This window comes from Cynocephalus volans, chromosome 3, assembly GCF_027409185.1.
Source record: "Cynocephalus volans isolate mCynVol1 chromosome 3, mCynVol1.pri, whole genome shotgun sequence".
NCBI classification, from domain to species: domain Eukaryota; kingdom Metazoa; phylum Chordata; class Mammalia; order Dermoptera; family Cynocephalidae; genus Cynocephalus; species Cynocephalus volans.
Window position 1 is genome coordinate 104,115,618 of NC_084462.1, and position 133,152 is coordinate 104,248,769.

The 133,152-nt window shown below is 37.3% G+C and overlaps 3 protein-coding genes, 1 non-coding gene and 1 pseudogene across 4 annotated transcripts; 1 reads left to right on the forward strand and 4 right to left on the reverse strand.

Moving 5' to 3' along the window:
- Positions 1–26,447: 26,447 nt before the first annotated feature.
- LOC134372640 (thyroid receptor-interacting protein 11-like) lies at positions 26,448–79,583 on the reverse strand. Its single transcript, XM_063090077.1, is given in 18 exon segments — positions 26,448–26,693; positions 29,009–29,153; positions 30,305–30,421; positions 30,843–30,957; positions 32,126–32,207; positions 43,811–43,910; positions 48,183–48,286; positions 49,375–49,538; positions 52,861–53,026; positions 53,546–53,717; positions 56,705–57,082; positions 58,866–58,952; positions 59,513–59,550; positions 62,712–62,975; positions 62,978–63,070; positions 63,551–63,716; positions 75,909–75,967; positions 79,445–79,583. Coding segments are annotated over 18 exon segments (2,610 nt in total). The 3' UTR covers positions 26,448–26,472.
- Positions 79,584–80,593: 1,010 nt separating this feature from the next.
- Positions 80,594–80,687, forward strand: TRNAY-GUA (transfer RNA tyrosine (anticodon GUA)). The gene is made up of 2 exons: positions 80,594–80,630; positions 80,652–80,687. It is a non-coding gene; the product is annotated as a tRNA-Tyr (tRNA).
- Positions 80,688–85,997: 5,310 nt separating this feature from the next.
- On the reverse strand, positions 85,998–88,784 carry LOC134371731 (toll-like receptor 11). Its single transcript, XM_063088553.1, has one exon. It carries the CDS (start codon positions 88,773–88,775, stop codon positions 85,998–86,000), a length of 2,778 nt encoding a protein of 925 aa, XP_062944623.1. The 5' UTR covers positions 88,776–88,784.
- Positions 88,785–97,581: 8,797 nt separating this feature from the next.
- Positions 97,582–98,556, reverse strand: LOC134373278 (olfactory receptor 11H12-like). The gene is given in 1 exon segment (XM_063090927.1): positions 97,582–98,556. A coding segment is annotated over 1 exon segment (948 nt). The 5' UTR covers positions 98,530–98,556.
- A 13,409-nt stretch (positions 98,557–111,965) lies between these two features.
- Positions 111,966–112,661, reverse strand: LOC134372641 (olfactory receptor 11H6-like; annotated as a pseudogene).
- Between the last annotated feature and the right edge of the window lie 20,491 nt (positions 112,662–133,152).

Genomic DNA, 133,152 nt, shown 5'->3' on the forward strand with positions numbered 1-133,152 from the left:
GGAGAAAGTCCACATTCCTTCCAGTAGCTCATGTTAACTTCCTTTTCCTCAGGTTATGAATTTTAATTGTATTTCTGCAGTAACCAAGTTTTATATCATGTCTTATTGGATATGTAACCCTTTTTCTTCTATATCTATGCTAAAAGTTATCATAGCATATAGTGTACTCCCTGATATTAAAAAAACTTGTCATTCTCTTAAATAGAAGGGGCCATTTGAACAAAGTTATAGGAAAGCTCCACATATCGAGTAATAGTCAGAGAACCATGATCTCCCAAAGCTGACCTGACAGCATCTCTGAGGCAGTGCATTATGGTGGTGTGCACGCTGTTGTTAAAGAGACCATAGAAACCCCAATAGAAATAGAAAAGAAGAAAACTTGTGAATTGTCTTCTGAAAATGTGAGAAGCCAAAAATATCATTCTCAATTTCAAGCTTAGTGGGCATCCATGAACCAGAAATGTAGAAAAATTTTTTTTTTAAATTTTATTTTGTCGATATACATTGTGGCTGATTATTGTTCCCCATCACCAAGACCTCCCTCCCTTCTCCCTCCCCCCCTCCCCCCCAACAATGTCCTTTCTGTTTGCTTGTCGTATCAACTTCAAATAATTGTGGTTGTTATATCTTCTTCCCCCCCCCGTTTTTTTTTTTTGTGTGTGTGTGTGTGTGTGTGAATTTATATATTAATTTTTAGCTCCCACCAATAAGTGAGAACATGTGGTATTTCTTTTTCTGTGCCTGACTTGTTTCACTTAATATAATTCTCTCGAGGTCCATCCATGTTGTTGTAAATGGCAGTATTTCATTCGTTTTTATAGCTGAGTAGTATTCCATTGTGTAGATGTACCACATTTTCCGTATCCACTCATCTGATGATGGACATTTGGGCTGGTTCCAACTCTTGGCTATTGTAAAGAGTGCTGCGATGAACATCGGGGAACAGGTATACCTTCGACTTGAATGATTTCCATTCCTCTGGGTATATTCCCAACAGCGGGATAGCTGGGTCGTATGGTAGATCTATCTGTAATTGTTTGAGGAACCTCCATACCATTTTCCATAGAGGCTGCACCATTTTGCAGTCCGACCAACAATGTATGAGAGTTCCTTTTTCTCCGCAGCCTCGGCAGCATTTTAAAAAATTATCTTAAAGAAGAGAATCAGAGAGATGAGATGACTTACTAAAAACACATTTTTTCTAAGAGCAAATTCTCTTTTAGTCTTCTCTTCTGACATGTGCTTAGAATGACATCGATTGTTGGCTAGAGACAGTATCTGTGGAAAAATTTTTCTCAACCTGACATATATTCACCTCCTGAAGGAGTCCCTGGGGTGAAATTTTCCTATTATATGTTCCTAACAGCAAAAATCATGGAAATAATTATCTTGGACATCTCTTGGGAACTTTTTTGTTGAGAGATAACAAATGTTGCATACTCTGGAAATCAGAACAGAGAGACAAGAAAAACCTCATATAAATCAGTCTGGCATTAAAAATTAGTGAAGTTTTAAAAATTATTCTTCATTTGACCTATAATTATTAAGGAAATGTCTTCTGCAGTCTTGATCTGTAATTCAATCTACCTAATCAGATTCAATTCGGGTTTTTGTTCTAGTTGCAAGAGAAATCATATCATGACCAGTGTGATATATGACCACCAACAAAAAACACTGATATGGATGGAGAGCCCTAATGCATGTCAAGGTTGTGTAAATAGGGAGGTAATATTGGTCAGCTGACTGATTTGTTTCAGTATTACCTGTGATTACCTGAGGTCCTGGCAGTTATGTACTGGGTGTCAAATTATTAATATATCTTTAGTTTATTTTAAAAATACATCGATGGTAGTTTAAAATACATTTATTTTGACCTCTTAGATTTTTAAAAATCTATATTGTGGCACAATTCACATGTAATATTCTGCTCATATTTATATGTACAATTTGATAAATTTTAATATATGTATACAACCATGAAAAGATCATTATAACCAAGACAGTCAACATATACCTTAGTTCCGCAAATCCTCTTGTTCCTTGATAATCCTTCTTTTCAGTCCCTCCACATATCCTCCCTCCCCAACAACCACTAATATGAATTCCATATCTATCTATCATCTATCTATCTATCTATCTATCTATCTATCTATCTGTCTGTCTGTCTGTCTGTCTGTCTGTCTGTCTGTCTGTCTGTCTGTCTGTCTATCTATCTAATCTATCATCTATCTTTTGACCAGTAAGGAGATCGCAACCCTCGGAACGGTGTGGTCAGCACCCTGCTAAGCCAGTGAGCGCACCGGCCATCCCTATATAGGATCGGAACCCACGGCCTTGGCGCTACCAGCACCGCACTCTCCTGAGTGAGCCACCACGGGGCTGGCCCCATAATGATTTATTAGTTTGCATATTCTAGAGTTTTATATGAATGAACTCAAGAGTACCTACTCTTATTTTTGGTCTGGTTTCTTTCACTCAGCATACTTATTTTAGTAATTTCCTGTTGTTGTGTGTATCAATAGTGCACTCCTTTTTATTGCTGAATAGCATTTCATTGAATTTATATATGCCAATTTGGTTATCAATTCGTTTCCTCAGGGATATTGGGGTTGTTTCCAGTTTTCTGCTATTACAATTAAAGCTGCTATGAACATTTGTGTATAAATCTCTGTGTGAGTTCAATACCTTTAAGTTTACTGAAACTTGTTTTATGGCCCACAATATGATCTAACTTGGTAAATGTTCTGTATATATTTGAAAAGAAGTAATATAATATTTTTTGTCAAGATGTCAAATACATCAAATTGGTTCAGGTCTACTACATCTCTGATTAATTTTTATTTACTTTTTATTTATCAATTATTGAGAGAGATGTATGATAACAATGTTAGTTCCTACTTATTATTGTGGTTTTATAAGTTTTTTTTCACATATTTTAATGCTCTGTTACTGTGGACATGCATAATATAATTGTTACATCATACTGGTTAATTCATCTCTTTCTTTATATATAATGATCTTTATTTCTGGTAATATTCTTTGCTCTGAAACTCACTTTCATGTCGTTAAAACAGCCACTGAAATTTGTTTGTTCTTGGCTCCTTTATTGAAAATCGATCGGCCAACTACCGAAAACCAACAAACACCAAAGACAAACAATAAAAGAAAAAGAAAGGAACAACTATAAAAAACTATAAACAACTATAAAAAAATCAATAAAATTCCAAGAGTAAATACCTCCCAATAATAATCCTAAATGTAGATGGATTAAAATCCTCACTCAAAAGACATAGATTGGTGGAATGAATTAAAAAATTAAACCACACTGTGTGCTGCCTACAAGAAACTCACTGCTCCTATTAAGACCAACATAGACTAATGGTAAAGAGATGGAAAAAGATGTACCACACAAAAAGAAACCCAAAACAAACAGGAGTAGCTATTCCTAAATCAGATAAAATAGACATTAAACCAAAAACTATAAAAAGACACTAAGATGTTCATTATGTAATGATAAAGGGATCTATCCAGCAAGAGGATATTAAAATCATAAATATATATGCACCCGACATTGGAGCACTCAGATATATAAAACAAATATAATTAGCCCTAAGGTGAGAGAGAGAGACCCTGAATAATTATAGCTGGGAAATCAACACACCTCTCTCAATATTAGATAGATCACCTAGGCAACAAATCAACAGAGAAATCGCAGGATTTAAACTACACGTTAGACTGATTGATTAGGTTTTATAAACATCTACAGAACATTTCATCCAATAACTGCAGAACATACATTTTTCTCATCAGCACATAGAATATTCTCCATGATGGACAACACGTTAGGTCACAAATCAAGTCTCAACAAATTAAAAAATACTGAAATAATTCCAAGTAATTTTCAAACCACAAGTGAATAAAACTAGAAATCAATAACAAGTGAAACTTTGGAAACTATACAAAGACATAGAAATTAAACAACATTCTCCTGATTGACCTATGGGTCAAAGAAGAATTTAAGCAGGATATAAAAAAATTCTTTATTTTTATTATTAGCATATTCATTATTACAAATTGTAATTTTTCTTTATGCCCCTTACCTGACCTATCAGTCTCCAAGCCTCCCTCTCCCCATCTCTAGTATCCTTAGGTTTGTTCACTCCTTCTGAAAGTTCAATGCATTGTTGTGGTCTTTTCTTTTTATTTTCTTTCTTTCTTCCTTCCTTCCTTCCTTCCTTCCTTCCTTCCTTCCTTCCTTCCTTCCTTCCTTCCTTCCTTCCTTCCTTCCTTCCTTCCTTCCTTCCTTCCTTTCTTTCTTTCTTTCTTTCTTTTTCTTTCTTTCTTAGCACCCAGTTATGAGTGAGAATATGTGGTATTTCTCTTTCCTTGTTTAGCTTATTTCACTTAACATAATATTCTCCAGACTCATCCATATTACTGCAAATGGAAGAATTCCATTCTTTTTATGGTTGAGTAGTATGCCATTTTGGATATATATCACATTTTCTCTATCCAGATGCCCACCATTGAACACCTAGGTTGGTTCCATATTTTGGCTATTGTAAATAGAGCTGCAATGAACATAAGAATGCAGACATCTCTTTGAAATGAGGATTTCCATTCCTTCGGATATATACTTAGTAGTGGGATTGCTGGATCACATGGTAGTTCTATCTGTAGTTGTTTGAGAAACCTCTTTACTGTTTTCCATAACGGCTGTGCTAATTTATAATTGTACCAATAGTGTAGAAGAGTTACCCCTTTCTCACATCCTTATCAGCATTTATTACTCTCAGTCTTTTTAATAATGGCCAGTCTAACTGGGGTGTGATGATATCTCAAAGCAGTTTTGATTTGTATTTCTCTGATGATTAGTGATGCTGAGAATTTTTTCATGTACCTGTTGGTCATTTGTGTGTCTTCCTTTGGAAAATGTCTATGCATCTCCTTTGCCCATTTTTTAATTGGATTATTTGGTTTTTTTTTACTGTACAATTGTTAGAGTTATTTTCATATTCTTATATTATATTTAAATATTCAGGATATCAGTCCCTTGTAGGGTGTATAGTTTGCAAACAACTCTACAATCAGAGCTACAAAACACTACTGAAAGAAATTAAAGAGGACACAGAAAGGTGGAAAGACATACCATGCTCTGGGATTGGAAGAATTAACATTGTGAAAATGTCTATGGTACCCAAAGCAATCTACAGATTCTATGCAATCCTCATCAAAATACCAATGACATTCTTCACAAAAATAGAAAAAGCAACCCTAACATTCATATGGAACAACAACAACAAAAGACCCTAAATAGCCAAAGCAATCCTGAGTAAAATAAATAAATAAATAAATAAATAAAGCCAGAGGTGTAATACTACTCAACCTCAAATTATATTGTAAAGCTATTGTAAGCAAAACAGCATGGTACTGACATAAAAACAGACACTTGAATTAATGGAACAGAATAGAATACCCGGGAATCAACCCCCAGACTAACCAACTGATCTTTGACAAAGGCAACAAGAACTTATATTAGGGAAAAGACTACCTCTTCAACAATGGTGCTAGGAAAATTGGACATTCATATGCAGAAGAATGAAACTGGACCAGTACCTCTCATCATATATGAAAATCAACACAAAATGGATTAAAGGCTTAAATGTAATAGCCCAAACCATAAAATTACTAAAGGAAAATGTAGAGGAAACACTCCAGGAAGCAGGACTGGGCAAATACTTTATAAATAAGACCATAAAAGCACAAGCAACAAAAGAAAAACAAACAAATGGGATTATGTCAAACTAAAAACTTCTGCACAGCAAAGGAAACAATCAAAGAGCAGAAAGACAACCTATGGAATGGGAGAAAAATGTCTTGAAACAAATGAAAATAAAAGCACATCATCCCTAAACCTGTAGAATTCTGCAAAAACAGTACTAAGAGGGAAGTTTATTGTGATAAATGCCTATAACAAAAGAATAGAAAGACTTTGAATAAACAACCTAATCTTACACCACAACAAAACAAGAACATTTCAATACCTAAATTTGTAAGTAAAAAGAAATGATAAAGATTAGAGCAGAACTAAATGATATGGAGACTGAAAAATGATATTAAAGATCAATGAAACAAACAGTTGGTTTTTTGAAAAGATGAACAGAATAGATACACCATTAGCTAGACACACTATAAAAAGAAGAGAGAAGACCCAAATAACAAACATTAGAAATGAAAAGGAGACATTATAACTGGTACCACAGAAATATAAAGAATTATTTGTGACTTAAAGAATTATTATGAACAACTATACACACAAAAATTAGAAAATTTGAAGAAAATGGATACATTTCTGGATACATCCAAACTACCAAACTGGGCCAAGAAGAAGTGAAAACAGGAACACATCAATAACAAGCAATGAGACTGAAGCAGTAATCAGCAGTCTCCCAAGAAAGAAAAGCCCAGGACTGGAAGGTTTCACTGCTAAATTCTACCAAACCTTTAAGGAAGGATTAAAACCAATCATCTTCAAGCTATTCCACATTGAAACAGAGGCCATTCTCCCAAATTCATTCTATGAGGCCAACATTACCATGATACCAAAACCAGACAAAGATACAATATAGAAGAAAATTATAGACCAATATCCTTGATGAACATAGAGGCAAAAATCCTCAACAAAATATTAGCAAACATAATTCAAGAGCACATCAAAGAGATTATACACCATGATCAGGTGGGATTAATCCCAGGGATGCAAGAATGGTTAAACATATGCAAATCAATAAATGTGATATACCACATCAACAAAATCAAGGACAAAAACTATACATTCATCTCAATAGATGCAGAAAAAGCATTTGATAAAATTCAACATCCCTTCATGATAAAGACCCTCAATAAATTAGGTGTAGTAGGAAAATATCTTAACACAATAAAAGCTGTATATGACAAATTCACCAACATCATTCTGAATGGGGAAAAGCTGAAAGCATTTCCTTTAAGAGCAGGAGCAAGATAGGGATGCCCACTTCTGCTATGCCTGTTTAACAGTATTGGAAATACTAGCAAGTGAAATCAGTCAAGAGAAAGAAATAAAGTGCATCAAAATTGGAAAAGACAAAGTCAAATAGTCCCTGTTTACAGATTATATGATCCTATATATATAGAAAAACCTAAAGACTTCACCAAAAAACTCCTAGAGCTGATAAATAAATTCAGTAGAGTTGCAACATACAAAATTTATATGTAAAAGTCAGTAATGTTCTTATATACCAACAAGGAACTAATGGAAAAAAAATCAAGAATCACGCCCATTTAAAATAGCCATTAAAAAAATAAAATACCTAGTTATTAATTTAACCAAGGATGTGAAAGACCTCTACAATGAATACTACAAAACACTGCTGAAAGAAATTAAAGAGGACACAAAAGATAGAAAGACACTCCAGGTTCATAAAGTGGAAGAACTAGTATTGTGAAAATGTCTGTACTACCCAAAGTGATGTACAGATTCAATGCAATCCCCACCAAAATATCAATGACATTCTTCACAGAAATATAAAAACAATCTTAACATACATATAGAACAATGGAAGACCCTGAATAGCCAAAGTGATCCTGAGCAAAATAATAATAATACTAATAATAAAGCTGGAGGCATTATACTACCTGACTTTGAATTATACTACAAAGCTATAGTAACCCAAACAGCATGGTACTATCATAAAAACAGACACATGGACCAATGGAACAGAATAGAGAACCCAGAAATCAATCCATGTACTTACAACCAATTGATCTTTGACAAGGGCACCAAGAACCTACCTTTGGGGAAAGGTTAGCCTCTTCAAGAAATGGTCCTTGGCAAATAGATATACGTATGTACAAATATGAAACTAGACCCTTACCTCTGCCATATACCAAAATCAACTCAAAATAGATTAAAGACCTAAATATAAGACCTAAAACTATAAAACTACCAGAAAAAATCACAGGCAGTAGGACTGGGCAAAAACTTCATAAATAAAACCTCAAAAGCATAGGCAACAACAACAAAAATAAACATATGGGATTATATTGAATTAAAAAGCTGCACAGCAAAGGAAATAACTAACAGAATGAAAAGACAATCCACAGAATGGATGAAAATATTTGTAAACTATGCTTCTGACAAGGGATTAATACTCAGAATATACAAAGAATATATCACATAACTTAATGTTCAGCTCTGGATTTTTTACCAACTAATCCTATTAAAAAATGGGCAAAGGAGCTGAATAGACATTTCTCAAGAAATACATACAGAATGGCTAAGATGTATGTGAAAAAATGCTCATCATCACTAATAATTAGGAAAATGCAAATCAAAACTACATTGAGATATTATTTTACTGCAGTTAGACTGGGTATTATCAAAAAAACAGAGTAACAAATGCTGGGGAGGATGTAGAGAAAGGGGACCCCTTATACACTGTTGGTGGGACTGTAAATTAGTGCAGCCATTATGGAAAAAAAATATGGAGGTTTCTCAAGCAATTACAGATAGAACTACTTTGTGCTACAGCAATCCTGCTGGTGGGATTGGAAATCATAGGATTGGAAATCATTATATTGGATGGATAGTTGCACTCCCATGTTTATTGTGGCTCTATTTATCATAGTCAAGATATGGAACCATCCTAAATGTCCATCAACAGATGACCAGATAAGGAAAATGTGGTATATATAACCAATGGAATACTACTCAGCCATAAAAAATAATGAAATTCTGTCATTTGCTGCAGCATGGATGAATTTGGAGAAAATTATGGTAAGTGAAATAGACCAGGCAAGGAGAGAATATACCCCATGTCCTCACGCATAAGTGGGAGCTAAGAAAGAAGGAGAGAGCAATCATAGTAACATGCTGAACTTTCAGAAGAATAGAACAGAACTGTGGTTTCTAGAGTTGGGAAAGGGAGAAGGAAAGGAGATAGAACAAGAAATGGATTAATAGACACAAAAGATCGTTAGGAAAATAATTTCTACTGACGTACAGTTGAGCTAGGCACCTATGATTAACAATAATTTCCTACATGTTATCAAATGACTACAATAGAGGAGACTGAATATCCTCAGCACAAAGATATGATTACATTTTGTAATGACGAATATGCCTGTAATCCTGTCTTGATCATTGCATATTGTACCCAGATCTTGATACTCAACTCTGCACTCCACAAATATGTATAATAATTGCATTTCAATTAAAAAAAAAAAAAGAAAATCAGTAGGCCATAAACGAGAGCTCTCTACGGCAGCTGACCTGGTGCCTGGTGCATGAGCACGTGCAGAAAGATCTTGCCTTCAGAACTCAGGGTTCATCTTTCTGGAACATGTAACCTATTTTGGAAGTCAGGTGCATAGTTCTCTGAAATTGTAGTATTTGGTGACAGGGAGATGGGAATATGATGTAATAATATCTGTAGGCTTAAAGCATCTACAAAACTCTTATTTTTGAGGCAACAGAAAAATAAGTGTATGGGGGGATGGTGCGAGTAGATTCTTGTCCTAGTTTTCTGTTGCTTATAACAGAATACCTGAAACTGGATAATTTATTAAAAAATAAATTTATGTTTGACAGTTTTGGAAACTGGGAAGTTCGAAGTTGAGGGGGCATGTCTGGAAGGACCTTCTTCTTGGTGGGGACTCTCTGCAGAGTCCTGGAGCAGCTCAGAGCATCACATGGTGAGAGGGCTAGCTCAGGTATCTCTTTCTGTTCTTATAAAGTCAAAAATCTCACTCCCATAATAATCCATTAATCCACTGAAATATAAATAGATTAATTCATGAAAGAAGGCATAGTCTTCATGATCCAATTACCTCCCAAAGTCCCTACTTCTCAGCACTGCCATATTAAGGATTTAAGTTTCAACATGGGTTTTGGAGGGGACATTCAAACTACAGCAATATGAAACTCAGAGTTACTGTTTTTCAGGAGGCACTGTGTATGACTGCCGACTCAGACATTAATATTTTTGAGAAGAGAGAAGCAACACTGGACCATGGTAAGGGCAAAGTCATTTGGCCTGTACATAAAAATGTTAGAGTTTCTGAGGATTCACTTTATTTTCCCTTTGACCCAATGCCATTTTATTTCAATACCTTGATAAAATATATATCTACCAACTCCTCTGAAGGACAAGTGAGTCTTTGATGATTTTTAGAACTCAGTCAACATCATCTTAAAAATCTATAAAAAATTATCCATTTTTTGTTGTTATACATTTAAAATATTATTCTTGAATATCTGACTTGTATAATCTTGCTGTGTTTACTTGCCTTACCCTATGTGGATCTTTATATATATATATATATACAAACACACACACACACATATATACAAACCTTAAAAATCTGAAAATACTATGTTTCTTTCCAACTTATATTTTTAAACTAAGTATCCTCACTAGAATTTACAAAAGATCTCTAGAATTTCCTCATAGCTGTCTTCATTCTTTGTTTCACAGACTGTAGATAATTGGATTCTAAATAAGGGTGATGGTGGTATAAAATGCAGCGGAGAACTTATCAAGAGTGGTTGGGTAAGGGCCAGATACAGATGAAGATGTATGGGTCAAAGAAGAGAATCACCACTGTGATGTGAGCAGTCCAAGAGGACCGGGCTTTAGACTGCCCAGTAGAAGTGTTATGAGGCTCCTAAAGGTTATGAGGATCAGACTGTCTGAGACAAGCAAAATAATGAAACAGTACAGGGAGGTCATGCCACTGTTGGCAACAGTGACTACCTGCACAATGTAGGTATCTACATTTCTAAGGCAAGCTTAGAAACCAGAGGGAGATCACAGAAAATGTTGTCTACCACATTGGGACCACAGAAGGGCAAGTTCACAACAGAGGGAATCTGAAGCTCTGAGTCAAGGAGACCTAAGAACCATAAGGTCACTACCAGCAAACATACACTTTCTTGTTCATGCTGATCATATAGTATAGGGGCTTACATATGGCTACGTATCTGTCATAAGCCATGGACACCAACGTATCATTTCAACCCCACCCAGTAAGTCAAGGAGAAATATCTGAGTTAAGCATCCAGCAAAGGAAATAGTCTTACGCTTTTTAAAAAAAATCAAGTTCACAATTATTTTGGGGGATGGCAAAGGAAGCAAGGGTCATAACCATGAAACAGATTCCCAAGGAGAAAATACATGAGAATGTTGAGGTTTGGAGTGTAAAACACTATGACCACAATAAGATTACCCAAACTGTAACCATATAGATAACCAAGAGGAGTGCAAAAAGAAATTCTGTATTGTCGGAGCTGGTCAGTCTCAGCAAAATCAATTCTGACGCTTGGGACTGATTTAATAGTTCCATGAACTCCATCATACGGTTTGCTCTGGGATGACCTGTAGAGAGAAAGAAGATGTTACTAAAACCATGGAGATTGCCAGGCTTTTTCATTTTGGGGGGTCCGGAAATGGTCTCATCTGACTTTGAAATTTAATGTAATTTTTCATTACCTCTATCAAGGAGGACATAGAGTCAAAACTGTCCCCCTCCAACCCGAGCTTATAAGCAGTGCTTATTCATGTCTCTAGATTCCCCTAAGCAAACCATGAGCTCATAAGGAGATGCTTCGGTTTCATAGGTCGAAGGAGATACTACTGTCTTTAGGAGTTTTGTAATTTTGTGGGCTGGAAGATGTCTTAGTCTGAATTTCTTGGAGGACAAAGGAGCTTGGCAGAACCTCTTCCAAAATTAAATTTGAGTGAATCTGGGAGTTATCATATTCCCAAGACCACCTTAAGAGAGTCTATTTTAGTTCTGGATTGGCCCTATATATAAAAGGAGATATAACGCCATGCTGGGTATGTCACTGAGGTTTGAAGTGTATCAGACCACTGTACTTTTCCTCCTGAATGTCCCTCAGCCCATAATTGGGCTTCTGATCTCCTCACACTCTTAGAAAACCTGGCAGAGACTAGTTTTCCTAATATGACTGTCAATTCCTGTCGCCTGTTGTGGCTTAAACCCATATTCCCGGAGAATTCTCATAAGGTGCTTAAGTTGTGAAAGTGGCTTTGGTTAAGCAGTAGGCACGAATATTCTGAGTCTCTGAGTATCCCCATCACATTCTAACAAGGACCACACAATACAGAGGGAACACGAAATGTTCTGTGAGCACAAGTGACATTACTTGTGACATTACTTGCTTCCTGCTTTTAGCTCTTATGACATATTCCACTTTTATTTATAAAATTGTATAGTTTGGATAAATTGGGCTTTACAGTTCAAACTTTAGGCATAGTCTTCACTAGACCTCCACTCATATTCATGCACAGCAGCATTGATCTGGTGATGGGCGGCATCCCCCATACTGGAGCCCTCAGGCTGGTGATGTCACTCCAGTTACTTCACACAGACAAAATTGGTGGGCCACAATGACCCAATGTGGAGAACGATGCAAGGTGTGTGTGTGTGTGTGTGTGTGTGTGTGTGTGTGTGTGTGTGTGTGTGTGTGTGACAGATGTTGCAAAAAATGATCTGAGTAAGAAGTAGAACAACTAATCACACAGGAGAGAGAGGTCAGATAAAAGCTATGATTTCTGTGCTTCTATGAAGTAAGATGTGGGAAGAATCAGCATAACGTTTGGAAAGAACATTGAAATGAAGATGGGAGACTGGAACTGAGACCAGCTTTGCCTCCAATAACTGGATCGTTTTTCTCTCTAGGTCTCAGTTTCACTTTTGGTAAAACAAGGTGGTTGTGCTCAGTCTCCGAGCATAGAGTTTGAGTCAATCTCTGACCCAAAAGTTAATGGATCTATTATTAATGGATAGATTATTATCCTTTATGGATCTATTATTCAACTCTTATTTCAGGGTTTTATTATTTATTACCTAATTTGTTTTAAACTTTTGATCAAATATAGATATCAGATATAGCTTGTCTAGAAGTTTCTCTGTGATAGATCTTTCACCTCATTACTTCCCCCCCCCCCCCTTTTTTTGTGTGATCGGTAAAGGGATCGCAACCCTTGGCTTGGTGTCCTCCGCACCGCGCTCAGCCAGTGATCGCACCTGCCATCCCTATATAGAATCCGAACCTGCGCCGGGAACGCCACTGCATTCCCAGCCCTGCACACTCCCGAGTGAGCCACGGGGCTGGCCCTTCACCTCCTTACTTAAGTAGCATTTTCCTTTTTGATAGTCACATGTTCTTTTCTCAAAGTTCTTATTAAACTGTTTTGCTTATGACACTTGGTTATCTTTCTATGCTGACCCTCCCATAAAAGTAACTTAGGCTCAAATATATTTATCTATTGTCTAAATTTCAGAAACATCAAAATGTGAAGAACCTTTGAGATAGATCTTTTACTTCTAAGAATTTATCATAAGGAATGATTATGAGTATGCTTTAAAATCTTCATGGTAACAGTATTGGGTGAACAGAAAAAAACTGAAGCAGTTTAAATATCCTGCAATTGAGGCTTACTTTCTTAAACGGATTATAGGGAATCATAGGGTGTAATATTGTACCTTTAATAAAATCATGTTTGAGAAAACTATTTAAGAACATGAAAAATATTCACATTTTAAGTGAAAGAGCAGGTTATTATATACTGTGCATAATCCTATTTTTAAACATTAAGTATATATATAAATATATACATAAAAAAGGGGGAATTATTGGATAATGCCACAATTAATGGGCATGCTGCCAGTATGGATCCGGACTTCACGTCTTGAGCATGAGGGGTGACAATCAGCTTTGTATTTCATGAATATTCATAACCAATAAAACAAAACAAAACAAAAACAGCGATATTTGGGTTATTGTAATGTAAACAGCAACTAACAAACTTCAAGCTCAAAATGTCCCTTCATGTGATTTCCATGAAAACTGAAAATATTCAGGCTCAATTTATATTTTTGGAGTAAGATAGTGTTCAGAAGACATCTAGAAATGAAGAATAATGAAACGGAACAGGTGAGTTTGTTTTTTTATTTGTTAGCCTAGTTTAGTTCCAAGTTGTTGCAATCATTCATAATTTGGGAAATATTTGTTTTAGCGTATGCAAGGAAGTTCTGTAAGCAGTCATCACTGGTTTGGCTAAAAAAATATGAGATTGGGACCTCAGAACTTCTTGTCTAAGCTTGATAGTGGCTTTTTAGAAAGGTTAATTATGAAAGTGTTTTTATTAACTCTATCCTATTCTACCCTCTAACATCAAATATTCCTTATTTATAAATATATAAAATAACTTATAATTAGGTGTGATGTTTTATAATAGAAAGACACATAGGTGAGATGTTACTTAAAGATAGTTGTGATAAGAGTGAGCTGTGGAAACTGCTCTCACTCGCAGTTAGGTGGTATGATCTCTTGGACTTCACTGTGAACTGACACTCCATCCTTACACAAATCACTTCAGTGAATGAGGACTTAGAAAAGCAAACCAATGTGAGGTCAGGAAATTGAGACAATGAGTGAGACAGTCATTTTATGACGTTTTAGGGTAAAGAGATAGGAAAGATGACATAGAGAACAGTCAGGAAACTGAATGATCTTAGGATGAAGATTTAAATACATTAATATATTGATGTAAAATAGCCAAAAGATAAAACGTTATTAAAAATGCAACAAGATCTTTTCTTAAGTAATTGTGGAAAATTTAGATATGTAAAAAAAAAAAAGTAATAATGAAATTCAACCTATACCTCACAACGTTTACAAAATTTAACTCCATAATGGATCATAAATCCAAATTTAACATGTAAAACAAAATTTTCTAGAAAAAAATTGGAGAAAATGTGCATGAATTTGGATTAGGCAAGTAATTTTTTGGCATAACTCCAAAAGCACAATCCATGGAAATATAATAAAATAAAATTGCACTCGAGATACAGAATAGGTCTGAATCTTTCTTTCATTTCTGCCACGCTATTTAAGTGTGAAGGAAACATAACTCCCCACTTGCCTCTAACCTGAGATTATTAATATTTATTAAAAAATGTATCATTTGTAGAATAGCCATTTGATTTACAGTATTTTATATAAACAGATACAAAGCTATGTGCTAGAACCAAACCTTATCAACTCTGCAAATGTTCAACTGTAGGATTTAGCACCTGCTTGTGTAGTGCTTCTTTGCACTTATGAACAAACATACATACAAACAAATGGACTTAAGGACTTTTGTTTAGGGATCTAATTTGTTTGTAAATAGAGAAAATCTCTGTCAGATATTGGAAATACTTGTATAATATTTCCCTGTTTATATTCATGTTTATAACAGTTACAACTGGCCTCAGTCAAATAACTATTCTAGGTCTAATAGAGAAACAGAAAGAATAAAGGAATTGTAGAAAAGCCAAGATGACTTGGTCATTTAAGACCTTGCCTGGAGGGTTTAATATTAGGCAATAAGAAGGGAGCTAGTCTCAAGGTTTTCTGCACTATCAAAGACTACTGGTCATTACTTTTCATACTAGATACACTTATGTCACAAAAATTGGAATTATATCACAAAAAAGGAATTACATCACAAAAACTGTTAATTAAGAAAGATGACAGGGAGAGATGGAGTATTTTAATTGAAATAATATATATAAAGCACAGTATAGCATCTAGGATATAATTGATGCATAATAAAGGTTAGCTATTGCTAGTATCCTTATTATTAACTTGCTAAAGTTTGTACAGATAAAGTACTGAGATTAAAATTCAGGACTTCATGGCACCAAAGTTAAGTGCCCTTAACCCTTGACTTAAGGCTTGACTTTAGCACAGTCTTGCGTACCACTGCAAGTTTTCAAATGCTATGATTTTGACAAAACAGTCATTAGAATTAATAAGGAAGTACTTAAAAAAAGAAAATGTCAAATAATTGAATAAATTGTACTATTATCACACTCATACACTGTGTCATTTTTCCACATTGTGTTGCTGTTTTAAGTAGAACTGTCTGTTAACACATGATCTTTCTCTGGCATGGGATTGGTATTATACCGTATTTCTTTCCCCATTACTTACAACAAGTTATAGTCTACTCTAAAGCATATTATCTTAGCTTTCACTATGACAGAGTGTGTCACTAGCGACATCAGCAAAGTAGACTTTTAACATTGATCTTAATATGATAGTTTACCAGAGTACCACTGGACAATAATTGAGAACATCTGTCTAGAGCACATTTTCATAGTAGAAGTTTAATAATTTTTCCATCATCGTACCACAGGATTTATATTGTCAGCCATGAACTTAGGAATTTCCAAATATTTGTATCTTATTTGAAAAAATCCAGGGAAAACACTAGCAGAGTTAGGTTGTTGCCTCTCACTTTTCCCATTTTTCTCATGCCAGAACAACAAACTCACCTACTCCTGTCTGCAGTGTCTCACCACAGAAGAGTTATTTTCAAACCTTCTCTGGGGAAAACATTTATTGAGCTGGTTGGTGCTCTGGTCTTCTCAAACCTTAGGTTGCTGACCACACATTTACTTTAGTTCCTAGCCTGGGTGCTGAGACTTCACCTAACTAGTTTGTCTTATCTTAGGATGCTGGCGCTGTCCTGGTTTCTGACCCTACCACCATTGCATGAGTCTGAACACACTGCTTTGTTCTGATCTGTGGAGCCCTCAGCCCATTCTGCCCACCTTCCTTCTGAGTGTGTCTCAATCAATCCTCTGTTAACCTCGGGACACAAACTAATGATGTGTAGAACAATGAGGCTAATGGGTGTATGCTTTCCTTGTTTAGAAGTAGTTGGCTTTCTTGACTGTCCTTCCTACACAGCTTTGTCAAACCAGGACACTGACTCTTCCATCTGATTCTGGACAACTTAGGTAACCCTGGAGCTGCTCAGCATCTCAAGAGTATGTATTCTATAGTGGATTTTAAGAAAAAGGCAGGAAAAACATTTTATTTTGAAATTCACTGTCGGCTTTCAGATTCTTCAACCCCTTTTCTCACTAAAACTTCCCCTTCCACCTACTTCTCCCACCAATATTAAGTCTCTCTCTCTGTCTCTGTCACCCCTCCCCCACTTCCCTCCCCTCCCAGCGTTTTTCTCACTGCTCTGGATAAATGACAAGGTCCAAATTTGTTTTTCTGACTTTGTCCTAACCAGCCCTTCCAGAACTCCATTTATTGCATGTGTTCTCCAGGCTGATTTACTATGAAGAGAAAGTGGTACTGAGTTGTTGCTCCTCCCACTGGGGAGAGGAATTGGACAGCTGAGCCACTGAGAAGATCATGCAATAAAAGAGAGCCAAGGCATCAAGAAGTAGAGGTAATTATGGGTGGGGTCATTGGAGTAAAGATGGATCCTAGTGATCTTCTAATATCAGGGATTTATACAAGCTCTAAGAGGTGTATAGGACAGGTCTGTATTATTTTTTGGCACATACTTGTATTTTCTAAGCTCCTTATTCTCCCCAGCCTCTTAGCAAGATCCCTAAGATCAGCCACTCTAGTTGTAGCAATTTCTCTCCTGGCTGTAGCCTAATCAACAACAGTAGCACCAAAACAAAGCTCCAAATAGAGCTGCCTATTTAGATAAAAGTGTTTAGATTCTCTTGAATTAGCAAGGGTTATTGAGAATTGGCTGTTTTAATGTCTTCAATTTAGCAGGAGCCTAGGTCTCTCTCCAAATGATGGTAGAAAGGGTGGTACTGAAAAATTTAACTACATGTTAAGGAGTAGTATATACATCCAAGTCATGAAGCATCCATTTGCTTTTCTAACTCCTTCTATTCACTTTCAATACGTAAACCAATACGTTCACGGTGACGCCTTTCCTAGCTCAGAACTATTCTCTCTCCTCTGTGCCCCCATATTACTGCCCTTAAAATCTGTGCTGCAGTTATTTGTATATATTTCTGTCTTTTTCCCAAGATTGTGAATTCTTTTCTTTATTTATGATTATAATCTTCACAGCTAGCACAGTGCCTGATATATAACGGAGGCTCAAAATTCTTTCCTCAGTGATAATAAATCCAATCATTGATTGAGGTTCGTCTGCTTCCCAGACTTTGTATTTGGAATTATACGTAAATCATCTTACTTAATATTCATAACTCTGAGTTTAATTGTCTTTTTGGCACATGTTCCCATAATCTCTGCAACCTTTCCCCAAACCTGAGACTGTGCCTTTTCATGACTGATTATAACAAATTCATTTAACATTGCTGTTTTATGTGAGCTGTAACAGGCAAATACATTGGCTTTATTATGTTATCAGTGTCTTCTTACTAGTTCAGAAGCAGTAAAGGCAATGAGTTCTGATGGGAAAATATCTAGATGAGTCTCTCAGCTTAAAGAAACTCTCCCTCCACCTCCCTTTCCTCTCCTGTCATGCCCTCCATCCCCTCTGCACTCTGGTTTCTCAGCAGCATTGCTATGTCCACTTGCCCTCAACAGTATGGCCTTTGCTCCTACCATGCCACCAACACTGCTATAATCAAAGCCAACAACCACCTTCTGGTCCCTCAATCCAAGTCTTAAAACTTATCTCACCAGCCCTCTCAGCAGCAAGCACCCCATGCTTTTGACCTCTCCTTTTCTTTTGGAAATAACACTTGGCTCCGGTAACATCCCCACCCCTGACAATCTTATCCACCCTTTTGCAGTAATAATCACAATTTCTAACATCCGTATAGAACTATGGACTTTAGAAAGCATTTCCACAAGTGGTACATTTATCCATTTAATATGTATTATGAATGAATGTATCGTTTGTTCCTTACAACCCTATGAGGTTTACTAGGTGGGTGTTACCTCATTTCAGACATGAGAAAAATGAGCCCATAGTCAAAGTAAATTTGTGAAAGGTCACACAGAAAGGGTCAACATCAGTTCTCCAATCCAGTTGTCAACTTTAAAACTCATGTTCCTTACAATACTGCCATCATATGAATGGTTAAAAATATTGAAGTTCCACATCTAAGAAAAAACATACATACTGATTATCCTGCAGAAAGACCAAGAAGCCAGTGATGCATAATACCACCTCTAATGAAAAAGAAAAAAGGGCCAGCTAAAACCTCTTAGATCGTCTTTTCATACATAACCTTGAGCATTTTTTAAATTGTACATACTTAAAATTTTCAAGGTTCAAATAGTACTCTAACAGCACATGTCCAGTGAACACTTAAATACATTAGCTTCAGTACTTCATCTACTGCTACTATAAACAACATATGTAAGTCATTTCTCACCCTTCTAAAGAAAAAGTCAGCAGCTGTTTGCTAAAAAAAAAAAATTTATTGTGGATAAAGACATTGCCAACTTACATATATCATTTTTATTTGGAGTTTTTTTTTTTGTTTTTCTTTTTGTTTTTGCCTTGCAGTGCTCCTGAGAAATTAAAAAATGCATTGACTTTAGCACTATAAAATGCTACCTAATATTAAGGTTGGGTTGGACATTTCTAACATGTAGATATTTCCCTAAAAATCAAAAGACAATTTATCAAGTTTGAAATAGAGAAACCTTAATAAGTTAAAAAGTAAAGACAGCCCCAATTAAAAGACACAGACTGGCTGACTGGATCAAAAAACAGGACCCAACTATATGCTGCCTACAAGAGACCCACCTCACCCATAAAGATTCACACAGACTAAGAGTGAAAGGATGGAAAAAGATTTACCATGCAAACAGAAAAGAAAAACGAGCTGGAGTGGCTATTCTTATATCTGACAAAATAGACTTTAAACTAAAAACCATAAAAAGAGACAATGAGGGACACTACTTAATGATAAAAGGACTGATCCATCAAGAAGACATAACAATCATAAATATGTACGCACCCAATGTTGGAGCAGCCAGATTTATAAAACAAACTCTATTAGACCTAAAGAAGGAAATAGACACTAATACCATAATAGCAGGGGACCTGAACACTCCACTGTCAATATTAGACAGATCATCTAGGCAAAGAATCAGTAGAGAAACACAAGATCTAAACAAGACTCTAGACCAATTGGAATTGGCAGATATCTACAGAACATTCCACCCAACAACCTCAGAATATTCATTCTTCTCATCAGCACATGGATCATTCTCCAGGATAGATCACATATTAGGTCACAAATCAAGTCTCAGTAAATTCAAAAAAATTGGAATTATCCCATGTATCTTCTCAGACCACAATGGATTAAAACTAGAAATTAATAACAAACAAAACTCTGGAAACTATACAAACACATGGAAATTAAACAGCATTCTACTTAATGACATATGGGTCCAAGAAGAAATCAAGCAGGAAATCAAAAAGTTTATTGAAACTAATGAAAACAATGATACATCATACCAAAACCTGTGGGATACTGCAAAAGCAGTATTGAGGGGAAAATTTATTGCATTAAATGCTCACTTCAGAAGAATGGAAAGATGGCAAGTGAACAACCTAACACTTCACCTTAAAGAACTAGAAAAACAAGAACAATCCAATCCTAAAGTTAGCAGACGGAAAGAAATCATTAAGATCAGAGCAGAACTGAATGAAATTGAAAACCAAAAAACAATTCAAAAGATCAACGAATCAAAAAGTTGGTTTTTTGAAAAGATAAATAAAATTGACAAACCATTAGCATGGCTAACAAAAAAAAGAAGAGAGAAGACTCAAATAACAAAAATTAGAAATGAAAAAGGCGATATTACAACTGATTCATCTGAAATACAAGGAATCATTCGAGACTACTATAAACAACTGTACGCCAACAAATTTGAAAATCTGGAGGAAATGGATAAATTTCTGGACACACACAAGCTCCCAAAACTGAACCGTGAAGACGTAGAAAATCTGAACAGACCAATAACAATAAAGGAGATTGAAGCTGTTATCAGAAGGCTCCCAACAAAGAAAAGCCCAGGACCAGATGGATTCACAGCAGAATTTTACCAAACATTCAAAGAGGAATTGACACCGATTCTTTACAAACTATTCCAAAAGATTGAAACGGACGCAAATCTCCCAAACTCATTCTATGAAGCAAACATCATCCTGATACCAAAACCAGGTAAAGATATAACCAAAAAAGAAAACTACAGGCCGATATCCTTGATGAATATAGATGCAAAAATCCTCACTAAAATACTAGCAAACAGAATACAGCAACACATACGAAAAATTATTCATCACGATCAAGTGGGATTCATCCCAGGGATGCAAGGTTGGTTCAACATACGCAAATCAATAAATGTGATACACCATATTAATAAACTCAAACACAAGGACCATATGATCATCTCGATAGATGCTGAAAAAGCATTTGATAAAGTTCAGCACTCATTCATGACAAAGACCCTCAATAAGTTAGGTATAGAGGGAAAGTATCTCAACATAATTAAAGCCATATATGACAAACCCACTGCCAATATCATCCTGAATGGGGAAAAGCTGAAAGCTTTTCCTTTAAGAACAGGCACTAGACAAGGATGCCCACTCTCACCACTCCTATTCAACATAGTGTTGGAAGTACTAGCCAGAGCAATCAGAGAAGAGAAGGAAATAAAGGGCATCCAGATTGGAAAAGATGAAGTCAAACTGTCCCTGTTTGCAGATGACATGATCCTATATATCGAACAGCCTAAAACCTCTACAAAAAAACTGTTGGAATTGATAAATGATTTCAGCACAGTAGCAGGATACAAAATCAACACACAAAAATCAGTAGCATTTCTTTTCTCCAATAGTGAACATGCAGAAGGAGAAATCAAGAAAGCCTGCCCATTTACAATAGCCACCAAAAAAATAAAATACTTAGGAATTGAGTTAACCAAGGAGGTGAAAAATCTCTATAATGAGAACTACAAACCACTGCTGAGAGAAATTAGAGAGGATACAAGAAGATGGAAAGATATTCCATGCTCTTGGATTGGAAGAATCAACATAGTGAAAATGTCCATACTACCCAAAGTGATATACAAATTCAATGCAATCCCCATCAAAATTCCAAAGACATTTTTCTCAGAAATGGAAAAAACTATTCAGACATTTATATGGAACAATAAAAGACCACGAATAGCCAAAGCAATGCTCAGCAAAAAAAATAAAGCTGGAGGCATAACACTACCTGACTTTAAGCTATACTACAAAGCTATAATAACCAAAACAGTATGGTACTGGCATAAAAACAGACACACTGACCAATGGAATAGAATAGAGAATCCAGAAATCAACCCACACACTTACTGCCATCTGATCTTTGACAAAGGCACCAAACCTATTCACTGGGGAAGGGACTGCCTCTTCAGCAAGTGGTGCTGGGATAACTGGATATCGATATGCAGGAGAATGAAACTAGATCCATACCTCTCACCGTATACTAAAATCAACTCAAAATGGATTAAGGATTTAAATATACACCCTGAGACAATAAAACTTCTTAAAGAAAACATAGGAAAAACACTTCAGGAAATAGGACTGGGCACAGACTTCATGAATACGACCCCAAAAGCACGGGCAACCAAAGGAAAAATAAACAAATGGGATTATATCAAACTAAAAAGCTTCTGCACAGCAAAAGAAACAATTAAAAGAGTTAAAAGACAACCAACAGAGTGGGAGAAAATATTTGCAAAATATACATCTGACAAAGGATTAATATCCAGAATATATAAGGAACTCAAACAACTTTACAAGAAGAAAACAAGCAACCCAATTAAAAAATGGGCAAAAGAGCTAAGTAGGCATTTCTCTAAGGAAGATATCCAAATGGCCAACAGACATATGAAAAAATGCTCAACATCACTCAGCATCCGGGAAATGCAAATCAAAACCACATTGAGATACCATCTAACCCCAGTTAGGATGGCTAAAATCCAAAAGACTCTGAACGATAAATGCTGGCGAGGCTGCGGAGAAAAAGGAACTCTCATACATTGTTGGTGGGACTGCAAAATGGTGCAGCCTCTATGGAAAATGGTATGGAGGTTCCTTAAACAATTGCAAATAGATCTACCATACGACCCAGCCATCCCACTGTTGGGAATATACCCAGAGGAATGGAAATCATCAAGTCGAAGGTATACCTGTTCCCCAATGTTCATCGCAGCACTCTTTACAATAGCCAAGAGTTGGAACCAGCCCAAATGCCCATCATCAGATGAGTGGATACGGAAAATGTGGTACATCTACACAATGGAATACTACTCAGCTATAAAAACGAATGAAATACTGCCATTTGCAACAACATGGATGGACCTTGAGAGAATTATATTAAGTGAAACAAGTCAGGCACAGAAAGAGAAATACCACATGTTCTCACTTATTGGAGGGAGCTAAAAATTAATATATAAATTCACACACACACATACACACATACACACACAAACCGGGGGGCGGGGAGGAAGAAGATATAACAACCACAATTATTTGAAGTTGATACAACAAACAAACAGAAAGGACATTGTTGGGGGGGAGGGGGGGAGGGGGGAGGGAGGGAGGTTTTGGTGATGGGGAGCATTAATCAGCTACAATGTATATCGACAAAATAAAATTAAAAAAAAAAAAAAAGTAAAGACAGGCAAATAATCACAAATGTCAGAGCATTAAATGCATCATTTTTCCCCCCTACACTTGATATTTACAAAATTAAAGACATATTTTTGTTGATGGAGGACATTTTAAATACTTTGATACATTAAAAACTTCATTAGCTTTAAGAATCAAATTCGAATGCTTTAAAGTTTGATGCATAATAGCACTAAGTCTTATTGCTCCCCTGTCCCTGAAGACATAGATTTTTTCCCCACCTATCAATTAGATAAGAATTTTTATAAGTCTTTTGTCCCTTTCAATTAAAAAGGTAAAAGAAACTGAAGGCTTTATTTGGAGGGATATTTAATGTTTTGATTGGCCAGTTGCAAGAAAGCCAATCCTTCTTTTCTATGGTTTTGTTATCTAGTTTTGTTTTTTTTCCCTTTCCTTTTCTCTAAATCAAGAATGGCAGGAACTAAAACTCAAACAACCATATGATACAGTATTATACTATAATCAAATTCAATAGCTGAGTGAATTTTCTCCTATAGTACAGAAATTGAAAACCATTAGGAATGTTGTGAAACACTGTGGCAGCTAAGGCGGAATTCAACCACAAGTTCTACTAAATTTATAGAGAAATAAACAGTAAAATTACTATAGTTAAAATATTATGGTAAACATACTGTTAGCAATGTCTTATTGCTAACATTAGAATTATATGCTTCATCATTGGTTACTAAGACGATTCCTTGAGCAGACGGTTCATCTCTGACACAACTTAGTTTCAGAAAAGTTGATGAGTTATGTCTGGTTTAGATCAATGAACACTTAGTACACATACCAGTCAGCTACAGTTTCAACGGTACAATGAAAACATTAGGTACTACAGCTTTAGGACAAGGTCACATACTCATTTAAACAGCAGCCATGCAATATCACACTCTGTGATGCTTAGATATGCAATCCACCCACAATGGCCTTCAAACTTACGTTAAACTACAGGTGAGGGAGGACAGGCTGTTCTGGTAGGGAAGAAAATCATCAAAATGCACAAAAGGGATTTCAAATATGATGATGTACTACTTAAATATCTACCATGCATCTTTTCAAAGTAAAAAAGAAAACTTTTTGCATGTTTTATTTCTTCAAAATGAAAAACCACGTCTTTTTGTTTTTTTAACTTAAAAACTAGTATCTCAGTTGCTCCACACTAAAATGAAACTTCAATGGCAAGTAGCAAACAATTTAGGATAGACAGTGAAAGTATCTTTGTAAGGAGCTTATAAAAACCTAATAGTAATGTCATAGAGAAATAATTATCGCTAAAACCGAGAGGAGGCAGTTTGACAGTTCTAATATAGAACTCCTATGACAACTTCCTTTAAAGTGTACTAAATAATGGCAATAGAAATAAATTAGCTAAGGAGACAGGTGACATTCTGAAGCAGGATTATCTCACTTAATTTTTCAGAAAAACAAGTTTTATCCATCAGTACATAAATAAGACTTCCAGTCTTCCAAGTACATTAGAAAGTATAGTTAATCACAGCAAAATTTACAAATAACCAAATTTAGCTCTGGCCAGAGCCAGGCCTATTTACATGTTTGGATTGGTCTCATTTTCACCTTTCCTTGCTATACAAATGTTTATATTTTAAAGGCATATCAAAATTTACAAAATTTGCAAGAAATGTCTTTGTAATTGTACAGCTTCAACAACTAATACAAATATGAACATCCTGACACAAGTAAGTTTCAAGTCAGGATTTTTTATGATGGGTTTATAAAAATTAAAGAAATACTCTCTGATTCTTAAGTTCCAAACACTGGGTGCTGGTGCTGTTGAAGTGATTTCAATGCCCTCAGTGACCACTGGGATGGGAACAGAAGACTCCTGGCCTACTGTACCAACACCCCAGACAGAGGCAGGAGGTGGCATGTTTAGTGATATTGCTAATTAAAGTTATGTAGATGCAACTGTCCAATTTAACACTTACATGAAAGTTGTACTTGTGCGAGGAAACATTTAATGTTAAGATACTTTTAAACAGATTACTTAGCTCTTAAAATGAAACGACATATCCACATATTATGTACTCAGCACTAAAAAGGAACAAATTACTGATACATGCAACAACTCAAGGGATCCGGGATGGATCTCAAGGGAATTATGCTGAGTGAAAAAAGGCTGATCTCAAGAGGTTACATACTGTATGATTCCATTCATACAACATTCTTGAAATATAAAATTATAGAGATGGAGAATAGTTACTGGTTGTCAGGGATTAAGGTGGGCGGTAGGGAGAAAGGTGGTTATGATTATAAAATGGCAGCACTAGGGGTCCTTATGCTGGAAGTCTTCTGTATCCTGACTGTGGTGGTGGTAAATGAATCTACATACGTGATAAAATTGCATAGAACAAAATACACATTCCATCTCAGGGCACCTATGACCTCCCAGGGACAACCTTGTCCTTGGCCTGTCTGCACAAAGTCCTCTAAAAATGATTAATATATACTTCAGATCAATTTTCTGCACTATGCAGAGAAGCCACTATTAGTATATTTTTCTCCTTTTTTGGGGTAAATTTCTTGATTATATTTATAAGATAAACCACGTGTCTCTAGCTTAAATGAACTTGAAAATCAAAAGAGGAAATTGAAAGCTGATATACAGCTTCTAGTATTTTTGTCTTTTTTATTTTTGTAAATTAAGATAAAAGATAAATCAAATGTTTACAGGTTAAATTAGGTCAAATCAGAGAAAGAAAAAAGCAAATTATATAGCAAACACTTGCTCCTCTGATACCTGTAATTTCTAAAAGCATTGAGAATATTTTTATTAAATTTAGAGAAAATACAACTCTAAACAAATACATGACTTTTTCCAAAAGGCCACTTTGTGATAAAGTATATACACATAGTGTTCATGGTTTTTTTAAAAGTGCTATATCATCTCTGGTTTGAGAACCATCTATTGCTTTAAAAAGCTTTTCAATGCAACTCCAGTGCTGTTGTCAGGTGACACTGGCAAAAGTGTAAATGTGGGAAAAACATCTGAGATGGGTTTCAAAAGAAGATGCCCGGGCCCACCAGGTCCAAGTCCAGCTGGGTTAATAAGAGGCACAGCTGCAGAGCGGGAAGCCAAGAATGGATTCATGTCTGTTCTTCTACCAGACCTGGATTCTGTTGTATAAAAATGATAAAATATGGATTATTTAGTCTCCACCCTTCACAAATAAGTCAAATTGAAAAAACTCTCTGAATATAAGTAATAGCATAAAGAAAGTTATTCTTATATTGTTAAACTGACTAATACAGACATAGATGAATAACCAATTTACCACTACTATCAAATTAAAAATCCTACCTGGCTAGTAATAACGCTGGTATTTAGCATATTTTTTGGACTACTCTTTAATTATTCAAAATGAAAGTACAAATAGGCCTCAATTCCTAAACACAAATACTAATTTATATTACTAAAATCTGATTAAAGTTCAGCCTTGAGAATTCAAAACATTTTCTGATAAAAACAATGTTAGACATGAATTTTAGGTTCTCAGATTTGCCCCCAGATAATTTTAACTCATATACTGCTGGTTTCTGGATCCCACATGCAGGTTGTATGAAATATAGAAGGGTAAAAGAGGACAAGAAACAAGAGAAAGAAATGGGAGAAAGAAAAAGGGAGAGAAGAGTATTTCCATGCATATTTAATATTGTATTGAACACATTAACACTGTTTTATATTTAAATACCAGTTATATAACTGATAGACCTCATTTACTACAATAACAGCTTTTAAAAGGTCTTATCTATGCTGTAAGGCAAGCTACTTACCCAGCAGAAAAATGAAGAACTTGAGAACTTAATATATGGATACCTTACCTGATCCTCTTTTAGGCATCCAAAGGTTTGAAAACAATTCTCAATTAGATTATTTCTCTAAAAAGTTGAGTTAATACTGTTCCTTTTTCTTGGAATAAGTACTTAGTTTATGACCTAAAGTCTTAGTGGATAGAATCCTGCTTTATTACCCAAGACCACTAACAAGTTCGTTGATAAGAGACAAGCAACCCTTTGGAGGGGCCCACTTCAGTAATGGGAAACTCAAATAAAAGAGGCCTCCCAGAACAAAGAAAGCATGGAAACAAATCCATCAGATTTCCTCATTACTGAGCACCCCTGAGTTCCCAAGCTGTATTTTCCTGTGAATGACAACTTTCCTAACTCTGGGAAAGCTTCTGGTGATACCTAGTAAAAGCTCTGACACACTTCCAAATCCAGGATTAAAGATGAAGCTTGCTTTTTTTCATGGAAACCCTTTATCAACTGAGATCATCACTGGCTTTTGTCTCTGATCAATACAAATCAAGCTGAGCACAGAACTTGATAAAAGAAAGGGGAGAGGGTGAGAAAGAGAAAGGAAAGGGAGGAGAAGACAACTCTGCCATAATGAATTTGGGAGTCTGCTTCAAGATGCTACAGCCTAGTGGAATAAGAAAAAATGCCTTCAGTATAGTCCATACCTCTTAGATAAAGTTACAACTTTTCACTAAATTTAGTACATAAAACTTTTATCTAATCGACAGATAATTTTACCACTTTCTATTTCCATAGGGGTTCAGAAAAATAGAAACATTTGTCTGAATAACTAAGGAAGTTTTTAAAATTTCAAGAGTATAAATTCTTTAATGTTTTATCCAAATTTAAGAATCTGGCATGTGATATAAACTCAAGAGTATATAATAACATATTCCTTTAAAGTCCAACTAGCAAACATGTTAGTCTACAATAAAATATGACGATTTCAGAAAAAAAAAGATTTCAATAAAGAATGTGTTTACAGTTTAATGGATTGTAATACAATTTCAACTCAAGACATTTTACTTCATGCCAATATAGGCAATGTGAATATAAATAAGACCCTCACAACCTAGTGGGATAGAAAAATATGTACACGTGTCTACAACCACCAACCATTTGCCTCAGGAAGACCTTTCAACATACAGTATAAGGGCACTTCATAACATTCTTGGAAGTCTAAGTCAGTTTACCAAACTGGCATTATTAACATGTGAAGGTTTGGTTACTGAGTGTAAAACTTAGATTAGAGAAGGGGGAAAAACTCTTCTCAAACTATAAACTATACATCTAGCTCTGATTAGTAATAAGCACCATTAGTGAAAAAGGAAAACAGGACCAAGGAAAGGTTTAACCAGTTTACCATCACTTCCAGAAGAATAATTCAAAGTGCTTTATGCAGAGAGAAAAGAATTACTCCGATATACAAAGGGAAAGTATTTCACACTGTTTAATCTAAGCCAATTAAATATCAGATTGCCACAAGAATATATAAAGCCAAATATCTGATGGCTTATTGGAATTTTGAATAGTCATTACACATTTTCAAAAACAGTAAAACTTAGTTAATATCACTATAAAACATAATCATAAATTAAACTTTCAATTTTTATAATCATAGAAAAATAAATATTTGGATTTACCTCTAAAACTTTCTGGTACATTCGTATCTAGTTTTCTCTTTCCTGGTGAATCTAGAGGTTTTATATCATGACCAGAAAGCTTTGGTGGTAGAACAGATGGATGAGACTCTGTTTCCAGAAATTTAACAAAAAGTTCTGAAAAAGACTAAGATAAAATACTTGGTTATATTAGACTGGATAATAAAATTGTATTCACTACAATTAAGAAAGTATATTCAGCTATTGTAATTAAATATTAAAAACTAATCATGCCATTTGAAACTTTTTTTTTTTACAAATCAGCTTTATGAACAATTGAAAATGCCAGCACTTTAGTTACACAGTTATCATTACAAAAATTTAACAATTTAATCAATACTCTCTGATGACAACACTCATTTCAAACATCTTTTTTTCGCAGTTGGCCAGTTTCAAACATTCTATAGTCAGAATTAGCAAACTGATAATACATTTCTTGCCATCAATGGCACTGAAAACACCAAGTCTTATCATTTTAATAATTGTTAATATAGATGTGAAAACTTAGATTGAAGAAAAACAAGCATTAAACATGATTTTCTAAAGTAGGACCCAATCAATGAATATAGCAAAAGATCACCAGTAACATTATCAGATTAAAATAATATAGTGTAGACCTTTCCTTTAAACTAAATTTTATGCTATCTAAGTAAGACAGTGTTTTATCTTTAACCAATTCTGGGTAAGTCACCTATCCTTAATGTCCTCTTTATTAAAAAAATAAAAGAAACTCCACATTCTAACTCACAGGACAACTCAATTCAATTCATATTCATCTAAAGCCTACCACATACCACACACAGTGCTTTCATGTTTACTGATTGGTTCCTCCTACCAGAATGTAAGTTTGTTAAGGTGGGGCACGTTGTCTATCTGGTTTGCAGCTGCATCCACAATGCTTGGAATAGTCTGGTACACGGCAGGTGTTCACTGGCTCACTTTGCAACATATATACATGAACAAAATAAAGCCTCTATTTTCAAGAATCTTATGATTTAGTAGCAAGACTGCCAATGGCAGCATAATCAAGCATAAAGTAAAAGAACAGTTAATACTTTGAAAAATAAAAATACCATATAAAAAGTTAAAATAAAACCTATATGCAATCAAATTATTAAAACTGGCTTGTTATCCTTAAGCTAATCACCTCCCTGTTCTCAGTTTTCACAACTCCAAAATAAAAAGGTTGTATAAAATAACCTGAAAAAGAAATGTGATTATTTGCAACATACAATCATTTCACCATTCATATTCAGCAAGAATAAAATCGGTTCTTACACTATTAAGCACAGATTGCTGATTTGGTCTCAAAGGTGTGTTGGGGACACTTTTTGATCCTCCTCCAAGCCACCCAGTCATCCACCTGGTCACACCACCCTGATCTTCATGAAACAACTACAAGATTATTTTAAAACAGAAAAATATTATCAATACAAGAAAAGAAAAAACAAGAAGCACTTATACGTAATTTCATCTAGTATGGTTTTCAAGTCCAATTCCTAGAAAATGTTTCCTACTGATAGAGGCCACAAATACAATAAAATGGCATCCCTGGTATGATCTCAAATAAAAGTTTTGGGAATTGCTATATCTCAAAATTTTAGCATCCTGATATCCTGATATGAGAAGTGGTTTATAAGTTACAGAACATTTAAACTAATACATAAATTAAACAAATCCATTTGTTCAATGTACTGTGAAGTGATTCCATTTCCACATTATTGAGAAAATTCTATTATACATATTAAAAGGGAACAATTTGATACCACTATTTTAGTTATAAATGTATTCTGAATGGCTTTCTCTGCCTAGTTACCTGCTCCATTTCCTCCCTTTCAATACCCAGGATGCTTCCCATCAATCTTAACACTTCATGACGCTGATTTTTTGGTGTGTGGAAATGTCCAACAAAGAGGTTTCTCATTAGGACTCTATGAAAATGAAGGCAGAAACAGCTCAAGCAACTTAACATTGAGCGTACCCAAACACTAAACACTAAACATATAAGTACTTAATTATTCTTAAACAATTAAATGTTTGATTATAAAAAGACTAAACAACAAAATATTTTAAAGTAGCTTTTAAAAACATCTTGACAAGTCTAATGAAGAATAATTCAAACAAACCAAAATATAGACCTTTTAAAACATAATTTATTAGCCACCCACTTTCTTCACCCCAACACTGACTAAGGTGGTCCCTCATTAGTAATTGTCATTGCCTGATTGGGCTGATGTTCACCTGAAGCAGACATTTAAATGGTGACAACTGTTCTTGTGCTTAACCATCATGCTTACATTTTCCCATTCACATTTATTGGTAATTTGCTAATATCTAAATTTTAAAAACAGTAGATATTATTGCATATATACCTAGGTTTCAGAGCTAATACATTTTTTTTTTAAGATGACCGATAAGGGGATCTTAACCCTTGACTTGGTGTTGTCAGCACCACACTCCCTCAAGTGAGCTAACTGGCCATCCCTATATAGGGATCTGAACCCTTGGCCTTGGTGTTATCAGGACCACACTCTCCCAAGTGAGCCACAGGCCAGCCCAGAGCTAATACATTTAAACAACATACATTTATTAAAAACAGTGGGGAACAAAAAAGAACAGTAAAAATAAACTTTTCATTTTCTAAGTCTTCATATTGGGGTGATGTTTTTTTTTGTTGTTGTTGTTGTTTTTGTTTTTTTGTGATTGGTAAGGGGATTGTAACCCTTGGCTTGGTGTCGGCCGCACCACGCTCAACCAGTGAGCGCACCGGCTATCCATATAGAGGCTCTGAATCTGCGGCCTCGGGGCTCCCAGTGGCGCTGCGCTCCCAACGCCGCACTCTCCTGAGTGAGCCACAGGGTTGGCCCTTGGGGTGATGTTTTAACTCTTCCATGTGGTTTTAAGAAAACCAATTGAAAAAAATTGACTTTAAAAAACAAAAGAATATAACTTATTCTACTGACCTCTCTCCTCACTATATAAGAAAAATAAAAGGCTTTTAAAAAATTTAATTACATATAAACATCTACAAGTAGAAGTTGTTTTTACCATAAAAGCAATCTCCATAAAATATACAAAAGTTAAAAGGCACAAGCATACCTGTCCACTTTTCCTTCTGCACTGTTTACTAAGTTCACCAATTTGTTATGTACATCATCCAGCATTGCTTGTCGGAGTTCATCTGTTTTAAAATATGTGAGTAAAGATAGCTTTTAACTGATCAGAACAGTCTCGATGAACATATAATGAGATTTATGAGGTTTTCTATGAACTTTGAATGTATGCACTTCTAATTGGGAATATTCAATTATTTCCATCTCTTCTTTGGAACAGGAAACTAGGCTCTCTGATATAGAAATCATCTAGAAGCCAGATTACACAATAATTCACATGGTTTACCCCAATAAAGTAATCAATTCTTTAATAGAAAATTGAAAAACCAAAAAAGGCTTTCATCCTCTTTAGTAACTTAATAGCAAAGAAGAGATTTTCACCACTGCTTGTATGCAAGAAACATTTCCAGATCCACTTATTTAATGGTAGGAAATGGTAAAGACAATTTTAGATTTTCCTTTTTCTGTTTTCCTGGCTTGGACTCAGTTTTTGGTGAGCTAAGAAGAATGTCTAACACAACTAAGACCATGGTTCAGGATGCAGCTGATAGGGCAAAGTATTCTGGAGTAAGGAAATTGCAAAATACAATTCAGATCATTGATTCTAAAATACTAATCAAGTTACTATAGGTTATGAGTGATTCAGAAGGATGCTTGGGCTATTTTATTTTAAAATTCTCATTTAAAAAGGAAGCAAAATTTGTAAAATCTTGGTAGAATCGCTGGCATTTGAACAGCATTAAAAGCAAAGTCTAGAATTAAAACAAGAGATGCCTTGTTCATAAATTCAACCATACCTCAGGGCCAAGGATTCCTGGACTAAGGAACACTCACTCAAAGATGGAGTTTACATGTTATCTCAGAAATGGACAATTTGACCTGAAAGAGATGCTTACTAATTTTAAGCTAGATTACAAATTTTTATTCTGAACGAAATGAGGAGGCGATCATTTTGTAAGAGTTCTACTTTTCAAATCAAGAAATATTCACATCCAAACACTAGACTTTGACCTCTTTTCACAAACCTACTCTTTATTTAATGCTGCATTTTCCTAGCAGTAGCTGGATGCAAGTTCCTTTATCAGATATATGGCTGAAAACATTTTTCCCCCATTCTGTGGGCTGTCATTTCACTTTCTTGATGGTATCTTTTGAAGGACTAAAGTTTTTGATTTTGATGAAGTCCAATTTATTTTTTCCTTTGTTGCTTGTTTTTGATGTCATATCTAAGAAACTATTACCTTAATCAACATCACAAGGATTTACTCCTATGTTTTCTTCCAAGAGTTTTACAGTTTTAACTCTAAAATTTAGTTCTATGGCCCAATTTGAGTTAATTTTTATGTATGGTGTGAGGTAGGGTTCCAACTTCATTCTTTTGCTTGTGGATGTCTGGTTGTTCCAGCACTATATGGTGGAAAATTATTCATTTGGTACCCTTGTCAAAAATCAATTGAACATTAATGTATGATATATTTCTGGACTCTCAATTCCCTCTGCAAATGTTTTTTCTTGTGCCTGGAAAGCTCTTTTCCATCAATATTGCCTATTAACTCTTACTCACCCTTCATGTCTCAGTTCTCAACTCACTTCCTCACAAAAGTTTTCTCTGAGCCTTCCAGATTAGGCCAGGTCTGTCTGCTTTATGTTTTCATTCTGTCCTGTACAATGCTTCCATACAATGCCTAAAATTCTGACTTAGAGCACTAAATGCATATATAAAATATCTAGTTTAACTGTTTTCAGTGGCTTGTGGTTTTTCTAAATAGCAAAAATCTAAATTGTAAAATGTCATTCATATAATAGGCTAACTTTACCAAAATAGAGATGGTTTCCATAACCATATTATAAAAGCAAGGTTAGTGTTTGGAAAATCTACTACAAACTTTTCCTTTCCTGTCTTTCCAGTAAGGAATTTAAACTTGGACGAGAGAGAGAGAGAGAGAGAGCATGAGCACGTGCGAGCAAATATGAACAGGACTATTGTTAAACTCTGGGTTAGTAAAACATTTTAGATTCTTAAGATGCACAAGCATATTATAAGTTATGAGCACATGGTGCTATTTAGGCCTTTTCTAGCACTACGTTCTTAATGTAAACAGAACTCTCGACTACTCAGAGGAAGAACAGCAAATACCTTAATCTTGTCACTGTTCTTACTTAACCATCTCACTCACAAGCTAAAGTAGGAGCCAGAGTAAAGATGGGCATTGTCTTCTCTTCCATCCTCACCATGCCACAAGGTTATAGAAAGGTAGCAGAGAAACAGAGGTCAAACTTTCTTACCCGCCCCTTCCATTTTTCTGAGATTTCCCTTCTCTTATCTATTTTCCTCTAAATTGATAATTGTTATACTGATTGCATGTCAAAATGATAATTTGGATATATTGGGTTATATAAAATATATTAAAAAATTAATTTCACATATCTTTTTACTGTTCTTTAATGTGGCCACTAAAAAGTTTAAAACTGCCTGTGGCTCACAGTATTTCTTTTGGACTGTACAGTCTAAAACATAACCAGGATATAACACTACACTATACTGTCTCTTATTTTAAAAAAAAAGAAAAAAAAGAAAAAACTGAATGATAAATAGATATTTTCATAGTAAAATTCAAAAAGTAAAGAGTTGATTCTGATAAAGATGATTTTAGTAAAATAAGTTTAAAAATTTTTAACTTTGCTGTATGAAAAACTGATCAAGAAATCAAACTGTCTTAAAATTCAAATCAAAAATATTTTCTTGATGAAAACTGATTATGGTTGGGAAAATTTTCATTTAAATTTCTATATTCAGGAAGGAAGAGTTGAAACATGCTCAAGGCAAAAGTGACATGGCTGTAAGTTCTTAAACTCACTATCAGAATATCCAGTTAGTCCTTGAGCTAATGGGAGGTAGAATGCAAAGAGCTGTTTCAAATTCAAGTAGTAGTTTAAATGTATTCTGACATTTGAGCCTAGGGGAAAAAAACCTCAGAATTTAGGGGAAGGGGCTGGAAGGATGGTATTAACTACAAGAAGTTTGGAAAAGAAAAGAAAGTCAAACACTCACTTCAAAGGTCCCTACAGACTCCTCTTTTCTGCAGACACCCTTATTCTCCACCCATCAGAGATTTTGAATACTTTTCTACAAAAACTGACGACTAATTCAAACCACAATTTGAAATCAGAACTGTATTTATATGGGCAGACAAAATATGGTTATTTAGAAATGGGTTTTAAGCCAAATACAATATTCCTGTGAAATCATCTCATATGCCAAAGTAATTCTCTGCAGTCAAATGCTCTACCCCTGAGCTACACCCCCCCAAAGTAATTCTCTGGAAGTAAAAAAAAAAAAAAAAAGGTCAGGGGACACTTTAAAATTAACCATTTCAAAGCAATTGAGATTTAGTCTAGTTTGGAGAAAAAGAGTTACTTTGAATGTATGATACAGTAAAACCCGACATATTAGAACCTCTCCTCTAAAATACCTAGAGATGGTGCCATGGTCTTCATCACTTGATTTAAAATAAAAATTGAACATAAAATGTAGTTGACTGGAACAAATCAGCACACTATAGTTTTACACTTCATTTGTGATTAATGATGGTACACTATAATGCTGTATTCAAAGAACATCTTAAAATTAGTCATCCTCTTACAAAGTTATTTGGTTACTTCATGACTAAGCTCCCATGGACAAAACCCAGATCAGGTTTATTGAACAGTCACCTGACTGGGAAAAAAGTTAATGAAGCACAGAACTTGAGTGTCAGAAGACCTGGATACGAATCATGGTCCTATGACTGGGGCCAGATTTTGTTGCCTATTTTATGAAGCAAGCATGATCATCTCAATGAATTTTAAATGTGCTTTTCTAAATAGTAAAGTGCTATGTAAAGCATTAGTACTCATTCATCTCATTTCTTAAAATAACTAAAGAGTTCATTGTTTAATCTGGCCTTCATCAGTACCAATCATACATATCACTTTGGTTAATGTTAATTTTTGTGATGTTTTTCCCTTCCATTTTGCATATTTGTCATTTTTAAGAACCAAGGCAAAGGAGTCAATCAAAGGAAGAAAAAAATGTTAGAAATCTGATTTATAAATGTAGGTAAATAAATTGGGTCTGGTGTCTTATTTGCATTGGCTACCTTCTTAATAAATTTAAACCTGATACAGTATTAAACCTAATAAAAGAAAATTAAGCCTTTTCATTTAATTAAATATAACCAAAGCAAAAGCTAGAAATTAATGGTCTTTTTATCACAGAATTTCAACTTATAAAAGATCACTTTTATTTTAACACCAAATAATATTGTTAAAAGATGTATCTATTTACAATTTGAACTTAAGATATACTAGCATCTGCTTTGTCTTTTAACTCAATTCTTTTCAACCATATCCGACACAGAATTTTAAGGTCTAGAGCACTTGGTGAAGGCTTTCTTGTCCCATAATCATAATTATTAATTGCTGAATGAAAAATAACCTTTAAAACTGTACTTCCTGGCAATGAACTCACAGAAAAAGAATTTCATTAATATAGTATAACCTCAATTTGAATTCCAGTAGATCATAATCTGTGATTAAAATGAAATAGGTTGAGGTCTACTGAATTATTTGTATAGTTAATTGGAGTTACTATGTGTACTTGAAAGAGATTTTATATAAATATTTTAAATGTAACTGAATCAAATATATTTTCCTTTTCCATTCTCTTCCCTCAACCCTTTATTATGAATTCAGATAACGTGTGCTATGTTTTTACATACTGAAACAGAAAATTTCTTAAAGAAAGTAAATATTACGAGTAAAGTAATATATTTACTTTTAAAGGTTTATACAGACCAGCCACATCCCAAAAGAAAGGACCAGAATTTTTCAGTGAAAATTAAAATCACTCTAATAATGTTTCCACTAACTGAATATAATCACTACAGAAAGAAAACTAATGATAAAAGGTTTTCTAAGCTGCAGCCTGAACTTCAACTCATTTCTGAAAGCTCTCTACTGCAAATCAGCATGGATGACATCCAGTCTAAAGAAGTTTTGTTCAGCCCACACAGGGTTTCTACAAAAACTTAAATTAGGTGTCACACTAAAAAATAGGGGTATTTCACATAAAAATCCAGATTCCCAGTGTCTCTTGGAAGATCTAAAGATTTGGCAACTCTAGGCCTACATTCCTGCACAGCAACAGTTAGGTGGAGCTGAGAATCTCCAGCCCCCATAAGAAACACTCTTCAATTCACCACAGGTATCGTTTGCTCTTTTATATTATCATTTTGGCCCCAGTTTACAATTTGTGTTTGTGATCCATACTTAAGAGTTTCATTTGTCTATACAGCAACACAGTTCCACCTCTACCTTCTCAGCAGTCCACACCAACATGCCGTACCACCTCCCCCCACTGCATACAGACACCTGCACGTGCACACACACACCACCCTTTGGTCATTACCAGTCAATCGTATCTTCAGCCAGATTCCTGATTATGCCACACAGTTTCATATGAATTCCTCCCTTTGTCTAGAATGCTTCTCTCCAACTCCCTGAGTGCTTAGCTGTCCCTACTCATCATTCAAGTGAGGTCAAGTATACCCTTCACTAGCCTTTTCTACCCTTCCATGCCACCATCACCAAGTAGAATGGATAGCTCTTGCCTTGTGAAACAATTTGTTGTATGTATTTGATTACATATCCTATCCCCTTCCTGACTACCTATAACTTCCTGAAAGTAGGACTCTAGTCCCGTCTTTGCATTTCCAGTGCCTATTGTAGTGCTCAATACGCAGCAGATAAACAAGGAATATTTGATAAATAAACAAAATAATGATTAATTTTCCCTGGGAAGGGAGAATGGGAAGAACAAAACACAGGACAAAAAGAATATGTAATTTATCTTCTGAATTACTCATCCATACATAAAGAAATGAAGGAAAATACATAAAATACATAAACTCAAAACGTTCTTATCTCTACATAATTTATCTTCCTTTATACCTAGAAGAATTATTAAAAAATAACTAATTTCTAAAACATAGCTCGGTTTAAATATTAAGGAAACACATTAAAAAATATAACTATTAAGTTGAAAAAGACTTAATTATTCATCTGATACAAACTTTTTTCTTAATTCAAATTTTGGCATTGTCGACTATACCAAGATGTTTATATCATCAAAAATAAATTTTTAATCATTTATGGCAATTCAGAAAACTGCATCTGGTACCTTTTATATGTTTCCTCTAAAATCACCACTTGTGCCAAAAACATCTATAAAGAAATCCCTCAAAAGGTTTGGGGGACAAAGCATCAGGGAATGTATTTGGCCTATGTTCAACAGGACATTATGTGTTTTCTTGTATAAATCATATCCTGGAAAACAGAATGTCTTTATTTAAAATAAAAAGCTCTACCATCCACCACCAGAAAGGTAGTTCCATGGAAAACACTTTAAGCTTCTTTTATAATTGTAGTTTTAAAATACATTTTTATGCTTCATATTACAGGAGGTTTTACTGGGACTCTTTTATACATTCTTCTAGATGTTCTTAAAAACAAATATTCTAGGGAAATTTTCCACTGTCAACTCATAGAAGAGTTTTTTTAAAAGTGGCAACTAAACCTTAAAAAAAAATCATTAGGGGGCCCTTTTACATACAGGTGTAAACTGGCAGATAGACTAAAAGATTTTTCCAATGCCAGAACTAAACTGGTGTTGCTTATGAAAACTTATTTTTTTCTGAATACCATAAAATTCACCACCCTTTTGTTTTTTGTTGTTTTTAAAAAAATTTGTTATTAGTATATCACCACCCTTTTGAATAATAGTTATTAAAACAAGAACCATCTTATGCTTTCTATTTCAATTTATCCAATCCTTTTCATTTAAGCAGGAATTTATCTCAAGGATGATGACAGAGAACAAAAGTGAAAGAAGGAAAATGTCAAAGTTGACCACAAATATGGCAAGATAACACATCTTTTAATGTTCTGCTATAGTCTACGTTTAGACAAATGTAAATATTTTCTCATTAATAGCAATTCCATAGAAATTGTGAACTCTGATCAACTCAGAATAATGAGAGACACTGCCTGATCTGCTTCATAGACTAGCATATAAAGTTTGAAAAAACCAATACGATATAGATTGGCATGTAAAATAAGTTTTTGGAACTGTAGTCATCCCTGGTATGGGGGGACAGGGGTTGGTTCCAGGACCTCCAGTAGATACCGAAATCCACAGATGCTCAAGTCCCCAGTATAAAATGTCATAGTTTTTAAGTATAACCTATGCATATCCTCCAGTATATTTTAAATCATCTCTAGATTACTTATAATAGCTTATGCAATGCAAATACTATGTAAATAGTTGTTATACTGTGTTATTTAAGGAGTAATGACAAGACAAAGCTCTGTACATGTTCAGTAGAGAAGCAATTAAAAAATTTTTTTCTTTCAGTCTGCAGTTGGTTGAATGTACAGATGTGGAACCCAAAGAAAAGAAAGGCTGACTGTATACTGAAGAACACTTTTAGATAAAATATTGAAAGGATAATTTCTAAAAGGAAGGATAGCAATAATTCTTCTACCAGACAACATCATTTATTAAAATAGTACCCATAAAATCTGTTTGTTTGTTTTTTTGTCTTTTTGGTGGCTGGCCTATATGGATCCAAACCTTGACTCTGGTGTTCTAATGCCTGCTCTAACAAACTGAGCTAACCGGGCAGCTCTCCTATAGGATCTTAAGGTTTCTTTTCACCGTTACTTTCCCAGGCAGAGAGAAAGATGTTTTAAACAGTCCTTACACTTACTAGGTGAAATCCTACTACTGCTTCAAGGTTCTACTCAAGTTCCTTTCCTCCATGGAATGCCTCCTGACCCTTAACAGGATTCTGAAGGAACTAAATATGTATAGTTGTATGACCACTATCCTGCACCACTGTCTTAAATTACTAACCTATGGTGTATCTATGCTGGATGTTATTTCCTTAGCTAAGCTCCTTGAAAAAGGGATCCTGTCTAATATCTGACACAGCACCTAACACAAAGCCAAGTAGTTGGTTCTCAGTAAGTATTTAATGCCTGATAAGGCATCTATCTTCATACTTTTCATAAGACATGTAAACATCCTCAGTTCATAACCACGGCACTAACAATTACATAATCTAAAAATGATTGAAATTAACAATCTACTGTTTTAATATTGGTGTTATATGTAAAAGCTTTCATCTGTCCACCAGACTTAATCATTTCATCTCTGGTAGCAATAAAACTCCTTTTGTTAAAGGAGCAACTCCTTTTTGTTAAAGTTAGGTTTCCTAATATTGTTTAAAAGTTGAAACTGCATATCAACTAATCATTAGTCTACAGATACTTAGAAATAAAACAATACTTTGCCTCTACAATTCAAGTCTATACACTTTCTTGCAATAAAAGCCAATCTGTCTTTTTCAAAATTGCTTCTCCTGGAAAATATTTTTACTGTCTGGCCAAGTTTTGTGTTCAAAATAAAGTACAGTACTACAACATCAATCAACATTTAAAGGACTTAATGATCTATGAAAGAAAATATACAGTGATTCTTTTGAAAAAAGCAAGCCAATCAAAGTTTTGTTTATATTATTAAATCAAGAGTGGAGCTTTGAGAAAATAAAATCACATTTGTGTTTAGAGATGTAAGAGCGCTATTAAGCACTTATGTAATATGAGAAAACAGACTGGGAGGGAGAGCTGTAAATGGCAAGAATAACTTAAAGACGTAACAGAACCCACTGTTTCTTTACTACCCTTCCTGTGTGTGGAACACTGGCCTCTTGCCTACCCTTCCAAACACAAGCTGTACAAGCTTAATTAAACAGAGCTTTTTCTATAACTAATATCAATTCAACAAAATGAGCCCAAAGTTCCTATACATTTACAAGGAATATTAATTGTAATTTTTAATATGAATAGGAACCTAGGCCACCTAAGCCTTACCAGATATAATCAAAAAAATCTGAAAATATTTTACTACTAAGGGTTTAAATGGGTGCCTATACAGATACTAAATACTGCAAGGACTCTCATAATATTTATCAACGACAATAAGTCACAGAATTTTTTATCATCTACTGGCAATGTCTCAGGGAGATGTCGATAGAGGTGGCCTTAGATATTATAGAAACATGAAATACAGCATTGAGTTCTCACAGACCAATGAGTTGGTTCCAAACACTGCCTTTTCACCTCCACTAGTCGAACCCAATTCTACAATACCAAGTCTTTAGGTAACTATTTAGCTACCCAGTGTGTCTCCAATGGGTTGCCCATTTGCCTTCCTGATAATGCTGTAGTTGCATTGGCCTTCAATCTAACTAGATTGTTTTTCCAATAAATACTGCATCTTGGTAAAGGCAATCACTTCAACATTCAGGGCACAATACAGAGGATACTACCATATCCTCAAGGGAGATGGAGACATATAGAACAAAATATAAGTCAGACTATAAATAACCATTTTCCTGACAGGAATACAGTAACATGGAAAGATCATGAACTTTGGTCATGGGCAAAAAGATCAGAGTTTATATAAATTATAAAATGGAATTAACACCACCTACTGTAGAGTTGCTTATGAAAATAAATAAAATAAGAAGACTAAATAATACAGAATATGTTATATCAAATGTCCATAATAGATATTCAATATATAATTATTTCCTTGCTGCCCATTTCCAGGCTCTCTACTAGATTTAGAGTTCTCCCAGGCTGGCCAAGTCAACTAAAAGTAGAGGACTTTCAATTGGGCAGTTCTTTGCCTCACAATCAAGTTTATTTTGAGTACAACTCTCTCACATCTATCTTATCATTTTTTGTATTCCTAAAAATCTCCCATCTACTGTCTCCTGTTGGATTTAGGCCAACTTAGTTTGGCTTGTCCTTTAGTATCCATGCTTCAGTGGTTCTTGCCTGCTTGCCTAATTAGTGTCTAAGCCAATGTTTCTGTTGTTTGATAGCATCTCTGCTGTACCGTCTCTATTTTTGCCTATTTCTTATTTCTATTTTATGTTAGGTGGTATGTAATTCCCTAATTATGTGCCTTGTTACTGCTGTATCTAACTTAGACACCTAAAACTGATGCATTTCTAGGCTCCACTATCATCCTTCTGATAACCTTGAATCATTAGCTACTAAATGCCACCCTAGAATAGCTTCAACTTCCTGGTTACCCCTAAATCAGAGATTAAATGAGGAAATACCATCGTTGTCAGCTATTAGATTCAACGAAGCACTATCAACCACCTGATTATCTGAGGTCCAATTGACAATCCTAACCATGGGACTCACCTTAGGGAATTGACAAGGATTATGAGCTACCTTACAAGCCTCAAAAAATAAGGGCTAACCACTTAGCTCAGTTGGTTAGAGCACAGTGTTATAACATCAAAGTAAGAGGTTCGGATCCCCATACCAGCCAGCCACCAAGAAAGAAAAAAAAAAACCATGATGAATGGCTATGTGTAAAGCACCATCTACAGTCATAAAAATCAGACATATATTCCATAAAAAGTTACTCTTTTACTTGAAAATATTGCCCTAACATATCAGACAGCTTTAGGGTAGCATGCATATGAATTGATCAGGGAGAAGTCAGAACCATTACAAGTCAATCAGTCAAATTAACCCCCTTGGCCTGCCCAGGGGCCCAAGGCATGGAGGCCCCTCTGCCCACAACCAGGCACACTGCCAGTGCTGCAGGGCCCACCCAGGGGCCCAAGGCATGAAGCTGGGGACTGGGCCCCCCCTCACAACCAGGAACACTGCCAGCACCTCGGGGCCCACTGGGGGAGCCTGAGGCATGGGGCCCGGGACCAGACACCCCCTTGCACAACCAGACACACCACCAGTGCCAAGGAGCATGCCAAAAACATAACCTCCATTTGGGTGGCCCACCACAGCTACCACAGTAACCACAGTTGCCATGAAAGTGGCTAGACATTACAACCACCATGCAGGTGGTCCACCAGCCACTGGAGTGCATTGACACAAGAAGATTCACCAGCAGAGACCAAAGAAAAGAAGAGGATGTTTCTCTCCACAAAGCCCATTCCAGAGCGACAGAAGAAGCATCTGCTCTATAATAATATTGGGGGAACTGAACACACCTGTCAGCATTAGACAGATCATCTAGGCAGCAAATCAACAGAGTAACCATTACTCTTTCAGAGGGAGAGAAGAAATCTAGGGTTATAAGTGGTGGGAGAGTGGAGGGAGACAGGGATAGGGAGAGATTGGACAAGGGGCATAAAAAAGTACAATTTGTAACAATATATATACTAGTAATATTGATTTGATCAACATGTGTCAACACTGAACCCACAAAATGTGTATAATCAATTATGATTCAATAAAAAAAAGAGGAAAAAAAATCAACCCACTTCTTAGTGGCCAACAGGGTGACAACCAACACAACAGCATTGCCTCAACATCCAGGAAAACTAACTGCACAGCTAGGGCCAACGTAATGACTCTGGTTTCACCAGGAACATACTTAAGTTGAAGATAACCAGTCATGGGAGATAGAAATGGAAGTCACACACAAATGAAGTTGGTCTCACTCAACTGTGCCAGTGCATGGTGGACGACCACATCTGACTGGTATTGTAGGATGGGGGAAGGAAAAGAAAAAACCTACTCTGTTTTTTAAGTTCTTCAATTTGTTCTTCCTTTAGGTCTAACTGTTCTGTAAGTCTTGATGCTGAATCCAACACAGCATTTGTTTCATCCAAATGTTCCTGAGGGAAAAAAGTTATTAAAAAGCAGTATGCAAAAACAGTTTCACAAACTATAGAGCTGAGAGACATCTTAGAGTCAACCCTTTACATTTCAGCTGACGAAATTGCACCTCTGTGACCTTGGGCAAGTTTATGCAACTACTAAGTACCAAAGATAGACCCCACATTCTTTCCCAATAAAACACTGCCTCTTTCAGAGAAACTAAATAAAAGAGAGAATGCTATTAAAACACAACATGATGACAGAAATAAAAAAAAGTAACAATAAGAAATAAAACTTCAAAGAATGGACACAAAACGTCAAGAAATACAGCAACAAATGTTCTTGCTCTTTTTAATTTTTGCAAGTCTAATAAAGTGATATTTCCCTATGATTTTATTACTTATAATTTTATTTCCCTGTTACTGAATTTGAGCATGTTTTTCACGTTTACAGGATAGTTGGGTCTGTTCTTCTGTGCAAACCTCTTTGCATACGTTGCTCATGTTTCTGATGAGCTGCTTCTTTCTTGTCAATTTGTAAGAGCACCTTGTACGGTAGATGTAAACCCTTTGTCATCTGTGCTACACAAATACCATTTACCACATATGCCATTTGTCTAATGACTTTATGATGTCTTTTGCCATGTAAATTTTTAAGTTGTACATAGTCAAGCATGTCCTACATTGCTTTTACAGCTTCTTGAGTTTTAGTCTTGGTTAGAAACCTCCTTGCCCCTAGACTGTACATGTAGTCTTCTAGGTTTTATTGCAAGATATTTTGGTTTTTATATTTAAATCTTTAACAGAGTGTTTCTCAATGGGAGTGCTTTTGACATTCCTGGCCCACTAAATACCGGGAGAGCCATCTAATCACTGTAACAAACAAAAATATCCCCAGGTATTCAGTACCATTCCCAGTTGAGAATCCTCATTCTAATACAACTGGAATTTATTTTTGTATATGGTGTGAGATGGGACTCAATTTTATTTTCTTTCATATGGACAGCCAGTTGTGCTAACCTCATTTATTAGACAATCTATCCTATTTCTCATTAAATTAAAATTAGTTTAGTTTAGGTTTTAGTTTTAAATTCTCAAGTATATTCTGTGGTCTATTTCTGGACTTTGCGTCTGTTCCACTAATCTAATCAATATTGTATTGACTTATGGCTCTATTTTAGTATCTAATAGGCCAGTCCCTCTTCACTGTTCTTTCTCATAATTTTCTTTGTTGTTTTCAAGTATTCATCCATGTAAGTTTCAGGTCAAGTTTTGTCATCTTCAATCATTGTGACAGCTTTTTTGATGTGTCATCCTGAACAGGCTACAGTCCTCAGTTATTCAAACAATCTAGATGTTGCTGTGAAGACATTTCGAAAATGCAATCAAAGCCCTTACTCAGCTGAATTTAAGGAAGGCACACTATAGTGAATAATCTGGGTTGGCCTGATTAAACCAGTTCAAAGTCCTTAAAAGCAGGAATTAGGCTTCCCTGAAAAGAGAAAAATTCCTTCTGTGGACAGCAGCTTCCACATGTGCCTATGGAGTTCCATCCTACTTGTGATTTTCCTTTCTTCATTGCCTACAGACAATAGCTTTGGCCCATGCCTGTGATTTCCAGTCCACCTTTGATGTAGTCTTCCCATCTGGACTGCCAGCCTACAAATTTCAGACTTGATTTGCCAGCCCCCACAATCGTGTAGCTAATTCTTTATAATAAATAGTGTATGTGTGTAATCGTACATGTCATGTCATATATACGAATGTGTCTGTATATGCATATGTCACACACACATACACATCTGACCAGTTCTGCTTCTAGGGACTGAACCCTGACCAATACACAAGGTAACTGAAACAAAAAATTCTATATAAAAAATTTATTATTCAAAATCCACAAAACTAAACTTAACATGAATGAAATTTAAATAAACTTCCAAATTACTTTTTTAACCCTGTAGCATTTATACTTACAAAATTATTAAAGCTTAAAACTACACTAAGACTTTTTACACTAAGACTTTTTCAAAAATCAGCATTTATACTTCATTTTTCTTTCTAACATTTGTTTGGTTTCTATTTCAATAATTTCAGCTTTTATCTTTATTAGTTCTCTCTTAGTTACTTCTGATTTATTTTGTTCTTTTTCTAAATGCATATCACATTTTAAATTTTAAAACAAACAAACAAACAAACAAAAAACCCCCCTAGTTTTAAAAGAAGATCTGAACTTCCATCCTAGCAGTTTGACAGATTAGATACTCTGGACTCACTGGAAATAACTAAGTGTTGGATAAAATATATCTTCTTAAATGTATTAATGAACTGACAAGAAAGCAAGCATAAATGATCAATAAAAATATTAAATGATGCTCGATCTTATTAGTAATCAGGGAAATGCAAATTAAAACCACTAGAAGATAGAAATTCTGCTATTGTTTGAATGTGTCCCCTCAAAGTTCATGTGTTGGAAACTTGATACCTAATACAGTGGTGTTGGGAGGTGGGGCCTAATGGGAGATATTTGGTTCATGAGGGCACTGCCGTCATGAATGAATTAATGCCATTATTGTGGAAGCAGGTTCCTTATCATGGGAGTGGATTCCTTATAAAGATGAGTTTGGCCACCTATTGTGCTTTCTCTTGCCTCTCTTTGCCCTCCCACCATGGGATGAGGTGGCAGGAAGGCCTTCATGAGATACTCAAGCTTGGACTCCCCAGCCTCCAGAATTGTGAGCCAATAAATTCCTTTTCATTATAAATTACCCAGTTTGTGGTATTCTGTTATAGCAGCACAAAACAAAGACACCGTCCAACCCAGCAGACTGGCAAAAACATGATGTCAGATAACACCAAATGTTTGCAAGGATGTAGAATAAGAACTCTTACACATTGCTGCTAGAAGTAAATTACCACAATTGCTTTAAAAAACAATTTGCCATCATCTAATAAAACTGAGGCTGCCCGTATATGAGGGTACTTCAAAAAGCTTATGGAAAAGATTCATATTATCTTTTAATTCTATTTTTCCATGAAATTTTGAAGTACTCTTATAGGTCTGGTAACTCAGCAATTTCAATCAAGATACACACCTGAAAGAAACTCTTCTATGTGTGCATGAGAGATTTTAAACAAGGAAGTACATAACCACATTGTTTGTATAGAAGACATCTGAAATGTTCTTTATTAGTAAAATGGGTAAATAAATTATATATTCATGCAGTAAAAATAGTGAACCATCAACACACAGTAACATAGCTGAAGAAGCAAGTCTCAGAAGAATTATTTGATTTACATACAGTTCAACTTTCATTTATAAAGACTTCAAAAATATGCAAAACTAAACAACATCATTTGGAGATGAAAACCTATGTGACAAAACCATAAAGAAAAACAAGGGGGTTTGAAACACAAAATATTAGAATAGATGTTATCAACAAGGTGGTAGGAAGGAGATGAGATGTGGAGGGGTGCATAAGGACTTCAGAGGATGACATTCTATTTCTTACATGGGGTGGTGAGTATGTGTGTATTTGCTGCATTGCTGCTATATTTTATACATATTACATAATTTTTTTTTTGCAGCCACTTAATATTTAATAAAAGTCTTAAAACTTTGTAGGAAATATATGAACTCTTACTTGGGACATTAATGTTCCTGTATAGCATATTCACCACTAATGCCAGGTAAGTGAATTTCATTATTTTTCACTAGCTTTTGCTAAAATCTACTTATGACTTAGAAAAGTATCTCCTAAATCTAAAAGCAAGTCACTTGGGTGTTGTATTGTTTCTTAGTGATTCATTTTATTTATACCTCATGATTTTTGTTTGTATGAAATATTGAATAATAAATAAAAAATATTTTAAAGGATGACCTACAAAAGAAAAAGATCTAATGGGATCATACACATTATTTTAATCCGTGTGAAATACAGTACCCAGTATATTTTGTTAAAAAGAGAAAATTATAAAGTTAAAATCATAGATTAATTTGGTTTTTTTCACCTACAGAGAGATCTCTAAAATACCCACGTGTGCTAAAAAATTAAAATATCCTCTCTTCTCACATTTGCTGGTGTGTGTCTACTCTATACTCTAAGTCAGTGACCTGAGGGAAATCCTGAGTATATAGTTTCTTATGCCCCAGCAGAGGATCAGATACAGAGTAGCCACTTGAACATCATTTACTAAATGAATAGCTTTGAAGATTAGTTTCAAGACAAAGATTCTACAAAGTAATTATTTTATGAATAATAAAATTTACAAGAGAAAACTGTTTTGACCTACCTGTAATGACACCACTTTTCCTTCCAGATTTTCTGTCTTTTCCTTCCACTCAGCCATAAGCTGTTTTTGCTTTTCTAGTTCAGCAGAATACATAGCTTTCTCCTCTGAAGACCAAGAAAGTTACATTAGTATTTTGCAATTGTGTGATAAAACTAGAATTTTAAACCACTTGAAATTTTAATAATTCAACAAAACTAGTTCAAATGTCTCAGTGAGAAAATTATATATGCCTTAGTGATAATGTTAAGTAATGAGATCACTGTTTGCTCTGCATAAACCCTTTTCCATGTTGTTTATCCTGCAGATTCTTCTCTCCTTTCATAACTCTACTCAAGTATTTCCTCTTTGGCAATTTTTTTCTCTCTGGCCTCAGTACCATAGTAGTTTGTATACATGCCTGCTCTTGTAATTATATTACATTACAGAAATCTAGAAACCCTATATTCAAAATTCACGATTTCAAACACATGCATAACCCTGAAGGGACACACAGGTACAAATTTAAAGTTACTTCCTTATCCTCATATCCCCTAACCACCCCCCACCTAGCAGTTCATTCACGGTCAGGAGTTACTGAATGTATGAAAAAACAAAAGGATGGGTGAAACTAAAGCATTACCATAAATCTGAGGATGAGAGAATGTGAAAAAACATTATTTGGTTCTCAGGATAAAATGGCTCTGGTCACTGTTACTGTGTCTCCAGAAAAGTACTTCCCATTTGGACTAGAAGATACAGTCACCCAAAAGTATAGATGAATAGCTAATAACAAGTTAATAAACATATCAAACGATGGTAATTACTAATGATTAACACTCTGAAGTGGGTTCGACTTCCAACCAATATCTTAAAACCTAATCACCTTTTCCACGTGTGTATCTCTCTCTTCCTTTGTATTCTCCCTTTAGCACTTGATCATCCTACTGCGTGTTGCCTTTATACTTCAACTCTCACCTTAACTGGTAATATAATACTAAATCAAATTTTTAATAACTACTGAATATAGTTAATGTTCTCTAGTCTTAGTTGTAAAGGAGTCTAAATAGTTGATGATGGCTACTTACCTTTTGCCCCTACAAGTGGGTAACCTTTTGAAGATTTCCACATGTTTAATATAAAATGGCACTCCAATAGGGGCAAATTACCAACAACTACAATTTTTCTTCACTGAAAAACCGACCATACAACTTACCTTCTCGGAAATCCTCTAGTACTATCTGCAGGTTGGCTAGTGATAGAGTATACTGCTTTACTTGTTCCTGGGAGACCGAAAGCTGCAGTGCAGTTTCATCCCTTTGCTTGGAGACTACATTCAATTGCTCCTGTAATGAGTGTACCTGCACATGGGCTTGATGGCTTCAAACAGAAAGAATAAAATTCAAACTGCTTCTATTACTTTAACCAGAAGAATCACCTTCCCTAAGTCTTATTGCACTAAATTCAGGGTAGATTACAAAGTATTTAGGTACTTTAACAAGATGAAACATCTTCCCCACATTTTGTTATTGTGGTAACATACACATTAAAATGTACCATTGTAACCATTTTTACATGTCCTGCTCAGTGGCACTAAGCACAATCACACTGTTGTGCAACCACCACCGCTATCCATCTCCAGAACTTTCTTTCATCTTCCCAAACTGAAAATCCATACTTTTTTTTTGGCGGCTGACTGGTAGAGGGATCTGAACGCTTGATCTTGGTGTTACAAGGCTGCGCTCTAGCCAGCTGAGCTAACCAGCCAGCCCCGATATTCATTAAATAACAACTCCCCCTTCCTCTGGCAACCACCATTCTACTTTGTCTCTATGAATTGGACCTTTCCGACATTTTATTGCATTAAATTCAAGTTAGATTTCAAAGAAACCTGAATAGTTCCTCTGTTCTCCCTATTTTCATTAACTCAGTGATCCTTCCTGTAAAAGTGACTTTGAACAAATGACTATCCTTTTAAAGACTAAGAATTAGGCTAAACAAGAAATGTCAGCAAAAGAAAAATTTGTAAGTAGTCTTCAATTTTCATGTCTCCAGGTTAAATCTCTAAGATATAATTTATCTCAGAATTTTAAGTTGTAAGGGACCTTCAAAGTCATTTTATCCAGCTTCTAACCTAACAAAGAAGAGATTCTATGACACTCCCTGGCTTTTGACACTTGCAATCATGGTGAACTCACAATTTCCAAAGGCTATCCAACTGATGAACTAATTCCTCTGATTATTAGTTAATTATCTTTTACTATCATCTTTCTTTCTACCTACATTAAATACAATAATACCTAGTCCTGTCCCCAAATAATAATCTAGGGATCCCTAGGAGATTTATATAGCACCTATCTAGGCTTATGTCATTGGTGTACTTCCTTAATGTATAATGATTATATCCAAAATACTGAAATAATCTTTCTGGCTTTTTAATATCTAGTTAAATTTTTATTCAAGATCATCTCACTTTGAAGAGACTTTACCCAATAGCACCCTCTTGTGGAAAGAGCGGTAAACTGATAGTAAGAAGACCTCTGCTCTCAATGTCCCTGGAATTTATTCAGCTTTGCTGGTTAGCTAATCACTCAAAGGGTGATTTTAAGGATGAAATGAGTTATGACGGCATTCAAAGTTAAGAAATACCAGGTCACACTATTGTAATGCTAGGGTTTGTAGTCTGAGTTACTCATACAACAAATATTTACTGAAAATCTATTAAACTATGTGTAATATATGCTATGGGAAGGGTACAAAATGAATGGCATCATTCCTACTCCCCAGTGACCTTACATTTCATTGGGTGGGAGACAGTGTAAGACAGGTCAACAATTACCTGTACCCTAAAGTAAAATATATGAAATCTAGCAAGGACTCAGTATTATACAAGTTCAAAGGAAAAACATCACACCAGTGTTTGTTCTGCACATGAGGAGGGGGGTGCTAAATAAAGTACCCTTCATGAAGAAAATGGAATTTGAAGAACAGGTGGATTCACAGAAAAACTGACAAGGATAGGTCCATTCTTCAGGCAGAAGAAAGAATATGAAAAGAAAAAGTATAAGAAAAAGAAATAGGAAGATAGTAGGCCTGAGAAAACTGAGTAATACGGTTCAGCTGGATACAGATGATAGCGTGAAATAAGGCTATGGTAGTAGGTAGCATGGAAACAAATCATGGTGCTCAAAACTGGTTTTTAAAAAAAGAGGAACAAGATCACAGCTCTTCTTAAGGAAGGTTATTCTGGAAACTATTACAAAGTGTAAATAAAAGGGGCAGAGACTAAAAACTATTTTAATTTGAGGAAATAAGTGCCTGAAAATTGCAAGGAAGGATTACAATACATAAGGACATAATCTGAGGATATTCTGGCATGTCTGCCTGAGTGAAACATCTACAAAAATGATCACTCATTTTAATCCCCATTTTAAATGAGTTTCCCTTGAGAATCTAAAGGTACAATAACACTCCATGCAAAGGGAGGAGAAGGGGTTCACCCTCAGAAATATTGTCTCACTGGCCTATAATCTTTGCAGACAGACAGTGTCAACTATCTTCTTATATCTCCATCAGCACCATATGTAGTAAAAAGATAAATAAAAAGATGCACATACCACAAATGGAAATATAAACGGACACATCTTTTCTGGAAAATAATTTTGAAGTACAATCTCAAAAGTTTTAAAATGCCCCTTGACCCAGAAGTTAGATTTCTCAAAATTTACACTAAGGAAATAATCTGTCATCAACACAAAACACACATGTCTTGGGGATATCACAACAGCACTCTTAGTAATTTTGAAAAGCTGAAACACTTGAAACATCCAATAATAAATGGTTGGGTTAAAGAAATTATGGCAAATCCAAGTAACGGCTAATCATAAAATAATATTGCAGAAACATATGCATGAATGTGTACTGATTCTCATATTGTTAAGTGATAGAAACAGGTTACAAAACCTGTATGAATAGTATGATCTCAATTTTGCTTTTAAAAAGATAAGTAATATATATAAACAAATACAGAAGCATAAAAGGGTACAAAAAAAGATTATCACTTTGGTGAGACTCTGCTTTACGTTCTTTTGGTTTGAATGATTCTCCTGAAGTGGAAAATATAACGTTTTTGTAATAAAAAAAAAAAAAAAGAAAAGTAAAAACATTTTACAACACTTTATTGAGAAAAATAAAATTTTAAAAAAGATAAGCAGGGACCAAGCAGGGACCTGGCCAATTAAAAGTCCTAATAAACCAAGAGCTAATTCTTCATACTGATCTAGGTCCTTCACCTTGCTACTTCCTTTACTCTAATATATACACCTAGTTCAACCTTAGACTGCTTGATGAAAACTAAACCCACATAAATTAAATTAGTTCTTTGGGAGCTGAACAGAGCTAATTAAATCAGCCAGAATTACAGACTATATCCCTAAAATGATAAGAGGCAATTGCCTAGGGTCATGGTTAAGATTAAGAGTTTGAAAGCCAGATTCAGAGTCTCAGACTTGAGTGTGAAACTCACACATAAATTCTGTGTGCCTGACTTTGGGCAGGTTACTATATCTCTTTACCCGGTATCTTTATCTGCAAAAAGGAGGTAATGAATTTTGTGAGAATGAGCTAACATGAAAAATGCTTACTGAGTCAGACACTCAAGAAGTTTTCAGTTAAAGTTAATGAAAAAAAATGAAAAAGTTACCTTGCATTTTCCATTGCATTAGTGGATGAAACTAGCTTTTCCTCCAATTCTGTGACTTTCTTTTTTAGTTTAGCCTCTCTATCTTCAGCAGCCAAAGCCTCACGGGTATAAGAATCTTCTGATTCTAAAAGATGATTATGCAATCTCTCTAGCTCCTGGTTTAACCATAATTTTTGTTATGTAAATGTTGAACATACGTAGAGGACATTTCTTTACTTTTCTTCTACAAAATGTTCCTTTACCCCCTGCTACAAGCCACTATGTTATCAAATCTTTTTCCCATTGTTGAAATGTATTAATTGTATACTAATTGCTCATACTGCAAGATATATTTATTCTAGGAAAAATTCTCCTGAAATCATCTTGAATATTCATCGAGAAGCTTTACTTTGTACGATCTCATTCCCTGGAAAATGGAACTATACAAAAGTACTGGGTTCTTTGTGACAGACCACTTTTTCGGTGTATCTCATTTTTTTCATATTTTATGCGTAAAAATTTTTTCTTATATCCAAGATATGCCATGGTTTTCATTTTTGAAACCTAAAATATAAAGCACCCTGGGAGATAAAAGGCCTACTATAGCATATCAGAGAAAGACTAAGAAAAATCACTGAGGAAATAAATTCATTTAAATTGAAAACTTTCCAGTTTTCTTACTTAATAATTATTAATCTTAATATTTGATTCACTGTTTCTTTAAAGTGAAAGTATACCTCATTCTGTAGGGTACTGTTTTCCATTTGTTTCTCATTCAGGGACAATGTCATTTGGTCTCTCTCCTGTTGAAATGTAACTGTCTTCTCCTGCATTGACTTAACTGCATTTAAAAGCTGATTTAACTCCCCAGTCTTGCCCTTTAGAAAGAAATAACTTTAGCTTTAAAGAAAAATACACTTTAAAAAAGACATTTTCTTCATTAAATAATTAATTTTAAAATGTAGTTAACTATGTCAAGGTCATCAAAAACAAGGAAAGTCTGAGAAACTGTCACAGTCTATAGAAGCCTAAGGAGACATGACCTCTAAATATAATGTGGTATCCTGGATGGCATCCTGGAACAGGAAAAGGACAATTGGTAAAAATAAGGAATTTGAATAAAGTCTAAATGTTAGTAGTAATGTCTCAATATTGGTTCATTAGCTGTGACTAATGAATTATAGTAAAGTAAGATGTCAACAATAAATAAAACTGGGTGTGAGGTATAGAACTCTCTCCACTATCTTTGCATCTTTTCTATAAATCTATTAAAAAAATGTTTACTAGAAATGTTACAAAAGGAACTCAAAAGACAAAAATCTCTTCAAATTTGCCCATACAACAAAGTGTTCATGAGCCTCCAAATCACGAATAAAATATATGTGTGTAGGGTGTGTGTGTGTGTGCACGCACACAGGTGCATACGCACACAAGGATGTCCATTCATCAGGCACCCACAACTGTTGTTCAAGAAAATAAGTGTCAGCAGCTAGAAAAAGATAAAAAGGAAATAATTTCATATGTAGAGTCTATTTTAAAAGAATATTTTGCCAACAACTTAATGAAAGCAACTTTGGAATGATATCTTGCTACACAATAATGAAAATTTATTTCATATAAGTACAATAAATTAATGAGAGCAGAAAAAAGATAACCCTTCATTGCAAAAGTAGAGTCATGAATTTCAAATAATACCTGGAATTCTAACAAACACAGAAAAGTGTCAGGCTGTTGACAGCCAAGTCTTTCTCTGTTTTAATTATGCATCTCAAATGAATCTACTTATAGTTTAGTATTATTTAAAGTTGTTATGAAAAATTTTCTTTTCTTTAAGAATATATAATGTTTCCCTCAAGGTAAATCATTGAAATCAAAACATAAAACCATCTGTTCCTTTGACTTCAACATCCCCTCCTAAATAGGATGGCCAATATTTTCCAAATAGTTAGTTTTTCAGTTAGTTTTCTTTTTCATATTACAGAGAAAGAGCAAATGCTTGAGAAATTAAATAGACTTGAAGATCTAGTGATGGGAACATCCCCTTCTCCCTGCAAAATATGTAATTCATTATATTCAAAATGTACTATTAAAGGTACTCAAATTATATGAGCGTACTTGAAAAATTTTGTGACAAAACAGAATTAAAAGAAAATATTAACCTTTCCATGAACTTTTGGAACACCCCTGGCATACAATATTGGACTAAATTAATTAGTTTATATGAATTACCCTCAAGTAATACAATACTTTAGTAATACTTAGGGAAGCTTCCTAAAAGGTAGGAGAGCCCAAATAAAATCTGCAAACATTAGATGTGTAAATGTCAATGAAATAGAACTAAATTATACAGGACACAAAACTGCAAAAAAAAAAAAATTACAACAGAAGACTTGTTCTATAATCCTTCTGTTGTAGTCTGACAACCTTAAGACACTGTACCTAATTTAGGTTAGTGAGTAATAGGAAACTGTACCCACTAAGAGTCTTTTTCACACCAATTATAGACCAGTACCACTAAGGCTAAAAAGTTATCTCTGAAGGACGAGAACACCTTGACATTGACCATGAGTGTACCTATTTAATCAGATATATGGCCAAGAACAAGAAATAAAGTTTTCACAACTTTAATCCAAGACTCTAAGAGAGAACTTAATTGACAAAAGAAGTTTATCTTGTGCCTGGCAACATGTAAATGCTCAAGAAGCATTGCTGAATATTCCACTGTTCTGCCTATCAACTCTTTTCCAAATTTCTACTACTAAAAGTATAGAAATCAGAGTAGAAAGGCACTACCAAACAAGCCCTACACAGCACCTATCACAGTATGATGTAACAGGAGATCTTCAATAATTCTTATTAAAATGAAATGCATGTAAAAATTTAATTATATGAAAAGCTATGGACACTTTCCATATAACAGTTATGACCCTCCATATGATGGTTAAATAAACAAACCAATAAGGTCAAAACATACCCAAAGTCACATGTGTGACAGAGTTGGGATTACAGTATTTACTGAGTTTAAGTCTATGTGAAAACTACTACTCTTGGCTAACACCTTTCAAATTCCAGGTTATGACTAATTGGTTCATAAAAATGAATTCAATGGTTTATCCAGCACTGTTTTTTGGGGATTTTTTAAATAGAGTATCACGTGTAGTAAGGGTAATTTCTGGTTCTTGAAACTTTTCAGTTTTACACACACATGAACACATGCTGCTATGCCACAATGTAAAGCATATTTCTTACTGTAGATAATGTTCAAAGATGTAGTATCTCACAGGGCTTTCCTTTACATATAAGAATCCCTAAGATGTTAACCACTACTAGCAGCTCCTGAAATAAGCCTAAAAGGTGTTTAAGTGCCTTGAAAATTTCTCTTGTAACAAATTTCTATTTCCTAAGGGGATTAATTGCTACTATACTCTTTTTTCCTACTTAGCAGGCTGTAAAAAATTAACCTACTACTAAAAATACTTGGAAATATGTAATAATTTGAGGGAGAAACTTCCAGATGCCTCAAATCAAACTATAGTCACATACCCCATAAAAACATTTTGGTCAATGACTGATCACGTATCTGACAGTTGTCAAAGCAATAGGCTGTACCGTACAGCCTAAGTGTGTAGTAGGCTATACCACATAGGTCTGTGTAAGTACACTCTCTGACCTTCGCACAACAACGAAATTGCTTAATGATGCTTCTCAGAATGCATCCCCACCGTTTAGCCACACGACTGTATCTTGAATATTTCTAAATGGACAAATTTGTTGTCCTCTTCAAAGATGATATCAATAAAGTAACTGAAACAAAGAAGTCTCCTCCACCCCAACTTCCCTCTACAATACTCCAACCAGAACATACCTGTTCGTTTTCTTCCAGTATTTGCTCAAGAGCAAGAGCCTTCTGCTTCATCGATCGACACTCAAACTCTTTCTCTCGCAGCATCACAGAAATCTTCATATTAGTCTCCTGTAATGCTTGATATTCTGCTTCCTTTACCCTGGATGTTTCTACTAATTTTTCATTTTCCCCTTTTAGGTTACAAATGTCCATTTCTAAAATTAATATTCTCTCCTTCAGGTTTGTTACTGCCTGCCTCAAAAGTTCATTTTCATTTACTTTGTTAGTGAAACTTTCATTTGAAGACAGTAATTGATCACTTTTGGCTTTGATTAAGAGGTCTTTTTCTTTAAGTAACTTCTGTAAAACATCTTGTTCCTCCTTTAGCTGCTTAATGTGCTGAAAGAAAAATTAATTTGCACAGCCTCAGCACTATCAGCGCCGCACTCTCCCGAGTGAGCAACACGGTCGGCCCATTGACCGAGATTTTTAAAAAATCAAACTTCTACAGTACCTAGAGTCTCCAATTCCTTCAAATAAAAAGCCTTATACCTTATAAAAGAAAACAGTAAAAGGTGTCTCAGAGCAATGCATCACAGTTCTCATTTCCTTCTGATTCAAAAGTTTATTCTGAATACAACTGGAACATGAAAACAGCATTCTCTTACATCTTTCTACTGTCTGTTATCTGCTCAATTAGGAGAACCACACATTTTTTTCAGGTAGACCTTAAGAGGACATACAGCTTTGAAGGTACTTTTGGCATTCTTTTTTTTTTTTTTTTTGGTGGCTGGTTGGTACAGGGATTGAACCCTCCACCTTCATGTCTTCTGGTATTTCTTATCAGTAAGCAGACCCACAGCAGACACAATTCAAGGAATAGTTAGAATGGACTACTTAGCATCAAAAGAAAGGACAAACAGCTATTGGGAATAGCTACAGAATCCAAGAATATCATTAAAATGTTACAGGCCCTACCAAATATATGCAGAGAGTCTGCAAACTATGAAATATACTTAGGCCAGTCAGATAAACAGCAGAATACAATGGGAGCAGAAACAGAACAGAGAAAATATATGATGGTACTTCAAAAAATTTGCAGAATAGAATTAAAAGATAATATGAATCTTTCTATGAACTTTTTGAAATATCCTCATTTATAATATAGTAAGTTAAAAAGTGACTGGCCTTTAGGGGGTATATAAAAAGTGGGGGCAAAGAGCCTACAATGAATGGGACAGTACACACAACTAAGAATCTTCTCACTTAAATGCCAATGGCACCCTCTTTGAGAAACACTGCCTATATACTAATGTACAAAGATGTTGAAAATATAATGTTAAGGTATGTAAGAACAATATTTTTAGTATGCTGACATGTATTTTTTAAAATCTCTTTATATATAAAATCACACATGCATAGATATAGTCTGAAAAGATATAACAGAAAGCGGTAAAAGAGATCACCTCTAGGAAAGGCCAAGCAAAGGACACTCCACTCATACTGTCTGAACTTTTTCAGTATGTACGAGTATTACTGAATACATAAATCAGTAAACATGTATTACTTAAAAAAAATTAAAAATTTAAATTGAATCCAGACATTGGCCTTTAATTTAACACCAGCTTACAAATGTCCCATATATAAGCACCTGCCTTAGCCAAGGACATACGGTCAAGTGGTACAGAACTAAGAATACCTCTCCTCATACAGAATTTTAATCCCAAGAATTCCATCATTGCTACCAACATATACAAGAAAGACCCTACTTCTACCACTGAAACTGTCCCTCTTAACCCCTCACCACAAATAAATCCTATCCACCACAATGGACACATTCTGGAGCACATAAGCAGTAACTACAGTTATTACAGTATGCCCCTCCAGACCTCTCGACGCACCTGTGTATGCTGCTGCTGTCAGGCCTTCATCAGAAACCAAAATAGGGCCTGTACCTATCTTTTCTGCTCACATCTGTGTGCCTACTGGCTTATCTCTAAACATAAACTCTGGCTAGTCTCTCATACACTTAACCTTATCCAGGTATTTCAACCTGGCTTAACAAGCATCAATGAGATTAGCTTTATCCAGAGGACTCTCAGTTTTGATATAAACTGGCCATTAGCTGTAAACTATAATACACACAACATTTTAATTCTGCCCCAATTTTTACAGCACCCACCTTTTCTTGGCTCAATAATGAATTCTCTTTTTCCAAAACTTGGACAAGCATTTGAAGGTTCACACTGTCTTCAGTGAGATCGTTATTCTACAAAAATGTTAAAGCAGTGTTTTCAGATAACAAGAAATTTCCAGTTTACAAAAAAGCAGGTGAACTATGTAACTGTGTTTCTAATTTTTTTAGTGATATATAAAAATTATAAGAATTCAACATTGAACCATCTTAAAAGCCACTCATTTTAGACATTCTTATAGATCTCTTTATTATTAAAATATATACATATATTTATTTATATTTTTTTACAAAATAACTTGTAATTATTAGAAATAAAAACAACTCCTCAAATTCAACAAGGAAAATAAAAATGCATTCCTCGCTTCAGTATAGGATCTGCTTCCACTGTCTCTACACACATAACATTTGTCAAATTAATCTTCAAAAAGACATATCTGTATTTTTCAATCATGTAACTTTTTAAATTATGTCAATTTGTGATTTATTAATCAGCAAACATAAAATCACTGAAATGAAAGTTCTAAGGGTAAATTCACATGAATTTGTGAAAAAAAATAAGCACCTATAATAAATCGAAATACTTTTTCTTGGTACACAAATGTCAAAAACTGTCTCCCTTAAAATGAGTTTACCTGGTTTAAACTATTCAGTCTCATTTCATTTTCAGCATCTGTAAAAACAACAAATGAACCTGACATTAAAATAATTTAAAATAACTTATTACCTCCTATATTAAACTAAGAAATGCAACCCTATTAAAACAAAGTATATTTATAAGCTTAATTAACAAGTGCTAACAGTTCCAAGTGAAGAGCATTTTTGTTGTTTTGTATTTCTATTTTGATTATACCGAAGAAATCATAATATAAATGCCAGTTAAAAACCATGTTAAGGGCCGGCCCGTGGCTCACTTGGGAGTGTGTGGTGCTGATAACACCAACGCCGCGGGTTCGGATCCCTAAATAGGGATGGCCGGTTAGTTCACTTCAGAGAGTGTGGTGCTGACAACACCAAGTCAAGGGTTAAGATCCCCTTACCGGTCATCTTTAAAAAAAAAAAAAAACCAACAAAAAAAAACCATGTTAAAATCCAATTCTATGGAAAAGTACAAGAAAGAACTATGATTGTATTCTGAATGAGTCATAAATTATCACCTTGATAAAAATACTAACAACTACATTTCAAAATGAGTTAATTAGATTGGGTAGCAGGAAACAGCAAAAGGTCTAAGACTGAAGGGAAAAAAAAAACCCTTAAAAGCAATAAATATATATTTATAGCACAACAATACAATAGTATCAATTATCTAAAGTGATTTAGACATGACTATTGGTAAAAAGACCATTCCATCTGGTAGTATAGATAGATCCATAAATAGAAAAGATTCTGGAAGAGGAACCCAAAGACAATACTATGAGTTCAGCTGAGGTAATACATTTGACTTTCATTCAAAGAAATACTGAACATTTACCGTGAGGCCAGGTGCTAGACCACAAGATGTAAAAATTTAGTCCTTGCTCTCAAAGAGCTTATAATTCAGAGGTGAAGGAAAACTAGTGAATATATGATTACAATACAGTGTGATACAGTGAGTACAAGGTGCTATGAGAGAAAAAAAAGGCAAACACCTAATCCAGACTAGGGGGAGAAAATGGGGCCAGGGAAGTGGCAGTGCTAGGTACCTCCCAGTTGAGGTAATACCCATACTGAATCAAAATAGTAAGAGTTAGCTAAAAGAAACATGGCAACAGTCCACACAGAGAAACCAGCAAAGGCAACAGAGCAAAGAGACAACACCATTGGTTTCAGAAGCTGTAGAAAGTTCAATATGGCTAAAGCTCAGAATGTGAGGAGAATGGGAAGAGTGGAAACAAAAGAGGCAGACAGGGACCAGATCATGATGGACATTACATGTCCAACTAAGAAGTTTAGACTTCATCCTGAAGTTCACAGGGAGCCACAAAGTACTAAAAACATGGGAATGGGGGCTGGCCAGTTAGCTCAGTTAGTTAGAGCATGGTATTAGAACACCACAGTCAAGGGTTTGGATTCTCATACTGGCCAGGGGCCCAAAAAATAAATTAAAGAATTAAAACTAAATCTTCCCACATGGGAGACTGCAACTGCTAAGGACTGGTTGATTAGCTCAGTTGGTTGGCACAAAGTGCTGGTAACACCAACGTCAAGGGGTTCAGATCCCCAAACCAGTCAGCAACCAAATAAAAAACGGTGAAAGCAAGGGAATAACTTGCTTTTCATTTCTGAAAAATTATTCTGGCTGCAGAATGGAAAAAATGGATTAAAGAAGGAATCATGGAGACCAGAGAATAAAAATGGCTAATGCTTTTACAACACTATTGGCCAGACACTGTTCTAAAGAGAATGTGTAGCTAGTAACTAACTCTTATAATCCTCATTACTACTACAACAACTGTAAGGAAGTTACTATTATTATCTAAACCCTGTCAGTGAAAAAACCAAAGCAAAGAGATATTAACTAACTTGTCCCAGGTCAGCTAGTTAGCAATAGAGCTGTATTCCAACCCAGTCAGGTTCTCAACCACTATATTATCTTGCTCCACTAAGAGATCTGCTATAGTTAACATAGGCAGAAAGCAATTATGATTGGCTAAAGTAATTCCATGGCAACAAAAATGGAAAAAAGGAGAAAGTCTAGGGCAGTAGGTTTGCTTTTTAAGCAAATAAACTCATATGGATCGCCCAACATGATAGATAAATAATTTTTTTTAAAAAAAGAGCAGCACTACTTCGATTGAAGCCAACTGAGAAAGAAGCCCAGACTCCCACTGCATGGCAGCTCCCAGGACTGATGAACCTGTGAGAAACCCTAGAGCTCCTATGAGATACAACCCCAAAATATCACTGAATCAGAGAAAAGCTAAGGAAACAGAACCTACGGGACTTGCTAGGTGATGACTTCTAGCTTTCTGTTTTGGGAGACTGGAAAATGCTACCAATCACTAAGGTAGGGAAAGGAAGAGGAGGCGGAAAAGGACACGGTGACTTTCCTTTAAACTTAACTTTAGTTTGAAAATCCATCTGATGTATACAGAAGTGGCCATACAGATCAGGAACTCACGATAAACAACTGGTTGAGGGATGCAGATGTGGGGGGTCACAAGCACACAAGGGCTGGAAACCTCCAGAGCAGAAATGCGTGAGTTCAAAAAGTGAGAGTTGACAGTGTGAGAGAAGGACAAAGTGCAAAATGAAATGTATCTTTTCAGTAGAAGAGCTCCCATTATGTTTTCCTACCATGAAGGCATACTGGTGTATTTCATCCAATACTATAAATATCATCTTTAGCATGGAAAATGGCAGAAGATCTATGGCTCTTATTACTCAGTCCTTTGCTCGATATAGAAGATCACTTCAAAAGGCACCAACAGATTTTTGAAGAAGAAAGACTGCATTCCTTAACTGGAGGGTTTGGGCCCTGATGAGTTACAGGAAGTATTCAATATAGATTACAAGAAACAGACCTTTACCTCCTCCCAAAAATGTCAATGTACATAAACTTTTCTCAGATATCTGCATGGCCTCCTAAATCAATGAGTTACATGTAAATAAAAGAATAATGAAGGTAGGTTGAGAAACACCAAGCCAATACTTAACCACTTTCAGTAGAAAATTCCTATTTGTGATCTATTAACAACTATGGCACTGAATCCAAACCAAGCAATTCTCAAATTACTCAAAGTTGTTTCCATGAATACTCCATTTCCAAGAAGTATTCATTTATTCAACTGTTTAAAAACAACTAGTGTGCAATGAAATACCAGTCTGAAATAAGTTCCAAACATTTTATACCAGGCAGTGCTTTTTGCACTGTGACTTCTTCCACTGATGTACTCTGTGGAAGAATTCTTTCCTTTTCTGTCACACAATCACTTTGCTTCATAGCATAAGATTGCAACGTACTGCAATCCAGTTTCAAGCTTTCACATTCTTCAATTATTTGTCTCTTTTCCATGTTTAGTTGTTCTTGTTCTCTCCTTAAAACATCTCTGTCATTTCCTGCAGAAGGTAATTTTTCACTTATGTCTTTTATTTTATGCTCAAGTTCTTCAATTTTTTTGTAGATTCCATTTTTTCAGTTTGTAGAACTTGAATAGTTTTTCGCATCTCATAGATTTTAGAGTGATCAGTTCCTGTGACTCCTGAGCCACCTAGAATATAAAGTCAAGGATATCAAATATTAAGAATCGAGAAGTAAATAGCTTGCTATTTACAACTAAGATTTAAGAGTTCAGAACTTGAAAAGCTTAAAAAGAAAAATTAAATTACCATACTAAACTAAGCATGTTTAAATAAATAAAAAGTTGGGGAAACATAGGATTTGAATCAACTACTAAAAACCTACATACCTGAGTTTGAAAGAAAGTAAAATATGACCACCAAACAACGCAAAAAAAAAAAAAAAAATCTATGAATTATAACTATTTACCACAAATGCAAAAGGACCTTTCCATTTTTGCAAAATCTTGAAAGTAGTGGTGCCATAGCAAATTTCTGGCAGACAAGCAGAGCTAGTCATTTACTCATTCTTTAGAACTTAGTGCAAATTTATAGCAGTGTCCTGGTCTCAGAGTGCTAGAATTGTCACTTAAGTATGTCATCTAACATGTTAAATTAATAAAACTAATAACCTTCTTGTAACAGGTTTTTCAGTTCTTCAATTCATTCTTCATAGTAGCTTAATTCCTCTCGATACCGACGATGCATTTGTGTCAATTTCTGTTGATGTACGTTCTGCAATACTGACATGTCATGTTGATGGTCATCAATTTCCTGACTTCGGTTCTGTTTAAGTTCCTTAAAAAATAAAAACAAAGTTAACCATGTTTATGATCAATAAATTTACCTAAGCTATTTATTTTACTGTTGTCCGAAAGTCCATTTTATTAAAAATAATTCTCTGAATATGTCAAGGCTGAAAAGAAGTTAAACACAGGCCCCAAATTAGGACAATTCTGAAAAACTACACCCTTTCCCTTCTTAGACCTTAAAAACAGTTTTTCTACTCTTAAAGAGGGAACACCAGCAAGAAAACACTGAAACAAAAGATAAGCAAAAATATCTTTTCCTAATGACATAGTCCACCAATACCAGCTCACAACCCTCTGGCCAATCTGTATCTGTTATCCTACCATCCCTATCCTCTCACTCAGCCTTTCTATCTACCAGTCTTGATGGGAATTCCAAATTGTCAATCAAGGTGCCTTGCTACCCAAGTTGAGAAGACCAGTGTCTCTCCCAGGAACCTAGGTCTTGAGCTGAGTCCTCAAAAGAGAGAAATTGGTTGGACGAGAAGCTTTATGATAGCTGCACCTTGAAGAGGCTGTCTGCAGTATCCCACTACCTAGATTCCTGACTCTGTCCCCACTCCTTCCTGTGGCCAGAATGCTCATCTCTTCCTCCAGTCCTATGGATGGACTACACCAGGTCCTTCCAGTAAATCCTCTTTTCCTTTACTTAGCTAGAGATAGTTTTTGCTGCTAACCAAGAATCCTAATCTATAAATTAGCTTCTACTTCCTGAGAAAATAAGTATAGGTATTCTTTAATCTGATGCACTTATTTATGTGCCAGCACTGGGCTAACAGCTTTATATTTAAACCTCAAATAAATAAATAAATAAAAATAAAAAATATAAACCTCAAAACAATCCTACAAGGTAGGTATTATGATGACATCTACTTTACTGATGATAAAACAGAAGCCTGGAAAGGTTAAGTAACTTACCCAAAGTAACACAGATGGTAAATAGCACAATGAACATTCAAACACAGGTCGGACTTTGGAACCCACCCAAACAAGTGTTGTAATAATAATAAAAGCAGGAAGCTCCAGTCAAGATGGTGGAATAGACAGTCCCCAGCGTCACTCTCTCCCACAAATCAACCAATTTAGAACTATAAAAACATAACATCAGCCAAACTGGGGCCACTGGAGCTCAGGGGAAGAGGAGGAGAGACCTACAGAGTTCATGAAGGTGGGAGAAACCATGATGGGAGAAAGAAAAAAGTGCTCTGAGAGTTTCAGGTCATCGCTGCTTTAATGCTTAAGCTGCTGAGTGCACGGAGCAGGAGCCAGCAGAAGCCACAGCTGTGCCCTTCAGATGGGGTTACTTGGAGGCAGCAGGGGAAAAGGGGTCCTTGGCAGCCTCCAGGACAGCAAGACCATTAAGAGGGTTCCTGTGGACCCACACAGGAGTGAGGAGCTAGAACAGCTGAAAAATGGGAGCCATTCAGAGGCCAATGAGTCATCGCCAGGGAATGGTGCACGGCCCGTCCCATGGGAAGTGTTTGAAGCACGGGTGGTGGGGAAGACAGGCCCACCAGGAGAACACTGGTACACAGGAAGGACAGCCAATCAGCCCCCCAATCAGTGCAGGACTACTCAGAGGAGACTGGTCGGGAATGCAGAATTGCCGGGGGTGCAGTTTGATGAAAAAACTCAGGCCCAGGTCAGAGTTTCTATACAATCCAGGTGCACCAGGTCTCTGGAGAGCCGGAAGTACCTTTAAGGTCAACCATTAAACCCTGAGCTGCACAAAAAGCCTTCCCTAGGGAAACAGCAGCAAAGCAGCAATTTAGCTCAACTACAGAGTTCAAGTACTGGTTGCCACAGGAAGTTCCCCCATTTTAGAAGTAAGCAAAGGATGAAAAATTAGTTCCGGCCCTGACACACCACCAGTGCATTGGGGCCTGCCTGGGGACATGAGGCATGGAGATAGGGACAGGACCCCCACTCACACCCACTCACATAGCCAGCACCTTGGGGCCCACCTGGGAACCCAAGGCTTCGAGCCAGGAACTGGACCCCACTCCCCACATCCAGGCATGCCGCCAGCACCTCAGGGCCCACTCAAGTACCTGAGCCATGGATAACCATAACCAGGCATATAGTGCCAGTGCCTTGGGGCCCACCCAGGGACCCAAGGTATGGATCTGGGGACCGGACACCCTCTCACAACCAGGCACACCGTGCCAGCACCTCAGGGACTGCCTGTGGACCCGAGGCATGGAGGTGAGGACCCAAGGTATGAAGATGGGGACCAGACACTCCCCACAACCAGGCACTCCACCAGCACCAAGAAGCATGCCAAAAATATCACCTCCATGTGGGTGGTCCACCACAGCCACTAAAATAACCATGACTACTCCAAAAGCAGCTGGACGCCACAACCACCACACATGGTCCGCCAGCCCCTGGAGTGCACTGACACAAGGAGAGTCACCAACAGACATAAAGAAAGGAGGCGGATGTCTCTCTCCACAAAGTCCATTCCAGAGTGACAGAGGAAGCGTCTGTTCTATGATAATATTGGGGGACCTGATCACACCTGTCAGCACTGGACAGATCATCTAGGCAACAAATCAACAAAGTAACCATTATTCTTTCAGAAGGAGAGAAGAAATCTAGGGTAATTAGAGGGGGGAGGGGGGAGGGAGAGGGGATGGAGAGAGATTGGACAAGGGGCATAAAGAATAATTACGATTTGTAACAATATATATGCTAGTGATATTGATTTGATCAACACAGAATCCCCAAAATATGTATAATCAATTATGATTAAGTTAAAAAAACCCATGAGCCATTAAAGTTTTCAAAACTGTCAGTTTTAATGACACAAGTCAAGAATTAGAAGTAATGATCAAAACATAAAAAAATTTTTTTAAAGGGGGCAGCCCTGTGGCTCACTCAGGAGAGTGTGGCGCTGGTAGCGCTGAGGCCACGGGTTCGGATCCAATATAGGGATGGCCAGTGAGCTCACTGGCTGAGCGTGGTGCAGACCACACACCGTGCCGAGGTTTGTGATTCCCTTACCAGTCAAACAAAAGAATTAGAAGTAATGATAACCTAAAATCTACTAGGGGAGTAATTAAAATCTGGAACCAGTATTTACAAGATAGATAGAAACATTCTCATGTATGCTTAACAGTTAACATGTGCCATCAATATGTTTCCTTAAAAAATTTAATTTTAAACACAAAAAAAGAGTTAATAAGCAGTAAACTGAATCCAAAGAACACTGCCTATTTTGTGTGTATGCTTGAAAACCAGAAAAATATGAAATAGAAATTTGGATTTTCTATATTTAAATTGTTAAAATTTCTAATAAAGTTTTTCACCATTACTTTATTCATACTTTTGTAAGTTATTTGTAAAATGACTTAACATAAAAAGATTAAAACAGTCTACTGGACCAACACAGTAAATGTGATGACTGTTTTTCTTCGTATACAGAAGGTTAAGTTAGCTTACACTGGTTACTATTACCTGGAACTAAAGAATCCTAACTAATTCAGTCAGCTACACATATTAACATCTATAAGCAAATCTAATTTCCTTTGGAAAACCTCTGAAAAAACACTGCCCTCTGTCTATATGAAAACTTACTAAATAAAAGATTCAGCCATATCTACACCTTATCCTCTTACAGCAGTAAGTCTTGAACAGATATACTGCACAGTCACATATGGGGTTAGGGTATGAAGTGAGCACATAAGGTGAGAATTATGTATAGTCAAAATTATCTTAGAAAGTAAGCCCTTGGGAAGTCCAATCGTCTCTTTTCCTCTAGTATTTGAGTAGCTTATGGTACTTTGAATAAACACCAAATGAGAAAGTTAGCTTGCATTTGGAGGTGTTTTATCAAAAACAAATATTTCTAAACACTAGAATCATACTTACTATAGTCCAATGATAACACTATGAGAGGTATTAAAAGAACTGAGATCAACAGATGGACAGAATACTTCTATCTCCCTTCTCAAGCTCAATATGGAGCAGACATTCATTGAGCAGGTTAACCTTATTTATTTTTTTCTCAAAATGTACATTGGTGAATTAACCAACGCTAATGCTACCACACACACCTCTGCCCTTTAATTTTTCTGGGTGGATTTGTGTCAATGAATGCTTTCTCAGGATTTCTTTAGGAACTGTGGGAATGATTTCCTATCTCGGCCATACAAAGAAACTGTTTGTCACTGGAACACACCTACTTTACTTATTAGGTAATTACTAAGGTATTAGCTAAGATCTCTAAGTGCCACCAAACTGCCATCTTGTACCGAAGCAGAATACCACTGTAGTTCTTCTTGAGAGGTCCCTCTACTTTCAAATTCCACAATCCCACCTGGATAATCTAGACCAGAGTTCAACAATGCTAGTGAGTAAATATTTTCTTATATCTAAATTCAATGTTCTCTTTTTATGGGCTTAGTTAAGAGGAAAACATGCTTACCACAGTCCTCTAAGAATATCTTTTGCTGAAACACAATTATTAAGTGTTCTCTCACTGTTCTTATCTCAAGGTTAATAGTTGAGTTTCTTTAGTCCTTTACAATAGAACCTACTTTTTTTTTTTTTTTTTTTTTTTTTTTTTTTTTTACTGGTAAGGGGATCGCAACCCTCTGCATGATGTTGTCTGCACCATGCTCAGCCAGTGAGCACACTGGCCATCCCTATATAGGATCTGAACCCGTGGCCTTGGCACTCCCAGCGCCGCACTCACCCGAGTGAGCCAGGGGGCCAGCCCTAGAAACTACTTTTAAATCCTTTCATTTTTCTTTATGGCTTTCCTTTGAACTCTTTTCCAAGCTTTTCTCATCCCTATTAAGTATAATGTCCAGAACTAGTCATGACTAGACACTTGACCAATAATGAATAAAATGGTAAAATTAATTTGCTATACCTATATTCTTAACTACTTTGTATCCAAATATTATTGTTATTTTAATGTTTGGGAATTAAAAAGCTGTAAATTAAACAGAATTACAGTCTTCATATTATACTTAAATAAATGTACTACTGCAATTTAACACACTCCTAGAACACAGTAAATCCCTGATAATGACAGATTTTTGTAACAGTCATTTCTACATTTGGCAGTTTTCCTACTTCCAGCATACAGAAATAGAGATAGGAATATTTAAGAACAGCAAACTGCAGTAACATGTAAATATATTCTTCATCTAAAAGAGGCTGATAAAATCTCACAAAACAGAGATAAAGAAGAAGAAATAAAAAGTGGAAGGAAGTGCATTTAACATGAGAGGACTGAAATAAAGTTTTTTTTTTTTTTTTTTTTTTTAAATTTTATTTTGTCGATATACATTGTAGCTGATTAATGCTCCCCATCACCAAAACCTCCCTCCCTTCTCCCTCCCCCCCCTCCCCCCCAACAATGTCCTTTCTGTTTGCTTGTTGTATCAACTTCAAGTAATTGTGGTTGTTATATCTTCTTCCCTCCCCCCCCCGATTTGTGTGTGTGTGTGTGTATGTGTGTGTGTGAATTTATATATTAATGTTTAGCTCCCTCCAATAAGTGAGAACATGTGGTATTTCTCTTTCTGTGCCTGACTTGTTTCACTTAATATAATTCTCTCAAGGTCCATCCATGTTGTTGCAAATGGCAGTATTTCATTCGTTTTTATAGCTGAGTAGTATTCCATTGTGTAGATGTACCACATTTTCCGTATCCACTCATCTGATGATGGGCATTTGGGCTGGTTCCAACTCTTGGCTATTGTAAAGAGTGCTGCGATGAACATTGGGGAACAGGTATACCTTCGACTTGATGATTTCCATTCCTCTGGGTATATTCCCAACAGTGGGATGGCTGGGTCGTATGGTAGATCTATTTGCAATTGTTTAAGGAACCTCCATACCATTTTCCATAGAGGCTGCACCATTTTGCAGTCCCACCAACAATGTATGAGAGTTCCTTTTTCTCCGCAGCCTCGCCAGCATTTATCGTTCATAGTCTTTTGGATTTTAGCCATCCTAACTGGGGTTAGATGGTATCTCAATGTGGTTTTGATTTGCATTTCCCGGATGCTGAGTGATGTTGAGCATTTTTTCATATGTCTGTTGGCCATTTGGATATCTTCCTTAGAGAAATGCCTACTTAGCTCTTTTGCCCATTTTTTAATTGGGTTGCTTGTTTTCTTCTTGTAAAGTTGTTTGAGTTCCTTATATATTCTGGATATTAATCCTTTGTCAGGTGTTTATTTTGCAAATATTTTCTCCCACTCTGTTGGTTGTCTTTTAACTCTGTTAATTGTTTCTTTTGCTGTGCAGAAGCTTTTTAGTTTGATATAATCCCATTTGTTTATTTTTCCTTTGGTTGCCCGTGCTTTTGGGGTCGTATTCATGAAGTCTGTGCCCAGTCCTATTTCCTGAAGTGTTTCCCCTATGTTTTCTTTAAGAAGTTTTATTGTTTCAGGGTGTATATTTAAATCCTTAATCCATTTTGAGTTGATTTTAGTATACGGTGAGAGGTATGGATCTAGTTTCATTCTCCTGCATATCGATATCCAGTTATCCCAACACCACTTGCTGAAGAGGCAGTCCCTTCCCCAGTGAATAGGCTTGGTGCCTTTGTCAAAGATCAGATGGCAGTAAGTGTGTGGGTTGATTTCTGGATTCTCTATTCTATTCCATTGGTCAGTGTGTCTGTTTTTATGCCAGTACCATACTGTTTTGGTTATTATAGCTTTGTAGTATAGCTTAAAGTCAGGTAGTGTTATGCCTCCAGCTTTATTTTTTTTGCTGAGCATTGCTTTGGCTATTCGTGGTCTTTTATTGTTCCATATAAATGTCTGAATAGTTTTTTCCATTTCTGAGAAAAATGTCTTTGGAATTTTGATGGGGATTGCATTGAATTTGTATATCACTTTGGGTAGTATGGACATTTTCACTATGTTGATTCTTCCAATCCAAGAGCATGGAATATCTTTCCATCTTCTTGTATCCTCTCTAATTTCTCTCAGCAGTGGTTTGTAGTTCTCATTATAGAGATTTTTCACCTCCTTGGTTAACTCAATTCCTAAGTATTTTATTTTTTTGGTGGCTATTGTAAATGGGCAGGCTTTCTTGATTTCTCCTTCTGCATGTTCACTATTGGAGAAAAGAAATGCTACTGATTTTTGTGTGTTGATTTTGTATCCTGCTACTGTGCTGAAATCATTTATCAATTCCAACAGTTTTTTTGTAGAGGTTTTAGGCTGTTCGATATATAGGATCATGTCATCTGCAAACAGGGACAGTTTGACTTCATCTTTTCCAATCTGGATGCCCTTTATTTCCTTCTCTTCTCTGATTGCTCTGGCTAGTACTTCCAACACTATGTTGAATAGGAGTGGTGAGAGTGGGCATCCTTGTCTAGTGCCTGTTCTTAAAGGAAAAGCTTTCAGCTTTTCCCCATTCAGGATGATATTGGCAGTGGGTTTGTCATATATGGCTTTAATTATGTTGAGATACTTTCCCTCTATACCTAACTTATAGAGGGTCTTTGTCATGAATGAGTGCTGAACTTTATCAAATGCTTTTTCAGCATCTATAGAGATGATCATATGGTCCTGGTGTTTGAGTTTATTAATATGGTGTATCACATTTATTGATTTGCGTATGTTGAACCAACCTTGCATCCCTGGGATGAATCCCACTTGATCATGATGAATAATTTTTCGTATGTGTTGCTGTATTCTGTTTGCTAGTATTTTAGTGAGGATTTTTGCATCTATATTCATCAAGGATATCGGCCTGTAGTTTTCTTTTTTGGTTATATCTTTACCTGGTTTTGGTATCAGGATGATGTTTGCTTCATAGAATGAGTTTGGGAGATTTGCGTCCGTTTCAATCTTTTGGAATAGTTTGTAAAGAATCGGTGTCAATTCCTCTTTGAATGTTTGGTAAAATTCTGCTGTGAATCCATCTGGTCCTGGGCTTTTCTTTGTTGGGAGCCTTCTGATAACAGCTTCAATCTCCTTTATTGTTATTGGTCTGTTCAAATTTTCTACGTCTTCACGGTTCAGTTTTGGGAGCTTGTGTGTGTCCAGAAATTTATCCATTTCCTCCAGATTTTCAAATTTGTTGGCGTATAGTTGTTTATAGTAGTCTCGAATGATTCCTTGTATTTCAGATGAATCAGTTGTAATATCGCCTTTTTCATTTCTCATTTTTGTTATTTGAGTCTTCTCTCTTCTTTTTTTTGTTAGCCATGCTAATGGTTTGTCAATTTTATTTATCTTTTCAAAAAACCAACCTTTTGATTCGTTGATCTTTTGAATTGTTTTTTGGTTTTCAATTTCATTCAGTTCTGCTCTGATCTTAATGATTTATTTCCGTCTGCTAACTTTAGGATTGGATTGTTCTTGTTTTTCTAGTTCTTTAAGGTGAAGTGTTAGGTTGTTCACTTGCCATCTTTCCATTCTTCTGAAGTGAGCATTTAATGCAATAAATTTTCCCCTCAATACTGCTTTTGCAGTATCCCACAGGTTTTGGTATGATGTATCATTGTTTTCATTAGTTTCAATAAACTTTTTGATTTCCTGCTTGATTTCTTCTTGGACCCATATGTCATTAAGTAGAATGCTGTTTAATTTCCATGTGTTTGCATAGTTTCCAGAGTTTTGTTTGTTATTAATTTCTAGTTTTAATCCATTGTGGTCTGAGAAGATACATGGGATAATTCCAATTTTTTTGAATTTATTGAGACTTGATTTGTGACCTAATATGTGATCTATCCTGGAGAATGATCCATGTGCTGATGAGAAGAATGAATATTCTGAGGTTGTTGGGTGGAATGTTCTGTAGATATCTGCCAATTCCAATTGGTCTAGAGTCTTGTTTAGATCTTGTGTTTCTCTACTGATTCTTTGCCTAGATGATCTGTCTAATATTGACAGTGGAGTGTTCAGGTCCCCTGCTATTATGGTATTAGTGTCTATTTCCTTCTTTAGGTCTAATAGAGTTTGTTTTATAAATCTGGCTGCTCCAACATTGGGTGCGTACATATTTATGATTGTTATGTCTTCTTGATGGATCAGTCCTTTTATCATTAAGTAGTGTCCCTCATTGTCTCTTTTTATGGTTTTTAGTTTAAAGTCTATTTTGTCAGATATAAGAATAGCCACTCCTGCTCGTTTTTCTTTTCTGTTTGCATGGTAAATCTTTTTCCATCCTTTCACTCTTAGTCTGTGTGAATCTTTATGGGTGAGGTGGGTCTCTTGTAGGCAGCATATAGTTGGGTCCTGCTTTTTGATCCAGTCAGCCAGTCTGTGTCTTTTAATTGGGGAATTTAAGCCTTTAACATTAAGAGTTGTTATTGAAAGGTGTTGATTTATTCCTAGCATTTTATTGGTTGTTTGGTTGTCTTAGGTGTCTTTTGTTCCTTGCTTTCTGATTTACTGTTTGGTTTCTTTGTTTGTTGGTTCCTTAGGTTGTAGATAGTGTTTTTGTTAGCTTGTTTTCTCTTCATGAATGCCATTTTTATTGTACTAGCGGGTTTAGATTTTTCTTAGGTTTTTATGGCAGTGGTAGTTATTTTTCGGGAACCAAACCCAGTACTCCCTTGAGGATTTCTTGTAAGGGTGGTCTTGTGGTAGTGAACTCCCGCAGTTTTTGTTTGTCTGAGAGATATACTATTTGCCCCTCATTTCGGAAGGATAGCCTTGCAGGGTAGAGTATTCTTGGCTGGCAATCTTTGTCTTTTAGTATTTTGAAAATATCATCCCATTCCTTTCTTGCTTTTAGGGTTTGTGATGAGAAGTCTGATGTTAACCTGATTGGGGCTCCCTTATAGGTGATTTGACGCTTCTCTCTTGCAGCTTTTAAGATTCTCTCTTTGTCTCTGAGTTTTGCCAATTTGACTATGACATGTCTTGGAGAAGGCCTTTTTGGGTTGAATACGTTTGGAGATCGTTGAGCTTCCTGGATCTGAAGATTTGTGATTTTTCCTATACCTGGGAAGTTTTCTGCCACTATTTTGTTGAATATGTTTTCAATGGAATCTCCATTTTCCTCCCCTTCTGGAATACCCATGACTCGGATATTTGAGCGCTTGAGGTTGTCTGATATCTCTCTCAGATTTTCTTCCATGTCCTTGATTCTTTTTTCTTTCTTTTTGTCTGCTTGTGTTATTTCAAACAGCCCATCTTCAAGTTCAGAGGTTCTCTCTTCAACTTCGACAAGCCTGCTGGTTAAACTCTCCGTTGTGTTTTTTATTTCGCTGAATAATTTCTTCAGTTCAGCAAGTTCTGCTACATTTTTTTTCAGGACATTGATTTCCTTGTATATTTCCTCTTTCAGATCCTGTATACTTTTCCTCATTTCATCATGATGTCTAGCTGAGTTTTCTTGTATCTCATTCAGTTTCCTTAGAATTATCACTCGAAATTCCTTGTCAGTTATTTCAAGGGCTTCTTGTTCTATAGGATCTAGAGTATGAGATTTATTAACTTTTGGTGGTGTACTTTCTTGATTTTTTGTATTTCTGGTGTCTTTTTTTTGGTGTTTATTCATTGTGGCAGGGGGTTTCACAGTCCACCGGTTTGAGACTAATGACTAACTAGGATGTTGCTGTGATTGCTAATTTGGTATGGCTCCCGCCGTGACTGCTCAGTTGGCCTCTAGTGTCTTGTGTGTGTGGTTGCCTCGGGTCTTGGGCTTCTCCGGGGATCCACCTTTCTGGTCAGCTTGTACTCTGCTGGGCTGGTGGATCACGTACCACAGGGTGTGTGATCTCTGTTGAGCTTTCACTTTCTGTACAGGACTTCTCCCCGTTCCGTGTGCTCTGGCCCAGGCTGTTAGATCGTGCAGTGGCGACCCCACCGGGTGTGTGGTTTCTGTCGAGTCTCCCCCCTCTGTGCACACTGTGCTGGGCTGGGGCGTGTCTTCTGCACCCCTCGTCTATCAGCTGGGCCTTCAAGACCCTGCTCAGCACCGCCTCGCCCAGGAAGTCTATCAGGTTTCTGCTAGGCACAGACAACCGGTCTCTCTGGGTGCCTTTGTAGCACTGTGTAGATCTTTCTCGGGTCTTGTTCACCTTTGTATCCCCCCGGTATAAACCGAGTCTAGTGCCTGCCTGCAGCCTGCTCTCCGGCAGGTTCAAGCGGACCTGGGAACTCTCCTACCACACTATTCCCAACCAGAAATTCGTTAGGCTTTTTTCCAAACTGGTGGTCGCAGAGATGTTATCTGCCTCCCAGTAACAGGAAGTTTACCGGGGCCGGAGTCCAGGGTGTGGTGGAGTGACAGTCGGCCCGACCGTACTTTCTAGCCCTCCCAACACTGGTCGGGACGCCCCACACCCCCAGCCCCGCCAGAGAACCGCGGAGGGAGTGGGAGAGGAGGCCGGCCCGCAGGGTCCGGAAAGCCCTGCGCCAGGCCAAGCAAATGGGCTCAGTGATGGCCGAGCAGGGCGGAGCTGCCCGCACCTGGGAAAATGGAGGCAGCACCGGGGCAGTGAGTGGCCTGGTGGTGCAGGCGGGAGCCGCGTGGGCCAGGGATCACTCACAGTGCTGTGCCAGGTCGGGCGCTCGCTCTGTCTCTGGTTTGTTGCCTTCCGTGTTCTCGGCGCTGCCGCCTCGGGCTGTTCAGTCGCGGCGCCGCTCGGGCGCTCCCAGGAGTCTTCTTTAATGCCGGCCTGAAACCTCGAATCCTGAATAGGGCAGCTGGCCGCCTTCAGTGCGGCCCCAGCCTCCGGGATCCTGGCTGCATCCACAGCAGCCCTGGCGCCGTGTTCCCTGTTTCAAGACTCGCTTTTGCAGCTAAGAATCAGTTCTTTTCCTGCTCCACACTTCAAAGCTGTTGCCTGTAAATGAGGCAGCCTCTCCTGCCGGGGGCAAAGTGGCGTTGAGCCCCCACGACCGGCCAGCAGCAGCAGTCCTCCCTTAAGAGATGGCCAGAGGAAGGTCCACAAGTTTCCCGGCTGCCTGAGGCCCAGTGGCCACCTTTTCCACCTCAGCTACTCCGCGCCAGCCGCCGCAGCCGCCGCCATAGCCGCCGCCATCTGAAATAAAGTTTGAATAACTCTCACAGCTTCCAAAAAGAAAAATCTGGGCTGGCCGGTTAGCTCAGTTGGTTAGAGCAAGGTGTTGATAACACCAAGGTCAAGGGTTCAGATCCCGTTACTGGCCAACCACCAAAAAAAAAAAAAAAAAAAAAGAAAGAAAGAAAAATCTAAGTTTAATGAGTCTTTAATTATCCTTACCTCTGATTTTAAGACTGCATGAATGGCTTCCATTTCTGTTCTCCTAGAATGAGGTAATTCTGTTTTAAAAGAAATAGCATATACTGAATATCTGATCAACACATGAAGTATAAACAAGCATTTTAAGGAAAATATATTTCACTGGGTTTAAACAGAATAGTAGGCAGATATGAGAACAAATTCAGACGTACACCACTTGATTTTCATCACAACTTTCCATTGCCGTTAATGTTGTTCATTATCATGTAAGTCATTATTTTGCCTATGTCCTATACCTTAGGATGTCTACCTTTACTCCCTTGAAGTGCTCATTAAGTTTTGAAAACTGACACTCTTTCTCTGTTGACTTACCCTGTAATTTTAGATAAAAATTATTCAACTGGGACTTAAGGCCTTATTTCTAACTTCTGCTTCTAATACTATCAAATAATTAATGACCTGTAAACAAAAAATGAAAATACACTAAAAGAATGCTTATTTAAAGTAACATAGATATAACTTACTAAAAATAATAATGAGCTCAGTCTGGTTTTATACATTTGCATTTAAAAGTAGAGTCAGAGCCCAGTAGTGCCAAAATAGCACCACTGATGCTGTCAGAAAATTATCATCCACAGAGTTATTTTTTTCTAGGTATTAGTGTTTTTTCATTACTCACAGCACTTTAAATATTACAAAAATAACTTCTCTGAACTATAGTTTAAGTCAAAAGAAAATACAAGCAGCATGCAATAAATTATACTGACAAACACACCCTTGTTTTGAAAATCACAGGTAGGGTTGCTTCTCTGGTTGTTTATACATTTTGTTTGAAACTCTGGCTGTCTAATTGCTACCCTGAAGAAGACAAAGTATAACCTAATCTGTTTAGAAAGGTAATTTTTAAAAGCAGCAATTGTTTCAAAGAGGGATTAAAATTATTTAAGTGGCCTCCCACTCCCTACGCCCCCCCAAAAATCCTGGTCTTTTTTAAGTAAAGGGGAGATATTATGCGGACAAAAAATTCTGATTTCCTCAATGAGAAAGAAACTGTGTTTTTAGAAGTATTTAATAATTTGCCAAAGATCCCACAACTTGCAATGCATGGAAGTGGAATTTCAACCCATGCCTATCTGACTTAAAAGTCCAAGCTCCTAACCTTGAATAAATCAGTAGAGTGTTTGGTAGAATAGCAACCTTCTGGTATTTGTAAATATGGATGATTTTCAATTTGTACCAACAGTGCTACTTTGGGACTGTTTTCTTGTTCATAACTGGCACAGGGTAAACACTCAATAGACATATGCTGAATTAATAAAAGATCTGACTCTTTTTAAATAATTTACAAAATCAATAAATTAGGTGGTAGGCAATCCCTACAGTAATACAAAGGGAAAAGAATAAAAGCATTAAGCAACTTTGAAGATTCCCCCCCTCGCAAATTTTTATTGAGCACCTACTATGTACCAAGGAAGATGCAACACACTGTTACTATAAGGACCAAAAAAATACAGTCCCCACCCTGGACATCAGGAAAGAGATAAATTATAACTCAATATGGTAAGTGCTATCAGGGAGAGATCCACAAACTTCTGTTAGAACACATCACTGGCAATCGACTCAACCTAAGTGGGAGTCAGAAACGTTTCACTAAGTACCCGACATGTGAGCAGGCTCATACAGGAAAATTGTTTTCCAGGCACAGGCAGGTGAAGGAGGAAGTAGAGAAGGAAGGGCTTTCCATGTAGAGGTTCAGAGTTGTGTAGACACCTGACAAAGTTCCTTGTGGTAGAAGTCTGGGTACAAGCATGCATGTGTATGCAAATATACAGATGCAAGGCCATTGGTACGGGAACTAGAAAAGGTAGGCAGAAAATAGATAAGATAGGTCCTTGGCCTCCCAAAACTAAGAGGTTTGGAATTTATCCTGCAAGTAACATGATCAAGAAATTTTTAAGCACATTTATTTTTAGAAAATTAACTGGGAATACAACAGAAAATGAACTGGAGTAGGGAGAAATGGGTGACAGGACATGAAAGAGAAAAACTCCCTGGGAGAGATTATGGGGACTGAACTAAAGAAGTAGGAGTAATAAAGTAAAGGACAATCTGGCATAGGATGAACAAGATTTGGTGACCAACTGGACATAGGAGATAAAAAAGAAAGAGACAAAGACATCAATATTCCTAGTTTAGAAAATTGGGTAGGAGATAACGGAAATCACTAAGACTGAGAATACAGGAGCACATTTGGTGGGAGGAACAAAATTAATCCCACCTTAAACCTGCAAGACATCCAGGTTGTGGATGCATGTTTTCTGGTTTGGGTCAAAATAGTCAACTGTCTCCCTTTATCTAGGATATAAGGAAAGACTAGTCATTTCCCATTGTTAACTGGCCCTTCTCTGCTCTGACTGCCCTCAAGGTCACAAGATCCTTTCCTGGGACACAGAAAGAAGCCCTTTCATTTCCGTTCCCAAACCTGTCCCATGTCATGCACCCCCCCAAGGGATACCCCAAGCTGTAAGAAGGATTTTGGCAGCTCCCTTGTATTCCTTCCTTCCAAATAGACCCCACAGAAATTCTAAATATAAACACTACCCTTCTATCAAACTATCTTTCTCTATTTTAACCAAATAAATATGAAGGCTCAGTTAAATCAGGATTTAAAAAACAACCACCAGAATTCTAATTTATTAATTTATGAGAAATAAAACTGTCAAAGGACCTGCTCTCATCCAAAAGACCAGCCCATTATCACCCTGGAGGCAGGCCTAGATTGAAATTTTAAAAACCCTTTTGATCCAAGAAATATCTCGCTTAAAGAAATACCAAGAAATCAAAATAGTAATTAATTTAACCACTGATCGCCATGTAACTCTGGGTCACTACTCATTAGCAAAGTAAGACGAGGACTTCGAAAACGAGTGAAGGTTGCTAAGGATTCCCAAAGAATGGGCTATCTTCCCAGTTCTACTGTCGAAATATGGGAGAAATAGGCAATTTCACACACAAAAAACATTTTCAGCTGGAACTGTACAATGTGTCATCACAGTAAGTAAAAATATAACTGAATGGAAAAACAGCTATGTCTCACTAACAAATAATATATGCAAGACAGAAAGGGCAAGAGTTACCAAATGTTTGAATTATCAGTTATTTCTATTGTTACAAAAACAGAAGAAAACAAAAAAGTGACGCTTATCATATACAATTCCTATAACTGTGACAAAATGAAGATGGTCAAAATTCAGATCCGCCCCCAAAATGAGGGCAAAATAAGTGGTGGGTGTAAACAAACCAAAAAAAAAAAAACTCTACTCCACCTAGGAGCAGTTTCACTCTGAGATATCCAGAGTAGTCAAAAGGACGAGAACCAGAAATCCTCCCGCAGACCCCAGTGGTCATTCATCACAGAAAATCAACCGGGAAGAGTCAAAAGGAGGAGTGTTAATAAAAAAGGACGGAGTGGGACTCGTTAGCGACCTGTCCGCGTCTGCTGAGGGACGTTCCCAGGGTCCCAGGAAAGCCCTCCCTCCCCTCGCTCCAGCTCTTACCTTCCACTTCCTCAGCGCCCTCCATCAGCATCTTCTTTGTCAGATTTGAAATCCGGCCAGTGAGGGAAGCCAGGCTACCCCCCACTCGACCCAGAGACTGGCCCAAGCCGGCGCCCAGGCCCCCAAGCCAGGACGACATCGCTGCAGGTTTAGAGAACGACCCGGTCAGCTCCGAAGAAAGCGACCAGCGCCGTGGGACAACCCCGCCAAATGTCCTCGAACGTCTTCCTTCACGGGACTAGTCCAAATCCAAGCACTCAGAATTCCATGGCACAACGCGGGGTTCCCTGGCAACGCCGGCTTCGCGGGGGGCTCCCACCAAGGGCCGGGTTCTGCCTGGAAACGCAGAGGCCTGGCCTGGAACTTTACCAGGGGCCCGCCTCTAGTGACACCGTCACCCACGCGGGGCCTCGACTCATTCCCACGACTTCCCATCGTCCGGACTGGGTCACTGCTTCCTCTCCTTCAGTGACTTTCCCCAGTTCCGTGGGCAATTCCTGACAACTCCACGCAAGCCGCCACGACACCCGCTCTGAAAGCAGCTGTGGAGCAGAGAGGGCGCTGCGGTGGGGTAGAAGGGCCCTGCGCAGCCGCCAGACCTGTCCTTGGCGCAGGGGAGGGTGGGATCGCGGAGGACCACGGGGTGAGCTGGCGGGGGCCGGCAGCCTGCAGCCCAGGGCCGGCAGCCTGCAGCCCAGGGCAATCCACGGAGCCGCCGGCTTTGGCCGCGGGAAGAATAGTCTGAAGGACCCGTGGCAGCGCTGCACTCTCGGCCTGCTGCAGCTGCGTTTCGAGGCGGAGCCCACCCTTGGTGGGGTCCCCCCAAGCCAGCGTGCCCGCTGGCCTCCGAGCGCTGTGAGTCATCCTCATCTGCGGAAAGGATGGCGGAGGGGAACAGGGCAAAAGGAGAGAGTCCCGGCCCGGGGACCCTGGCAGTCACCGCCGCAAGGATGTCAGGGCACTAGAAAGCACCCCCGACGCAACGACCGTCTGAGGAGCTGCTGCTCCCGAAGGGGCGCAGTGCATGCCTGAGGGGCTCTCTTGGAAGGCGGCCTCCAAGCAGCCCGGGCATATTCAGCCTCTGGCGGCTGCGTGTCTTGGCCTCGCTCCTATCCAGAAAAGCAAAGCAGCGGCGTGGACGGCATGCACCCTTCGATAGCTCAGCTGGTAGAGCGGAGGACTGTAGACTACACAGACATCTGTGGACATCCTTAGGTCGCTGGTTCGATCCCGGCTCGAAGGAGGTGCCTGACGCTTTTGCCCACACGTCACTGCTCGCCTGGCCAAAGGCCCTGCAGCCGCCAAGCAGCATCCACACTCTCCTGGGCAAAAGCCACCAAAGCCCTTCTGGACCACCTAGGGAGCTCCGCGGGTGCAGATGACGGGAACCACGCCTGCTCATTCCTCCTCACGCCTGGGATATATGGAGACACCTACCCTTTAACCGGGTTAAACAGTCCGCCTTGCTGCTTTCTTCGGGCCCAGCGGACCCCCGACAGCCCCCGCTCTCCCCCTTTTATTTGCAGACAGCGCACAGCCCTCTCCCACCCGCCCGAACTCTGACAAACCCGCCGTGCCCACGTGTCACAGAGCCTTCCCGACCAGGTGGACAGAGAACTGGGCCCAGGCTGTAGCCCCTGTAGGTCGAGCCCCTGAGGGAGCTGAAGAGCCTACAGGTCATGACAGGGGCCAGGGACAACCCTGACATCCTCAGAGAAAACGCACCCTCTCCTTCTACCCTTTGCTATGTGAACGTTTCATCTCTGCCTCTCCCCATCCCTTTCTCTCTCTCTCTCTCTCTCTCTCTCTCTCTCTCTCTCTCTCTCTCCCTCTCCCTCTCTCCCCCTCTCCCCCTCCCCCTCCCCCCTCCCCCTCTCCCTCTCTCCCCCTCCCCCCCTCCCCCCCCCCTCTCTATTTCCATCTCTCTGGCTGGAAAGGCAAGGATGCCTAACACTGAGTTCAAAGTTAGCAAAACCACCTGCACCTGTGCCTGACCACTGGGCATGTCGAGGGAGAGAGAGATGGCAAACTGCAGTCTTGTATCAAGTGGACTGGGGTGGGGGTTGGGGGCGTGTGGTTAACTAGCAGTTAAGCCTTTATTGGATATGCTTGTGAGGGTCGTTCTGTGGGCAGGTCCTTTAGAATGTTTATGTGCTGCTTGGGGTGGGGGCAAGGTTGCAAAAGCAGCTGCCATGAGAGAGTCAAGGTGGGTCAGGTAGTAGTGTGAGTTCTACACTGGAAAAGTCTTAGGGATTAAACAGATGGTTGAAAACTGTTCATTGTCTGGGTGTATATGCTATCTCCATAGAATTCAATTTACACCCAGATGTAGCAGAATAGGTTTAAAAAAGTTATGCATGGAATTTTAGTCTTCCCTCATATAGCTGGGGTTCAATTTCAGCTCATCCCAGAAGTAAGGGGAAGAGTTCCCAATGTCTCTTGGTAATCCTCATATACAGGGCGCCATGAGTATGGCACTTGCTATACATATTATATCCCAGAATGACAAGCAGGAGAAAGAGCATGTAATGTTCATTTCTTTCTACTTTCTCCACTACTCCATTCATTTCCATTCCCATTGTGATCTTCCCTGCACATATTTTTTGTAGCTGCCTGGCTTGAATCAGGTGTCATGAATTCAGAAATATCACTGATAACAGGAGAGAAAAAATCTTATGTTGAATAAAGATTTTGCATTACTTATAGCTGTTGTGTGAGAATGATAGAATCAGGAAGAGAGAAGCCTAAATTTGGATGGCTACAGAATCAGGTAGAGGGTAGCCATCCAAATTTAGCTTTCTCTCTTTTGGAGTATGCAAATCAGCCTCAGTCTCCCTGGTCTCCCATTTCAGCGGGAGAGAGTGTGCAGCAAAGGTGAGAACAGTGGTGCCCACACCCAAGGTTTTTAGTAAACCACTAAAAGGCGGTGAGCATTGGAAGGTAACATTATCAAGTATGACAATTACTGGGAGCTTACACAATGACCATACTGTTTAAATAGCCAAAAAAGGAGTTACATGCAAAATAAAGGGCATTGTGGCCTTTCCAGATTTAGGAAGAACCAATTACAACCCTCTAAAGGAGAGTATGTAGCAGACACACGTGAGCTGTGTCTGGTCTGTCCTGGACCACCCGTCTTGGAGGGGTGGTGATCCAGATCACGCAGTGTGTGCACCCAGGCATTACTGTTGCCCTCCAGTCCCCATCTACACTTTTGAATAAATGTCCCCAAGATTTGTTTTTGACCCTTCTGTATTACTCATTTTCTCTCAGTGGCCTCTTCTAGGAGTAACAGTGAGAAAGTTTTGGCTAGGCCTCAAGAAGTATTCCTTTAATTGAAATCTAAATTGGTCCAGCCTCTAGGAAAAAAGAGAAGAATGGTGAGGCCTGGGTCTAATCTAAAGAATAAATTGGATGAAGCCTTGGATCGCAATATCAAATATAACCAGAGTATCAGTATATACTTTCATAGTAACGCTTTTTCACAAAAACAATGATACTGGATTTAGAAATGAAAATGTAAGAGCAAGGGGTTCTATGAAGCTGAAGGATAAAAAGTCAGGTTAGTTATTACAAAGAATTTATGAAACACTTCAAAGGCTTATCCATGTGTTTCCTTCATTCCACAACTCTGCACATGTACCAGCTCCGAGTATGCTGTGGTTATATTGTGATTTTTGGATCAGTAATGACTGTTCTATTAGTACTTCACTGTAAACTATTGCCCCACTTGTTTTGTGAATTTGTCCTTTCAATGTCAGTTCAGCCATAGAAAAGTAAATTAAGCACTTACATCAACATTATGATTACCACAACTAAAAATGTGACTATAGAATGTATAAATAGAGGCAATGGTCTGAAACAGAAAGGGGATATTCCTGTTTAATTCTACTTAGATTACATACACGGCACTACTTAGGTTCTGTGTCTCATAATTTAAGAAATACACGATCAAACTGCAGTGAATTTGGAGGTAAGCAATTTAGAGGGGACTTGGATGTATGGGAAATGAGTAACAGTAGAAGAAACTGAGATATTTAAATTGGAGAACAAAAGACTCTGTTGGAACAAATGAATTTAATTTAATATAGCAATTGAATTTGTCTCATTTAATCCCCAAAGTACAAAATTAGAAATAATAGGTAAAAGTTAGAGGGAGACACATTTTAATTCAACATGGAGAATAGCTTTCTAATGGAGAAATCTATTCAATGATGAAACTTCTTTGGAAAACTTTCACGAATTTTCTCAGATATAGTCTGGGAAAGTGGTAGGGAGGATTGAAGTATCAGATGCAAGTTTCTTTCAATTCTGAAATTCCATGATATGCATCCAAGTTATGTCAGGATAAAAAGAAAACCATCCAGGTAATCTCAAAGACATAAAAAAAAAAGTCATGGAAAATATTAAAGTTAATGAGAACTTGAGATTGTTCATTAACATTGATAAAAGTGAATATTTTCCAAGGGTCCCTAGTTGACAGCAGAGAAGAAAAAAAGGAAAAAGGAAAAAAAGGAAAGGCTGGTCCTGTGTTCAGCAAAGTCCCAGAGTTATGCCATGGGACTACAAATAGTTCACCTCTATTAACTGAAGAAAATGCTATTTTTTTCCCAAAAATATGTGAGTGGAAATCTACTTTTTTGGCCAAAATTTGAGTGGCTCCTTAGTTTGGTCAAGGAAGGTTCTGCAAGGATGGTGTAGGGGGTTCTAAGGACTTTAGAGCTGAGCAAAGAAAAAGATATGACCCTTAGGTGGCAGTAGCGTACATGTTTTTTTTGCAGCGCTGTTTCAACAAGTTTGCATTCAGGAAAAGTACCTCACACTATGAGACCTTCCAGAGGCTATGGCACGGGGGGCCACTACTCAGAAGGGGAAGAAGGATGGGGAACTCCTAGGGAAGAGGGGAAACAGAGAGGCCTACTTGTCTAAGTGATGTTGTTCAGCAGCCCAGCTAGGATCCTGTCTCAGAAAGTTCCAAAGGGCAGCAGCAACTGGTCTTTACAGCCCCAGAATTTATCTTATCTATGGCTAGCAAATGTTAGGCACTGTGTGCAAAGTAGGAAGGATCTAAATGGTTAAAATCTGCTCATTTGGACTAGTGTATAAAATGATTGGATATGTAAAAATGTTGGCACTAGAGGGCTTTTGGATTAACAGGATTTAGCTTGCTGCAAAGAAGTAAGCAACACAGAGGCCAATATAAAGAAGTCATCTTTGGCTCATTTGCATAAGGTAGTGTCTGAAATAGATGTAGTTTGTTTGTGGTGGCAATTTACTCTTTTTTTGCTGTGTTTTTTCCAGATTTCAGCATTTATACTTTCTCCCAAGCTCATATTGTGCCAACAGAAAGCAGAGAATTATTTAAACTAATTAGTCTACATGAAGGTGTTCACTTTTGAAAGATAATTCCTTTTATTTTTATCATTATGAAAATAACATATGCTTATTTTATTAAAAAACAGGTAACAGAAAATTATAAGAAGTTTAAATCATCTACAATTCCATTTCTAGGGCTATTTTTAGTTTACAAGTCTAGTCTTGTCTCTCTGCATATTTCATACATTAGATACATATAAAGTTATTTTCATTATTGGAATTACAGTTCATGCAGTTTGTCAAAACTTTTGTTTAATATTATATCATGAGTCTTTTCCCATAGCACTAAATATTCCTTGAATCATGATTTTTAATGGGTGCATAGTATTCCATTTTTATCAATGTCCTTTATCTTTCTGTTTGGGAGCACTTATAATTTTATGTAAAGTATCTTGGAATCTGTGAAAATATTCTTGGAAATACATTATATGTGTGTCTTTAAGATATTTGCCCCATTTTTGCTTATTTTAACTTTGTAGCAAGGTAAGTTGTCACTGGTTAGAGGTAAGTGGAATACAGTAGACAGCACAGAGTACTGGTTTGTGACTCAGAAGACAAACCCAGACTTTGATACACCAACTGTGCCAGGGTGGTAAATCATTTAACTTTTACGTGGTAGGATCCCCCAATGTAACATAGGATTAAAACTATTGTTCTCACCCATGTAATACTGTTACTATGAGAACCTCTTGAGTTAGGGAAACTGGATTTGTTGGCCCTTTGGAGAATTGCAAACATGGTTTCAATTTAGCTTCAGAGTACTGACAAATAGCTCAGTGATTCTTGCCTCATTCCTCTGGAATAAAATAACTTTTTATCAAACAAGTGAATACATTGCTTTCAACAGAGGCAGAATGAACTCATTTTGGAAAATGCACATGAGATTCTACTAACCATTTTCGTGTATTCTTTATCTGGAGGGATGCCTTGTGTTGTGAAAGGACCAGCAGGTATCAGAACTAGTTTTTGAATGAATACCGAGTTTTCAGGTGCTTTCAAGTATGTATTGCCATTGGAATTTGGTGTCTTCATCTGTCTCCTTTTTAGTGTGGAAAGTGGTGTTGAAATGAGCACTGCTGATAGGCACCCTCTGTGAGTCTGACTTTGCTGAACAGATGTGATGGCATCCAGGCCCCTGCTGGGAGATACTCCTGCATGGCCAAATCTCTCACAGTCCTTAATCCTCTCTCTCTAGTCCAGCTTTCCTTAGCCTTCTCCGAAGTTGCTCACAGAAGGTGTTCCATTCAACTCTCCCTTGGGGCAAATAGAAGTAGTCCTCCTTCTGTAGCCACCTGGTAAGGCGTTGGTAGCCGTTTAACTGCTGCCTATTGATAGGCTCCAGAAATAGCAGCAGGAGGCGAGCAGTCCCAGGCTTGGCCACCAAGCGGTAGGTGGCGAGCCTTAACTCCAGATTGCACCAGAGACTTTCCAGGGCCTGGCAACTGAGCACACACAGGGTGGCTCTGCTGCTTTCCATGCTGGTGACTGCAGCATCCATCCTGTCCTGCCCAACCCCAAAGTCCCTCTCAGGCAGGCATAGCCTCAAGCCCTCGCCAGCTGGAGGAGGCTTCTCCAGGGCAGGAACCAGTTCTTCCAGGACCCAGGCTTGGTCCTGCTCACAGTAGGATACGAAGACATCATAGGGGAATTGGCCTCTGGGGCCCTGCCCACCCAATTTCCACCACCAGGCATGAAATAGAGTCCGGAGGTGATGAAGCCAGGGCCATTTGGGGCAGCCAAGCAATGCAAAGATGATCAACAGGAACACCAGGGTGAAACTGATGAGAAAGCCCTGAAACTCAGGATCATGTGGGCAGTGACCAGAATGGAAGGAGAGTAGTGGAGTCTTCGAGTAGTCAGAGGCATTGGCCATGCAGATGGATTTCTCTAACCCATACACAAAGGTGTTTGGGGCCCGTGTTGCCCAAGGCCCCACCCAAGAGCTTTCACACTGGCAGGTGAAGGTGACATCTGAGAAATAAACATATTGAGGCATTTGGGGGATTAGCTCCTGGAGGCTGCTGTCCAACCCCAGTATCCATTCAGAGTTGAGCAGTAGCAACTGGAGGAGTCCCAAATCCCTGAAGCTGGAGACAGAGAGGTTCCCAAGGTTCAGGTTGCTCAATGCCAGGACCTGCAACTGAGGCAGCTCCTTCAGGATCACTTCCAGCTTCACTGCACCTAACTCATAGAGGAAGTTTAGGTCCCCCAGCTCCAGCACTCGCAGCCTGGGCATGCCAAATAAACGCATGTTTTCTGTGCCCCCATGATCAGACCAGAAGTGCAAGTGCTCCAGGAGAGGAAGCTGTGGAAAGAATCTCCGGGATTGCTGGCCTGAGAAAATGTAGGCACTGCAGCCTCTCAAAGTAAGGTGACGCAGGGAAGGAAAATGGACTGTGATGTTGTTTTGAAGCAGCAAAATACTGGGAGTTTGTAAGGTAAGGTTCTCTAAGAATAAGAAGGGTTCACCACTGGGGACACTAAACTGGATCCATCCTTGTGCCCACACCTCCAAGCTGAGTAGTGCTGAAGGCCAGGGAGGGTAGATCTCCAGCATCTCAGTAGAACCCAGCTGCAGATGGCTCAGCTTCTGAGGACCCTGGAGCTGCCTACCTGAGATGTGCTCTAAATGGGTGCCCAAGAGGTTCAGTGAGACGAGAGCAGGAAGAGAGGACAGCCAGTCTGGTTTTAGCACCTTAATTTGGTTCCAACTCAGGTCTAGAGTCTTCAGCCACCTCAATCCCTCCAGGTTCTCACTGGATAAGTTAGAGATGTTGTTGCCACTCAGCCAGAGCTCCTGGAGTTGAGGAAGAGAGGAGAAGGCCCCACTGGGCAGAACACAGAGGTCATTGTGGGACAGATCTAGCACTCTCAGGTTTGAGCTGACCAGCCCTTTTGGGAGCACCAAGGTTGGTCCCAGCTTATTCATTGAGAGGTTGAGCCTCTGAAGCTGGGGCAGGGCACTCAGAAAACTTATGGGAAGTAACTGCAGGCCATTGGCATGAAGGCTGAGGAGTTCCAGGGAGCAGCAGCTTAGGAGATCCCCATCTTCTATGTTCTGAATTTGGTTGCTCCCAAGATTGAGTGCACGAAGCTCAAAGTAGCTTGTCACATTCCCAGGCAGTTTTTCTAGACCTGTACCCACAAGGGAGAGAGAGTCCAAGTGGAGTAGTCCTGAGCCTAGGAGGCCTAATGCACTTAGTGGGGTGCCATCCAATCTTAGAGAATGGAGCTGAAGTCCATGCAAGGCTCTGACACCCACCTGGCTCAGCTGTACATTGTCAGACAGATCCAGCACCTCAAGGAAGGGGGATGATGGTTCGGGGCTGGCTGTAGGAGAGGAACCAGGAACAAGGTTCGGGAAGAGCCCTTGCAGTTCCTGCAGCTCTGTTAAACAGCTGTTTCTGAGGGTCAAGTGACTAAGGCTGGTTGGCAACTGGATGTTCTGGCTATAATTCAGACAGTACCCTTGAAACAAAAGGCTGCTGAGGAATGTGAGAGGCTCCAGGGCATCTGGAGAGAGGAAAAGATTCAGGCAACATGGAGCATGATGCTCAAAGGAAAGGTGCTGCAGCTGGTGCAACCCTTGAAATGCCCCAGATGTAATCCTGATGGTGCCCAGCTGCAGTCTCAGAAGCTGTAGGGAGGGGAAGTAATCAAAGGCATCGGAAGGCAGGATAGGAACTGTGCCCTGGAGGCATAGCGCCTCTATATCTCGGGGCACTGGTGTCAGAGTCTTAACCAGGTCTTTCACATTGGAGCATGATGCAAAAAGATGAAGTCCTGGGGCCAGGGAACAGGATGGGATGTAATAGGAGAGATTAGGCAGCAGGGAGCTGTCTGCTATGGTGCAATCAGGGGTGGTCCATGCCCAGCTCATCAAGCTGAGGCTCTTCAAGGCCAACAGTAAGAGAGGGAGAAGAGTAGAGAACGGAGGCCTTTCCATCCTTGGCATTGTTTCTAGAAAAATAGGAGAAAGAAGAGGGGTGTCAAATCCTACATTGGCAGACAATTCCAGCCCAGAGCCTTCTGCTACATATAACATCCTTGGGAGTTCTAGAACATACTGGAAAAACAGCTCTGTGATTATGATATAAAGGATACATTTCACCAACTGAGGGATTCAAGTTGTACACACTTCATTGTGCCTCCCTGCAGGTAGAGAGCCAGTGGAGACAGAAACAGAGGACAGCAAGAATAGTCAGATATGCACAACTTAAGATAGATCCCAGCAGAGAAACTGGTGACACTTCCCAATCTTCCTTCCGGGGATGATTAGCAGAGGTTAGTTAAGTTCTTTGGAGGGGAGCCCTCAGCTATGAATGGGCTCATTCCAAGGCAAGGCAGCAAATTCACTTGTCCATTACAGAGTGGATTGAAGGATAAAAAATGGCGATGATACAAACATAGAACTCTCATTTGATCATTAACTGTGCAACATATATGCGCCCAATAATATTATCCTTGTTTTACTCATGAGGTAGTTGAATGTCAAAGAAACTAAGTTACTTGCTCAAGGTCAAAGTAGTAGTAAGTGGGAGAGATGGGACTACAGTCCAGGTATTCTGCCTCCAAGGTTGCTGTTTCCACTATAGAAGACCTCAGGACTAAGAAAACATTTCAAGTGAATTCTGTTGTTGAGTTTATGGAAAATAGAAAGTCTCAAAAGTTAGTTCAGATAAAGCATCAAGAAAGTAGAGAAAGTAAGCAGGGTAATGATGAGACTGAAAAAGCAGTTGAAGAAAATATGAAGTCTTGATACTTTCATGTTCAGAACTGAGTGCTAGAGGTAGGAGATTGCTTTGACTCTTTTCTCACTTTTTCCTTATTTCTCACTCATAGTAAGGCCTCTAATTGTTCATTATGAAAAAAGCAATAATAACATGTCCCCTATTAAGGTCCCTGAAAAGATGGAAATAGGCAGGAGACCGGACTTGTGCCCTAGGAGTGAGAGATGTCAGATAACCAAAGGGAAGGGCATTGCCCTCCTGAGAGGGTGTGGCATTAGTAACTCCGGCCCTTGGGCAAAGGAGGATTTAGTATTAAAAGACACAGACTTCTCTGTTTTTACCATGAGTCTTCACTGTGAGGATAACATGCCTGGGTGATCACATAAAGCTGGCTCTGGAAGCACTGGAGCTGCTTTTCCTCTCAGCTACTTGAGCATCATAGTTGTATATGCCTCAGACTTCACTGGAAAGTTCAGAGAAAGCGCAAGAAGAGCCTGAGAATTCATCATCTAGATGACTGAACCTTGCAAAACCATCAACATCATTGTGGACATCATTCAATACACTTGATGCCCCATCATTCTGTTTCCAAGGCTATCCCCTTACATTTTTGAAAGGCTGTTTCTTGAGCCCTGACTGTGTCAGATAGCATGCCCTGTTATTCATGGGCTTCCCTCTCGAGACTCGTATCTACTGACATTTCAGGGGCTGGAATTGATCTCAGGCCAAGCAGACACAGTGGCCTTGGGCAGAGATTCTAAGAATACAGAAAAGTTCTGAGCTTATGGAGTAGTTCTTTGTCTTCAAGGCATCAGGTTTGATGGTATTACCCTGAGGCATACACATATTGTCCACAAATGATGGTTTCCCATCTGTCCAGTTAAATTGTGGCAAGCCTTAACCAAATGTTCCCCTTAAGCTCTGCTTAGTCCCTGCCTAGCTCCTGGCCTCTGGCTTCCCCTGGAGAGGGGCAGGGTTTCTCCTGGGAGTGATTCTCCATTTTTTATTTCTTCTCTGTCACTTCCACTAATTGCTCTTCTCCACAAAGCCTACCTGGCACTAGGGCAGCGGTTTGGTTACCTTTGAGCAGAGGAAGTGGAGTTCAGTGGAGACAGAGCTGCAGTTTGTCAGGCAGGATTCTTTCTCATCTTCTGCAGCAAAGGAGTAAAGTCATCTTCTGTGATTCTTCCTTCCACAATGGCCTCTGCCCTCTGTCACAGGTAGGTGTGACACCCCTGTTAGATTGAAGGTGGGAAGTTCCAGGAAAAGAGGAGAATGCTTTGTTAACCTGTTGACTTCTCCCAAAACTGCACTGCTTTTTCTTTCAACAGCTCTATTTCATGACTTCCTCTTTTCCAGTCTGGTTTGCGGATTTCAGTTCTCACTAACTTTGTATCACATCCTCCTGACATCTGAAAGAAAAGTTCCTTCTCTATTTTCCAGGAGAGTTTTCTTCCTTGCAGCAAGAGCAACTCACCTTCTCTACCATTTTTATCCTTTCCCCTCCAGGGTTCCAAATAGTCTTAATATTAAGCTCCTTTATAGCAGGAAAATTGAAGAGAGACCCACAATTTTACTGGAGGGAGTTCGATCCTCCCACTGAGGAAGGAAGCACAAAGTAGAAAGGAGAAGCGGAAAGGTGGATTTCTATCTGAATGGCAGGATCGTCTTTCCCAGAGAATATGGGACCTTGGGAAGCTTCTGGGAAGGACATTATAAAATTGGAGCCAGAACTGGGTTTTGGTAATTTGATATTCCAAAGAGAGAAGCGCCTGCCTACTCTCATTTAATCCTACGTGACTAGACTGAAATCCTTTTTGAATATTTGTCACTGCCTCTGTTCTTGCAATAATAACTATATAAGTTTGATTTTGGATATATTAAAACAGTTCTCTTTTGTCATAAGCATTCATTTTTCAAGTATCATGTGAGGGGGTTTTGTTCTGTGGAGGATTGGGAAAACACATTTAAATTTATTTTTTCCACATACATTTATGAGTTTTGACTAAAACCTTAGGCTCTGTAGTGCCTCAGTTTTTTCCAGCTTATTAACATTTTTGTCTTTCAAAACTTTTCTGTTCACTAAAATAATCTGTCTCTCTTGATATGTGTTTGTATATAGAGATTTGCTTAACCGGCCAGCAACGCCTGTGCCCCTCCTCTCACCCAGGCCTGGCCCCAAAGTATCAACCTCCTAAAGTGAGACTTTTGAGAAAAAGGGCTACTTATAAATGTCAATCACTATGTTTATTTTCTTATTTTATGCCCAATACACATGTGGCAGAGTTTGTTAGCTGCATACTTAATTTACAATTTTCTTTCCTTTCTGCTTAATACAACTTCAATTTTATTCTGGTGGCAATGTGCCCAGCTTAAGAAATTAAATGTCACAGCCTTCCTTGTTGCAGTGGTCATTATCTGACAAGCTTATGTTCAATCACCAATGTAAGTGGAATATGGGTTTGCCTATTCTGTCTGAAGCTTCTGCTGCCGTCTTCAGATAATAAGGTTCTTGAGGATGAAAACATATACTATGAAGGATTTATCAAAAAAGCAGGAGAGCCTCGGTCCTTGATGACATCTTGAAACTCCTGCGTTTGGACTACCATGGACTGATTACTTCTAGGAGTGTTTGTGTGAGAAAAAAACCAGATGTTTATCTTATATAAGCTGCTGTTACTTGGGTTTCTAATATGTAGCTGAATCTGCATCTAATATATGCAACAATTCTGGGTCCCTGAATAGATCTTGAATTTCCTTTTTGCTTCTAATGCTTAAAGTGGGTAAAATGTAGAGCGACTGAACTATTTAATAAAAAAGTAATTTTTATTTATTCCAACTCAAATTCTAGATTCTTTGTCTCTTTGGAGGAAGTTGAATTATAATTTAAAACATGGTTCTGTTCTTATTAAAATAACTAAAAGTATATGTTCTGATAGATAAATGACTTATGTTCTTTAAAAAAGATGGGCATTTGAAATACGTTGTTACATAAAACACAGATAAATAAAGGGTAGGTATCCAAACAATAATAGTTCAAACTCTCTTTTAATGAAAATTGATTCTTGTATTTGTGGTAAGCAGGAGTCTTAGGGAAGAGAGAGGCACAGGCAGATGGGAGGTCCCTGGGGGAAACATTCCTATTTGGGATGATTCATTGGAGGTTCAATTAATTGCGTGGTATGTCCCTCCATTTCCTCTCTCTTTCTCTACCACCCCCCCCTTCCAAACATCTAGAATTAAAACTGCAAGGCTAGTTTATTGCCAAAGACCCCTCTCACGTTTATAGAAAGAACAGATTCTGAGTGAAATTGAAGCACCAGAGTGCCAGATTTACTGCTTCCCACAAAGTGACCCCACATGAAAAAATGTCTCCGGGAAGCTCTGTGAAGACACACGTTAAAAGGCTTACCAAAGACAGTATCATTATCCTTACACATAAAGTAGAGGGAAGGCTAGGTAAGTGATGTGTCTATAAGCACTGCTCTAAGTTATACATGTATTTCTAAAGATTAATATTTTTAACTCCACATCCTTTCTAAATTAGATGAGTATACATATTTATCATGGAAAAAAATAGGAAACAAACATATTAACATAAAAGAGGAAACAAAAAAATCTAAATCACCCATAATACCATGACTCTATATTTATGAAAGGTTATACATAATAGTATTGCTTCATAGTCTGCCTTTTCCACTCAATAACATAATATTTTACGTATTAAATACTTTTTTACATAATTTAATATAATAACTTTATATAATTTGTGTAATTATTGTCTCAAAACGACTGAAAAGAAATCCCTCAGTGTTTTTCCTACACTCGTTTCTTCTCTACTATGTTTGTTTCTGGTATAAATTCAGCTCTTTGGCCTGCATGACCTTGTAGTTCTGAAGGTAGCTACACAGAACTTAGCCATATTTCCCGGGAAATGATGCATGCTGTAGCAGAAACTTGAAGTCAGCAGAACTGGTTCTTGCACTTACTATATGTGACCTTGGTCAATATATTTGGTTTCATTGGGTCTCAGCTATGAAATGAGTGAGGAAATGTGTACCCTAATTATGTGCCAGAATTTGTGAGGGTGAACTGAGCAACTATGTGAAAATGTTTTGTAAGTGATAAAGAACTTTACAAATGAAAGACATTAATAAACTGCAATCAATTTTATGCATACTATGTATAAGAGTCTATTCTTATTTTACTTATTCATGATATCCACTCTCCAACAAAAGTATTATCATTAGCTCTATTTGATTGATTAAAAAAATCAAGGCAGAAATGTTATGTAATTTGCAAAAACTCACACAATTCATGATAGCACTTAGATTTGATACCAGAGTGCTGGCCCTTTTCCTCTATAGCAGTAAAGAGTGTGGGCTCTTTAGGATGCTGCCTGGGATCAGATACTACCTCCAAGTAAGAAATTACTCTTCATGCCTGTTTCATCTTTAGTAAACTGGAGATACAGTAATACTGCCCTGACTTCTTTGGGTTTTCTTAAGTAGTAACTAAAACAATACATAGACAAAGACTTAGAGCAAAGCATGACATGAAACAAGTGGCTCAAAATATTAATTATTAGTCTTTTCAGTATTGCCAAAAGAGCAAACACTGTGGTGGTAAATATGCACATGTAAACTTGTTAAACTATGGGGCCTGCCCGGGGTCCTGAGGCAGGAGCCAAGGGCTGCCACCCCTTCCTGAAAACCAGGCAAGAAGCATGCCAAAAAACACCACTCCCATGCCAGTGGCCCACCACAGCCACTGCAATAGCCACGGCTGCCACAAAAGCAGCTAGGCACCACAGCAGTAGCCACAGCCACCATGCAGGTGATCCGCCAGACACTCGACTGAGTTGACACAAGGAGAATCACCAGCAGAGACCAAAAAAAAAAAAAAAAAAAACCCACAAAAGATGTCTCTCTCCACAAAGCCCACTCCAGAGCAGTAGAGGTATCTGCTCTATAATAATAGTGGGGGACCTTAACACCCCTCTCTCAGCATCGGACAGATCATCCAGGCAACAAATCAACAGAGAAACCATTAATCTTTCAGAAGAAGAAAACAAATCTGTGGTTATTTGAAGGGGATGAGGAGAGAGAGAGGGATGGGAAGAGACTGGATAAGGGGTGCAAAGAATAAGTACAATTTGTAATAATGAATATGCTAACAATATTGATTTGATCAACATACGTTGTACACAGGTGATGGTAGTCAACGTTAAAACCCCAAAATATGTATAATCAATTTTGCTTCACTAAAAGTAATAATAAATAAATAAACTTGTTAAACTAATCAATTCACACTCTCTTTTCTTGTAATGTTGCTTGCCCATGCATTCCATGCCCTAACTTTTCCAGTAATCTTAAAAATGTGTGATGTTTGGTTGTACAAATAAATTCTGCTTTGTGAGGGAATTAATTGTAGTTGAGGGAAAATTCAATGTTTGGTCAGCTTGACAAATGTTTAAAGGCAGCTACTAAACACTATGACTCATATTTAAAAGCAGAAAATACTGACTTTCTATTTTCACTTACCCTGAGGAAACCACTAATCAACACAGTTATTTTTAAATGTCACCCTGATGTATTCTTTTGAAAGTCTAAATGATTAGAAAAAATATATAACACTATGTTTTTACTGCTATCCTTAATAGTTTTTCTCTCTTCCTCTCTCTCTTTGTGGGGTGCAGTTTGACTTTGAAAAAAAATATGGTATATATGTTGCAGTGTTTGGTTAAATAATTTAGGACCAAATGGGAAGGGCTGTGAACCAATAATAGTGTTTGGGGTTGTAGGAAGAGACCACTGAAAAGTTAGTGGCTGCACAGCCCAGTGATGACCACCCAGCTGCTGCAGGAAGCACCCCAGCCTTGGCCATGCCTCCCCAACATGTGCAACCAGCCCAGCGACGACCACCAAACTGCAGCAAGAAGGGTCCCAGGTTCCCAAGCTGGGGTGGTGGAGGGTTTTTGCCACAATCCCCTGGCCAAGCCACCACTGGAAGCCCCAGATCTCCACTGTGGGAATGAGGTGGGTGCTACAGGCCTCAATCCTGCCCTTCTTCCTTCCTCCTTTTTCCACATTTCCTTCCTCTTTCCCTTCTCCCCCTCCCTCCCAACTGCTCTGCAACATCCTAGAATGTAAATAAAATAAAATAAAATAAAAAAGCAATCAAAAAAGAAAGAAAGAAAAGTTAGTGGCTGCAACAAACATATTGACTTAGTAACCCAAGGTAGGGAGTTCTGAAATTAAGGTGAAAATATTGCCTTCCTTGATTGTTTGTTCTTCGTGAGCCCTTTATTGATCAGCCTTGGGGAATTTAAAAGGCGTATACCATGGAAAGGGCATAGAGAGAGGCAACATCCTCAATGGGCCATAATGAGAGATACTATTGCAGAGTTCTGCTAAGTAAGATTTACTAAGGAGCTTGACAACTTCTCACACCAAAGGAGCAAGTAGTTGTCATACCTGGAATGTTCGTGCCAAAATTCACAAATGTATTCCTACTTCTGAACTGAGTAATCAATGATCTCTTCTCCAAAAACTATTCTAAGACAAAAACCCTTAAAGGAAAATTCTTACGAGGACATAATATTAATATATCCTGCATTTTCTGGGACAGTTTTGTTTTGGACTAGATGAATCCTAATTTGGGTTTGCAAAATATTATCACAGCAAATATTTATGAAGATTTTATCGAGATATTATTTTATAACATAACAATGGAAATAACTATAATGTCTAACAAAAGCATTGGTGGTGGATGGAAGGAGGTTCTCTGAGTGTTCAGTAACCTTAGCGCTGTATGGCCCAGTACTCATTCTGTAAGAGGTCATTCTCGTGTAACTGTGACATTTATTTTTCACCTAATTCTCCCCACTAAAAATCCCCTTTTGTATGTATTTAATAAGTCAGCTCTAAGCTCCTTGGAAGGAAAGCCTTCCTAGAAAAATGTTTATCTCACCACATGAAAATTCACAATCTTTACCATATTAGTTTACTGGAAATTATAGCTCCTGAAAACAATAAGTATAAAAACTTGCTATAATATAGGAACAGTTTGACATAATATTAAATAAAACAGACATATAAATGAAAATAGTTGCATGAGAGAGATTGAATTCTGGATGCTTTTTCTCTTTAAAATTTTACCTTAATGTTATTTTCACACTATTTCAGCAACAAATAACAATGGATTGTTATATATATTTTTTCACTTAAACAATTTATCCCTAAGCACACCATTTCCCTCTCTAATTCTTGAGGAGATATTTTGTTGTCTAAAACTCAGTTAACTAACCCACTGAGTTTTTGGTGATACCTCATTTAAGTAAAAATGTTAGATGCCCAGAATATTGCATTTCTGATTTTTTTTTTTTTTTTTTTTGGTGGTTGGCCGCATTTGTGAATATTTTGACTGATGTTGCTATACTTGGAATTAGCATCTGCTGTTCAGGGATTTAGAAAGAGGTAATGCATAAAAAACCTTACATATGGATGACATTAGGCTGGAATGTTTTATTGTCCTATGGAAATTTTGGTAAATTGATTTTAAATGTTTATTTATCAGGAATGACCACATTACCAAAATAATAAAACCAAGCATGATAAGAACCATCATCAGAAAATATGTTTTTTCTCCTTTATTTGTAACCAACCAACTAAACAAACAAAATGATGTAGTTATAATTTTATTGATCCCAGAACTATAAATTTAAATTATCAAAAGGAATATAGGAATTTTTCTCACAGATGAATAATATGAAAACTGTCTAGAATACAACCAAATATGTACATTCCTTAGTTAACATACAGTTTAAGTGCAAAAGAGAAGCCAAACACTTCCATTTGTCTACACAATATGGTCATTTTAACTTTAAAAGGAGCCCCATAGATGCTTAATTTCATAGCCTAATATAGTCAAAACCACTAGATCCATATTTGAGATTTAGATAACTGTATAATTCTGATTGTTTTTGATAGGCTATACTGGCCTGATTATGGAGGAATCATCTAATATGACTTAAATTATGCTGGAACTCCCCATAACCTTCCTCAGGGCTGTCTTTATCTCCTTATTCCGGAGACTGTAGATGAGGGGATTGAAGAGTGGGGTCACCATAGCATAGAACAAAGTTGCCATTTTCTGCATCCCAGCAGAATGCACCAGTCCTGGGCTCACATACATGACCATCAGAGAACCATAGAACAGTGATACCACAGCCAAATGAGATCCACAGGTGGAGAAGGCCTTGTACCTCCCAGTGGCTGAAGGCATACACAGCACAGCTATCAGAACAAGAGTATAGGACCCAAGAATAAAGAGGAAGTTACCAAAGGTAACTAATGAGCTCAGAGTGTAGCAGAGCAGTTGGGTTTTGGGGGCAGAAGTGCATGCCAATGAAAGTAGTGGCCCTGGGTCACACACAATATGGTCAATAATGTTTGGAGCACAGAAGGGTATCTTAGAGATAAGAACAATGGGGATCATGAACCACAGAGATCCACAAACCCAGCAGATAATGACCAGTTTGATACAGAGATGCCCAGTCATAATATTAGGGTAGTGCAAGGGATGGCAGATAGCAAGGTACCGATCAAAGGACATGACAGCCAAAAGCAAGCATTCAGACGTACCCAAAGAGAAAAAGAAATAGAATTGGAGGAAACACCCAGCAAAGGAGATGGTTTTTTCCTCTGAGAGGAAGTTGACCAACATCTTGTGGACTGTAGAAGAGACATACCGGATCTCTAGAAAGAAGAAATTCCCCAGGAACATGTACATGGGCGTATGGAGTCTCTGGTCACACCATAGTGCACAAACAATGACCCCATTCCCCGTTATGGTCAGAGTGTATGTTGCAGTGAAGAGTGAGAAGAGGAGGATCCGAATCTTCCACTCACAAGAGAAACCTCAGAGCTTAAATTCTCTTACAAAGGCAAAGCCGGAATCTTGCTCAGAGATATTCATTGGGTCAGTAACCTGCAAGGTCAAGAGACATATTGTTACTGGTAAGGACTAGTTTAAAATGTGTTCCTTTTTCAAGAATGACGTGAATAAAGTGAACATGGGTCATTATTCAAAAGAATCATCAGTTAGGAAGAGAATGTAGTTTACTTTTTCTTGGCTAAGCTTGGGGCATCGTAGATAGCTTGCTGCACAGAAACAAACTTTTGCCTTCTTCTAAATCTTTCCCTTACTGTGATCATTATAGAATTAGGTAAAGTCAAACTCATTCTGTAAGCTTGTTATTTTTGAGCAGAGATAATCTATGACAGTATCTGGCTAACGTATAACACAAAGTTAGCCTTTAAATGTATTAATTTCTTATTCCAAACCCAACTTACAATGCAATGGGCTCAGCAAATAAAGTTTTAGTTTGACTATTTATATCTCAGTTAAATATGTTAGCATTATTTAAACATGCAAAAGAAATAAACATACTTTACAGTAAGTTCTTAGTAATCATTTTAAAGTCTTATCTCTGTACATCTTTTATCGCTGCTGTTAGCTTGAGCATATAAAAATGCAACTTCATGTTACTTACCAACACTGACTTTTAAGATTGTAATGTTGAAAGGTCTTTTGTAGAAAATCATGGCTTTATGTTTTTGCTTGACCTTTCACCTTAATTTCATAGGCTGATGTCACTATCGTACTGATATAGTCAATATTATATTGACAGTGTGTACAGAAATTTACAAAAGAAGATCTAGGCATGGGACTTTATTTTTTGAAAATTTTCTCCATAAAATTTTGAGATTGGTTTTCCTTTTATGCTTGTGTAAAATTAAAAATTTCTACTAAATGACAGAAGTCAAATACTTTCTTTTGTCATAGGTAAACTTACTTCATATCACATTCTTATGAAAACGATGTCAGGGATCTGAGTTACCTAAAAAAAAATTTTTTTTGGCCACGTACAGGGATGTGAGTCCTGGAATTCTTGAGGACTTACATTTTGGGCACTAACACAAAATTTTCAAAAGAAGTTTTTCTTCCAACCTACTCTCACACTGGTGCTCTGGAAAGCTTTTTAGTATTATTAGGTGAAAGCTATACTTGCTCTTCTTTTAGTAATAGGTATCTGTTTTTAAAATGCTCTAAATCAGAAGCATTAGTAAATCAACACTAAGAAATTGTGGAATGAGAAGGGATTGACACAGAGGTGTCAGAAACCTCAGCAGTGCTCAAAAGATGAAGCTATCATAGTTTTGGCATGGACCAAATCTCTAAATGACCTGTTTTATAAACCATGTCCTCCTGTCTCCAGCCAGATAATGAATTTTATTGCTGCACAAAAATTGAGCATGCAGTTTCTTTATGTCATATTTTCCTGGGACTTGGGACTCTATAGCATTAGGAAAGTTCTTCTCTTCCAAATAAATGGATCTTTAAAGAGTTTAATGATTACACATTCTCTGAGGAAACAGTAGAGAGTAGTGACCACTTCTCTAAGGCACCATTTTTTACAAAGAGTCTGCCCATCTGGAACGTGAATTCCAAGAAACTTCCAGAAGACACAGTCTGAGAAAAAATAAGACATAATGTATCACTGAGAGTTCTGAGATAGAGTTTAGGAACATTTCAAATATCACTGAGAAATATGTTGGAGGATACAGAGTCCAAGGAGGAAAATGTTGAGGTACAAACGTTGTGGGATATTGAAAAAATTGTATAGAATTTAGAAATAACTTTTAGAAGGGCAGCATGACAGAGTTCATTAGATTTGAGAGGAAAGTGCGAGAAGTATCAGCATTTAAGTTAACTGACAGAAATACTTCAAAGGAACATGTGGCTTCCCAATTAGTATAACAGAAGTCTTTACTTTCATTGATTAGTATTCTTCCTAATTTTTTCTTATGGCATTTGGGGGTCTGCATAGTATGATTAAAACACCAAGTAGTATAAAATAGTAAATAGTAAAACAGCTCATATCAAGTAGTGTAAAATAGCAGCAGACATCTGGAGTATATGCCCGAAAAATACTGGTCTAGTATCACAGACTGCTTGAAGAACATCTAAAAGCATACTCCTCGTATCAGGCGGAAGAGGAGAAAGATAATTCAGACCTTTATTACCTCTTAGTCATACTATATCAGTCTTTAGGAACTCCTAAAACGTAGTCTTGATCGTTATTTGCCTGCTCAAAAACCATCAATGGTTTAATTATTTGCAAAGTAAAGCCCAAATTCCCAAGTTCTCCATGAACTGGCTTCAACTTACTTTTCTTATCTTTCGCTACCCCCTTTTACAGATAAATTGAACAGTATTTCATTCTCTGTATAGTTTTGAATTTCCTGTGCTCTCTTTGTGGCCATTCTCTCTATCTGGAATTTCCCTCTTAATTCCATCCACTCCTGCCAAAAAACCCACCTGTCTTTCAAGGCTGTTCAAATGCCATTTTTTTCCCCATAATGCTTTTCTTTATTTCCCTAACTAAAGGTCTTTATCATCACTAATTTTTTATTATTCCAGAAGTTTTATTTTATCATCTTTGTATCTTTCTTATGATATTAATCACAAGCTGCTGTATTACAGTTATTTGTACTTATCTTCTTCCCCCTTCCAGATTAGAAGCTCTTTGAAGGCAATCAACAGGTATTGTTAAACTGTCTTAATCCAGGTAATAAAAATGCATTGCATTTATTGGTCCTCATTAAATATTTGTTGAATAAATTATATTTTACTTTTTATTATGTGAGCTTTATTATTTGTAAAATCCATACCTGGTGCACCAAAGTGAAAAAAGACAACCCCAAGGTGAGTGACAATATGACAGTATATTTATAACTTCTCTGGGTTGAAACTCCTTATGAGAGACTTAGAAATCTCATTGAAGAGATGGCTTGAAATGTGACCTAGAATAGGGATACTCGAATTGTGGTCAATGGGTTAGGGCAATCCACAGAATTGTTACCAGTCCATGACAACTACAGGAATTAAGAGTACACGTTTAAAAATGTTTATAGCAGAGTAATTTTATGTGTGTTGAATCTATTAATATTAATGTGGGCATAGATTTTTCTATTTATATTTTCGTTTCTAGTTACTTTTTATTTTATTTAACAAAACTCTCAACTGTGATGAAGTAGGGTAAAAGAGCTGGTCCTTCCCTGAAGTTAGTTTCAGAAGCATTGACTCAGAGGACAAGTGGAAGTTAAACTGAATGGGGAAGGCATTCTAACTAAGGAGAAACTGTGTGCGGAAACCTGGGTGGAAAGGGTCATTAGCTGTGATGTGCTTTTTCAGATCTGATAGTCTGGAGAAATTTATGTAGAGTGAAATAAGCAAAGCACAGAGGGATAAATACCGCATGTGCTCACTCAAATGTGGGAGCTAAGAGAGAAAGAAGGAAGGAAAGAAATACCAATTAGTGCATTGTTCTGGCAGAGGGAGAGAACATTCCTTGGGCTACAAAGTGGGTTGGGGGGGAAGGCAGAGGGGAAGGGAGGGGGGTAACTGGGTGGGGGACATGGGGCACAAAAGCAATTTCTGGTAATGGGTATGCTGTCAGTATGAATCTGACCCTCACATCATGGGCACGAGGGGTAACAATCACCTTTGTATCTCATGAATATTCATAATACATACATACATAAAAGGAAAAAAGTGGAGATAAAGAGGATAGGAAGTGTGAGAAGAAAGCCTTAGGGTATGGAGGCTGCCTTGGTTGAACCAGATAATGAAAGAGGAAGAGGCAGTTTAGATGTCCCACCAAATTATCAAATTGCTTCTCTACACTAATATCAATCTAAACAATTTCCATTTTCAAGATTTATTCCCCAGGCCTTGAATTCTGCATTAATTTATAGTTCCTAAATCACAAAATAGCTAGAAGAATAGTTAGTTTAATTATCAATAAGTTCTACGTCACACATCCTGCTTTTATTCCCCTTTCCTCATCCTCCAATATGACTTGACTTGAATAAATCTGCCCAAACACATAGGATCTTCCCCCATATTGTTATCTTGATATTCATTCTGCAGTAATTATGAGCAAGAAGAGTCAGTATCAAAGAAAGAAGAACAAACAATAATGATTTAGACTAATTTGATTCTAATTGTGCACTGTATATAGATGAAGGGATTATGTTCAGGTCTGAGCTCTCTAATCTGTCCCGTTGGTCTATGTGTCTGTTTTTATGCCAATACCATATTTTCTTGGTTACTATAACTTTTTAGTACAATTTGAAGTCAGGTAGTATGATGCCTCCAGCTTTGTTATCTTTGCTTAGGATTGCTTGGACTATTTGTGTTTCCATGTAAATTTTAGAAACATTTTTTTCTGTTTCAGTGAAGAATGTCACTGGTATTTTGATAGAAATTGCACTAAATCTGTAGATTTCTTTGAGTAGAATAGCCATTTTAAAAGTATTAATTCTTCTAGTCCATGACATGGGATATCTTTCCATTTATTTGTCTTCTTCAATTTCTTTCTTCAAAGTTTTATAGCTATCATTGTAGAGGTCTTCCATATCCTTTGTTAAGTTTATTCCTAGGTATCTATTTGTTTTTGTAGTTATTGTAAAAGGAATTGTTTTCTTGATTTCTTTTTCTGGTAGTTCACTATTTGTATATAGAAATGTTTCGGACTTTTGTATGCTGATTTTGTATCCTGCAACTTTACTGAATTCATTATTAGTTCTAACATTTTTTTAATGGCGTCTTAGGTTTTCAATATATAAGATCACGTCAGCAAACAAAGACAGTTTGACTTCTTCTTATCAATTTGGATGTGTTTTATTCTTTCTCTTGACTAATTACTCTACCTGGGACTCCCAGCAGTATGTTGAATATAAGTGGTGAAAGTGGGCATCCTTGTCTTGTTCCTGATCTGAGAGAAAAAGCTTTCAGTTGTTCCCTATTCAAAACGATGTTAGCTGTGGGTTTATCGTTTAAGCCTTCACTGTGTTGAGGTACATACTTTCAATACCTAGTTTAGGAGTTCTTATTATGAAGAAAAGTTGAATTTTGTCAAATGCTTTTTCTGCATCAATTAAAATGAGCATTTGGGCATGCACGGGACCCCCAGGCCAGTAGCCATGTGCATCCCTGCACCCCCTGAGAGAGGCCCCAGCTGCCACCAAGCTCCCTGGACCTGGGCAACAGTAAAGCTGTGGAGTTCCTGGCACCCTCAGCATGCATGGGACCCCCAGGCCACCAGCCAGGTGACTCCCTACCCCCCGAGAGAGGCTGCAGCCACCACCAACACCCCTGGATCTGAGGCAGCAACACACAGCTGAGCATCAACAGAACTCCCTGATACTGCTGCAGACAACAGGGTGGAACAAGTAGACTGCAATAGTCTTAGCCACAATGACTAAACACCAGCAGAGAGAGACAAGAATATGAAGAACCAAGAAAGTATGACACCTCCAAAGGAATACAACAACTCTCAAGATCTATGCCCTGTAGAACAGGAAGTCCTTGAAATGACTGGCAAGGAATTTTGAGCGGCAATCCTTAGGAAACTTAATGAGATACAAAAAGACTAAGTTAGACAGCACAACGGAATGAAAAAAAGTATACAGGACCTGAAAGAGTAAATGTACAAGGAAATCATTGCCGTGAAAAAGAATGTAGCAGAGCTGGTGGAGCTGAAGGATTCATTCAATGAAATAAAAAACACAGCAGAGGGCATAACCAGCAGGCTAGATCAAGCAGAAGAGAGAATATCTGACCCTGAATATGGCTTGTTTGAAATAACACAAGTGGACCAAAAAAGAAAAAAAGAAAGAAAGAAAAAGAAAAAAGAATTTAAAAACTTGGAGAAAATCTAAGAGAGACAACAGACAGACTCAAGCGCTCCAATATATGAATCATGGGTGTTCCAGAAGGAGAGGAAAAAGGAAATAACATTGAAAACATATTCAATGAAATAATAGCAAAAAACTTCCCAGGTATAGGAAGAGATACAGATCTTCACATTCAGGAAGTTCAAAGATCTCCCAACATATTCAACCCAAAAAGGTCCTCTCCAAGACATCTTACAGTCAAATTGGCAAAACTTAAAGACAAAGAGAGAATCTTAAAAGCTGCAAGAGAGAAGCATGAAGTCACCTATAAGGAAACCCCTATAAGAATAACATGAGACTTTTCATCCGAAATCCTAAAAGCCAGAACAGACTGGGATGACATATGCAAATACTAAAAGGCAAAAATTGCCAGCCAAGAATACTTTTCCCATCAAGGCTATCCTTCTGAAACAAAGGACAAGCAAAAACTGAGGTAATTCACTACCTCACAGCCAGCCTTACAAGAAATTCTCAAGGGAGTACTGAGTCTGGTACCTGAAAAACAAGCATCACTACCATGAATACTTCAGATAGAACAAAACCAACCGTAAAATAAAATGTTAACAATGAAGAGAGAAAAAAAATAAAAAGGTTTATACACTATTCCAACAAACCAACAAATACAGAAGACAATCAGGAAATCAGAAAGAAAGGAACAAAAGATATTTAAAACATCCAAACAAAAATCAGTATAATGCCAAGAGTAAATCAATATCTTTCAGTAATGACTCTTAATGTAAGAGATTTGAATTCCCCACTCAAAAGACATAGACTGACTGATTGGATTGAAAAGATGAACCCAACTATATGCTGCCTTCAAGAAACCCACCTCGCCTGTAAAGACACACAGAGACTAAGAGTGAAAGGATGGAAAAAGATATACTCTGCAAACAGAAATGAAAAAAGAGCTGGAGTAGCTATTCTATATCAGATAAAATAGACTTTAAACCAAAGACCGTAAAAAAAGATAAAGAAGGGCACTGTATAATGATAAAAGGATCTATCTGACAAGAAGACATAAAAATCATAAATATCTATGCTCCCAACCTAGGAGCAGCCAGATTTATAAAGCAACACTATTAGACCTAAAGAAAGAGATAGACACTAATACCATAAGAGTTGGGGATCTGAATACCCCACTCTCTAGGCAAAAAATTAACAGGGAAACACAAGACCTTAGTAACACTTAGACCAACTGGACTCAGCAGATATATACAAAACATTTCATCCAACAATGTCTGAATATTTATTCTTCTCTTCAGAAAATGGAACATTCTCTTGGATCGACCACATGTTAGGTCACAAATCAAGTCTCAACAAATTAAAAAAATTGATATTATTCCATGTATTTTTTCTGACCACAATGGATTAAAACTAGAAATCCATAACAAATGAAACTGTGGAAACTATACAAATACATGGAAATTAACAACCTTCTACTTAATGACATATGGGTCAAAGAAGAAATTTAAAAAGAAAGAAAAAAATTTATTGAAACTAATGAAAATAATGATATATCATACCAAAACCTGTGGGATACTACAAAAGCAGTACTAAGGGGGAAATTTATTGCCCTGAATGCTTACCTCAGAAGAATGGAAAGATGGCAAGTGAACAATCTAACCCTTCACTTTAAAGAATTAGAAAAACAAGAACAATTCAAACCCAAAGTTAGTAGATGGAAAGAAATAATTAAGATCAGAGCAGAATAAATGAAATAGAAACCCCAGAAATGATACAACAGATCAGTGAAACAGAAAGTTGATTCTTTGAAAAGATAAATAAAATTGACAAACCATTAGCAAGGCTAACTAAAAAAAGAAGAGAGAAGACACAATAACAAAAATTAGTAATGAAAATGGTGATATTACAACTGATACTTCAAAAATACAAGGAATCATGAGAGACTACTATAAACAGCTATATGCCAAAAAATTAGAAAATCTGGAGGAAATGAATAAATTTGTGGACACCCACAAACTACCAAGACTGAGCCAAGAAGACATAATCTGAACAGACCAATAACAATCAAAGAGATTGAAGCTGTTATCAGCAGTCTCTCAGCAAAGAAAAGCCAGGACTGGATGGCTTCACTGCATAATTTTACCAAACCTTTAAAGAAGAATTAATACCAATTTTCTTCAAACTATTCCAAAAAATTGAAATGGAGGCCACTGTCCCAAACTCATTTTTGTGAGGCAAACATCACCCTGACACCACAACCAGACAAAGATACAACAACAAAAAAGAAAACTACAGGACAATATCAGCGATGAATAGAGATGCAAAAATTCTCAATAAAATACTAGCTAATACAGCAACACATGCATAAAATATACACCATGATAAAATGGGATTCATCCCAGGGATGAAAGTTTGGTATGACATACACAAATCAATAAATGTGATATTCCACATCAATAAAATCAAAGACAAAAACCATATGATCATCTCTATAGAAGCTGAAAAAGCATTTGACAAAATCCAACATTTATTCATGATAAAGACTTTCTATAAATTTGGTGTAGATGGAAAGTATCTCAACACAATTACAGCCATATCTGACAAACCCACTGCCAATATCATCCTGAATGGAGAAAAATTGAAAGCCTTTCCCTTAAGAACAGGAACAAGACAATGATGCCCACTCTTGCCACTCCTATTCAACATAGTGTTGGAAGTCTAGCCAGAGCAATCAGGGAAGAGAAGAAAATAAAGGGCATCCATATTATAAAAGATGAGGTCAAACTGTCCCTGTTTGCACATGGCATGATCCTATATATAGAAGAGCCTAAAGACTCCACAAAAAACTACTAGAGTTAATAAATAATTTCAGCAAAGTTGCAGGATACAAAATCAACATGCAAAAATCAGTAGCATTTCTATATTTTCCAATGAGCTAGCAGAGAAGGAAATCAAGAAAGCTAGCCCATTTACAATAGCCACCAAAAAAATAAAATACCTAGGAATAAAGTTAACCAAGGATGTGACAGATCTCTATGATGAGAACTGCAAACTACTATTGAGAGAAATTAAAGAGGACACAAAAAGATGGAAAGATATCCCATGCTCTTGGATTGGAAGAATTAATATTGTGAAAATGTCCATACCACCCAAAGTGATCTACAGATTCAGTGCAATCCCCATCAGAATTCCAATGACATTTTTCTCATTGGAAAAAATAATTCTAACATTCATATGGAAGAATAAAAGACCACAAACAGCCAAAGCAATCTTAAGCAAATATATATATAAATAAAGCTGGAGGCATAACACTACCTGACTTTAAACTATACTACAAAGTGAAAGTAACCAAAACAGCATGGTACTAGCAAAAAAAATCAGACACACGGACCAATGGAACAGAACAGATAATCCAGAAATCAACCCATGCACCTAAAGCCATCTGATCTTTGACAAAGGTTCCAAGACCACATGCAGGGGAAGAGGCTGCCTCTTCAGTAAATGGTGCTGGGAAAATTGGACATTCATATGTAGGAGGATGAAATGAGACCCATACCTCTCAGCATATACCAAAATCAACTCAACATGGATTAAAGAATTAAATACAAGTCCTGAAACAATAAAACTCCTTAAAACATAGGGGAAACACTCCCCAGGAAGTAGGATTGAGCATGTGCTGGGCTGCCATGACTCTTATTTGGTCAGTGCTCATGTCCTGTTTGTGCTCACCTGGGCAGCCTGCATGGTGGTTTGGTGGGGACTGCAAGCCCTTCTGGTGCTTGCTCTGATGTGGGTGGGCCCTGCGGCTGCATCGGTCCCCCAGGAGAAGTGCTGCTCGGGTCCTGTGTGCACTCACCTGGGCAGCCCATGCAGTGGTTCATTGGGGCCTGCGAGCCCCTCTGGTGCTTGCTTGGGTGTGGGTGGGTCCTGTGGCTGTTTCAGTCCCCAGACGTGGCATGGATTGGTTCCTGCACATGCTTACCTTGCTTCTTTTTACTGTTTCTATCTCTGTGCTGAATTTCTAATAATGTCCTGGATCTTTTTCCTTTCTTTCTTTATTTTTAAAACTTCATTGTGATTTCTATCTATTCTTTCATCCATCATGTTGAGTTTCCTTAATATTGACATTTGGGATTCCTCTTCAGGCAATTCAGTGGTTTCCTGTTTGGGGACTGGTGCTGGAGTATTGTAGTCTTCTTGTGGGGGTGTGATATTACCCTGTTTTTCTCGCTTCTCATATCACTGTGTTGATATCTGGGCATCTGGTGGTGTAATAATTTCTTTTAATTTTTGGAGTGGTTTTTGAGGGTAGAGACTCGTAATTGTTGAAGTGTTTTATTTGATAGTCTGGTTAGGCTTCATAGATTTGGTTCTGGGTGAGTATGATAGTAAGTGTTGGCTTACTCCCTGTATCTTCTCTGCTGGGGCAAGTGGGCTACTGTGTCAGACCAGTCACTGGGCTCCTGGGGAAGATGGCATGGATCTAGGTGGCAATACACCCCTGGTATTCTCTTTGCTAGTGCTGGTGGGTTTGCTGCATCAGGAAGAACTCTGAGCTCCTGGGGTAGGAGGGCATGGATTTGGGTTCTAGCTGGCGGTCTGTTGGAGTGAGTGTGGGATGTTGATTTGGGCCTGGCTTAGAGCTCCCAGGGGAAGGAGGGCATGGGTGCAGATGACCAGTGCATTCCCGCCCTCTCCATAGGCAAGGGCAGTTTCCCTATATTGAGCGGGGCTCTACACTCCCAGGAGGAAGTAGGGCATATATCCAGGCAGCCAGCATGCCTCTCCCCCTACTCTTGGCTGGGTTGTGCATAGCTGCTGTGTCAGTGGGACTCTTGTCTCCCCTAATTCCTATTCCAAAATAGCAACATCCAGTGGCAGCCCAGGACTGAGGTGGGAGGGGGGTGACTTTGCATGTAGTTCTCCTCTGGGAAAATACAGCTGTTTGGGCTCTCAGCTGCTCATGCTGGGCTCATGCTGAGCTCAATCTTTCTGAAGGCCATACGGTTACTCTGCAGCCTAGTTTTGCAGATGCTGTCTGCTGGCCCTCTCCTGCCTACCTTGTCCTGTCAGTGCAGGGTTTTTTTGAGTCCGAGCCAGTCCTGGTCAAGAGTTTTTCTATTCTTCTATATTGCTGTCTTGACTTTTGGGGTCTTCGGGGTGGGGAGCAGTTTCCTCGTTATTTAGTAGGATTCTGTTGTTTTCTCCTAAACACTTTACTTTTCAGGTGACTATTTGTCACTTTGCACATTTTTTGCATTGGAGGTGAGGGCTGGCCACCTCTAGTCAGCCATCTGTAAAGCTAGGGCTAGGTTCCATAGACACCTCGAACCTGATTATGAACTCTTCACACAAAGGCCAATGAGCTAGGTAACAGGAAAAACGTCCTTGGATCCTTGGTTGAAGAAAGAATAGTCTTTATTCAGCACACACATGTCTAAGAGCTAGGCAGTTCAAAGAAAAACTGAGCAGCTGCCAGCAAAGTAAACATGCTCTATTTTTAGACATGAGGTCTGCTGACCAGCAGTTCAGAGTCACTGCTTCACACACTGAAGAACACACAAGAATAGCAAAAAGCCAAAAAGATACATGGGGGTGCATGAGCACTAACTCCACTCCCACACAACTTGTTTACAAAGAATGTGCTGCACCACCCCCCACCGGACCTGATGTAAGGGGGTCTAACTAAACTAGTCAATTCTCCGCATACCTTCTTACCAGAAAAATAAAATGTAGGCATGTTTATATGTTCTGATTACGACAGGCATAATTAGGGTAGATCACAGTTATATTTGTTTTAGTTTAGGTTCCCCAAATCAGATCCTCAGATAAAGACTTGGGCGCATAGTTTATATGTGCTTTTCTTGGAAGGAAGAATAGGAAACAGGGATAGTATGACATAGAAGCAGGAAAAATTACTATCAAGATCTTTAGTGTAGGCAATTGGAGCAGCTGGGGCTTGATTCTGTAAGGATGTCTACCAACCTGTGGCATTTATCTGCTATCCTCTTCACCCACTGGTTGACAGTTATCTCTGGGATAATTACTTTCCTTTTTGTTCAGGTTGCATATGCTCTGTAGCTGACTGGCACAGAGGCTTCCTCACGTCCAACCTTGAATCTATAGGTATATACTTAGGAAGAGATGTTGGCATAAGAAATGCATGTCTGTGTCTTATCGAAATATTTCTAAATATATCAAACAGTTTGCAATTCTTTCTATCAAGTGGTAACCATCTTAATATGAAGTAGAAGTTAACGTGGGTGGGGAAACGTTAACTAATAATTAACTTGAAGACAATTACAAACATAGGCCCTGTACACATTCAAAACAATCAACGTATTTTATTAAGAATCACTATTTCTTATCTCTTTCTTCTCATATAATTAAGAAAGATGAATAAAACTGGCATGAGAAAGTCAAATTCAGTGTTAAATTTATCAACACTTTAAAGGTTTAAATCTACCATTGTAGTTAGATTGGATGAAGCTCTAAGTTGTTTATATATTTTTTGTATATAAAATAGTTTTTCAGGCAATTGTTCAGCGATTTAATTTACATTTCTCATGTGAAGTATAATAAAACAACCACTTTTTTTCTCACAGAACTCACAGAAATCCTGCCTTTCAAGTCCAGAAAATATTTTTAGCCTGTGCTCTTCATGACAGGAAAGTTAATTACATCTGCACCTTACTTTGTGGAGCAAATAACCATGAAGGCACAAATTAAAGTTCTGTAGATTACATTTTATATGTGATTACTTTTCATTATGTTTTAGAGAGTCATGTTTGAAAAAAATGGCCACAGAACAAAGCAATAGTCATAATTAAAGCAAAGCAACTATATTTACCAAATATTTATAGAAATAATTTTAATAATGCTTACAAAAGTACTAAAATAAATTACACAGTACTAAAACTAAACCAATTATGGTACCAGAAAGTTGTGTTTAACTGGATTTACCATAAAGCAACCTATGCCCTGAGTAATGCTCCGGTCTTTCTATTATGGTTTTATCTTTGCTATATTCCAGGTAACTAATACACTTTAAATTCCTAATTCTGTCTTTTGCACACTCTGAAAAATTACTTAATATCCAGCTATTATCCTATTTCTATAAAATACAGACCACTTGCCATACTCTAGCAAAGTAGACTTCCTTAAAACTTAAATCTTCTTTTTTAGTCAATATCTTCTAGTGAAGAATTATTAAATTATGGTGTTAATCACCAGAGCATTTTATGATCTCTGCTACATGTGTATTAGTTGCTTGAGCCCTGTAATATAAGCAGACTTCTGTTTTCTCTTTTAGAAATTGGATTGCTTTTAGAGCATCTAATTAGCTTAGACATAAAATTTCACTTACTTGATATTAACTTCAATACAAAATCTAATTCACTGTTGAAACATTCTTCTTAAATAAGACTACTGCATCTTATATTGAATGATGTTTAATATGATTATAGATCCTCATTACAGCAAATTCTTAATAAAAATGATTTTTTAGGCAAATATATCAGTCATGTATTATTAAGGTAAGTTGCATCTGAAAGATGGAATTTGTCTCTCATTTATATTTTATGAATACCTTGTTCAGTCCTGAAAATTTTCCTCAGAGCAGCCTTCATCTCCTTGTTCCTGAGGCTATATCAGAGGATTACGGAGAGGTGTTATCACAGAATGAAACAAGGTAAGTATTTTTTGCATTTTCACTGGGTGTCCTGATCGAGGGCTAACGTTCATCACCATAATAGAGCCATAAAACAGGGTGACAACTGTCAAATGAGAAGCACAGGTAGAGAATGCCTCGTGTTTGCCAGCCTCTGAGGGCATCTATCACAGCCAGAATCACCAGAATGTAGGAACAAAGGATAAACAGAAAGGTGCCAATCATGAAGACGACATTGAAAGTAGAGTAAATGAGCTGGGTGATGATGTCTTCGGAACAGGGCAGCATCATCAGAGGGACAGGATCACACACAAAACGGTTGATGATATTTGGGCCACTGCAGGGCACCTGTGAAATGAGAACAACTGGAGTTGGGAAGATGAGGAACCCACATGAGCACCCAAAGACGGTGAGGCCAGTGCACACCTGTTTACTCATGATGCGTGGATAGTGAAAAGGGTGGCAGATGGCGGGGTACCTGTCAAAGGCCATGATGCAAAGGAAGAAGCCCTCATCCCACCCAAAGGAGAAGAAGAAGTAGAACTGTGTGAAACAACTCACAAAGGAGATGGACTCGTTTGTGGAGAGAAAGTTGGGGACAACGTGTTAGGGACGGTCGTGGTGACGTAACGTATTTCCAACATAGAGAAATTCCCTAAGAGGATGTACATGGGAGTTCAAAGTGCCCCTCCAAGCCCACAGCACAGACAATGGCTGTGTTCCCCGTCAGGGTCAGAGTATAGGACACTGAGAAGAGCCCGAAGTAGAGGAGCTGCATTTCTGGGCTTGAGGGAAAGCCCGTGAGGATAAGTGGCTAACAGAGTTGTGTTTTCTCTGCTGGACTCATTAATCCGTCTGGACGACATGGAGATGGCAGAGGCAATTGAAATATAAAGTCAAATGGAGCGTGCTGCTTCTTCCTAAAACACCACATTTCTTTAGTATGTATTTCATAAAGTTGTAAACAATTAGACTTTTGTTTAAAGAACAGAACTGTAATTTTTACAACTCGGTCCCTGATCAGATTCTGTTATTGTGAGTCCCAAGAAGGAAAACATATACTGTGGAGAAATTTTTACCTTTTTAACAACACTAGACTCAATACTAGAAAAGCAAACGTTGTGACTCTGATAAATTACCCATATTCAATTCGTCTACTTTCTCATCCGTTTACCTGCATTATTAATACTACATTTTTCTACGTGTGAAGTTCTTTAAATACTACTAAAAATACCTGATTCTTTCTCATTATATAAATATATGAGTGACATAAAAATAGAATACAAAATCAAGATATTTTTAAGACTCTTTCGCAATGTGGCACCAAGACAGGGCACAAATTAATAATAATTTTCATGTTCAGTTCCTCTAGCTTATTCATGGCGTCTTAAAGTAATAATATAAAAACTGCCTCCATTTAAAGATATTTGGCCTTTTATGCTACTTCTTTAAGTATGAGTATAAAAACTGCTTCCTTTCCTTTTTAGGCAGCAGAATGCACCGTGCATTGTGAACAAGAGTCTTATACTTTGAACTTTAAATTTCTCTGGCTAAGTATTATGATATACTTCCATGTGAACACAAAGGTACTTCAAAAAGTTTGTGGAAAAAGAGAATCAAAAGATAATGCAATCTTTCCATGAACTTTCTAAAGTGAACTAGATATGCCCATTATGGCAATTGACCTCAGAGAGAGCAGCTAATCTGAGTAACTGTGTTCAATGTGTCTATACTTGTTAGCCATGGCCGAGGTGGCTGCAGGAAAAAAAAATGAAAGACAAGCTTTGTATTTTTGTGAGGGCTTCCGTATTCCTTTATTCACTGCTTTTTTCCCCACATATTTGTTTTTCTCCTTTTTAGACAGACCTGTGGTATCTTTTTACATCTCACTGTGATGGCCCACTGAGGCCTTCTCTATCTAGACAAATCTAAAAAATGGAAGTTTTTACTCCTTTAACTTTAGCTACTTCCAGCCCAAGTAACAACAACAAAAATAAGAAAAGCTCATACGTGCTTAATATTTTTGCTACTTAAAGAAGAACTAATTCACTTAATGTCAAGGCTCACTAATCTAGTGGAACTGAAAACCAATATTTGTTCTTGAGAGAGAAGATTTCTCTAGAAAGAGGGATCTGTCATGTTTCTCCTACTCACCAAATAACAAAAATCATACAAATACACCCTTCTCCAGCAATTCTTTACTTAATATACATCTTAACTTGAAATCCTAAGCTCCTATGTCTACATCTCCTATTCATCTTTTAAATGGTTATGAAAACTAAGTGAAAAATATCCTTCAGAACTCAGGGAAACAAGAAGAAAAATTCACATTTTTGGCTTTATTCTTTGTCAGCATTTCATTCTGAGATATTAACAGTTTTTTTCAAAGACAAGAAGAGAACACTTTCTATTAAGTTATTTTTTTCAAATAGTTGAGCGCATGTGGCTCGTGTATTATGCACTTTTCACTCACTGCTTGGATGAATGCTGAGAAGGTCAGAGGCAGGAGATAACATGTTACTCCATGGAGCAAAAGGCATCTGAGGGACTCCAAGAAATTGGATAATCCAGTTTGTAATCTCTCATGGGGTACAAAGAGTAAACCCTGAAAGACATTTTCTCCACCTTCAAAGCACATGTTTATAGTAGAAATGAAAGCCTAGATAATGGTATTATATGTCTTTTGCTTGCATCATTGCCTTTTGGGATTTGGAGCTTTCTCTATTGATGATTTGATAGTGTATGGTCAAAAGAGGAGATCATTTTCAAATTTTCACTTTCTTACAATAAAAGATCAGTTCTTGCTATTCCCCAAAGAGCAGTGAAGTTGTAGAAGGAGAGTTTTTCTTCTCTTTCTTCTATACTGTCCATGTATTATCAAAGCTTCTGGGGAATACTTAAGTACCAAAAGGGATTAGGATAGTAGCTGCAATAGAGTTTCCCTATATCTATTTTGAAGAAGAAATCATTATCTGCCTGTATAATAGCTATACCTATAGAGTTGTTAAGAGATATTTGAATTTCATTTTATGTAGATCACAAGGAATTTCCAGTTAAAAAAAATTTGATTGTCATTTTTTTATTCTGCAAATATTTGTCTAATACCTACCATGTGCCACAGGCTACTTCAGATTCTGGGCATATTGTCAAAAACAACCCACAAACTTTTGCCTTCACTGTATCTATGTTCCATGGAAGAGAGAAAAAATATATAACATGAATAATTATATAGTATATTGGAAAATAATATGGAGCAAAATAAAGCTTGGAGTGGGGAGAGAATTTTTAGAATGGGTAGTGGTGAGGATTACGATTTTAGATAGAATAATGAAGAAAGCCTCACAGAGAAGGTGACATTTAAGCAATGTCTTGAAGTGAGAGAACAAACTTTATAGATATCTCAGGGAATTGGATTCCAGGCAAAATGAAGAATCAATTATAGGAACCAGAGACAGAAGAAATCATCGTATGTTGGAGAAACAGCCCACAGGCCAGTGTGGCTATAGCAGTGTAAGCAATGGGGAAAGGAGTAAGAATGGTCACAGAGAGATAACAGGGTGAGGGCAGATCATTTAGCATCTTGTATGCCCATGTGAAGACTTTGGCTTTCACTGTAAGAAATGATCAGGGGAGGTATTTGAGCAGAGAATAAAATGATCTGATTTAAGTTTTGTTGTTATTAAAACATTGAACCTAAAAGTATACTTGTGATTATACATTTCACTGAATTATTAAAACTGTACACATCCATTTAACCACCATCTGGGTAAAGGAAACAGAACATTACTTAGCATCCCAGAAGCCTCATCATGGCCCTTCTAATTACTATGTATCTCTCTTTTCCAAAGTAACCTCTATCCTACTTCTAATACTATCAATTTGCCTGTTTTTAAAATGTACATAAATAAAATTATACAGCATATAATTTGGGTTTGTAACCTTTCACTCATAATTAAATTTGTGAGATTCATCTGCAGTCTTTCATATAACTGCAGTTCATTGATTTTCATTGCTGTATAATATTATTTTGAATGTATATACCACAAGCATCTACCCTATTTTTGATGGGACATTTGGGTTGTTTCCAGTGTTTGGCTGTTAAGCATATTGCTGCTATGAATAGTGTTATGCATATCTTCTGGTTTATGCTTACAGTAATTTATGTTGTGTATATACATGAATTGCTGGATGCCAAGGAATGCATGTGGTCAACTTTAACAGATGATATTAAAGACTATTCCAAAATTTTGTCCAAATGTGCACTTATGAGTAAGACAGTTCCCATTTTCTATATTTTTTGCTAGTTCTTAGTTATGTTAGTTTTTTTTTTTTTTTTTTTAAGGACTTTAAACTTGGCCATTTCCAGCTTCGGTTTCCTCCCATCCCTTGATAAAAAAGGGTCAGCACTTAACTCCAGGATTAAACTTACAGCTTAAAAAAAATCTGTATTTATAACTCTCCATAAACTAACGGGTAAACAGTGTCCAGTTCATCTATGGTGGAAGTTTCATGGTTTCAAGTTAGTCTCTATCAACACTATATTTTCATGTTAAAAGAGTCATTTGGAGAGAAATCTAACTTAGATGAACTCTACCTGAAAATAGCCCCCAAGATTTTGTCTCCCAGAGTATACAGATTAGAAAATCTTCTAACAAAAGGGTGCTGCCTTGGATTGAGTGGCCTCCCAAAACTTGACCTCCACTGTGACAGTGTTAAGAGATTGGGAAATCCTATTATGGTAATTGAAAGGTGGGGCCTTGAAGAGGTGATTAGATTGCAGCACCATGCTGCAGTGAATGGATTAATAATGGTGGTCAGGGGCGTGGTTCTGAGGGCTTTAAAAGCGAGCGTGAAGAGTCTGTCTCTCTCTTCGCTTCCACCATCTTGTAATGTGAGACCCCTGGGTCACTGTTGCCACTACCAGATGTGTTTCTTGAACTTTGGACTTCCCAGCCTCAGAAACTCTAAGCAATAAATTTTGTTTTCTTTATAAATTACCCAGTTCCAAGAATTTCGTTATAAGCAACAGAAATGGACTAATACAGTGGCTTAGTCAGATCTGTTCCTATTCTGATATATTTCATGTTATATATTTATGTAGCATTCTGCCTTGTTTTCTGACATTTAGGTTTCTGGGATTGGGATGGGGGCGTATAACATTTTTGGTATTTACAAGGCCTAAACGTTATGTAAAGAAGTGCAGACCTGGGCACAAGTTAGCCTGGCTGGGCACCATTCTGTAAGGGATGCTCCCCACTCAGTTTTGTCACTCTGTGCACTATGAACTTGGTCACCAAAGTCAAGTCAAGCACACTTCAATATCTACCAAAAATTGCCATTTCTCAACTGGTTGTTGTGCACATAAGACTTGTCTGTAGAGATTTTGTTACGACAATGACAAACTTAAGACCTATCACTCAGCTTCTATGTTAGAAACTCCAAGGACAGAATTCAGTCGTGTGTGTGTGTGTGTGTGTGTGTGTGTGTGTGTGTGTTTGAAAAAAGGTCTCATTGATTTCAATACATACCCATAGTTGAGAACCAATGATCTATGGCAATACTTGAGGAGGGGATGGATTAATTAGGAATTTGAAGACAGCAAAAAGATTAGTTATGAAAGACCCTCCTCTACCTGAAAGTAAGAAATATAAATATGATCTTAAATATAATGTGTTCAATAAACTATAAATATACAATAAACTATTTAAAGTAGAAATCTGATATCAAATCCTAGCTCCTTCTCATGAAATAAGTGACCTTGATAATCTTTGTTTTGTTCTGGGCTACATTTCATATTAAAACAGGCTTTCCATTCATATTGCTGAGAAAGCTTGTTTTTTCTTTAACGAACTAAAGATTTCTGCTTTGGGATTTAGGAATGTCTATATTATTGGTGCACTCTATGCTCTTTCTTTCTCCTTCTAGGTTCAGTGTACAGTTTTTTGCCTAGTTAACTCTTTGTTCTAATGACGATGGTTTCAGCTACACTGTGGTAATGGGGAATTTTCTTTTGTACTGATAATTAACTTCCAAATTAGAGCCTGTACTGAGAAAATATATTCCCTTTGATGACAGCATGAAATATGATAATGATAGAGATTTTTCAGTGTTCACTCTTTTCCAGGCACCTTCATAAGCAGATTAATTCATTTCATCCACCCAACAACACTTATGAAGAAAGTTCTGTTATTATCACTACTTTTAAATATGAGGTAGTGGAGATATGTAAGAAGTCACACAGTTTAGAGCAAGGATGTGAATTCAAGCACTCTGGTTCTTACCACTAACACATGATGCCTGTTAACTCCAAAATTATCTGTAATGATAGGTCAATTACACACCTTCTGTAGTGAATGTTTTTGAGCCTCCTGGCTCGCCTCTGATTTCAACTTCAGAGCTGGTGGAAAGTTCCTCGGGAGCTCAGAATCAGCCCAACAGCATCTCTGCCACCTCAAGTCATGTCCATGTGTCTTTCAGCTTTCTTCCCATCTGCCCAGGGCCTTTTGTTTGTTTGTTTGTTTGTTTGTTTGTTTGGGTTGTTTTTAGAATGATGAGCCATGGGACTTTTTTGAAGTCACATTTGCTGGCGTGGACCGGCAGCCACCGCATTTTGGAAACATAAGGAGTTAAAGTTGCCGTACGCAGTACACCTAGATAAGTACCCCAGCCTCATGCTGCAGAAGTTCCAGTGGAATCAAGTCTTCATTAACCACAGTAGCTTCTCGTCATTTCTCATTCCTGCTTCCTGAGACCACTTCCTGAAAACTACCTGCACTCGAGTCCTTGCCTCAGATTCTTCTATTAAGACAACCCAAATAAGACACCTTTTTAAAATTGTGGTGAAAACAAATAATTATAAACCATCTGTTACAAAAGGATTTATTGCCTGGCAGTTAAATTCACTTTCATAGTAGAGATATCAGTGTGTCAAATTATTTATTTAATGCTCCTACTAGAAGTTTATGTATTTGAGCAATGTAAAATATTAAGGTCAGATTTGTGAAAGCTAGGTTTTATACGTGAAGTGGCAGAAAAGCAATTGTAATAGAGGATGTGTGAAATAAGACCATTTGAAGCTTCAACCACTGGTGTGTTCTTAGGCAGAGCAGCTTTAGGAAAATGTACATATGTAAGTCGAAGATTTGGAAATTGAAACTATACATTCTTGTGTACCTCTTGGAAAGTCTTCGGGAATCACTGAGGGTATACAAAACTCTGTCTGAGGATTAAGTCTCTAGAATACTCTGCATACGTACATGTGTGTACACACACACACCCCAATCCAAAACGAAAACTCAAACGAAACACATGATATTTTGGGTATAAGTGTAAGAACAATATACTCTATGTCCCAAGGAAAGTTTTGATGAAGGTCTGTTGTTAAAGAATTTTGCCAAAAATAATAGGGGTGACCTTAACAAGGGGACCTGGGATTTCTTTTTCTTCTGATGAAGAACATGAGAACACAGAATCATTTATATTTCATTTATATTCAATTGACATTACTGAGTATTTTTTACATGCTAGGAATTGTTTTACAAAAATTTATAGCTATTATTTCATTAAAACCTCACACTAATTGTTCTGTGGGGCAGAAATTTCCCTTACAATTTTACAGTTGAAATTAAGTGAAATTCCAAATTCAACAGTTGATTAATGGAAGAATCAAATTTCTATCAAGATCTTTTTATTTAAAGTCCTATATCCTTTCAAAGATTTCACAATAAGGTTGAAAAAGAAATCTAGCTATAAGTCAAATAGAAATACAAGGCTTTCTGTCTCCACCACAACACACACGTGTCTAGTATTGTGGTGACTGAAGTTTCCCCTAACATTCACTCCCAACACCCAACCTCAGGCAAAATTAGGTGTTTCTTTCTTTATGTTCCTGTGACAACTTGTACATTGATTAGAACATTTACTGAATTTTACATAATAATTTTCTTGCCCGCATGCTCCCTAACAAAACTATTTGAGGGAAGAACCTGTGTCTGAATTATCTTCATAGCCCAGTCTCAAGTACAGTGTCTCACGTGAAGGAGGCATTCAGTGAGAATTTATTGAATGAATGACTGTACAAATATAAAAGTAAAAGGTTGGCTATTTTACCCACATCTCACTAAAACAGATCATTCCACACTCCTGGACCTGCTGCATTTCCACCAAATGACATGCTGCTCTCTGCACTAAGATATCTGTCACTTCCTCCTTCCTTATTTCTCTCTCTGTCTGTCCCTCTTATTCCATTTCTTTTCTCTTTCTCCCTTTTTACTTATTTATTTACCTTTTTGTTCTTGGCCTAGGTGACTTGTGCTTGCAATTTACACTGTTCAACAATTGCCTCCTTCATGAAGTATTTCTGGACTCCACAATCATGTACTAATTCTTTGTTCTGCCATAACATCCAATATTTGTGTGTGTAAACTTACAGTATGCCTTATAGTATAATAAGTTTATCGCTGTTTGGTCACTTTTTGATCTCTTTACCAGTCTGTGAGCTTCATAAAGGAAGAGGTTGGATTTTTGATGTCAATATCATCAGTACCAGTGTGGTGCAGGCCACTTCATAGGCATGCCAACATATTTGCTGAATTAACATTAAACAAATAAATTGTTATTTTTAGCTAGAAGAGAAATGAGAAGTAAAATTCTAAAAGCTACAGAATTTTTCTATGCCAAGGAATTTACACTTTTTACTTTGTATCATGGATATTTCTTTTCATGTCTTAAGTACTGGACTGTAAACCTCTGATAATAGGGACCAAGTGTTAATCATCATTGATTCTTTTTCAGTATCTAATATGTTATCTTCTAGGCAATATGCGCTTTGTAATTGCTTGTTAAATAAATAAATTGTTTATGCCCCCAACTGAATCTCAGTTCAGGTAACTTTCTACCTGGAAGCTTTAATAATTGCACATATGCAAAGAAGGAGCCATTGTATTGCACCTCGAAGCTGGGAAGTGGGGACAGATGAGAGCAAGGGCATGCCAAAAGGAAGAGATGGTAGACAAAAAGGAAGTGGTATATTAGAGTAATCAAATGGGCCTGTCTGCCTAGGATTGTCCCAATTTTAGCACTGAAAGTCTTATGTCTCAGGAAGCCCGTCAGATCCAACGAAATAGGGCTGGATGGTCACCCTATATAAAATCTTTAGGCCCATTCAGCTTATCTCAAAAATACACATGGTCCCCTTGGATTCTACTGAGGTCACTCCCATTCAGTTTTCCTCAGAGAAAAAAGGAAAGGGCCTCAATATGACCCACGAAAGTATTAAGAAGACACATACACGAAAGTACTGAGGAGACACTTGGGAACAACAGCCAGGGGCCGCTCAAACTGCTTTCCAAGAAGCGCTTGCAATCCTGTGGAGTGCGAGCCCTCTAGTCCTCAACTGAGGGCACACTCTGGATGTGAAAGCTTTGTGGAAATACGTGGCCAAGGTCCTAGGGTGGGTAGAGGCTGTGCCGATAATTTTATTTTCCTCATGACTGAGTTACGCAGTAATTCCAGCACTTTTGGACTCAGGTTTCCTTTGAGCTACTCTGCTTTTCTCTGTAGTCCTTTTTAGGCAGTGGCTACTTTAATTCAAATTTCTCTAAAGATACTTTTAGAAGTAAAAGACTCCATGACGCTCCTGGAAAGGGGAAATGTGACTGGAGAAACTAGCCGGTGAGAGAGATTGACTCGGTATGTGAGAAGTAAATATTTAAGGTAAAAATGGACTTCACTTTTCTCAAGAATCATTCATTGGTATTAAATACCTTTTATTTATATTCCATTCTTTCTTCAGAAGAATTCTGAATTTCTCCTGCCACTCATTTCCTTGATTTGGCCAGATTTTCTGCCTGGGCCTGTTTTTCTCAGCTTGTGGTGATATCACAGACCTGTTTTAAACCAACTAAAACCATTATTGTGCTTTCCCCAGCCTTGGCTACTCACTAGGTGTATATTCACAATTTTATACATGTAAGTAAAAACAAAACACAAAGAACTAAAATTCTTTAAAAATTTTTTTTATTGAAACATAATTGATTATACATATTTGTGGGGTATAGAGGTGAATATCAACTTGTACACAATATGTGATGCTCAAATCAGGATAATTAGTATATTCATCATTACACAATGTAAGCATTTTTTTGTGACCATTAACCAATTTTTTGCTAACCCCCATCCCCTCACCCTTTCCCACCTCTAGTAACCACAGGTCTATTCTCTCCTTTGGAAAGTTCAACGTATTATTACAATTGTTGTATCTTTCTTTCTTCTTATTTTTTTTATTTTTTAGCTCACATTTATGAGTGAGGATATTTGGTATTTATCTTTCTGTGCCTGCCTTGTTTCACTTCACATAATCTTCTTCAAGTTCATCCATGTTCACGTGTTTGTATACGGAAGAATTTTATTTTATTTTTTATAGTTGAGTAGTATTCCATGTGTATATACACACATTTTCCTTATCCAGTTGTCCATCGATGGGCATTTATGTTAGTTCCAACTCTTGGCTATTGCAAATAGAGCTGCAATAATCACGGGAGTGCAGGTATCCCTCAAACAGGATGATTTCCATTCTTTTGGGTGTATACCCAGCAGTGGGATTGCTGCATCATTTGCAGGTCCGTCTGTAGTTGAGGATTCTCCATACTGATTTCCATAATGGCTTCACTAATTTACAGTCCCACCAACAGTGTACAAAGTTTCCCCTTTATCTTCATCCTCACCAGCATTTGTTATTCTCTGTCTTTTTGATAATAACCAGCTTAACTGGGGTGAGATGATATCTCAATGTGGTTTTGATTTACATTTCCTTGATGCTTAGTATGTTGAGCGTTTTTTCATGAACCTATTGGCCATTTGTATGTCTTCCTTTGAGAAATGTCTGTTTAGCTCCTTTACACATTTTTTAGTTAGGTTACTTGTTTTTTTACTGTTAATTTGTTTGAGTTCCTTGTATATTCTGGATATTAATCCTTTGTCAGATGTGTAGTTTGCAAATATTTTCCCCTGTTCTGTAGGTTCTCTCTTCACTCTGTTGATTATTTTCTTTGCTGTGCAGGAGATTTTTAATTTGATTTAATCCCATCTGTTTATTTTTTCCTTTGTTGTCTGTGATTTTGATTTCTTATTCATAAGATCTTTGCCCAGTCCTACATCCTGAAGTGTTTTTCCTATCTTTTCTTCTAGTAGTTTCATAGTTTCAGGTCTTATGATTAATTCTTTAATCAATTGTGTGTTGATTTTGATACATGGCAATGGGTATGGGTCTAGTTTCATTTGTCTACACATGGATATTCTGTTTTCCCAGCACCATTTACTAAAGAGGCTGTCTTTTCCCCAATGTATGTTCTTGGTGCTCTTGGCGAAGATCAGTTGGCTGTAAGTATGTGGGGTGATTTCTGGGCTCTGTACTCTGTTCCTTTGGTCCATGTTTCTGTTTTCATGCCAGTACTGTGCTGTTGTAGTTACTATAGCTTTGTAGAATAATTTGAAGTCAGGTAGTATAATACCTCTGGCTTTAATATTTTTTTTTTCCTGCTCAGAGTTGCTTTGCTTATTCAGAGGCTTTTATAGTCCCATATAAATGCTAAGATTGCTTTTTCTATTTCTGTGAAGAATGTCATTGATATTTTGATGGATATTACATTGAATCCGTAGATCATTTGGGGCATTATGGACAGTTCCATTGTTAATTCTTCCAATTCATGAGCATGGAATGTCCTCCCATATTTTCGTGTCCTCTTAAATTCCTCTCAGCAGTGATTTGCAGTTCTCATTGTAGAGATCTTTCAACTGCTTGGTTAAATTTTTTTCCAGGTGTCTCATTTTTTCAGTGACTATTGTAAATGGATATTATTTCATAATTCCTTTTTCTGCTAATTCATTTTTGGAGTATAAAAATTCTACTAGTTTTTGTGTGTTGATTTTTCTATCCTGCAACTTTATTGAATTCATTTATCAGTGTTACGAGGTTTTGGTAGAGTCTTTAGGTTTTTCTATGTATAGGATTGTGTCATCTGCAAACATGGACAATTTGACTTTGTCTTTTCCAATGTGGATGCCCTTTCTTTCTGTAGCCTGATTGCTCTGGCTGATACTTCCAGTACTATGTTAAATAGGAGTGGTGAGAGTGGGCATCCTTGTCTTGTTCCTGTTCGTAAAGGAAAGGCTTACATCTTTTCCCCTTTCAAGATGGTGTTGGCAGTGGGTTTGTCATATACAGCTATTATTGTTGAAATATTTTCCTTCTATACCTAATTTGTTGAGAGTCTTTGTCAAGAAAGAATGTTGAATTTTGTCAAATGCTTTTGCAACATCTATTGAGATCATCATATGGTTTTTGTCCTTGATTTTGTTGATGTGGTATATCACATTTATTGACTTGTATATGTCAAAACATCCTTGCCTCCCTGGGAAGAATCCCACTTGATCACGATGTATAATTTTTTTTTTTTATGTGCTGCTATACTCTCTTTGCTAATATTTTGTTGAAGATTTTTGTGTCTATGCTCATTAGAGATATTGGCCTGTAGTTCTCTTTTTCTGTTGTGTCTTTTTCTCGTTTTGGTATCAGGGTGATGCTGGTCTCGTAGCATGAGTTTAGGAGAATGGTCTCTGTTTCAATTTTTTGGAATACTTTGAAGATAATTGGTATTAATTCCTTTTAAGAAGTTTGATAAAATTCAGCAGCAAAGATATCCAGTCCTGGCTTTCCTTTGTTGGGAGACTATTGATTACCGGATTAATCTCATTGTTCTACCTGAAGAATAATCATATGTCACAGTCATCTGTGTCTTATCATCTCTGTCTCAGTCCCAAAAATCTGGATTACCAGGAACCTCACTGTGAACCTTGGAGTTTTTGAACTTTTAGATGTTTATATTCATGTCTTTCATTAAATTTGGGAAGCTTTCATCCATTATTTTATTATTCCATTCCAGCCATTATTTCTTTATTATTTTTCTGTCTCCCTCTTTCTCTACCCCTTATTTTTCTGAAACTTCCACAATGTGTATGTTGTTCCCACATGATGGCATAACACAGTTTCCTTAGGCTCTGTTCACATATCTTCAATTTTTTTCTTTCCACTTCTCTGGTGATAATTTTTATCATCCTGCCTTTAAGTTCACTGCTTCTTTCTTCTTCATGGTCAAATCTGCCTTTGAATCCCTCTAATAAATTTTTCATTTCAGTTATTGTACTTTTCAGCTCCAGAAATTATTTTTAGATTCTTTTTTGGAGTTTTCTATTTCTTTATTTTTTAAAAATTTTGTTCATACATCATTTTCTTGACTTTCTTCACATCTTCCTTAACTACTTTGATCATCTTTAAGATAGTTGTTTTAAAGTCTTTTTCTGGTTGATCTTCCATCAGGTCTTTTACAGGGACAGGTTCTTTTGACTTATTTTTTCTATGAATGAGTCATACTTTCTGTGATGCAAGTTCACCTGGTTCCCAACTTGTCTGAGTCTGAAGAGACAGAACACAATTATACATGACACGTTACAAGAAGTCAATTTATTACTTACAGATAGGCAGCATAGGACAAAAGAAACCTAAGATCTATTCTGAGCTGGTCCTCCAAGGCTCAGAAAGCTGCCTGAGGTGGATGGAATCTCAATTGTGCATGTCCCACTTGTACAAGAAGCAAGGGTCCCTGAAAGGCAGTCCATCTATGTTACATAACTAAAGAGCAATGTGAATCACTGTGGTAAAGGTTTGAAGGACATCCTCCTTCCAGGAGAAAAAGGAAAAAAGCTTGGGGTGTCCCTGACAGTTCTTCCCTAACTTAAGGTGTTATATTCCCAACGATGGACAGGAAGAAGGCCTGGGCTATTTCAGGCTTTTCCTCCCTATCTCAGGATATTGAACCCCCAGAGCATTCTATAGTTATTTTTGATAACTACAAGGAGGAAAGGGGGAGAACTGATTTGTTCCAAGGCTACCTGAAGAACTGTACTGTACTGTTTCTTAGTGTGTCTTATGTTTTTTTGTTGTAAAAACTGGATATTTGGATCTAGTAATGGAACAACGTTGAAAATAAGATTCTCTCTCTTTTTCAGGGTTTGCTGTTTTTGTTATTGGTATCTTTAAAAAATTGTCATAGGCTGTCTCTGTGCCAAGGATCAGCCTGAGGTACAAACTGAAAGCCTTTTCTGAACCTGTGCCTTTCCCTGAGTATGCACCACTTTCTAATTTTTCCCATATATACGGTTGCTTCTGAATGTCCTAGTCTTTAACATTTGGCTCCCAAAGAGAAAAGATAGAAAAATGAAGGGATGGTAGGGAGAAAGGGATCTGACATTTTAAGTGCCTGGAAGTTCCTTCTGCTAGAGGGGGAGGGACCTGCAACAGTGAAGACAGGTGCAACAACAATGAAGAGATGTGCAACAACAATGGCTACCCTTCTCTTTGCACCTCTGAGATCTGAAGAAGCAATCAGCAATCAGAGCACAGGTCTCCAATATGTAGAGGTCAGGGTTCTTTGTGCCTATGCCAGCTCCTGCAAACTATGTGGTTGCTACTCTGGGAACAGGTACACAGATGCCTGCCACAGGGCTGAGGGTAGGGAAATGGAAGCTGCTACTATGCTAAGAGCTAAAATTGACTGAAATTAACCACAATTTACAGTTCAAGCCTTCAATAGCCTTCAGACTTACAAAATAGTTACATCAGATAGATTCTGCTGGTGAAATTGTTGTTGAGGTGAGGAGAGAGACACCTGGTGCTTCCTAATCTGCCATCTTCCCAGAATCTTCCTGAGTGCCATTCACTCTTGTCACCAACACCCTATTTCTGCTTTCTTCGATTTTTTTCCTGAAGGCCTATAGTATATGCTACAGGCCAGACACTGAGTCTTCACCAAAGAATGATACTGTCAGAACCTCAGTGGAAAGCTCCATAACAAGATTGTTACATATTGGTATCACAAGGAATAGACACATGGTTTTCCAGCATAAGCTTGTTGGGAGGTGCTCGCACAGAGAAATCCAAGACCAACGTTGGTATTACAGCTCTTTATTAGTTTACAGCTCTTCTTGGTGTTATAGCACTTTATTGCTTGCAAGCAAGGAGAGCACAAGCATCAGGCTAGTGTCTCTCCGAATGAAGGAAAGGAGCAGCCTTATATAGCCAAAACTTCCCACCCAAGTTCTCATTAGGTCCTCTTATGCAAATAAGGGATGCAAGTCTGTTAATTCAGATTGGTTGGCTATAAGACATAGCCCTTTGGTCAGTTCTGGAGCCAAAGTTGCATTCGGCCCTTAGGACGGCGCAAAACCACTGTTACCTTTCATTAACACATGGGTGCAGGAAGCAAGCTAGGTTACAGAAGTCAAAGTTTGTGATTAAGACAGCCAAGTATAAAATTTCTAAAACAGTTTCCCCAGCGGAAGGGGGCAGGTTTAACAATCAGAATATGCTCAGGGTTCCCTGCTTCAAGCTGACATGGTTACAGTGAATAAACAACAGACAAACTATACCAGAGACCTGAGTCAGGATTTCTAGAAACAGAGAATTTTTTAAAGTAGACTGCTGACCCAAGATTCAGGGGAACTGAAAAAGAAATATAATTATGTTTATTTGCTTAAAAACACTGTTGGTACTATTTTTAATATTCTATTTTTTTGATGAGCATACATTTTTATTACAGTTGGTTTTAATCTTCTAGTTTTTTTAAAAAACAAACCTTTTTTTCCCTCCTTCATCCTCTAACTCTAACTCCCAATTTAGTAGGTTATATCTGCAGAAACTGAGATGAAATTCTCTTCAAATGTTGTTTTTTTTTTTTTTTTTTACCAACACTTCAGAATTCAGGAGCAAATACTTTTAAGTTTATTTACATTGTGTATGTTAAAAAAAAAAAACCAAAAAGCATTTGACAAAATTCAACATTCATTCATGATAAAGTCTCTCTACAGGTTAGGTATAGGCAGAAAGTATCTCAACACAATTAAAGCCATATATGATAAGCCCACTGCCAATATCATCCTGAATGTGGAAAAGCTTTCAGCTTTTCCCTTAAGAACAGTAACTAGACAAGGATGCCCACTCTCACCACTCTTATTCAACATGGTGTTGGAAGTATGAGCCAGAGCAATCAGAGAAGAGAAGGAAATAAAGGGCATGTGGGTTGGAAAGGATGAAGTCAAACTGTCCCTGTTTGCTGATGATATGATCCTGTATATCAAACAGCCTAAAGTCTCTAAGAAAAAACTCTTAGATTTGATCAATGATTTCAGCAAGGTTGCAGGATACAAAACCAACACACAAAAATCAGTAGCACTACAATACTCCAACAGTGAACATGCAGAAAAAGAAATCAAGAAAGCTAGCCCATTTATAATAGCTACCAAAAAATAAAATACTTACAAATAAAGTTAATCAAGGATGAGTAAAATCTCTACAATGAGAATTACAAACTACTGCTGAGAGAAATTAAAGAGGACACAAGAAGATGGAAAGATATTCTTGGATCAGAAGAATTAACATTGTGAAAATGTCCATACTACCAAAGTGATCTACAGAGTCAATGCAATCCCCCTCAAAATTCCAATGATACTTTTATCAGAAATGGAAAAAACTATCCAGACCTTTATATGGAATAACAAAAGACCATGAATCACCAAAGCAATACTGAGCAGAAAAATAAAATAAAATAATAATGAAGCTGGAGGCATAACACTACCTGACTTTAAACTATACTACAAAGCTATAATAACCAAAACAGCATGATATTGGCATAAAAACAGACAAATGGATCAATTGAATAGGATAGAGAATCCAGAAATCAACCCATACACCTACAGCCATCTGATCTTTGACAAAGGCACCAAGTCTATACACTGGGAAGAGACTGTCTCTTCAGCAAAGAGTGCTGGCAAAACTGGATATTCATATGCAGGAGAATGAAATTAGATCCATACCTTTCACCATATACCAAAATCAACTCAAAATGGATTAAAGAATTAAATATACATCCTGAAGCTATAGAACTCCTTAAAGAAAACATAGGGGAACCACTCCAGGAAGTAGGATTGGGTACAGACTTCATGAATACAACCCCAAAAGCACAGGCAACCAAAGGAAAAAAAAAAACAAATGGGATTATATCAAACTAAAAAGCTTCTGTACAGCAACCCCCCCACCCAAAACAAAAAAACAAACAAACATAAAAACTTCAGAGTGAAAGACAACCAACAGAGTGAGAGAAAATATCTGCAAAATATACATCGGGCAAAGGATTAATATCCAGAATATACAAGGAACTTAAACAACTTTACAGCTAAACAAAAAAAATGTAACCCAATTAAAAAATGGGCAAAGGAGCTGAATAAGCATTTCTCAAAGGAAGATATATGAATGGCCAACAGGCACATCAAAAAATGCTCAACATCACTCAGCATTTGGGAAATGCAAATCAAAACCATTTTGAGATATCATCTCGCTCCAGTTAGGGTGGCTAATATCCAAAAGACTGAGAGTGATAAATGCTGACAAGGTGGCAGAGAAAAAGGAACTCTCATACACTGGTCGTAGGGCTGCAAAATGGTGCAGCCTCTATGGAAAATAGTATGGAGGTTCCTCAAACTATTACAGATAAATATACCATATGACCCAGCAATCCCACTGCTGGGAATATACCCAGAGGAATGGAAATCATCAAATCAAAGTTATATCTGCTCTCCAATGTTCATTGCAGCACTATTTACAATAGCCAAGAGTTGGAACTAGCCCAAATGTGCATCATCAGATGAGTGGATAAGGAAAATGTGATATATCTACACAATGGAATACTACTCTGCTTTTTTTATAGAATGAAATACTACCATTTGCAGCAACATGGAGGGACTTAGAAAAAATTTTATTAAGTGAAATAAGTCAGTCATAGAAAAATACCACATGTTCTCACTTATTTGTGGGAGCTAAAAATAAATAAATAAATATACAAACCAACAGCAGTGGGGGAGGGAAGAAGACACAACAATCACAATTCCTTGAACTTGTTAAGACAAGTGAACAGGTATGTTGACGGCAGGGAGTGGGAGGAGAAGGGGGGAAGAGGAATTGATAAAGGGACTTGAAAATCAACTACATTGTATATTGATAAATTAAAATTTAAAAAAACGTGGTCTCCTTTTTTACAGGATGTAATTGGACAAATTGTTTATGCAACCAAGACCACCCAGGGAGTGCTGCATTTGACAATAAATTTTATTTAATCAGATAAATGGCAAGCCCATCATATCAGCACAGTGATTGTAATGCATATGTGAAAAACAATGCCTACAAAGCCTTCCCCCCCTCAATTGGTTTGGTACCAGTCCATGGTCAACAGGTCTCCAGCTTTACATGTAGTAAGGAAAGTTACTTCCTGGCAGGCCAAAGATTGTCGAAAATTTGAGAGATATTGAGGAAAGAGGAATTTATTCATATTTAGAGTTACTGCAGCAAAATCCAATGTATATGAATTTCTTGATTTTAGTTTCCTAGGCTCTGAATAGACAAGCAAATAAGAGCAATAAAAATAGAATCTCTGGAATTATAAGAGTTATTGAAAATGCAATCCTAGCCACGATTTTCAGACAGAAGTTATTTCTCTGGCCTTAGTAGTTGAAATGAACATGATTTGCTGACTATTCAAGTGTGCTACAAAAAATTCATATTATCTTTCAATTCTATTTTTCCACAAACTTTTTCGAATATCCTCAAATAATAAGGAGATTTGCATGTATTAGTGAGTATCTCTTGTTGCATATATAAATAAATTAAGCAAATAAAATAAAAATGCAATGAGATAAAAAGTTTTTGTGATTTAGAATATCTTTGGAGGCTACTTATAATTTCTTAACAGTTTCAGAAAAATTATAAAAAATTGTAAATAAGGCAAAGCAGTGATCATGTGACCTTTTGATGTCTTGTTAAAAAATTGTTTTAAAAGCCCACATAAGGGTCATTTGACCCTCTAGAGGGATGTAATCTTGTTTAACTTACTATTTACTATTTATGGGATCTCAGACATTGCAATTACATATAACTATATGTTATAGAAAACTGCTATGTTGTGTTGATTTTCTTTTTAATGCGATAGAAATGATAATACCAAAGCTTAAGATTGTATTGCTCTTTAAGATATTAACTGGATTACATCTAACTTAGAAATTTTGTTTCAGTGTTCTTTTTTGTGCTCTGATTATAGAAAAGCACATTTTTCATATTCTTTTTTAACTGCTTTATCTTGGTGTCCCTCATTAATGAGTAAAATACAATTTTTGACAAGTGTTCATTACCTATTTTGAGAATTATGTTTTATGTTTTATGATATTAGAAAAGTTGTACTTTGACAGCAATAATTTAAAAATATATATTCAATTAGTAATGACAACAGCTGTGTCTTCTGTATAAGATCCATGAATAGGTGCCAGTGGATAAGCTGCTTGAGATGTCACCAAGAGACTCAGGTGTTATATCAAGCTTCTATAACACCCTGAAGGAAGTATTTCCTCCTCCACAAGTTCAAGGGATAGCTAGGTATTTATTCTTCAGTTTCTGCAATTCTAGGGAGCATGGTTGAGCTAGAAACCACTGAGAATTGTTTTAGTCGGGTACAGACTGAGGCATAAAAAGTGGGTGGCATATGTAGTGCTTAATTAATCAATCCTAAGTAAGTAAAAGGGATGAGTTGTGTTATGTAATCATCAGACTGTTTCAGAACCTGCAGGGCCTACAGTCAGCTCTCCAGCAAGAACTGAGATTCAGACAACTCAAACAGCAGCCTAGGGAATCCCAGGGCTCATTAGGCTGAGCAGTGGTATAGGGACCATAAAAATCTCAGATACAGCCAGAGCCCCAGGGACTGGAGATCTTTCTAAACTATACAGCCAGCCCTCAACTAGGGTTTGCCTTATAAGGAAGCAGTAAGGTACAGACTGGGCAACTGTGATGGTCATCTGAGGATTGCTCATATGGCTGGCCTGAAACTGTGAAGAGCGGGCTGGTAGGACGAATAACAGGACAGCATATTCCTTTCTTGAAACCACACAGTTTCTGACAAGCAATGATGTAAGTTTCTCAGATATGCTTATTTGAAGCTCCACTCACCTTCCTGCTCCTTTTTCTGCCTCTGATGACAATTTTATGCTTACTGTGGTTCTTACTCTTTTTCTTTATAAACACTAGCATTCTTCAGTTTTAAATTTAAAAAATCTTTTGAGTTTTGTTGTGCTAGGCTTATACACTTAACAGAACAATGAAATTTCCGTAATATCAAGTAAGACTACCTAATATTGTCTTAAGACTATAGTGTTTCCTAGATCCCATTTTTCATTTCTTTAGCTATTTCAGTTGCTTTTTGCTAAATCTTCTTTACTTCCCCCAAATGCAATTTAAAACACAATATTTTGAACAATGCTGAAAATGCTTAGAGCAGAAAGGTTATGTGCTTTTCAGCAGGAAATACCATTGCAGGTACCATCTCCAGTTAAAGGTGTCCACTTGGTATTTCAGGAGAAACTAGAAAGTATATCAGACACCACCAAAAGTTCACATGGCATTTAAACTCCAACTAGGAAATCATTTTCTATTGCTGGTGTGGTAAAGTTTCTTCCTCTAATGATGCTTTTAGTTTAACACAGACAAAAATAAACAGACAAAGTAGCGAAATATGGTATACTAAGTTGTTTAGCTTTATTTTTGTTCTCTTCCTTCCATGCTGCAAGGCCCTTTCATAAAGTCTTTCATTTCTCTTTGGGCATTCTCAATTTCTTTGGCTTATTTTGTGAACTTAAAAATATTTTTATTGACTGGCAAATTCTTAAATTGTTCTTAAGATATGGACATAAACTGCTTGACAGGGCCTGGTCCTACTGCTAGGAATGGGATAATGGAGCTGATGTTTTGAATAATACTTCCTAGGCCCCTGCGGGAGTTTGGCAAGGGAAATTGTGTTGTGGTAGGAGGTGGGTTTTGGGGGTGGGCGTTCCTTCATGCTGATGTGTATAGTGCTCTTTTCATTCTTCACAGAATAGTTAGAGGCCAAGTTTCTTACTGTGATCAGACACTTGAGATATGTAAGTGGAAGATACCTCTACCAAACATGGCATTTTATTAATGCTGCAAGTGAACGTTCTATTCAGTTGACATTATGTTCTTATATTATCTAA

Coding starts and splice junctions, on each gene's coding strand:
- LOC134371731 (XM_063088553.1), bottom strand. CDS start 88,775: ATGCCAAGGATGGAAAGGCCTCCGTTCTCTACTCTTCTCCCTCTCTTA.